This window comes from Ranitomeya variabilis, chromosome 1 (genome assembly GCF_051348905.1).
Source record: "Ranitomeya variabilis isolate aRanVar5 chromosome 1, aRanVar5.hap1, whole genome shotgun sequence".
Taxonomy (NCBI): Eukaryota; Metazoa; Chordata; class Amphibia; order Anura; family Dendrobatidae; genus Ranitomeya; species Ranitomeya variabilis.
The window spans coordinates 12,698,123-12,803,991 of NC_135232.1; the positions used below are offsets into that span (position 1 = coordinate 12,698,123).

Sequence of the window (105,869 nt, forward strand, 5' to 3'; positions counted from 1 at the left end):
CGGGTTACTAAGCGCGGCCCTGCGCTTAGTAACCCGATGTTTACCCTGGTTACCAGTGAAGACATCACTGAATCCTTGTCACACACACCGATTCAGCGATGTCAGCGGGAGATCCAGCGACGAAATAAAGTTCTGGACTTTCAGCAACGACCAGCGACATCACAGCGGGATCCTGATCGCTGCTGCCTGTCAAACACAACGATATCGCTATCCAGGACGCTGGAACGTCACAGATCGCTAGTAATATCGTTGCAAAATCGTTTAGTGTGAAGGTACCTTAAGGCTACTTTCACACTAGCGTCGGGCTCGGCCCGTCACAGTGCGTTGGGCCGAGGTTACCGACGCTAGCGTTGTATACGCCGCACAACGGGGGCAGCGGATGCATTATTCCAGCGCATCCGCTACCCCATTGTGAGGTGCGGGGAGGTGGGGGCGGACACGTCGTACAAAAAAAGTTACATGTAGCATTTTTTTGTGCCGACGGTCCGCCAAAGCACGACGCATCCGTCGCACGACGGTTGCGACGTGTGTCAATGTGTCGCAATGCGTCGCTAATGTTAGTCAATGGGGAAAAAACGCATCCTGCAGACAACTTTGCAGGATGCGTTTTCTCGCCAAAACGACGCATTGCAACGTATTGCAAAAAACACTAGTTTGAAAGTAGCCTAAGGGTGAGTGTCCACGGTAAGTAAACGCTGCGTGATTGACACTGCAGCGTCAAACACACAGCGTCCAGATGTTCCAGCATAGTGGAGGGGATTTTGTGAAATCCCGTGTCCACTATGCGTGGAAACCCGCACGCGGGGGCCCTGCGACTCCGGACATGCTGCGCGTCTTTTCAGATCGCAGCATGTCCGTGCTACCTGCGGCGACACTGCGTCGCCGCAGGTAATATCACAGGGCGCTATGGGAGGGGGGCGATGATCCCGGATGTGTACAGTACACATCCGGCATCATCGTGTCCCAGAAAGGGGGCGGGGCTTAGCGCCGAGCGGCGATACCGCCGGCCATCCTGAGTGTGGACACGCAGCCCCAGGGTATGTGTCCACGTTCAGGAAACGCTGCGCTTTTGACGCAGCGTTGAGCAGCATGCATAAAAAACGCAGCGTCCAGATGTTACAGCATAGTGGAGGGGATTTCATGAACTCCTGTCTCCACTATGCAGTAAAAGACGCATGCGGCACCCGAGAAAACTCACATGCGGCGCGTCTTTTAAAAACGCAGCATGTCCTTACATTGCAGAAAAAACTCAAGGACAACGCAGGTGACCTGCCAGTGACCTCAGGTGCAGATTTGGTCAGGATTTTACCTGCATAAAATCCTGACCAAATCCTGAAGCAATCCTGAACGTGGACATGTACCCTTAGGCTACATTTCCACTGCCGAGAGACAAATCGGTCCGTAATCTGGACCGAAAAAACGGATGTAACGTATGCGATTGTCATGCAAGTGCAATGCGAGTGCAATGCGATTTTTAATCGCATCATCCGTATGACATCAGTATGACATCCGTATTGCTGTCCGATTTTTACGCACCGGTGTCCTTTGAAAAGCCGGCAAATCAGCGCCGTGTACAGTAAAATCACACTGACAGGTTAGAATAGAGTAGATATATGCACATAGAATGTGTGTATATACATATATATATATGTCAGTGAGACACCTATATATGTATATTTATATTTAATGCAGCGCTAGATAGCATAAAAGCCGGTAATTCAATTGCCGGCTTTTCATTTCTCCTTCACAAACCCGACATGATATGAGACATGATTACATACAGTAAACCATCTCATATCCTCTTTTTTTTTGCATATTCCACACTACTAATGTTAGTAGTGTGTATGTGCAAAATTTGGCCGCTGTAGCTGCTCAAATAAAGGGTTAAATGGCGGAAAAAATTGGCGTGGGCTCCCGCGCAATTTTCTCCGCCAGAATGGTAAAGCCAGTGACTGAGGGCAGATATTAATAGCCAGGAGAGGGTCCATGGTTATTGGCCCCCCCGTGGCTAAAAACATCTGCCCCCAGCCACCCCAGAAAAGGCACATCTGGAAGATGCGCCTATTCTGGCACTTGGCCACTCTCTTCCCACTCCCTGTAGCGGTGGGATATGGGGTAATGAAGGGTTAATGTCACCTTGCTATTGGAAGGTGACATTAAGCCAGATTAATAATGGAGAGGCGTCAATTATGACACCTATCCATTATTAATCCAATTGTTGGAAAGGGTTAAAAAACACACACACACATGATTTAAAAGTAGTTTAATGCAATAAACACAGCGGTTGTTGTAATAATTTATTGTTCTCTCAATCCATTAGGAAACCCTCGCTTTGAAAAATAATAAACGCACAAGATACATACCTTCTGGTGATCCGTCTCGTCCCACGAAGTAATCCATCTGAAGGGGTTAACTAATATTACAGGCAGGAGCCCTGCTAAATGCAGCTGTGCTCGTGCTTGTAATTCCCCAGCGAATGAATGAAATGTAGGTCATTGACCTACATTTCCTTCAGTCGCGGTGATGCGCCCCCTGGTGGATGTCCTCATATGACCTGGAGCGTTGGAAAAAGTTCCCAGGCTGCAGTTCATGAGAACATCCACCAGAGGGCGCCTCACCGCGACTGAATGTAAGTATAGATCCTGCTTTCCTTTCAGCACCCGGGGATTACAGGCACGAGCGAGTGGTTTATCGCAGCTCTGCCTGTAATATTAGTTAACCCCTTCAGATGGATTACTTCGTGGGACGAGACGGTTCACCAGAAGGTATGTATCTTGTGCGTTTATTATTTTTCCAAGCGAGGGTGTTCCTGATGGATTGAGAGAGCAATAAATTATTACAACAACCGCTGTGTTTATTTCATTAAACTACTTTTAAATCATGTGTGTGTGTGTTTTTTAACCCTTTCATACAATTGGATTAATAATGGATAGGTGACATAATTGACGCCTCTCCATTATTAATCTGGCTTAATGTCACCTTACAATAGCAAGGTGGCATTAACCCTTCATTACCCCATATCCCACCGCTACAGGGAGTGGGAAGAGAGTGGCCAAGTGCCAGAATAGGCGCATCTTCCAGATGTGCCTTTTCTGGGGTGGCTGGGGGCAGATGTTTTTAGCCACGGGGGGGCCAATAACCATGGACCCTCTCTAGGCTATTAATATCTGCCCTCAGTCACTGGCTTTACCATTCTGGCGGAGAAAATTGCGCGGGAGCCCACGCCAATTTTTTCCGCCATTTAACCCTTTATTTGAGCAGCTACAGCGGCCAAATTTTGCACATACACACTACTAACATTAGTAGTGTGGAATATGCAAAAAAAAAAGGGGATATGAGATGGTTTACTGTATGTAATCATGTGTCATATCCTGTCGGGTTTGTGAAGGAGAGAGCAAAAGCCGGCAATTGAATTAGCGGCTTTTATGCTATCTAGCGCTGCATTAAATATAAATATACATATATAGGGGTCTCACTGACATATATATATGTATATATACACATTCTATGTGCATATATCTACTCTATTCTAACCTGTCAGTGTGATTTTACTGTACACGGCGCTGAATTACCGGCTTTTCAAAGGACACCGGTGCGTAAAAATCGGACAGAACTCGCATGGTGCGAGTGCTGTGCGATTTTTTTCTCGCACCCATTGACTTGCATTGGCGAGTCTCGTCCGAGACTCGCAGCAAATCGCAGCAAGCTGCGATTTTTTTCTCAGTCCGATTTCGGCCGAGAAAAAAATCGCAAATGAAAAGACACCTATTGAATAACATTGGTCCGAGTGCAATCCGATTTTTTATCGGATTGCACTTGTCTGTTTTCCTCACCAGTGGAAATGTAGCCTTAGGGTATGTTTCCACGTTCAGGATTGCATCAGTCTTTGGTCAGGATTTTATGCAAGTAAAATCCTGACCAAAACTGCACCTGAGGTCACTGGCAGGTCACCTGTGGTGTACCTGCGTGTTTTGCTCATAGTAGCAACATGCAGCGTTTTGAAAAAACGCACAACGCATGCGTTTTCGCGGCAAAAACGCATGCGTTTTTTAGCGCATAGTGGAGTCTGGATTTCATGAAATCCCCTCCACTATGCTGTAACATCTGGACGCTGCGTTTTTGACGCAGCAGAAAAACGCAGCGTCAAAAACGCAGCGTTTCCTGAACGTGGAAACATACCCTAAGGGTATGTGTCCACGTTAAGGATTGCATCAGGATTTGGTCAGGATTTTCCATCAGTATTTGTAAGCCAAAACCAGGAGTGGAACAATTAGAGGAAAAGTCTAACAGAAACATCTGCCCCACTTCTGTATTTATCACCCACTCCTGGTTTTGGCTTACAAATACTGATGGAAAATCCTGACCAAATCCTGATGCAATCCTGAACGTGGACATGTACCCTAAGGGTGCGTGTCCATGTTCAGGATGACCGGCGGTATCGTCGGAGCGGCGAAGCCGCTTGGCGCTAAGCCCCGCCCCTTCTGGGACGCGATGATGCCGGATGTGTTAACTGTACACATCCGGGATGATCGCTCTCTCCCATAGCGCCCTGCGATATGCCTTGCGGGGACGCTGCGTCCCCGCAAGGTATACGGACATGCTGCGATCTGAAAAGACGCGCAGCATGTCCGGAGTCGCAGGGAAGCCGGATGCGTGTTTCCACGCATAGTGGATACGGGATTTCATAAAATCCCCTCCACTATGCTGGAACATCTGGACGCTGCGTGTTTGATGCTGCAGCTCTGCGCAGCGTCAAACACGCAGCGTTAACTGACCGTGGAAACATACCCTAAGGGGTATCGTTTCTCCTTATGGAGAGTGACATACCGGCTCTGGCTTGTCGAGGTAAGGAGGCTTATTCTCCGTACAATGCTCCTCTAGAAATTTAAGATGCAAATTGCCTCTTCAGAGAAAAAGAGGACTTAACTCTATAGCGCCACCTGTTGGAAGTAGCGATCCTACAAGTCACAATCAGCCCTTTAACAAGTTTTGTAATATGACTAAGGCCGGAGACACACTGGTGCGAGATACGGCCGAGTCTCGCTGGTTAAAAGCAAGCTGTGGCACCGGCACTCCGGAGCGGAGCGTGCAGCTGCATAGCAATACATGGAGCTGCACGCTCCGCTCCGGAGTGCCGGTGCCACAGCTTGCTTTTAACCAGCGAGACTCGGCCGTATCTCGCACCAGTGTGTCTCCGGCCTTAGGATAAAAGCCAAATCAGTATCTCAATTCGCAGACACGGTGTTTCAGGCTGTTGGCCCTCGTCAGTGTGAAGCATGAGAACTGATTTGGCGAGGTGAGAGGCTCTGGACTGGGGTCTGTGAATTGAGACACTCATTTGGCTTTTATCCTAAAGGTACCTTCACACGAAACGACGCTGCAGCGATAGCGACAACGATGCCGATTGCTGCAGCGTCGCTGTTTGATCGCTGGAGAGCTGTCACATAGACCGCTCTCCAGCGACCAACGATGCCGAGGTCCCCGGGTAACCAGGGTAAACATCGGGTTGCTAAGCGCAGGGCCGCGCTTAGTAACCCGATGTTTACCCTGGTTACCAGCGTAAAATGTAAAAAAAACAAACAGTATATACTTACATTCGCGTCCCCCGGCGTCCGCTTCCTGCACTGACTGACTGACTGAGCGCCGGCAGTAGCAGGGCACAGCGGTGACGTCACCGCTGTGCTGTGCTTTCACTTTTACTTTGCGGCGCTCAGTCAGTGTGGGAAGCGGACGCCGGGGGACGCGAATGTAAGTATGTACTGTTTGGTTTTTTTACATTTTACACTGGTAACCAGGGTAAACATCGGGTTACTAAGCTCGGCCCTGTGCTTAGTAACCCGATGTTTACCCTGGTTACCAGTGTAAAATATCGCTGGTATCGTTGCTTTTGCTGTCAAACACAATGATTTACGGCGATCGGACGACCAAATAAAGTTCTGAACTTTATTCAGCGACCAGCGACATCACAGCAGGATCCTGATCGCTGCTGCGTGTCAAACGAAACGATATCGCTAGCCAGGACGCTGCAACGTCACGGATCACTAGCGATATCGTTACAAAGTCGTTTCGTGTGAAGGTACCTTAAGTCCTATTACAAGACTCGTTAAAGGGCTGATTGTGACTTGTAGGATCGCTACTTCCCACAGGTGGCGCTATAGAGGTAAGTTCTCTTTTTCTCTGAAGAGGCAATTTGCATATTACATCTGTTAGGACACATTTTCCATTTTACAGAGGTAGTCACCGGAAATGGTTTTCACTTCACAGGTGTGCCCTGTCAGGTTTAATAAGTGGGATTTCTTGCGTTATAAATGACAGCCAATTTTGCATTCAAAAAGTCAAATGGTACTCCCTCCCTTTTGAGCGCTGCCGTGCACCCAAACAATGGTTTACCCCCACATATGGGGTACCAGCATACTCAGAACAAATTGTACAACAACTTTTGGGGTCCAATTTCTCTTGTTACCCTTGTGAAAATAAAAACTTGGGGGCTAAAAAATCTTTTTTGTGGAAAATTTTTTATTTTTTTATTTTCATGACTCTGCATTATAAACTTCTGTGAAGCACTTTTGTGAAGCACTTGGGCATTCAACATCTAGATAAGTTCATTGGGGGGTCTAGTTTCCAAAATGGTGTCACTTGTGGGGGGTTTCTACTGTTTAGGTACATCAGGGTCTCTGCAAATGCAACATAATGCCCGCAGACCATTCTATCAAAGTCTGCATTCCAAAACGGCGCTCCTTCCCTTCCGAGCTCTGCTCATTTCCAAAATTGTGCTGATGTAAAGTAGACATGTGGGAAATGTTATTTATTAACTATTTTTCGTGACATATCTTTCTGATTTAAGGGCATAATACAAAGTTTGAAAATTGCTAAATTTTAAAACTTTTCGCCATATTTCTGTTTTTTTCATAACTAATCGCAAGTAATATCAAAGAAATGTTACCACTAACATGAAGTACAATATGTCATGAAAAAACAATCTCAGAATCAGCGGGATCTGTTAAAGTATTCCAGAGTTATAACCTCATAAAGTGACAGTGGTCAGAATTGTAAAAAGTGGCTCGGTCATTAAGTACCAAATTGGCTCCGTCACTAAGGGGTTAAGAAATGAAGGTCAGTCAGTCTGAAAAATTGGGAAAACTTTGAAAGTGTCCCCAAGTGTAGTTGCAAAAACCATCAAGCACTACAAAGAAACTGGCTCACATGAGGACCGCCCCAGGAAAGGAAGACCAAGAGTCACCTCTGCTTCTGAGGATAAGTTTATCCGAGTCACCAGCCTCAGAAATCGCAGGTTAACAGCAGCTCAGATTAGAGATCAGGTCAATGCCACACAGAGTTCTAGCAGCAGACACATCTCTACCACAACTGTTAAGAGGAGACTTTGTGCAGCAGGCCTTCATGGTAAAATAGCTGCTAGGAAACCACTGCTAAGGACGGGCAACAAGCAGAAGAGACTTGTTTGGACTAAAGAACACAAGGAATGGACATTAGACCAGTGGAAATCTGTGCTTTGGTCTGATGAGTCCAAATTTGAGATCTTTGGTTCCAACCACCGTGTCTTTGTTCGAAGCAGAAAAGGTGAATGGATGGACTCTACATGCCTGGTTCCCACCGTGAAGCATGGAGGAGGAGGAGGTGTGATGGTGTGGGGGTGCTTTGCTGGTGACACTATTGGGGATTTATTCAAAATTGAAGGCATACTGAACCAGCATGGCTACCACAGCATCTTGCAGCGGCATGCTATCGGTTTGTGTTTAGTTGGACCATCATTTATTTTTCAACAGGACAATTTTGGAAGTGCATTTGAACAGCAAGGTGGATTGCTGTTAAGGGGAAATAGAGAAAAAAAAATCTTTAAATCTTCAGCACAGCGAGTGTGAGCGAGCTGAGTGTGACCTGAGCGTAAGTGTGAACGGCGGTAAGTGTGACTTGTGACTCAGTGACTTTGGAATCAGGGAGTTTCCAAGGGAGGAATTGCTGTCTGTATTTTATTAATACTTGCATTTATTTTTATGTAACGTTTCTGTGTGGTGCAATCCCCATTAGGAAATGTGCTCCACAATTGTTAATGCCATCCAGTGCACATCTTGCCACATGTATGCAGTCCTTGACCAGCCGGTCGGGGGTGCATACTGCTGTGCGAGATGTGAGCACGTTGTGCATTTGGAAGCCCAGATTTTGGATCTAAATGTGCAGCTGGCAACACTGAGATCCATAGACAACATGGAAAGGAGTCTTCTGCTCACTGAGCAGACGCTCAATGGGATAGATGAGGAGGGGGATGGTAGGATGGAGCTGCAGGACAGTGTGGCAGTTAGCTGGGTGACAGATAGAAGGCGGGGTAGAGGGAAGAGTGCCAGGGAGGCTAGTCCTGATTTGGCTCACCCCAATAAGTTTGCTAAGTTGGCAGATGAGGGGGGTGCCAGTACAGGGGTAGCACTGCTGCAGCCAGGCATGTCCTCTGAACGCCGGAGGAGTGACTGCTCCAGTAAGGAGGGAAATAGGAGAGCAGGGCAGGCCAGACAGGTGCTGGTAGTGGGGGACTCAATTATTAGGGGAACAGATAGGGCAATCTGTCACAAAGACAGGGATCGTCGGACGGTGTGCTGCCTACCTGGCGCTCGAGTCTGACACATCGCTGATCGGGTGGACAGATTACTCGGAGGGGCTGGTGAGGACCCAGCGGTCATGGTGCACATTGGCACAAATGACAAAGTTAGAGGTAGGTGGAAGGTCCTTAAAGATGATTTCAGGGAATTAGGCTGCAAGTTGAAAGCAAGGACCTCCAACGTGGTATTTTCCAAAATACTGCCTGTACCACGTGCCACGCCAGAGAGGCAACGGGAGATCAGGGAGGTTAATAAGTGGCTCAAGAATTGGTGTAGGAAGGAGGGGTTTGGGTTCCTGCAGAACTGGGCTGACTTCTCAGTTGGCTACAGGCTCTACGCTAGGGACGGGCTGCACCTCAATGGGGAAGGTGCAGCTGTGCTGGGGGGGGGGGGGAAATGGCTAGAAGGATGGAGGAGTGTTTAATCTAGGGATTGGGGGGAGGGTATTCAATTTATAGGAGGGGTAGATAGTGCAGATAGAGACCTGGGCACAAATAAGGAAGTTGGGGCTGGCGGTGGCATGGGGGGGTGGGGTTAGAACAGTTAGTAATTTAAGAAAGAATAGAGGTACAGAGAGTAACATCAAGTGCATGTATACTAATGCCAGAAGCCTCGCCAACAAAATGGATGAATTAGAACTAATGTTGTTGGAGTATAATTATGACATGGTGGGGATATCTGAGACGTGGCTGGATGAGAGCCATGACTGGGCGGTTAACTTGCAGGGCTATAGCCTGTTCAGAAATGACCGTACAGATAAGCGAGGGGGTGGGGTGTGTCTATATGAAAAATCTTCCTTAAAACCCATCCTGCGTGATAATATAGGTGAATCTAATGAAAATGTAGAGTCCCTGTGGGTGGAGATAAGGGGAGGGGGAAAAATAATAAATTACTGATAGGGGTTTGTTATAAATCTCCAAAACTAATGGAAGCAATGGAGAATATCTTCGTAAAGCAAATAGATGAAGCTGCGACTCAAGGAGAAGTCATTATTATGGGGGACTTCAACTACCCTGAAATAGATTGGGGAACAGAAACCTGCAGTTCCAGTAAAGGTGATCGGTGTCTGACAACTATGAGAGACAATTACCTCTGACAACTGGTTCACGACCCAACAAGAAGGGGGGCACTGCTAGACCTAATATTAACCAACAGGCCAGACCGCATATCAAATATAAGGGTTGGGGGTCACTTGGGGAATAGTGATCACAAAATAATAAGTTTTCATGTAACCTTTAATAAGATGGGTAGTAGGGGGGTGACAAGGACACTAAACTTCAGGAGGGCAAATTTCCAACGGATGAGAGAGGATCTTGGTGCAATTAACTGGGACGATATCCTGAGACACAAAAATACACAAAGAAAATGGGAGACGTTTATTAGCATCCTGGATAGGACCTGTGCACAGTATATACCGTATGGGAATAAACATACTAGAAATAGGAGGAAACCAATATGGCTAAATAGAGCTGTAAGGGGCGCAATAAGGAACAAAAAGAAAGCATTTAGAGAATTAAAGGAAGTAGGTAGTGATGAGGCATTAAATAAATACAGAAAATTAAATAAATTCTGTAAAAAGCAAATCAAGGCAGCAAAGATTGAGACAGAGAGACTCATTGCCAGAGAGAGTAAAAATAATCCCAAAATATTCTACATAAATAGTAAGAAACTAAAAAATGACAGTGTTGGCCCCTTAAAAATAGTCTGGGTGAAATGGTGGATGAGGATGAGGAAAAAGCCAATCTGCTAAATGACTTTTTTTCATCAGTATTTACACAAGAAAATCCCATGGCGACAATATGACTAGTGATAAAAATTCCCCATTAAATGTCACCTGCTTAACCCAGCAGGAAGTACAGCGGCGTCTAAAAATAACTAAAATTGACAAATCTCCGGGCCCGGATGGGATACACCCCTGAGTACTGCAGGAACTAAGTACAGTCATTGATAGACCATTATTTGTAATCTTTAAAGACTCCATAATAACAGGGTCTGTACCACAGGACTGGCGTATAGCAAATGTGGGGCCAATATTCAAAAAAGGGGCAAAAACTGAACTCGGTAATTATAGGCCAGTAAGCTTCACCTCTACTGTGGGTAAAATCCTGGAGGGCATTCTAAGGGATGCTATGCTGGAGTATCTGAAGAGGAAGAACCTCATGACCCAGTATCAGCACGGGTTTACTAGGGACCGATCATGTCAGACTAATTTGATCAGCTTCTATGAAGAGGTAAGTTCCGGACTGGACCAAGGGAACCCAGTGGATGTAGTGTATATGGACTTTTCCAAAGCTTTTGATACGGTGCCACACAAAAGGTTGTTACATAAAATGAGAGTAATGGGGATAGGGGAAAATATGTGTAAGTGGGTTGAGAGCTGGCTCAGGGATAGGAAACAAAGGGTGGTTATTAATGGAGCACACTCGAACTGGGTCACGGTTAGCAGTGGGGTACCACAGGGGTCAGTATTAGGCCCTCTTCTTTTTAACATATTTATTAATGACCTTGTAGGGGGCATTCAGAGTAGAATTTCAATATTTGCAGATGACACTAAACTCTGCAGGGTAATCAATACAGGGGAGGACAATTTTATATTACAGGATGATTTATGTAAACTAGAAGCTTGGGCTGATAAATGGCAAATGAGCTTTAATGGAGATAAATGTAAGGTCATGCACTTGGGTAGAAGTAATAAGATGTATAACTATGTGCTTAATTCTAAAACTCTGGGCAAAACCGTCAATGAAAAAGACCTGGGTGTATGGGTGGATGACAAACTCATATTCAGTGGCCAGTGTCAGGCAGCTGCTACAAAGGCAAATAAAATAATGGGATGCATTAAAAGAGGCATAGATGCTCATGAGGAGAACATAATTTTACCTCTATACAAGTCACTAGTGCGACCACACTTAGAATACTGTGCACAGTTCTGGTCTCCGGTGTATAAGAAAGACATAGCTGAACTAGAGCGGGTGCAGAGAAGAGCGACCAAGGTTATTAGAGGACTGGGGGGTCTGCAATACCAAGATAGGTTATTACACTTGGGGCTGTTTAGTTTGGAAAAACGAAGACTAAGGGGTGATCTTATGTTAATGTATAAATATATGAGGGGACAGTACAAAGACCTTTCTGATGATCTTTTTAATCATAGACCGGTGACAGGGACAAGGGGGCATCCTCTACGTCTGGAGGAAAGAAGGTTTAAGCATAATAACAGACGCGGATTCTTTACTGTAAGAGCAGTGAGACTATGGAACTCTCTGCCGTATGATGTTGTAATGAGGGATTCATTATTAAAATGTAAGAGGGGACTGGATGCCTTTCTGGAAAAGTATAATGTTACAGGGTATATACACTAGATTCCGTGATAGGGCATTGATCCAGGGAACTAGTCTGATTGCCGTGTTGTGAATTTGGATTCTGGGCTCCCCCGGTGGCTACTGGTGGAATTGAACTTGTGACATCATCTTCCCTGTTCACCTGTTCTCATCAGATCTGGGTGTCGCTATATAACCTGGCTTCTCTGTTAGATGCTTGCCGGTCAACAATGTTATCAGAAGCCTCTCTGTGCTTGTTCCTGCTCCCAGACATCTACTAGATAAGTTGGACATTCGTCCATGTTTTGTTTTTGTATTTTGGTTCCAGTTCACAGCTGCAGTTTCGTTACTGTGTCTGGAAAGCTCTTGTTGATCAGGAATTGCCACTCTGGTATTATGAGTTAATGCCAGAGTCCTAAAGTAATTTCTGGATGTGTTTTGTTAGGGTTTTCTACTGACCATGAAAGTATGCTTTCTGTCTTCTGCTATCTAGAAAGCGGACCTCAAATTTGCTAAAACTATTTTCCTGCTGCGTTTGTTGTTTCACCTCATATCACCGCCAATATATGTGGGGGGCTTCTGTCTCCTTTTTGGGCATTTCTCTAGAGGTGAGTCAGGTCTTATATTTCCCTCTGCTAGCATTATTTAGTTCTCCGGCCGGCGCTGGGCATATAGGGATAAAAAGTAGGACATGCTACCTGGCTACTTCTAGATGATGCGGTAGGTTTAGTTCATGGTCAGTACAGTTACATCTTCCAAGAGCTTGTTCTTATTGAGGCTTATGCTGGTTCTCTGGCCATGGAGATCATGATAGTTTGACCGGCCCACTAAAGGGTTAAAATCCTTGGCTGAGAAAGGAGAGAAATAAGAAGTCTGCTGAAAATTTTTTTTTTTTTTTTTTTTTTTCTCTAGTAGTTAGTGTGCTCTTAATTGGATCACTTGCCAGTCTGTCTATGCTGCAGTCTTTTTTTTTTTTTCTCTCTCCTTCTAATCTTTGAATGGCTCTATGTTCACCTGTCTATAATGGATCTACAGAGTGTAACTGCAGGTTTGAATAATCTCGCCACGAAAGTACAAAGTTTGCAAGATTTTGTTGTTCATGCTCCGGTATCAGAGCCGAGAATTCCTTTGCCGGAATTCTTCTCAGGGAATAGATCTAGCTTTCAGAATTTTAGAAATAATTGTAAGTTATTTTTGTCCCTGAAATCTCGTTCTGCTGGAGACCCTGCACAGCAGGTTGGGATTGTGATTTCCTTGCTCCGCGGCGACCCTCAAGATTGGGCTTTTGCATTGGCACCAGGGGATCCTGCGTTGCGCAATGTGGATGCGTTTTTTCTGGCCTTGGGCTTGCTTTATGAGGAACCTCATTTGGAACTTCAGGCAGAAAAAACTTTGATGTCCCTATCGCAGGGGCAAGATGAAGCTGAAATTTACTGCCAAAGATTCCGTAAATGGTCTGTGCTTACTCAGTGGAATGAGTGTGCCTTGGCGGCTACTTTCAGAGAGGGTCTTTCTGATGCCATTAAGGATGTTATGGTGGGGTTCCCTGTGCCTGCAAGTCTGAATGAGTCCATGACAATGGCCATTCAGATCGATAGGCGTCTGCGGGAGCGCAAACCAGTGCACCATCTGGCGGTGTCCACTGAGAAGACGCCAGAAAACATGCAGTGTGATAGAATTCTGTCCAGAAGCGAGCGGCAGAATTTTAGACGGAAAAATGGGTTGTGTTTCTATTGTGGGGATTCTACTCATGTTATATCAGCATGCTCTAAGCGTACTAAAAAGCTTGATAAATCCGTTCCCATTGGCACTTTACAGTCTAAATTTATTTTGTCTGTGACCCTGATTTGCTCTTTGTCATCTATTACTACGGACGCCTATATCGACTCTGGCGCCGCTTTGAGTCTTATGGATTGGTCCTTTGCCAATCGTTGTGGGTATGATTTAGAGCCTTTGGAGACTCTTATTCCTCTGAAGGGGATTGACTCCACCCCATTGGCTAATAATAAACCACAATACTGGACACAAGTGACTATGTGTATTAATCCGGATCACCAGGAGACTATTCGTTTTCTGGTGCTGTATAATCTACATGATGATTTGGTGCTAGGATTGCCATGGCTGCAGTCTCACAACCCAGTCCTTGACTGGAGAGCTATGTCTGTGTTGAGCTGGGGATGTAAGGGGACTCATGGGGACGTACCTTTGGTGTCCATTTCATCATCTATTCCCTCTGAAATCCCTGAGTTCCTGTCTGATTATCGTGACGTCTTTGAAGAACCCAAGCTGGGTTCGCTACCTCCGCACCGTGAGTGCGATTGTGCTATAGATTTAATTCCGGGTAGTAAATACCCAAAGGGTCGTTTATTTAATCTGTCTGTGCCTGAACATACTGCTATGCGAGAATATATAAAGGAGTCCTTGGAAAAGGGACATATTCGTCCATCGTCATCTCCCTTAGGAGCCGGTTTTTTCTTTGTGTCAAAAAAAGACGGCTCTTTGAGACCATGTATTGATTATCGGCTTTTGAATAAAATCACGGTTAAATATCAATACCCATTGCCGTTGCTGACTGATTTGTTTGCTCGCATAAAGGGGGCCAAGTGGTTCTCTAAGATTGATCTCCGTGGGGCGTATAATCTGGTGCGGATCAGGCAGGGGGATGAGTGGAAAACCGCATTTAATACGCCCGAGGGCCACTTTGAGTATTTGGTGATGCCTTTTGGTCTTTCTAATGCCCCTTCAGTCTTCCAGTCCTTTATGCATGATATTTTCCGCGATTTTTTGGATAAATTTATGATAGTGTATCTGGATGATATTCTGATTTTTTCGGATGATTGGGACTCTCATGTCCGGCAAGTTAAGAGGGTTTTTCAGGTTTTGCGGTCTAATTCTCTGTGTGTCAAGGGTTCTAAGTGCGTTTTTGGGGTTCAGAGAATTTCCTTTTTGGGATATATTTTTTCTCCCTCTTCCATTGAGATGGATCCTGTCAAGGTTCAAGCTATTTGTGATTGGACGCAGCCCTCTTCTCTTAAAAGTCTTCAGAAATTTTTGGGCTTTGCCAACTTTTATCGTCGATTTATTTCTGGTTTTTCGGATGTCGTTAAGCCATTGACCGATTTGACTAGACAGGGTGCTGATGTTGCTAATTGGTCCCCTGATGCTGTGGAGGCCTTTCAGGAGCTTAAGTGCCGTTTTTCTTCTGCCCCTGTGTTGCGTCAGCCTGATGTGACTCTTCCTTTTCAGGTTGAGGTCGACGCTTCTGAGATCGGGGCTGGGGCAGTGTTGTCGCAGAAAAGTTCTGACTGCGCCGTGATGAGGCCTTGTGCCTTCTTTTCCCGTAAATTTTCGCCCGCTGAGCGGAATTATGATGTTGGGAATCGGGAGCTTTTGGCCATGAAGTGGGCGTTTGAGGAGTGGCGCCATTGGCTCGAGGGGGCCAGACATCAGGTGGTGGTATTGACTGACCACAAAAATTTGATCTATCTTGAGACCGCCAGGCGCCTGAATCCTAGACAGGCGCGCTGGTCATTATTTTTCTCTCGGTTTAATTTTGTGGTATCGTACCTACCGGGGTCTAAGAATGTTAAGGCGGATGCCCTTTCTAGGAGTTTTGAGCCTGATTCACCCGGCAACTCTGACCCCACAGGTATTCTTAAGGAGGGAGTTATCTTGTCAGCCGTTTCTCCAGACCTGCGGCGGGCCTTGCAGGAGTTTCAGGCGGATAGACCGGATCGTTGTCCGCCTGATAGGTTGTTTGTTCCTGATGATTGGACCAGTAGAGTCATCTCTGAGGTACATTCTTCTGCATTGGCAGGTCATCCTGGAATTTTTGGTACCAGGGATTTGGTGGCAAGATCCTTCTGGTGGCCTTCCCTGTCACGAGATGTGCGAGGCTTTGTGCAGTCTTGTGACGTTTGTGCTCGGGCCAAGCCTTGTTGTTCTCGGGCTAGTGGATTATTGTTGCCCTTGCCTATTCCTAAGAGGCCTTGGACACACATCTCGATGGATTTTATTTCAGATCTGCCTGTTTCTCAGAAGATGTCTGTCATCTGGGTGGTGTGTGACCGTTTTTCTAAGATGGTCCATTTGGTTCCTCTGCCCAAATTGCCTTCTTCTTCCGAGTTGGTGCCCCTGTTTTTTCAAAATGTTGTTCGTTTGCATGGTATTCCTGAGAATATCGTTTCTGACAGAGGAACCCAATTTGTGTCTAGATTTTGGCGGGCATTCTGTGCTAGGATGGGCATGGATTTGTCTTTTTCGTCTGCTTTTCACCCTCAGACTAATGGCCAGACCGAGCGGACTAATCAGACCCTGGAGACATATCTGAGGTGTTTTGTGTCTGCTGACCAGGATGATTGGGTTGCCATTGGCGGAGTTCGCCCTCAATAATCGGGCCAGCTCTGCCACTTTGGTGTCCCCGTTTTTCTGTAATTCGGGGTTCCACCCTCGATTTTCCTCCGGTCAGATGGAATCCTCGGATTGTCCTGGAGTGGATGCGGTGGTGGAGAGATTGCATCATATCTGGGGGCAGGTGATGGACAATTTAAAGTTGTCCCAGGAGAAGACTCAGCTTTTTGCCAACCGTCACCGTCGTGTTGGTCCTCGGCTTTGTGTTGGAGATTTGGTGTGGTTGTCTTCTCGTTTTGTCCCTATGAGGGTCTCATCTCCTAAGTTTAAGCCTCGGTTCATCGGTCCGTATAAAATATTGGAGATTCTTAACCCTGTTTCCTTCCGTTTGGACCTCCCTGCATCCTTTTCTATTCATAACGTTTTTCATCGGTCGTTATTGCGCAGGTATGAGGCACCGGTTGTGCCTTCCGTTGAGCCTCCTGCTCCGGTGTTGGTTGAGGGTGAGTTGGAGTACGTTGTGGAAAAAATCCTAGACTCCCGTGTTTCCAGACGGAGACTCCAGTATCTGGTCAAGTGGAAGGGATACGGCCAGGAGGATAATTCTTGGGTCACTGCATCTGATGTTCATGCCTCTGATCTGGTTCGTGCCTTTCATAGGGCCCATCCTGATCGCCCTGGTGGTTCTGGTGAGGGTTCGGTGCCCCCTCCTTGAGGGGGGGGTACTGTTGTGAATTTGGATTCTGGGCTCCCCCGGTGGCTACTGGTGGAATTGAACTTGTGACATCATCTTCCCTGTTCACCTGTTCTGATTAGATCTGGGTGTCGCTATATAACCTGGCTTCTCTGTTAGATGCTTGCCGGTCAACAATGTTATCAGAAGCCTCTCTGTGCTTGTTCCTGCTCCCAGACATCTACTAGATAAGTTGGACATTCGTCCATGTTTTGTTTTTGTATTTTGGTTCCAGTTCACAGCTGCAGTTTCGTTACTGTGTCTGGAAAGCTCTTGTTGATCAGGAATTGCCACTCTGGTATTATGAGTTAATGCCAGAGTCCTAAAGTAATTTCTGGATGTGTTTTGTTAGGGTTTTCTACTGACCATGAAAGTATGCTTTCTGTCTTCTGCTATCTAGAAAGCGGACCTCAAATTTGCTAAAACTATTTTCCTGCTGCGTTTGTTGTTTCACCTCATATCACCGCCAATATATGTGGGGGGCTTCTGTCTCCTTTTTGGGCATTTCTCTAGAGGTGAGTCAGGTCTTATATTTCCCTCTGCTAGCATTATTTAGTTCTCCGGCCGGCGCTGGGCATATAGGGATAAAAAGTAGGACATGCTACCTGGCTACTTCTAGATGATGCGGTAGGTTTAGTTCATGGTCAGTACAGTTACATCTTCCAAGAGCTTGTTCTTATTGAGGCTTATGCTGGTTCTCTGGCCATGGAGATCATGACATTGCCGTATGTGGAGTCGGGAAGGAATTTTTTTCCCCAAGGTGGAGCTTACTCTTTGCCACATGGGTTTTTTTTGCCTTCCCCTGGATCAACATGTTAGGGCAGGTTAGGTTAGGCTATGGGTTGGACTAGATGGACTTAAAGTCTTCCTTCAACCTTAATAACTATGTAACTATGACCCCAAACACACCTCCAGGCTGTGTAAGGGCTATTTGACCAAGAAGGAGAGTGATGGGGTGCTACGCCAGATGACCTGGCCTAAACAGTCACCAGACCTGAACCCAATCGAGATGGTTTGGGGTGAGCTGGACCACAGAGTGAAGGCAAAAGGGCCAACAAGTGCTAAGCATCTCTGGGAACTCCTTCAAGATTGTTGGAAGACCATTTTCGGTGACTGCCTCTTGAAGCTCAGCAAGAGAATGCCAAGAGTGTGCAAAACAGTAATCAAAGCAAAAGCTGGCTACTTTGAAGAACCTAGAATATAAGACATATTTTCAGATGTTTCACACTTTTTTGTTAAGTATATTATTCCACATGTGATAATTCATAGTTTTGATGCCTTCAGTGTGAATGTACAATTTTCATAGTCATGAAAATACAGAAAAATCTTTAAATGAGAAGTTGTGTCCAAACCTTTGGTATGTACTGTACATCATCATCATCCAGCATCACCATCCATCAGTCATCCATCCTCATAATCTTCATACATCACCATCCTCATACATCATTATCCTCATCCATCATCCATCAGTCATCCATCATCAGTCACCCATCATCTTCATCCATCATCATCCTCATCCATCATCTTCATCCATTCTCAAACATCATCATCCTCATCCAGTCATCATCATCATCATCCTCATTATCTTCCATCATCTTTATCCATCATCATCTGTCATCCATCCTCATCCATCATCATCTTCCTCCATCATCATCATCATCACTTCTCCCCCACCCTGATCACATGATGGTGACAACACTGATCCTTCTGGTCTCGCAGTGCAGCAGACAGAGGGCAGATCCCATTTTTTGTTTCGTTCTCGCTCTTTATTTAAAAAAATAATAATTTTCATTGGAATTTTCCTAAAACATATTAACAATCCCGAGTGTAGAAGATAACGACGGCCGCACACAGACCGGGCCAGGAAGAACCACTCTCCCGGACCTCGCTGGCATTATAATAAAACCTTCATCATCCCTCCGAGCAGGTGAGCGAGCTGACAACACGGCCATTCTACACAGAAACCCAGTGATTCCACCCCCCCTTTCTTTTAGTGTAAGGGTCCCAGGTTGTTTTTGGGGTCCTCTAGTATACACCAGGCTGTAGAAGGAAAGCGATCAAACATGTTCTTTTTTTTCCCTGAAGAGCAACAATTCACAATAAATTGCTTCCATGTCATAAGGAATGTGGCTGCTTGTGTTTCTGACATAGGACATCCGGCTGCTCCACCTCCATGAAATGCTTCACTTGTGCCATCAGTTCTGCGGTGGGGGTGGGGGGTTCTAGCCGATATGTAAGAAGCAGTGCTTTGGCTAATATAACCAAGGTACGCAGCAGTTTGGGAGGACGGCCCGTCTACTTGCTAGGATTATCTGCGTTACTCCAGACGTGTAATAAGCGCTGAGATCTCATCTCCCGAGATCTTGGTGCAGAGATCTCCATCTGCACATGGCCACCCCCAGCAGGGATTTTCCCGGAGTCCACCGCATAGGAAACCATGTCACTGTGGGGGCTCTGGTCTTTCACAAAATGTCAGCAGAGTCCCCCAGAGCACCGGACACCCGCAATGGTGTGCTGCACCACCGCATATCCGAACAATCGCAGCAGCGGACACCCGCAGAACCGCACCGCACATCCAGACACCCGCAGCACCACATCCAAACACTCGCAGCACCGCATCACACATCCGAACACCCGCAGCACCAGACACCCACAGCAGCGGACACCCGCAGAAACGCACCACACATCCAGACACCCACAGCACCGGTCACCCACACCACCGCACATCCGAACACCCGCAGCACCGGACACCCGCAGCACCACACATCCGAACACTCGCAGCACCACATCACACATCCGAACACCCGCAGCACCAGACATCTGCAGCAGCGGACATGCGCAGCACCTGACTCCCGCAGCACCAGACACCCGCAGCACTGGACATCCACAGCACCAGACACCCGCAGCACTGTACACCCATAGGACCAGACACACACAGCACCAGACACCCGCAGCACCGCACCACACATCCGAACACCCGCAGCACCAGACACCCGCAGCACTGTACACCCATAGGACCAGACACACACAGCACCAGACACCCGCAGCACCAGACACCCGCAGCACCAGACACCCGCAGCACCAGACACCCGCAGCACCAGACATCCGCACATCCGAACACCCCCTCCTCCCAGCCTGCAGCCGGTAAGGTTTATCTACATTGTAAGGCGCACCCCGATTTTCCCCCCAAATTTGGTGGAGAAAAGTGCGTCTTATAATCCGAAAAATGCGGCATATTGAAAGCACAGATGGCCCCGGGCATGATTTTATACAGAGTTTCTCTTCACTCTTTGTTTATAATCCGTTTCCTAAACAAGCTCCAACCTGCTCTGATCTTACAAGGAATCTCCACATCGTCCAACTGCTGCTTCCGATATTTAAAGATGATGTCTGGGCGGACCCCCAATAGATTAGACTTCATTACAGAGTACAGGACCAATAATGAGGGGGCACCCATAGGAGATAACATCCAACTCATTCTCGACAACCTCAAAGTTACGTCTTTTAAGTTGGCCATAATGCAGAGTTTGATCTGTTCATATTGAAAGCAGTGCTGTGGAGGTGGTTATACTTCTCCGGACACTCTGTGCCTGTCAGCCATCTCTGACAACATGACAGACGTTATTAACCTTCAATTAACATCCATTAGCCTTTTAAAGAATTATTGCAGCATTTCTTCCAGCAGTATAGGTCAGCACAAACCATAATAACCCTGTATAATTATAGCTACATAGGTAATGTAATTCATATCTATCAGTGCTGTCCTATGCATTAGCAGCAATCTTAGACCGAATAAAAATAAAGTGCTTAGTGCATAGTAACTGGTCCAGAATAAACCGCTGGAACACACAATCCAAACATAGCAGAGCAATGCGGCATACTTACTAAATATGAGAAGGCGATGTGCCGGAAACAAGCTGTCCCCGCTGCCCCAACGCACGTTTCGCCACGACTTCCTCAGGAGGGTAATGGATGTGCTGGTTGCATCCTGTCCCTGGATGAGTGCTGTCCAGTAGTTCTAATTGTAATAATTTTTTGATTCTGTACTTTATCAATAAAGATTTGAATGTAAGGATTATACTCGATTTGTGGTCTTTATGCACCGTGTTTTTTGATGTGAATAAACAGAATGAAGTCATCCGCAAAAAAAAGGCCGCCTGAATTGATTTCTTGGTAAACTGGATCCCAGAAAAAGTATTTGGATCCGATAAAATGCGGACTGAGGGATCCAACGCTAAGCTTAAGAGGAGGGGGACAATGGACAACCCTGAACTGGTTCCCTTTTTGAGGAGAAAGGGAGTGGACAAAAAACCCGGAGAGTAAACCTGAGCCCTTGGAGAAGAGTGTAAGTTGTGAATGTAATTAATGAAGGGGCCTGTTAAAGACATTTTTGCTAAGACCTTGTATAACCAATCCCAAATAATGTTATCAAAGGCCTTCTCTGCGTCTAATGAGATGATCGCTGGGGAATCTGTTGTTAGGTGAGGAACGGACGTTATCCAGCACCAAAAGTACTTTTCTGATATTTAACCCCTCTCTGACCTTAGACGTACTATCCCGTCGAGGTGACCTGGGCCTATCTGACCCTCGCCAGGATAGTACATCATAGTGATCGGCCGCACTCACGGGGGGAGCGCGGTCGAGTGTCAGCTGACTATCGCAGCTGACATCCGGCACTATGTGCCAGGAGCAGTCACGGACCGCCCCCGGCACATTAACCCCTGGCACACTGCGATCAAACATGATCGCAGTGTTCCGGCGGTATAGGGAAGCATCGTGCAGGGAGGGGGCTCCCTGCGGGCTTCCATGAGACGCCCGGAGCAACGCGATGTGATCGCGTTGCTCCAAGGGTCTCTTGCCTCCTCCTCCCTGCAGCAGGCCCGGATCCAAGATGGCCGCGGAATCCGGGTCCTGCAGGGAGGTGGCTTCACAGCGCCTGCTCGGAGCAGGCGCCGAGAACCTGGATCTGTGCACTTCAGATCGCCGATCTGACACAGTGCACAGCAAAGTGTCAGATCAGCGATCTTACACTATAACATGATGCCCCCCCGGGGCAATGTTATAGTGTAAAAAAATATATATTCACATGTGTAAAAAAAAATAAAAAAAAATTCTTCCCCCCCCCAAAAAAATATATTGTTCCTATAAATACATTTCTTTATCTAAATAAAACAAAAAACAACAAAAGTACACATATTTAGTATCGCCTCATCCGTAACAACCCGACCTATAAAACTGTCCCACTAGTTAACCCCTTCAGTGAACACCGTAAAAAAAAAAAAAAAACACGAGCCAAAAAACAACGCTTTATTATCATACCGCCAAACAAAAAGTGGAATAACACGCGATCAAAAAGACGGATATAAATATCCATGGTACCCCTGAAAATATTATCTTGTCCCACAAAAAACGAGCTGCCATACAGCATCATCAAAGAAAAAATAAAAAAGTTATAGTCCTCAGAATAAAGCGATGCAAAAATAATTTTTTCTATAAAATACGTTTTATCGTATAAAAGCGCCAAAACATAAAAAAATGATATAAATGAGGTATCGCTGTAATCGTACTGACCCGATGAATAAAACTGCTTTATCCATTTTACCAAACGCGGAACGGTATAAACGCCTCCCCCAAAAGAAATTCTTGAATAGCTGGTTTTTGGTCATTCTGCCTCACAAAAATCGGAATAAAAAGCGATCAAAAAATGTCACGTGCCCGAACATGTTACCAATAAAAACATCAACTCGTCCTGCAAAAAACAAGACCTCACATGACTCTGTGGACCAAAATATGGAAAAATTATAGCTCTCAAAATGTGGTAACGCAAAAAATATTTTTTGCAATATAAAGCGTCTTTCAGTGTGTGACCGCTGCCAATCAAAAAAATCCGCTAAAAAACCCGCTATAAAAGTAAATCAAACCCCCCTTCATCACCCACTTAGTTAGCGAAAAATTAAAAAATTAAAAAAATGTATTTATTTCCATTTTCCGGTTAGGGTTAGGGTTGGGGCTAGGGTTAGGGTTAGGGTTTGGATTACATTTACGGTTGGGAATAGGGTTGGGATTAGGGGTGTGTCTGGGTTAGAGGAGTGGTTAGGGTTACCGTTGCGATTAGGGTTAGGAGTGTGTTTGGATTAGGGTTTCAGTTAGAATTGGGGAGTTTCCACTGTTTAGGCACATCAGGGGCTCTCCAAACGCGACATGGCTTCCGATCTCAATTCCAGCCAATTCTGCTTTGAAAAAGTAAAACAGTGCTCCTTCCCTTCCGAGCTCTCCCGTGCGCCCAAACAGGGGTTTACCCCAACATATGGGGTATCAGCGTACACCACCACTCTTCTCACCAGAGGTGTATCTAGCCTTTCCAGCACCCGGGGCAAAGGATCAGTTTGGCGCTCCTCCCCCCCCCCAAAAAAAAAAACCTCCCCCCCCAAAAAAAAAAACCCTCCCCCATTTGAACCTTAACTCTATTGAAATTGTATGACCAAGCCAACGTACATTCCTGAATCCCCATAATGTTAAAATAGACACCAATAAAAGTAAAATTAATTGAGACATCAGTAGGTTAAGTGTTTTTGAATATCCATATTGAATAAGGAGCCCCATATAATCCTGCATAAAGGTTAATAATGGCCCCATAAGATGTTCCATACAGACACTTGCCCCGTTATAGTGCTGCACAAATATTATGGCCCCACATAGTGCTGCATAAACATTATGACCCCCATATAGTGCTGCACAAACGTTATGGCCCCATATAGTGCTGCACAAACAATATGGCCCCATATAGTGCTGCACAAATGTTATGGCCCCCATATAGTGCTGCACAAACGTTAAGGCCCCCGTATAGTGCTGCACAAATGTTATGGCCCCCATATAGTGCTGCACAAATGTTATGGCTCCCATATAGTGCTGCACAAATGTTATGGCCCCATATAGTGCTGCACAAACCTTATGACGCCGTATAGTGCTGCACAAACATTATCGCCCCCGTATAGTGCTGCACAAACGTTATGGCCCCATAAGATGCCCCATACAGATATTTGCCCCATTTGCTGTTGCTGCGATAAAAAATAAAAATCACATACTCACCTCTCCGTCGCTCAGGCCCCTGGCACTTTCAATATTCACTGCTCCTCGTTCCAGCCGCCGCTCCATCTTCCGCCTCCTCAGCACTAACGTTCAGGCAGAGGGCGCGCACTAACCACATCACCGCGCCCTCTGACCTCAGCGTCACTGCAGAAGACGAACCGGCGGCTGGAACGAGGAGGAGGTGAATATCGCGCAGCGCTCCCCGTTATACTCACCTGCTCCTGGCGCGGTGCAGTCCCTGCTTTCCCGGCGCTGCTGCTTCTTCCTGTACTGAGCTGTCACCGTTACCGCTCATTACAGTAATGAATATGCGGCTCCACCCCTATGGGAGGTGGAGCCGCATATTCATTACTGTAATGAGCGGTACCATCTGACAGCTCAGTACAGGAAGAAGCCTGGGCGCCGGGCAGCCAGGGACCTGCAGGGACCGCGCCAGGAGCAGATGAGTATAATTAGACAGGACAGCCCCCGCTCCCTGGCCCTGCCAACCCCCTCCTTGGAGCGCCACATCGTCAGGCAGCCCGCTGGCACCCCCGTCGGCTGTGCCCGGGGCACATGCCCCGGCTGCCCCCCCTGGATACGCCACTGCTTCTCACCACCTCCGGTCCACAGTGAAGAAGAGGTAAGTGCCTCCGGTGAAGTGTCGACAGGTATCTTCGGCTGTGGAGCCAGACAGGAGCAAAGGTAGGAGTCGGGAAGCGCTCTAAAATGGTGTCTGCTTACAGTCTAAGCCTCGGTCCTCAGTCCGATCCTCCTCACCAAGGGGTCCGGAGACCAAAGGCTCTCTGGGTGGGCAGCAGTCAGCGGAAGCAGTTTGGGAGGTGAAATCCTGGGCATTAAATCTCAAAATCTCCCGTAATTGTGTATTATCCAGGAGCTTTCGCTAGCACGTCCTGCTCCTTTAGCTTCTGGAGGGCGGGCCCTTGTGGTGCTCTCTTGTTCTCTCTGTTGTCAGCCACTATGTACCATACACGATTGTGAGGAGTCCCTGACAAGTCTCCTCACTGTGTAGCCAGCGAGTTATTCAGGACAGCCTTTATTTTTTCCCTTCGTGTCTCCCCTATTTCCTCACACACTGCAGCTTGCGAGCAGCGGGGCCCTCACTGCCCCTGTGACTGCTGCAGTAGGTGTTTAGTCGGTGATGTCCTTATTGTCTGACATGTAAAGTGCGACAGAATATGTTGGCGCCATAGAAAGAAAAATTACAAGAATTACACTGTTCCGCGCATTTTCAGAATTTATCAGGTTCAGTTATGAATGAGCCATAAATGATTTCACCTCCCGAATTCAGATCGGACAATGACAAAGTTTAGTTGCTCTGGTTTCTATGAGTTTTCTTTTTCCTGCTACATATAATCAAGGCATGAAAGTGTCAGTACTTTGAAACATAATTTTTTCAAATATAAAGATGCAGAATATTTTGTGCCAATGTTCTGATAATTATTTAGCGGAAACTTAGCAATTTCAATAAGTAAAACGTCTAAACACTTGTGAACTATAAGCAGTTACAGAAATTGCTCTACAACATTTGCTCCGCATTCAGTGATGACTATTTCTTTTCTCTTGTGCTCCTGCATTGGATCATCTCTTACAATCGTCCAACAGTGATCTGCAGCATTGATGGATTCCATTTTCCCTGATATCTTTTCTCCATAGCCGCAATATGACGGAGAAATCTCTCACCATGCCCATCTCACTGCTCCAGTTTGGTGAAAAAAAGGTCTAGATGCGAATATAAGGTGTCAGAATTCCCCCTCACTGTGTCTGAGATGCAGTTAATGTCAGCTCAGCCGTTCAACCTGCTGAAGCCATCAGTACTTTGATTGACAGCTCAATGTCCAGCCTGGTACAGGGGCGTGCTGAACTATTAATTTTTTGATTGACAGCTTGGCCATCCAATCTGAGATTGGGAGGTGCTGGCTGTCTACAGGCGTTTACTGTCCCAGGTAATTGCCCGGCTACTTAACTGGGCTGTTAGTCCCAGACCTCTGCAAAATGTACATTAAGCTTTTGTGTGTTCTGTATGTTGATCTTCTGTTGCCTGACCTTGGACCTCATTTTGATCATCCATCTGTTTAACCCCTTCTGCTCTGATCCGCCATCTTCCTGGTATTTTGACCTTGGAAAGTAACCTGACTACACCTTTTTCTTTTCCTTCTGTTTATGACTTACCCTCTTAGATTTTGACCTCGGACTCCTTGACTATCCCGACTCATGGTTTATCCATGATAAGTGACTCAGCATCAAACAAGAAATAAAGGACATATTACAGCCAATATCTTTTTAGATTGAGATTTCCCACCAACTCTTCATAGTTATCAGCTCTTGAATTTCCCAGAAAATTAGTTACCACTAAGGTAAATGATACCCATGCAGCCTTTTCCTTGACATGCAACAAACGGAGAACCTCCTCACCTTGAATAAGGTTACGAATCTGATGTCCAATGGAGACTCCTTCCTTTATCTTGGCTTCGTTCAACTTTGGAAATTTATCAATGAGATACTTGATGCTTTTGCATTTTAACCCATGAATGTACAAAGTTCTTCACTAGGCCCAACTTAATATGCAATGGTCTCTTTTACTGTTGTAATATTCTCTTGCACAACTATCACACACACACAAAAAGCAGCAGTACTTTGTGTGTCCACGCTGGTAACCAAGTAAGAGGGCCACCACCTTTAACCATCACAGAGTGGCCAAAAATGTTGGTCATAGTTGTCAGCTGTTTCCTGTTGTCATCGGTTTCTTTCATGTGGATGGTATAACCAGGTAATACATTGCCATTATGCAGCAAGATGGCTTTTAGGCTTGTTTAGACAAATTGTTGAAGAGCTTCCATTCCTCTGGATTATGACTTCTCTTCAGAGCTTCCATTAAACTGCTGATGTTGCATGCCACAAGATCACCCTCAATGAAGAAGTTTGGAGATTCCACAGGTGTAGCCTGGAACCCAAGAGCTCAGCCTTAGGGTACCGTCACACAGTGCAATTTTGATCGCTACGACGGCACGATTCGTGACGTTCCAGCGATGCATTTACGATATCGCTGTGTCTGACACGCTACTGCGATCCGGATCCCCGCTGAGAATCGTACGTCGTAGCAGATCGTTTGAAACTTTCTTTCGTCGTCTAGTGTCCCGCTGTGGCGGCATGATCGCATCGTGTGACACAGGTTGTATACGATGTGCGCACAGTAACCAACGGCTTCTACATCGCAAATACGTCATGAAATTATCGCTCCAGCGCCGTGTATTGCAACGTGTGACCGCAGTATACGACGCTGGAGCGATACTTATACGACGCTGCAACATCACGAATCGTGCCGTCGTAGCGATGAAAATGGCACTGTGTGACGGTACCCTTATTCTTGGGCAGCTCAAAGCTCTAACAAGATCATTTAGTTTGCTTTGTGTTATAAGATGTGGTTCACTTGAGGTTGCTGACAGAAAGTCTGGGTCAGAAAGGAAACAAGATAGGTAAAGGTAAAATAATCATTCCATTGCTCTCATTAGTGTCACAGGGGGCCTCAATTAAGCCATTGTTCTCTCAGTCACTAATCCCATTGTGTGGATGGGGGTAGCAGACCCAATGGATCCGTCGTGACAGGGTGTGTCCAGATTTCAAGCTTGGTGTATTTAGGACACTGACAAGAGATTTGGGTGTTGTTTCTGGCTGGAGCAGGATACATGTGCTACGGTTGTGTTATCCCTCATCTGGAGGAGCATGGACTGTGATTACTACTAGACTAGCTACTGACAATGCAATAACAAGGAGGAAATAATAAAGACTCAATTTTTCAATGAGCCTGCATGAAAGGTGTCATAAGTAAATACAACCTCCTCGATATTGAAAATTAGAGCCAATAAGCAAATTGAACCATCATATTCGTTTTCAGCACCATAAAATTAGTTGAGTTCAACTGTTTTAGTCTCTGAACCAATTTGGCTGTAGAACAGTGTTATGATACCGAACAGTTTGGGCCACTGATCTCTTGCCGCCGCCAAATCTGTGATTGTAAAGGGCAGACGGACAATGTGCACTTAGCTGGATAAGTTATGGGAAGGGGAAGTCCAAAATAAAGGCAAATAGTCTTTAGCTCATAAGTCCAGAGTCAGCTGCATCGCTGCTTTGGTCACAGTGATTGGCTGCAGCTGTGACGTTACATCAACAGCTCACATCACTGCTGCAGCCAAATACTGAAACCAAAGCAACAGTGTAGTTGGCCCTGGACCCAGGAGCTGAGGACCTTTGCTGTGAAACATTTGGGGTCCACAGCAGGTCCCCGCAGTAATAAAACTCGCATGTAGTGGGGGCGCCATGGATAGACATGTTCATAGTGGTCACACCGAACCCAATGACTGACAGTAATGCGGCCGCTAATTATTCACTTCTGATTGGCAGAAATTGACTTTAATTGGCAATTTTCCTTAGACCTGTGACCTCACACTCTGCCTCATGGAAAGCAGCTGAGGGAGGTTATCAGGAAATATGGCGTAATGTCTTATTGTTCGATTGCACACTGAGCTCTGATATATCGTTTGGTTTTGCAGATACACGCTGCAGCTTTGATCCCCCTCACCACCCCTCCTTCTCTCTCTCTGCCTGCGTGTGTAATCCTTTGCCCCTTTCTCAAGAATCTGTGAATTAGCAGAACCCAGCTCTTTGTCTGCAACCATGTGTGTACGAGTTATTGAAGATGAAATAACTCGACCCCAAGTAGCGATATAGGTGTGAAAGTTACATGTTTGGGATGTGCGACAATAGAGCTACACACCAGTGCTTTTTCTAAGCTCAGCGCCTGGCAGAATTTGAGAAATGCATTACTGCTTATCCGAGTCACATAGCCAAGTCATGTTTGGACTCAAATGAAAGCCAATGTTTTGCCGAGAAAAATGATAATTTTGTCATCCGCCTATGAGCCTCACAGACCAAGTTAAGATGGCTATGAGCAATTAGAAGGTTTTCCATGCCTTTCCAAGGGGGGCATATCCATTCCCTCAGTCATGTCACTAGAAGAGGGTATAAAATATGGGACCTCATTTTAAGAGTAGCTTTTTTCCCAGGAGGTTAGGTAACAAACTCTGCAATCTGCCTGATGCATTGGGACATATGCTCCTCCTCCCTGCTGCATGGCTTATCATGGAATGACATAAGACAAATGTAAGTTTATTTTCTTTAATCTCCTTTATTTAGTAATCGTTCTGTACATACATAATTGTCTTATCTTGTAATATCGTTTTTATACCTTTTGTAAACCCTGCCTATGTCTTTTTGGAGTAAAAGTTATATTTACTAGCTTTGTTTTCCTTGCTCTAAAACATACCTCCAATGTTCTCTGAAGTAAATTACACTACGAATTGGGTTGGCTCCTGACCCACTATTAATCATAGGAATAGGAGCTGGTGGCAGCGCAGCATGCTGAGCTTGTGGGGCAAAGCTGGCAGTGACAGAAACAGTTTTATAAGTGTATTGCCTGTCTGCGGCTGGGAATAGTTATATCGCCCTCACTGAAGAGTGCCCGCTAGCCAGTACACAAGAAGGCAGCCTTTCTGGCGACTAATTATCCTAGGTGCAGTTCCCTGACTGACCTGAGGTTAAGGGGGGGCGCCAGAGAGTTGCAAGTTCCAAACCGGAACTGGGAAGTGGGATAAAAAAAAATCGCTGAAGAACGGACGCAACCAAACACCCCCGGTTCATAACAGCGGTCCACAGTAAATTTGGGCACAAAACCTGCAACAAAGTAAGCAGCCACTTCTCACTGATCTGTTACTGATGTTATGTTGTTGGTTCTCGCCAGTGCCCTGTCATCCCAGAGCTGTACCACGCGACCAGTGCCCTGTACAGAGGAGAGGCCCTATTGCCATGTGCTGTACTGATGAGCGGCACAATTCTTGCACACTGGTTTACAGATGCTCCTCCGCTATGTCAGGCGCTTTGCATTTTTCTCTCTCTGAGCATTTGAATAGATAAGTCTGTCAATAGTTGTGTCCCTACCATATGAGCTGGTTCCCCAGTGCCCCAAGTTGTGGTACATCGGAAGGGCTAAAGGACACGTTTGTGTAGCCATTTTCACAGACTCGTGATTTTTTTTTAATTTTTCCACCATTGCAGCCGAGTCATTGCTTGTTGATAGTATGAAGCCATCGGGTTGCTGGTCTTTATCTTCTCCTTGTTCCTTCTATTCTTCTGACCATGATGTCCTCCAGTGATTTGCTCTCTTTGCACGATGTGTCCAAAGTAGGCACAATAGACAGTACAGACCAAAAGCTTGGACACACCTTCTCATTTCAAGATTTTTCTGTATTTTCATGATTATGAAAATTGTAAATTCACACTGAAGGCATCAAAACTATGAATTAACACATGTGGAATTATATACTTAACAAAAAAGTGTGAAACAGCTGAAAATCTCTTATATTCTAGGTTCTTCAAAGTAGCCACCTTTTGCTTTGATGACTGCTTTGCACACTCCTGGCATTCTCTTGAGGAGCTTCAAGAGGTAGTCACCGGAAATGATTTTCACTCCACAGGTGCGCTTTTTCAGGTTTTAGTGGGATTTCTTGCCTTATAAATGGGGTTGGGGCCATCAGTTGTGTTGAGCAGAAGTCTGGTGGATACACAGCTGATAGTCCTACTGAATAGACTGTTAGAATTTGTGTTATGGCAAGAAAAAAGCAGCTAAGTAAAGAAAAACGAGTAGCCATCATTACTTTAAGAAATGAAGGTCAGTCAGTCCAAAAAACTGGGAAAACTTTGAAAGTGTCCCTAAGTGCAGTTGCAAAAACCATCAAGCGCTACAAAGAAACTGGCTCACATGAGGACCGCCCCAGGAAAGGAAGACGGAGAGTCACATCTGCTTCTGAGGAAAAGTTTATCCAAGTCACCAGCCTCAGAAATCGCAGGTTAAAAGCAGCTCAGATTATAGACCAGGTCAATGCCACACAGAGTTCTAGCAGCAGACACATCTCTACAACAACTGTTAAGAGGAGACTTTGTGCAGCAGGCCTTCATGGTAAAATAGCTGCTAGGAAACCACTGCTAAGGACAAGCAACAAGCAGAAGAGACTTGTTTGGGCTAAAGAACACAAGGAATGGACAATAGACCAGTGGAAATCTGTGCTTTTGTCTGATGAGTCCAAATTTGACATCTTTGGTTCCAACCACCGTGTCTTTGTGCGACGCAGAAAAGGTGAACGGATGGACTCCACATGCCTGGTTCCCACCGTGAAGCATGGTGGAGGAGGTGTGATGGTGTGGGGGTGCTTTGCTGGTGACACTGTTGGGGATTTATTCAATATTGAAGGCATACTGAACCAGCATGGCTACCACAGCATCTTGCAGCGGCATGCTATCCCATCCGGTTTGCGTTTAGTTGGACCATCATTTATTTTTCAACAGGAAAATGACCCCAAACACACCTCCAGGCTGTATAAGGGCTATTTGACCAAGAAGAGCGATGGGGTGCTACGCCAGATGACCTAGCCTCCACAGTCACCAGAACTGAACCCAATCGAGATGGTTTGGGGTGAGCTGGACCACAGAGTGAAGGCAAAAGTGCCAACAAGTGCTAAGCACCTCTGGGAACTCCTTCAAGATTGTTGGAAGACCATTTCTGGTGAGTACTTCTTGAAGCTCATCAAGAGAATGCCAAGAGTGTTCAAAGCAGTCATCAAAGCAAAAGGTGGCTATTTTGGAGAACCTAGAATATAACACATATTTTCAGTTGTTTCACACTTTTTTGTTAAGTATATAATTCCACATGTGTTAATTCATAGTTTTGTTGCCTTCAGTGTGAATTTACAATTTTCATAGTCATGAAAATACAGAAAAATCTTTAAATGAGAGGGTATGTCCAAACTTTTGGTCTGTACTGTACCTCAGGTGCGGGGAAAAATGTAATTATATACACAGTCCAATGTTATAAAAGTTAATCACCTGTGGGTTTAAAATACTCACTACTCCCCTAGATCAATTCATTGAGGGGTGTATTTTCTAAAATGGGGTCACTTGTGGGGGGATTCTGCTCTTTTGGCTTCTCAGGGTATCTCTTAATGTAACTTGGCATCTGCAACTTAATCTATCGAAAATGTGCTACAAAAGTCACATAGCACTCATTCCCTTCCAAGTCCTGACATTTGCCCAAACAGTAGTTTACTGACCACATATCAATTATCAGCATAGTCAGAAGAAATTTCACAATAAGTGTAGAGTCCATTTTTACTTGATACACTTGTAAAAATGTGAAATTTGATGCGAAAACATTTTTTGTGGAAAAAAATGTTATATTTAATTTTCAAGGCCCAATATTATACAATACTTTTCAAGACGCTCATTACACACTTAGATGAATTCCATGAGGGATGTAGTTTCCAAAATGGGATCACTTGTGGGAAATTTCTGCTGTTTTAGTAACGTGGGGGCTCTGTAAATGCGACATGGCATTCACAATTTATTCCAGACAACTTGGCACTCTAAAAATCAAATAACGATACTTCTCTTACACACCCTGCCGTGTGCCCAAATGGTAGTTTTCCACCACATATGGGGTATTGGTATACTCAGAAGAAATTTCACAACATATAGTGGGGTCAAATTTTTTCCTGTTACCCCTATCATAATGAGAAATCTTGAGCGAAAAAATTTTTTGTACAAAAATCATAATATTTCAGTTACAGATATTATGAACTTGCAGAAATCAACTGTGGGTTACAAATACAAAGTTATTTACCGGTCATGTGTTTTTTTTCAGAACCCATTAGAGCACCCTTATGTTCCCTCACAACACTAAGTTGTTCTTCTAGATGGTGGGTCTCACTCTTTGGGAGGTTTGTATATAATGTTGTGTAATTAACTATTGGAGGGCCTTTCATGCTCGGTATTCCAGCTGATGTGGAGAAAGGTGTCGTCCTTTTTATCCTGAAGGTTTCCTGTCCTTGAAGGGTGGATTCCCTCTATCCTGGTGCGGTCATGGGTGACTGAGAAATGCTCACTACTAACCAGATACATTTCTGAAGGGGTACAGTTTCGAAAATGAGGTTACTTGTTGGGGAATTATGCTGTTTTTGGCTCTCCAAATGAGGCATGGCATCTGTAATTCCTTCAATTAAAAATTGCACTCCAAAAGTTATAGCTCCATTTCCATTCTGAGGCCTGTGGCTTGCTCAAACAGTAGTTTTTGACCACATGTGGGGTAGTACTCGGGAGATAATGGACCACAAAAGCTATTGTGCAATTTCTCCTGTTACTCATAAAAATGAGAAATTTTGGGATAAATAAGCACTTTAGTGGAAAACAATTCAATATTTAATTTTATGTCCCAATATCATAGCATTCTGTGAAGCACCTGTGGGTTCAAGATGGTCATCCGTCCTGTGAATGAATTCTTTGAGTGGAGTAATTTCCAAAATGGGGTAACATGTGGAGGCATTTGATGTTTTGGCACTGAGGGGCTCTGAAAATACAACATGGCATCTGGAGTCCATTTCAGTCACATATGAGCTCCAAAAATCAAATAGTGCTTCTTTTCTTCTGAGCCCTGCTGTGCCCATTCAGTAGTTTTTGAAGATATATGGTGTATCGGCATATTCAGGAGAAATTGCACAAGTTATATATTTCATTTTTCTCCTTTTACCCTTGTGAAAATGAAACATTTGGGGCTAAAGCATAATTTTAGCAAAAATAAGTAATTTTTATTTTTTTTCTTCCATTTCTATTAAGGCCTGGAAAGCACCTGAAAGGTTAAACTTTAGGAATGGAGCTTTGAATACATTGGGGCTGCAGATCTGAAATGGTGTTTTGTTTGCAGTTTTCTGACATATAAACCTCTGGCAAAAATTAAGAGACCACTGCAAAATTTTCAGTTAGTCTGATTTTTCTCTTTATATTTTTGAGTAAAATGTAAATTGTTCTTGTATTCTATAAACTACTGACAACATGTCTCCGAAGTTCCAAGCAATAAATTTTGTTTTTATTTTCTGAAAATGAGAAATGGTCAAAATAACAAAAAAAAATGCATTGCTCGCAGACCTCAATTAATGCAAAAAAACAAGTTCATAATCATTTAGATACAACAATACTAATGTTTTACCTCAGGAAGAGTTCAGAAATCAATATTTTGTGGAATAAGCATGATAATTAATCCCAGCTTTCATGCATCTTGGCATGCTTTCCACCAGTCTTTCACACTGCTTTTGGGTGACCTTATGCCACTCCTCGTACAAAAACGTAAGCAGTTCTTCTTTGATGGCTTGTGACTATCCATCTTCCTCTTGATTACATTCAAGAGGTTTTCAATGGGGTTCAGGGCTGGAGATTGTGCTGGCCATGACAGGGCTTTGATGTGGTGGTCCTTCATCCACACCTTGATTGACCTAGCTGGGTGGAATGGCACATTGAGGAATGTTTTTTCCAGCAGGACAGAGTTGGGGAACATTGCCTGAGCATAAGGAATCAACTGTTTTTTCTAGGATAATCTTATATGTGGCTTGATTCATACTTCCTTCGCAAAGATTGACCTTCCCAATTCTAGCCTTGCTGAAGCATCCCCAGATCATCACGAATCCTCCACCAAATTTCACAGTGGGTGCAAGACACTGTGGCTTGTACACCTCTCCAGGCCTCCATCTAATCATTAGATGACCAGGTGTTGAGCAAAGCTGAAAATTAGACTCATCAGAGAAGATTACATTACTCCAGTCATCTTTGGTCCAGTCCTCATGGTCTTTGGCAAACTTCAGCCTGGCTCTCCTTTGCTTCTCATTGATGAAAGCCTTTTTTCAAGCTTTACATACTTGAGTCCTGCCTCTAAGAGCCTGTTACGAACTGTTCTTGCCGTGCACTTCACCCCAGCTGCCATTTGCCATTTCTTTTGTAGGTCACTTGATGTCATCCTGCGGTTGCTGCGTGACATTCGAATAAGATGATGGTCATCCTGGTCAGTGGAGAGTCATTTTCGTCCTCTGCAGGTCTGTAGCTTCGTTGTCCCCAATGTCTGCTGCTTGACCTTGTTGTAATGGACTGCCATCTTAGAAATTTTAAGGATAGAGGCAACATGACGCTCACTGTGTCTCTCTGCTAGTAAAGCCAGCATTAAGCCCTTCCTTTCCTTTTCTTTTCAACTCCTTTGGCATGGTTAAGATATTTTATTCGTTCCTATTACTTTTGGGATACTACTAGCACTTGTTTTGCCATGCAGCTTATCCTCTATCAAGAGGATTGTGAACACCACAGCGGTGTTTTTTATACTTTCCTTCGTTAAATAAGATTTGGTTCAGGTGATCACCTAATCAGAAGCACATTAAGTAGAATGAGGTGTACTCTGGTTGGAATTCTACTGACACTGGAATGGAATGGCTGTCAGATATGTAGAGAAGCGGATTTTTAGAAAACTGTGCAGTGGTCTCTTAGTTTTTGCCAGAGCTGTGTGTCCCCTCAAATTTACTTCAAAAGTGTAGTGGTCTATAGACATACAGGTTTTGTAAATTTAACGGAAAAAAAGAAAGATAGCTGCTAAGTGTTTAGCCCTTCTAACATCATAAAAAGTCATTAAAAAAAATTATGATGTAAAGTAGGCTCGAAGTAAATACTAACTATTGTGTGGACTGTTTTAAGTGCATAAAAATGCAAAGCTTGAAAATTGCATTTTTTAAATTTTTTTTTTTTTTTTTTTTTAAGTCTGACAATTTTAAGATCTTTTCAAATATAAATGCAAACCCCATTAACATACATTTTGTAAAACAACATTTCAACCTTTCAGGGGAGATCTAAATCAAATTATCTAAATTACAAGGAAATGGAGGCTCATGTTACAAGATTCTACCAAGTATGGGATGCATTAAACTAGAAAATGTGTTCAGTGCACGGTCACCCTGAACGATAACGGAGAGGGAGACCAAGGGGTTATACCGCCATTCAATACAGTGCAGACTATAAGAGCATTGTCGGGAGAGGGAACGTGTGTGGGGTTGGGGAGGAGTAAGAGTGACAAGATGTACCCAGAAATGCAACAATGGGGCAGCAGAAATCTTTATTCGGTCACCATGTTGTACATGTGTGTGTCCATTTCCGGAAAGACCTTCCAGACCATGATGTCTATGTACGAATGGGTAAAGGTAGAAAATCAACTTAAGAAATTGACTTGGCAACAATTTAAAGAAATTTCGTACATGCTTTCATTAAGTTTAGTCTTTTTTGTTTCATATTCAAATATTAATGTTAACATACAATACAAAGTCTAGATAGAGTTTCACAACTTCTGACTCTCCTGCGCTGTATGTGATATTCTGAATACAGTAACAAACAAGGTTCAAGGTGACAATTCAGCTTTACTGCTTTAAAAGAAAGTAAGGTTCCTCGGCTCCTCCCTGTATTGCTTTTTTCTACAAATTTCAGATTATTGTAGGTAAATAAACTTCTGATGTTTTGCAGATCCAGGTTAATTCTACTGAAAAGACAATATTATTGGCAGATAAGGCTCATGCATATGGCCTTATTCTCGATCAGAGTGCAGTCTAACAAAACATCGGATCTCGCTTGGAAAAATATTTTATTATGAGTAGGTGCACAAGTTAAATTTGATCCGTGAACTGAGATGCTTTGAAAAAAAAAATCACTACAAGCAGAGTCTGATCCAATCTTTGGAGTCAATGAGTCTGTGTAAGCTAATGGGCTCCATTCGGATGACATCTGAGTGCAGTCCGATTTCCACAGCCTAACAGAATGGAGAAATGTATTTCTCCATCTTCTCCTCTTCCGAGGCAATCGAATCACACTATGTTCACACTCTGATCAGAGTTTGATTTGCATAATCGCACTGATTCTCTCGGATGAGAGAATACATAGTTTTCTGCACCTGCCCTTAGTGTTCTGTTTATTGTTTGGGAATAACCTGATACAGTAATCTTTTTTTTTGTGCATTCACAAAATTTTTCGCATTCTAAACAAGAATATGGTTTACTATCAATGTAAATTCTTAAACGAGTTTCAAAATTAGATTTCCTTGTAAAATATTTTTCACATACAGAACATCAAAATGGCATCTCTCTTGTGTGACTTTCTTGATGATTCAGAAGATCTGCTTGCTGAGTAAAACATTTCCCACATTCTGAACATAAAAACGGTTTCTCTTCCTTGTGAATTTTCTGATGTTTAACAAGATCAGATTTATATGTAAAGCACTTTGCACATTCTTGACATGAAAACGGCTTCTCTCCTGTGTGGCTTCTCTCATGTGTAAGAAGATTTGATTTATTCACAAAGCATTTTCCACATAGTGAACATGGAAACGGCTTCTCTCCTGTGTGACTTCTATGATGATCTTTAAGTTTGTTTTTTGTCATAAAATATTTCCCACATTCGGAACATGAATACGGTTTCTCCCCAGTGTGACTCTTCTGATGTTTAACAAGACTTGATTTATCTGTAAAACATTTCTTGCATTCTGAACATGAATATGGTTTTTCTCCTGTGTGAATTCTCCGATGTTTTGCAAGATCTGATTGATGTGTAAAACATTTCCCACATTCTGAACATGAATACGGCTTCTCTCCTGTGTGACTTCTCTGATGTTTAACAAGATCCGATTTACCTGTAAAGCACTTTCCACATTCTGAGCACATATATAGTTTCTCTCCTGTGTGAATTCTCTGATGTTTAAAACAGTCCGATTGATAGATAAAACATTTTCCACATTCTGAACATGAATACGATTTCTCTCCTGTATGACTTCGCTCATGTCTAACAAGACTTGCTTTACATGTGAAGCACTTTTTACATAGAGAACATACAAATGGCTTTTCACCTGTGTGAATTCTTTCATGTATAACAAGACCCGATTTATCTGTAAATGACTTCCCACATAGCAAACATGAAAACGGCTTCTCCCCTGTGTGACTTCTTTCATGTCTAACAAGACTTGATTTATCTATAAATGACTTCGAACATATCACACATGAAAATGGCTTCTCCCCTTCGTGACTTTGTTGATGTCTAACAAAATCTATTTTCCAGGCAAAGCATTTCTCACATTTTGAGCATGAATACGGCTTCTCTCCTGTGTGAATTCTTTGATGTTTAAGAAAATGTGATTTATCTGAAAAACCTTTTCCACATTCTGAACATGTATATGGCTTCTCCCCTGTGTGAATTCTCTGATGCTTAATAAGACTTGATTTATCTATAAATGACTTCCCACAGAATGAACATGAATATGGTTTCTCTCCTGTGTGACTTCGCTGATGTCTAACAAAATTTACTTTCCAGATAAAGCATTTCCCACATTCTGAACATGAAAAAGTCTTCTCTCCAGTGTGAGTCTGTTGATGTTTAACAAGATGTGATTTATCTGTAAAACATTTCCCACATTCTGAACATGAATACGGCTTCTCTCCTGTGTGACTTCTACGATGTTTAACAAGACCAGTTTTGTTTATAAATGACTTCCCACATAATGAGCATGAAAATGGTTTTTCTCCTGTGTGAATTCTTTTATGTGCAACAAGACCTGATTTACCTGTAAATCCTTTTCCACATTCTGAACAAGAGTATGGCTTCTCCCCTGTGTGAATTCTTCTGTGTACATAAAGACTTGAGCTTCTTGTAAAGTGTTTTCCACATTCTCCACATTGAAACCTTTTCTCACCTTTCTGATCTGTACTGGTAGTAGCAATCTGAAACTCGTCAGAAGAAGGATCCTCGTGATGACGGGGATTATATGTTAAATCTGTACTGTGAACTTCTGAATTTATATTATGGGTAATTATCTTTTCTTCTGAAGAGAGCTGCTTGTTATCTTCATCTTCTATTTTATAATTTATCAATAACATGAAGTTTGCCTCAGAATTCTTAATGTGATTTTCTATTGAGATTAAAGTGGGACAGTGTTAGAGTTTCAGTACATATTCATAACAATAGACTAATTAAAACAGTTATAGATATTTTTTACCCAAAGCCAGAGGTAGATTCTACATCTAGGAGAAATATACATGTAGCAGAGCTGTGTGTGGGATCACGTAGCATAGCTGCATGTCTATCACAAATACATACCTGTAGTAAAATTTACTGGAATTTCCTCCTTCCCACCAGTCATACACAGTTGACTTCGGGTCATCCTCTCTTCCTCTTCAATATCAGTCAGATCATTTCCCTGATGAAAGAAACAACCAAAATATATGACATCTATGACTGCTGGACCAGAAATGTTCCCATATCAGTCTATATATCTGGAACTGAGCTCAGCGAAATCTACCTGATGACTCTCTGGGATGTTGTGATTTTCCTCTGAAAAGTCCTGGGGATACAGAGGATGCGGACATCCCTCTGATGGATTTCTCTCCATGAGTCCATCTGTAGGAAACAAACAGTGACGGAATAGATTGTGTAATGCGATGATGAGATGATGAGAGTAGTAGTAGGTGTCCACAGAACAGACAAGACAGTCTCCCCTCCTCACCCTGCTGATCGGCCCTTAAACTCAATATCTCTTCTGCTTCATCAACAACCTCAATCTTAATATCAGTCAGATCTTCAGCCTAAAAATACAAGAAAAATGTAAAAGGAGCTCAAGTCCAATCACTTTAAGTCAGATCCGGTACAGGGCTCAGCGCTGTCTACCTGATGATCCTGCAGGATGTTGTGATTCTCCTCTGGGCGGTCCTGGGAATACAAAAGACGGGGACATCTCTCTGGTGAATTTTTCCTCTTGGGCCCATCTGTGGGAGACACAACCACACAGGGACTGACTACACAGCCCCTGTATATCTATATACCAGGCATTGACTAGAATGTTGGGGTGATCTCTTAAGGTGAGAACTTCAGTGATTGCCTGTTCCTGACCTAAAGGTACCTTCACACTAAGCGACTTTACAACGATATCGCTAGCGATCCGTGACGTTGCAGCGTCCTGGATAGCGATATCGTTGTGTTTGACACGCAGCAGCGATCAGGATCCCGCTGTGAGATCGCTGGTCGTTGCTGAAAGTCCAGAACTATATTTCGTCGCTGGATCTCCCGCTGACATCGCTGAATCGGTGTGTGTGACACCGATCCAGCGATGTCTTCACTGGTAACCAGGGTAAACATCGGGTTACTAAGTGCAGGGCCGCGCTTAGTAACCCGATGTTTACCCTGGTTACCATTGTAAATGTAAAAAAAACAAACACATACGTCCGCTTCCCTGCACTCCTCCTGCATCCTGTGTAAGTGCCGGCCGTAAAGCAGAGCCTGTGAGTATGTGTTTTTTTTTTTTTTTCAATTACGCTGGTAACCAGGGTAAACATCGGGTTACTAAGCGCGGCCCTGCGCTTAGTAACTCGATGTTTACCCTGGTTACCAGGGGACTTCGGCATCGTTGGTCGCTGGAGAGCCGTCTGTGTGACAGCTCTCCAGCGACCACACAGCGACTAAACAGCGACGCTGCAGCGATCGGCATCGTTGTCTGTATCGCTGCAGCGTCGCTTAGTGTGAAGGTACCTTAATAAATATGAGCCAGGTGCATGCATAGAACAATTACATCAGACACAAAAGTTGGATATACGCTCCTCTCCCAGCAAAATCTAGCACACAACTGAACTTTATTCTTAGAACAAAGAATATTGTAATAGACAGAAAGTGGGTGTTGCACAACTTCTGAACAGCCAGTATCAGTCTATGATCGGTCCTTGCCAACTCCACTCCATATATGGTATTCAATCCAATGTCCAGTATCTGCTTCACATTCCAAGAATTCTTTTCAGGGCATTGTTCCAGGACAAAATCGCCATCTTGCCACATTACATCTGAGCTGGCTTATGTAAGGTTTAATAATTGATTTCATGAGCCATTCTCTCCTACACAACACAACCTCTGTATATCAATATACCAGACAAACTGAATGACTAGATTAACCTTTGCACATACACAGTTGTAGTCAAAAGTTTTACAATTGACACAAAATTTGGTTCTCACAAGGTTTTCTTCTTTAGTGTTTTTTTTTTGCTCTTTTAGGCTGTGCCCACGTTGCGTTTTTTTATGCTTTTCTGCTTAAACGCATTCCCATGCAATCCAATGGGATTCCGCAGTTGCTGTGCCCATGCTGAATCACATAACGTTAAAATCCATGGCATGTTCACTATTTCTGCAGAATCGCAGTGGTTCTGCAGCCATAAGATTGCCCACCATGCGTAAAGTGAGCGCTTCATGTGCTGACTCTCCTCCAGGCCCTTGGGAACCATATTTTTGTAAAAAAAAAAAAAAAAAAAAATTAAAATAAAAAAATACTTACCTTGTGATGGCCCGCGGAGTCCTCCCGCCTCTCAGCGGTGCACGCGGCTTCCGTTCCCAGGGATCCATTGCGTGAATCACCTGAGATGAAGTCACGGTCACGCAACCATGAAGTCACAAAAGGTCCTTCGCGCAAAGCATCCCTGGGAACGGAACATACCGGGAGCATCGCTGAGGAGATCGGGGGCCATCGGAAGGTGAGAATAACCACATATATATTTTTTTTTTATTATTTTCAACATTCTATTACTATTTACTATTACTGCATAGGCAGCATCAATAGTAAAAAGTTGGTCACACCTGTCAATCACTTTTCCAAGCGATGCTTCAAATTGCTTGAAAAACGCTAGCATTCTGCAAGCTAAAAATGCTTGCAAAACTCTTGCGGGAAAACGCATGCGAACTCCGCATGTGTTTTACCCGCGGCAAGGAGTTGCGGACATTTCCGCAGCATTTCTGCAATGTGGGCACATAGTGTGATAGAAATATGTATATCATGTAGATCTCACTTGCATGTATACTCCTCTATTATCAAATATATACTTATATGCTCACAGCTAATATATACATTATAAACAATGGTTTAAAATGGCTGACACGAACTGATATAACCCAGACAGATCATAAAATGGCTGACATGAACTGATATAAGCCTGATATAACCCAGACAGATCATATGGGGTTTTCCATCCCAAAAAGCGGAATAGTGTCAGATGTATTAACTGCTGATCAAATGTCTCAACTCTGTCCTACATGCAGAGAGCTACATTTTACTTGCTTGGTCAGCAGTCATATGAGCATTAATCACAATATTCCATATATGTTTAGATAACCAATGACAGAGGAGCTAGACAATATGGTAATTAACTAACCACCCCTGACAACCCCTAACCACTCCTTTCTATCTGCTATCATAAAACTATGTATGTACAATAAAGTTTCAGTATTGATGAAATGTTATTGACACAACAATGCTTGTGCTTGTCTCATTCCTTGAGCGCTCAAAATACTCAGTCTAATTGGGAGCGGCCGCAGCACACACAGAGGGATAAATTTATCCAACCCAAATATTTCCATAACAAATGGCGCCCAACAGCGAGGCAAAAGGACAAAACGCACGGGATCCTTCTGACCGGAGACATGGAGGTTTTGGCCGCGGCCTTGGTTCAGGGGATGGAGACTGCGCAGCTCCATAAGGTAAGAAAATTTTATCATCTTACCTGAAAGTCCCCTGTGCCCAGTCCGGGTCTATACCTCTTGCCGGTCAGGTGTGGTCACCAATTCCCAGGTAGTGTAAAAAGTCCGAGGCCGAATCCTAACCTTGGGAGGTGTCTGCTGTGTGCAGTGTATGTGTTCTGTGTTTGTGTAAAATCCGGGAGAGGAAGGAAAAAGTGACTTTTGTTTGTGGTGGCTGGGTAACGGACAGCAGGAGGTCAAATCGCTGAATAAGCTATCACAGATTCCCGTGCAATAGGAGAGACAGAAGGTCTCGGGACAGGCAGTTCCATGATCCAGGCTCGGATGGTGATAGCTTTGAGGGCTGCCACAGATTCCCGTAGCCGGCGGCCAATCAGGACGACCGGAGCAGAGGGTGGTAGGAATTTCCCAGGCATATGCGTGCCCAGTGCGATCGATAGTTGTCTGTTCCCAGCGCAACCTGCACGTGTCACAGAATTTAAAAGGGCATCTCTCGGATTGTCTATCTGTTTCTGTCTGTCAAGTGTTGCTTCTTTAAGAAGCATGAAATAGTAAAAGAAAGTTTTGGTTTTTTTTCCCTTCTGTCTTGAACTTCCTCTTTTTCAGCTGCTGAAGCAGAGATGCATTGTAAATCACACTGTCACATCTGTTTTTTTCCCTGACTGTTTTCAGCTGCAATGCCAGCTATGTGTAGCTATTTGGGAAGAAGTGAAATTAAATTGTATCTATCATTTTTGATTCGACATACGTGATTTTAGATTTTAGTGACATCGGATTCAGCAGCATATAAAAAGAGGAAGTGTGTCTCTGACTGTATTTGAGCGCAGAGATTCTAAAAGAAAAAAAGAAGAGAAAAGCCGTTTTAATTTTTAATTTTTTTTACTCTCTTAAAGGGTCTTTTTCTTTTTGCGGCATTTTAAAGTTTTTTAATTAAGTTTTCCTCAATCTTCAATCTCTTTACCTTTTTACTTTTTTTTGGGAAAAAGTTTTTTTCCCCTTCCTTTTGTATCAAAATTTTGAGTTTTTTGTTGTGATCTGAGTTTTTGACGGTTTTATTGTTTTGGGTTTTTTATTGAGTTTTTAAATACTAATTTTTAGAAGTTTTTTGGTGTTATTTTCTTTTTCCTTTATTGTTGTTTTTTTTTATTTTTCTTTTTGCCATGGGGAATAAAGTGGCCGAGCAACAGGAGAGTCTTTTTATTTCCTGATGAGCAAACAGCCCCTAGATAGTGGCAGAACACGAAGGTGTTAAGTATGTGAAGATTCTGGAAGGTATAAAGTATGTGAAATTCATTAGAATGGCAGACTTCAAGCTGCGGAATGGCATGACGTAGAAAGGAAAATAAGGGAAGTTAGCTGATGTTAGATGCTGAACACTAATACATGGTATGAAGTGGCAGCAGAGCTTACATCGTTTAGGTGGTACAGAAAGTTATCTGAGCAAACCAGGAAGTGATTTTTGTGGGTATGAGACGGGAGAATCTGCGCAGTCTGCTTTTAGCAGAATCCATGGTATAGGTAGTTATTTTTGCACAGTATGTGGCGCGCCCCGTCTCTCCCTACAGGGAGAAGGCATAATTGCTCCTCTCTATTATTCTTGTTGTTCTCCTCTATCCTCCTTTTTTCTCTGTCACTCTTTTTCTCCTCATTCTTCTCTCCCGCTCTCCTCTTTCTCCACACTTTTCTCTCTCTCCACTCCTCTCTATTTCTCTTCTCCACACCTCTTCTCCTCCCTCTTCTCCTCACCCTCTCTCCTCCTTCTCCACCCCCCCACCACACCTATTCTCCTCCTTATCTCTCTCCTCCACACCTTCCATCTTCTCCTCCTCCCTCTTCTCCTCACTCTCTCTCTCCTCCTTCTCCACTCCCCCACCACACCTATCTCCTCCTCCTTTTCCTTCTCCACACCCATCCCTCCTCCTCTCTCCACCTCCTTCTGCACACCCTGATTCGCCCCGTTTCTCTTTACCATACCTTTCTATCTTTCTCTCTCCCTTTGTCTCACTCATCAACCCCTCCCTCTTCTTCTTCCTCTTTTTTCCTCTTTGTTGCCGGCTGGGCCAAAGCCCAATTCAAACTGTGGTGCTTACAGCACAAGGTTCCCCTTTCCATGCCCCTGGCACAGTCCAGCCATTGTCAGTTGTGATATCGGGGAAAGAAGGTGAAAATCCTACTACACACAATGCAGTAGGAAACCCCCAGACACATCAGGTAGCAGACAGCTCAGCCCTGGGTGCAGAGGGGGGAGGAATGATATCACCATGTATTGATAATGTACAACTTCAGCACCGGTCAGAGCTGCCTACATTCACACCAACATAGAACTATAAGCCTAATCCATCACAGCTTCTGCAAGGGGGGAGACATCCTCACATAAAAAGCAACTTCTAAGTCCAAAATCAGTCAGTGTATGACCCCAGCACAAGCTATCACAACTATTCCTCTGATGAAGATGAAGAGGGAACATCATACATGCTGTCCAGTACTAGAAAAGAAACCCACAGGCACCAAGAATGCAGGGGCAGATAGAGGCACCACCATTACACTATGTGCACTGCATTTCAAGTCAGGTGACAATCTTCCAGACCCAGGGATGCATCCCATGCCATTTTACCGAAGAAAGTAGCAGAACCAGCGAACATATGCAGCCACCTGGAATGATCTCTGGGCCATAAATGGAAATAGAAGCAGGTGCTGCACTCTGGCCAATCATGAAGGAACAATTCAAACTTCCAGCAGAATCAGACGTACACGCTTGGGAGTCAGGGCCACAGCTAATATAACAGCTCAGAGAGTGGGCCAAAGGCAGATTGGCAGGACAAGCCAAAACCAAGAGCCAAGATAAGAGAGTCTGTAAAGAAGTTTCATGGCAGAGTAATGCAAGTATTCCAAGACCTGGGCTTCACCATTCAAGACCAGATACACAGGCAAATGTTGGCACAGGTCTTTGTGCATGGACTGAGACAGCCAATCAGGAAACCACTGATAGTGGCTAGGCCTAGGAACAGGTCAATAGCAGTGGACTGACCCAGCAAAAATGTTTTATGTGCGCCTAGGAGACTGTTTATTGCCGATTGTCACCAAAACTTCCGCTATTATAGCACCACAAAGAGCGCGAAGAAGGAAACAGGTGCCATGCTGCTGAGAACGCCGGAAGGGGAGCCAGAGGTGAAGACGCTGCAGACTCCAGAGAGGAGACACCGACCTCAATAAGGTTAGCAAAGGGGAGAAGCTATGTCAGACCAGGGGTAAGAAGTGACGGCAGATGCAGCCGCAGCCCCTGTAATGCCCCAAGACCTTGGGTTGGATGCAGCCGCCGGTCTCATGGCACCCCCGGGCCTCGCCACGAATGCACCTGCAGGCCCCGTCTTACCACCGCAGCTTCAATCAGCAGGCCGGACCCCGCTGCCGCTGCAGTACCCATCATGCCGTTGTCCACAGTAGCCAAAGGGATTGAGTCCCAACCAGGGGTGCAGAAGACACCCCTCTCATGGTGACCACTAACCTGGAAGCGCAACCACCCTACAAAGACAGAAGAAGTGTCAAGTGTTACATCTGTGGCAAGTTTGGCCATTACCAGAACCAGTGCAAAGCACCCACACCCCCGAAGAGACTGGACCCATGCAACCCAAGAGTTGGTCCAGAGAAACAGGTCAAGGAAGAAGTGCAGAAAGCAATGAAGTACCCCGTCCATAGGACAGAGGCAAGCAAGCCAGGTCCTCAAGACACTATGCTCCTGACATGTAAAACTTCATCTGCAAGACCAATACCTCAAATTACCCTTAAAATGGATGGCGTTGTCAGATCCAATGTGGTGCAGCCAGAAGTGTGATGACACCTGTGGAACTCACTGATCCCACCTGCCTATCAAACCCTCTGTGTCTCGCATGGGCATTGATGGTCAAGTCAGACATTCTCAGCTTACAAAGCCACTGAGCGTGTGCACTCAGCCAGGACACTCTATCCTGTCCCAGTTTGTGGTGTAAAGGACCTGCCACTCAACCTGCTGGGAGCGAACCTACTGCAGAAGCTGAAGGCAACCACAGTGTTCCAGGAAGATGGGACAGTGACACTTTCTTCATCCCTGACCCGAGAAGAGTCATGCTGGCGGCCCTACAAGAACATTAAACAATCGATGAGGCCTACCCAAGGAGGTACTGGATGTAGTACCAGAAAGTCTATGGTCTAAGGGACCCCAGCACATGAGAAAACCTCAAGTTGACCCAGTACGGGTGTCACTCAAGCCATGTACCCCGTACCCTCGTAAGGCCCAGGCCAGGTCTAGAGTCAAGCTGCCTCTGACCAACTGAAGGTCTACCTGGAAATAGGAATCATTGTTCCTCGCACATCGCCTTGCAATACCCCGCTTTTCCCCGTCAAGAAAAAGACTGTAAAAGGAGAGCCAGCCAAGTTCAGAATGGTATATGACCTGAGAGCTGTGAATGACGCCACGGTGTTTGAAAGTGAAATTATGCCGAATCCGCACACTCTGCTCTCAAATGTGCCTGCCACAGCAAAAGTGTTCACAGTGAACAACCTGGTTAATGTTTTCTCCAGTGTTCCCCTTCATCCGGAAGACCAGTTCCTGTTTGCCTTAATGCACCAGGGGGGACACCACACATGGACAGTGATGCCACAGTGGGCCCAGAACAGCCCTCCACAGTTCACCAAAGCAATGTCCACAGTCCTCACCAACTGGGTCACAGACCATGCAGAAGTAACCCACCTACAATACATGGACGATCTACTCCTTTGTGCAATTGACTTTGACACGTGTAAAGCCCATTCCTTGTATCTCATACTCTACCTGGCGGAGCAGCACTGCAAGATCTCAAAGAACAAGGTCCAGTGGTGTCTGAAGCAAGTTACGTTCCAGAGACACTGTATTGCTCACCAGGCGAAACGCCTGACAGATGACCGGAAGACCACAGTGGAGAAGATGGTTCCTCCAACAACTCCGAAGGTGCTACAGGCCTTCCTTGGTCTAGTTTCGTATTGCAGAGCCTGGATCCCTGATGCTTCCGTCCTAATGCAGCCTATGTGTGAATACGTCAGCGTGACCCCGTTCCTCCAGACAGATGTGGCCTTCAGTTCGTTCAAGAAGTTAAAAGGCTCTGTAGTCTCAGCGCCAGCACTAGGCCTATCTGACTACAAGAAGCCATTCCGTCTCTACTTGATGAGAAAAGAAGGCCTTGCTACTGGAGTCCTGACGCACCTTCAGGGGGGAAAGCAGAGACTTTTGGACTACTTTTCAGCTCGCCTGGATCCAGTTGGAAGGGGAGCCTCTTCCTCCCGCTTGAGAGCAGCAGTTGCAGCACACGCCCTCCTGGACAGGACTACTGACATCAGTGGAAAAAACCATTGGAAATCCTGGCTCTGCATGACATCTGAGCAATCCTCAACCAAACCAAGCCAAAACATCTCTCTACCGCCAGGCATCTTCGCCTCCAGTGCTCTCTACTCCTGCCCGACAATGTCACCAACTGCAGATGCACAGTCCTCAATCCGCCCACTCTACTCCCACTCCCAAGGGGGGATACAGATACGGATCCTCAGATAAAAAGTCTGATCAAAATCTGCATGATACCTTCTGCAGGGATCTGAATTTGCTCCGGACGGATGACCATGATTGCTTCAGCATCATGCAACAGGAAACAGCAGGACTACCCAAGGTGGCAGAAGAGCCACTGACCAACCCAGGGTTGATACTTTCTGTGGATGGCTCCAGATTTGTAGATGATGACGGAAGATTCCACACGGGATGTGCAGTGACCAGCAATCAAGAGATCCTGTGGTCCAGAACTCTGCCGCCCAGTCTGTCAGCCCAGGAAGCAGAACTGATAGCGCTGATGAAGACCTACCAGATGGCAGAAGACAAGACTGAGAAAATGTATACCGATTCGAGGTACTCGCATGGCATAGCACACGACTTCGGACCCATCTGGGCTGCAAGGGACTTCATCACAGCAAGTGGAACAACCGTGAAGCATCATGGAGCCATTAAGGACCTGCTGAAAGCACTTCAACTTCCAAAAGTGGTGACAGTACTAAAAGTCAAAGCGCATGGAAAACTAAGCACAGTAGAGGCACGAGGCAACAACATGGCGGATATGGCAGCCAAAGAAGCAGTCAAGGGAAGACAATATGGAAAAGTGGAAGAGGTCGTAGAGCCGGATGGCTACTACAGGACGGCTGAAGACAGGAAACCTGACAAGATGACATCCTGGGATCTGCTCAAAAAAGCTGCAAGAGCAAGCCCCAAAGGACAAGAAGGAATGCTGGATGCAGAAGTGAGCAACACATGAAGAAGGAAGGGTATACTCAATGGACTACAAACCTTGTTTACCCCGAAGCATGTACCCTATGGTGGTCCAGTGGGCACATGGGCCCACACACAGATTAAAGACACAGATGAATGATCCGATTGGTGCTTACTGGTTCGCCCCAGAAATCTCCACCCTAACAGCCAAGTTCATAAACAGCTGTCTGACCTGTGGCCAATGCAACCCTGGAAGAATGGAGAAAGTTCCCATACATCATCTTGCCAGACCACCGTACCCCTCCCAGAGGATCCAGATAGACCACATCCAAATTCCGCCAAGTGAAGGATTCGAATATGCCCTTGTGGTCGTGGACGTGTTCTCAGGATGGCCCGAAGCTTTCCAGTGAGTGAGGAACCAGTCAGCAGAGACTACTGCAAAGAAGCTACTCTCAGAGACGAGATATGCAGCTATGGGGTCCCAGAAGTGATAGAGAGTGACCAGGGACCCACATTCACAGCAAACCTCACATGAGAGATCTAGTCAGCAGTAGGGTCAGACTTAGGCCTACACACTCCCAATCACACTACTTAGTGTAAGGCATACTTCCAGAGGCCCAGCAAAGCTGTCACCGTATGAAGTTTTATTTGGGTCTAGTCCCAGGTTAGGGGTATCCTTTCCCTCAGCAGCTGATTATGTAATATGATACTTTGTCTGCTTATGTAATTGAAATCACCAAGAAACTTGCTAACATCCATTCTCGAGGTTTTTTTTCTTCATTGCCAGATCCAGATTCAGTGTCCGGTATGCACTCCTCGAAGCCGGGAGACTGGGTGTTGGTGAAAAAGTTTGTAAGGAGAACACCACTCGATCCCAGATTTGATGGTCCTGTTCAAGTGCTGCTGATGACACCAAACTCTGTGAAACTGAAGGGAAGACCCGCTTGGATCCACTCATCGCATTGCAAGAAAGCTCCCCTACCAGAAGATGACACCCAAGCCAGAATGATGTTGTGGATGCCCTGCCTGACTGAACAGATGACCTAACTGATAAAGACTACACATCGCTCACCACACATGCTATTGACTAAGAGACTGATTGCAACGAACCCCCGTTAGGGACAGATCTCCTGACCGCCCATTTGCGAAAAGTCTGTACGGAGTGGGGCACAGGCGTTAGGCTTGTGTCAGTTCGCCGACAGCACAAAAGAGTTGCAGCGCTTTGGGACAGGAGGCTAGGATTAGGGCAAGTGATATCTAAGGGGGGCTTGTGATAGAAATATGTATATCATGTAGATCTCACTTGCATGTATACTCCTCTATAATCAAATATATACTTATATGCTCACAGCTAATATATACATTATAAACAATGGTTTAAAATGGCTGACACGAACTGATATAACCCAGACAGATCATAAAATGGCTGACATGAACTGATATAAGCCTGATATAACCCAGACAGATCATATGGGGTTTTCCATCCCAAAAAGCGGAATAGTGTCAGATGTATTAACTGCTGATCAAATGTCTCAACTCTGTCCTACATGCAGAGAGCTACATTTTACTTGCTTGGTCAGCAGTCATATGAGCATTAATCACAATATTCCATATATGTTTAGATAACCAATGACAGAGGAGCTAGACAATATGGTAATTAACTAACCACCCCTGACAACCCCTAACCACTCCTTTCTATCTGCTATCATAAAACTATGTATGTACAATAAAGTTTCAGTATTGATGGAATGTTATTGACACAACAATGCTTGTGCTTGTCTCATTCCTTGAGCGCTCAAAATAATCAGTCTAATTGGGAGCGGCCGCAGCACACACAGAGGGATAAATTTATCCAACCCAAATATTTCCATAACAATAGCCTTTGTGGAACATTTCTCTGGTTACTGACGGACAATTATAAACATTTAATACGTTTTTACACTTTTATAAAATACACTGGCGCTACAACTAGAACCGCACAAGTGCTGCTGGAATGTCAGACAGATACTGCGCCTAATCTGTCAATGAAAAAGACCAATTAAGTAGTAAGAAATAACGCGCTAAGAGTGCCTGAGGCTAATCCCAAACTTAGCAACTCTGTGGTAGTTGCTGTTGTGAATTCTGCTCTTGGGTTCCCTCCGGTGGTTGTTGGTGGCAGTGCAGTTGTCCCTGGGTTGCAATCCTGGGCAGGTGTCCCTGCTGATTGCAGCTCTGACTGGGGTATTTAGGTGTGCAGGATTCATTAGCCCTTGCCAGTTGTCCAGTTGGAGGTTTTGCATCTCTGTCTGGTTCCTCCTGCCCTGCTGCCAAATCGGCAAAGATAAGTGTCTGGTTTTTGTTTCTACAGCACACATGCTGTGTGCTTTACAATTCAGTGCTTTTCATTGTTTTTTCTTGTCCAGCTTAGACTGTGTTTGGATATTTCAGTCAAGTTGGATTCTCAGGAGATGCAGATATACATTCCATGTCTTTAGTTAGATGGTGGAATTTTTGTATTATCTGCTGTGGATATTTTTAGGGTTTTAATACTGACCGCTTAGTATTCTGTCCTATCCTTTCCTATTTAGCTAGCGTGGCCTCTTTTGCTAAATCCTGATTTCTGCCTGCGTGTGTCTATCCTCTAATACTCACAGTCAATATTTGTGGGGGGCTGCCTATCCTTTGGGGTTCTGCTGAGGCAAGATAGATTTCCATCTATAGGGGTATTTAGTCCTCCGGCTGTGTCGAGGTGTCTAGGATGTGTTAGGTACACCCCATGGCTTCTTCTAGTTGCAGTGTCAGTTTAGGGTTTGCGGTCAGTACATGTTCCTCCTACTCCTGAGAAAGTCTCATGCGGCTCCAAGGTCACCGGATCATAACAGTACAACTGGCCACTAATGAGTTAAATGCATCTCAGAAGAAGGGAAGAAAGCCATTTTTTTTTCTGTAGCCTGCTTTGTCTTTTCTTCCCTCTTTTTCTCTGGGTGGCTGAGGAGTCTTGTGCTAGCATGGATGTTCAGGGATTAGCTTCTCGTGTAGACCAGCTTGCTGCTAGGGTACAGGGTATTTCTGATTATATTGTTCAGACTCCAGTTTTGGAGCCTAAGATTCCTACTCCTGATTTGTTTTTTGGGGACAGGTCCAAATTTTTGAGTTTTAAAAACAACTGTAAACTGTTGTTTGCTCTGAGACCTCGATCCTCTGGTGATTCCATTCAGCAGGTTAAAATTGTCATCTCCCTGCTGCGTGGCGATCCTCAGGATTGGGCATTTTCCCTGGAATCTGGGAATCCGGCCTTGCTTAATGTAGACGCCTTTTTTCAGGCTTTAGGATTATTATATGATGAACCAAATTCTGTGGATCAAGCGGAGAAGACCTTGTTGGCCCTGTCTCAGGGTCAAGAGGCGGCAGAATTGTATTGTCAGAAATTTAGAAAATGGTCTGTGTTGACTAAATGGAATGATGATGCTTTGGCGGCAATTTTCAGAAAGGGTCTTTCTGAATCCGTTAAAGATGTTATGGTGGGGTTTCCCACACCTTTCAGTCTGAGTGATTCTATGTCTCTGGCCACTCAGATTGATCGGCGGTTGCAGGAGCGCAGAACTGTGCGCGCTGTGGCGTTGTCCTCAGAGCAAATGCCTGAGCCAATGCAGTGTGATAGGATTCTGTCTAGAACGGAACAACAGGGATTCAGACGTCAGAATAGGTTGTGTTTTTATTGTGGCGATGCTTCTCATGTCATTTCAGTCTGCCCTAAGCGTACAAAGAGGATCACTAGTTCATTTACCATCAGTACCGTACAACCTAAATTTTTATTATCTGTGTCCTTGATCTGCTTATTGTCATCATTTTCTGTCATGGCGTTTGTGGATTCAGGCGCCGCCTTGAACTTAATGGACTTTGAGTTTGCCAGGCGTTGTGGTTTTCCCTTGCAGTCTTTGCAGAACCCTATTCCTTTAAGGGGCATTGATGCTACACCTTTGGCTAAAAATAAGCCCCAGTTCTGGACACAGGTGACCATGTGCATGGCGCCAGCCCATCAGGTAGATTGTCGATTTCTTGTGTTGCATAATTTACATGATGCTATCGTGCCGGTTTTCCGTGGTTACAGGTACATAATCCTGTGTTGGATTGGAAGTCTATGTCTGTGACTAGTTGGGGATGTCAGGGGGTTCATAATGACGTTCCTTTGATGTCAATCTCCTCTTCTTCCTTTTCTGAAATTCCAGAGTTTTTGTCTGATTTTCAGGATGTATTCGATGAGCCCAAGTCCAGTTCCCTTCCACCGCATAGGGACTGTGATTGTGCTATTGACTTGATTCTAGGCTGTAAGTTTCCTAAGGGCCGACTTTTCAACCTGTCTGTGCCTGAACATACCGCCATGCGGAGTTATGTTAAGGAGTCTTTGGAGAAAGGGCATATTCGGCCATCTTCTTCACCGTTGGGAGCGGGATTTTTTTTTTGTTGCTAAGAAGGATGGCTCCTTGAGACCCTGTATTGATTATCGCCTCTTGAATAAGATCACGGTCAAGTTTCAATACCCTTTACCTCTGCTTTCCGATTTGTTTGCTAGGATTAAGGGGCCTAGTTGGTTTACGAAGATTGACCTTCGGGGGGCATATAATCTTGTTCGTATTAAGCAGAGTGATGAATGGAAAACTGCGTTTAATACGCCCGAAGGCCATTTTGAATACCTTGTGATGCCATTCGGGCTCTCTAATGCTCCATCTGTTTTTCAGTCCTTCATGCACGATATCTTCCGGACTTATCTTGATAAATTCATGATTGTATATTTGGATGACATTTTAATTTTTTCCGATGATTGGGAGTCTCATGTGGAACAGGTCAGGATGGTATTTCAGATCCTTCGTGATAATGCTTTGTTTGTGAAGGGGTCTAAGTGTCTCTTTGGAGTGCAGAAGGTTTCTTTTTTGGGCTTAATTTTTTCTCCCTCATCTATAGAGATGGATCCGGTTAAGGTTCAGGCCATTCATGATTGGATTCAACAAACATCTGTGAAGAGCCTTCAGAAATTCTGGGGCTTTGCTAATTTTTATCGCCGTTTCATTGCTAACTTCTCCAGTGTGGTTAAACCCTTGACCGATTTGACGAAGAAAGGCGCTGATGTGACGAATTGGTCCTCTGCGGCTGTCTCTGCCTTTCAGGAGCTTAAACGCCGATTTACTTCTGCCCCGGTGTTACGTCAACCGGATGTTTCTCTTCCGTTTCAGGTTGAGGTTGACGCTTCTGAGATTGGGGCAGGGGCCGTTTGGTCTCAGAGGGATCCTGTTGGTTCCTTGATGAAACCGTGTGCCTTCTTTTCCCGTAAGTTTTCGCCCGCTGAACGCAATTATGATGTCGGCAATCGGGAGTTGTTGGCTATGAAGTGGGCGTTTGAGGAGTGGCGACATTGGCTCGAGGGAGCTAAGCACCGTATTGTGGTCTTGACCGATCATAAAAATCTGATTTACCTCGAGTCTGCCAGACGGCTGAATCCTAGACAGGCTCGATGGTCCTTGTTTTTTTCCCGTTTCGATTTCGTGGTCTCGTATCTTCCGGGTTCTAAGAATATTAAGGCTGATGCCCTCTCTAGGAGCTTTTTGCCTGATTCTCCGGAGGTCATTGAACCGGTCGGCATTCTGAAAGAAGGGGTGGTCCTTTCTGCCATTTCCCCTGATTTACGACGGGTTCTTCAGGAATTTCAGGCTGACAAACCTGACCGCTGTCCAGTGGGGAAACTGTGTGTTCCTGATAGATGGACTAGCAGAGTGATTTCTGAGGTTCATTGTTCTGTGTTGGCTGGCCATCCTGGTATTTTTGGTACCAGAGATTTGGTTGGTAGGTCCTTTTGGTGGCCTTCTTTGTCACGTGATGTGCGTTCTTTTGTGCAGTCCTGTGGGACTTGTGCGCGGGCCAAGCCTTGTTGTTCCCGTGCCAGTGGGTTGCTTTTGCCTTTGCCGGTCCCTGAGAGGCCCTGGACGCATATTTCTATGGATTTTATTTCTGATCTTCCCGTTTCCCAGAGGATGTCGGTTATCTGGGTTGTTTGTGACCGGTTCTCTAAGATGGTCCATTTCGTGCCTTTGCCTAAATTGCCTTCCCCTTCTGATTTGGTTCCGTTGTTTTTTCAGCATGTGGTTCGTTTGCATGGTATTCCGGAGAATATTGTGTCCAACAGAGGTTCCCAGTTTGTTTCTAGGTTTTGGCGGGCCTTTTGTGCTAGGCTGGGCATTGATTTGTCTTTTTCTTCCGCATTTCATCCTCAGACAAATGGCCAAACCGAGCGAACTAATCAGACTTTGGAAACTTATTTGAGATGCTTTGTGTCTGCTGATCAGGATGATTGGGTGGCTTTCTTGCCATTGGCCGAGTTTGCCCTTAATAATCGGGCTAGTTTGGCTACCTTGGTTTCGCCCTTCTTTTGTAATTTTGGTTTTCATCCTCGTTTTTCTTCGGGGCAGGTTGAGCCTTCTGACTGTCCTGGTGTGGATTCTGTGGTTGACAGGTTGCAGCAGATTTGGGCTCATGTGGTGGACAATTTGGTGTTGTCTCAGGAGGAGGCTCAACGTTTTGCTAACCGTCGTCGGTGTGTTTGTTCCTGGCTTCGGGTTGGGGATCTGGTCTGGTTGTCTTCCCGTCATGTTCCTATGAAGGGTTCTTCCCCTAAGTTTAAGCCTCGGTTTATTGGTCCTTAAAGGATTTCTGAGATTATTAATCCGGTGTCTTTTCGATTGGCCCTTCCGGCCTCTTTTGCTATCCATAATGTCTTCCATAGATCTTTATTGCGGAAATATGTGGTGCCCGTTGTTCCCTCTGTTGATCCTCCGGCCCCTGTGTTGGTTGATGGGGAGTTGGAGTATGTGGTTGAGAAGATTTTGGATTCTCGCTTTTCGAGGCGGAGGCTTCAGTACCTTGTCAAATGGAAGGGTTATGTGTTATGATATGGTGGCCTAGGAGCAGCATGGGGAACACTCTGGAGAAGGTGGGACCTGTGCTGACCGCAGACCCTGAACTTACCCCGCAACTAGAAGCAGCCGTGGGATGTACCTAACACTCCCTAGACACCTCGTCACAGCCGGAGATCAAAATACCCCTAGAGATAAGAAAAGGGAAAACTATCTTGCCTCAGAGAAAACCCCCAAAGGATAGACAGCCCCCCACAAATATTGACTGTGAGAGTTGAGGGAAAAAACATATGCAGACTGAAATCAGGATTTAGCAGAGGAGGCCGTACTAGCTAGATAGAAAGGAAAGAACAGAGTACTATGCGGTCAGTATTAAAATACTAGAAAATATCCACCACAGAAAAATACAAAAGCTCCACATCTAACTAAAGATATGGAGGGTATATCTGCATCTCCAGAGATACCAGCATGGCTGAACAAATCCTTGCACAGACCAAGCTGGACAAAACAAACATGAAAATGAACTGAACTATTAAGTCCACAGCATATGGACAGCAAAAGGCCAAGCCAGAACTTATCTTTGATGAACTGCACAGCAAGCAGGAGAGACCAGGAAAGGATGTGAATCCTCCAGGAACACTGGACAACTGGCACTGACCAAAGGGTGAGGCCAGACTAAATAGCCCAGTCCAAAGTGGCCACACCTGATGACTGCTGTGAAAGACAGACAGGAGCGCTACCACTTATAACCACCGGAGGGAGCCCAAGAGCAGAATTCACAACAGTTATGGCCAGGATAATTCTTGGGTTTTTGCCTCTGATGTCCATGCTGCTGATTTGGTCCGTGCCTTTCATCTGGCTCGTCCTGATCGGCCTGGGAGCTCTGGTGAGGGTTCGGTGACCCCTCCTCAAGGGGGGGGTACTGTTGTGAATTCTGCTCTTGGGTTCCCTCTGGTGGTTGTTGCTGGTAGTGCAGTTGTCCCTGGGTTGCAATCCTGGGCAGGTGTCCCTGCTGATTGCAGCTCTGACTGGGGTATTTAGGTGTGCAGGATTCATTAGCCCTTGCCAGTTGTCCATTGTTCTTGGAGGTTTTGCATCTCTGTCTGGTTCCTCCTGCCCTGCTGCCAAATCGGCAAAGATAAGTGTCTGGTTTTTGTTTCTACAGCACACATGCTGTGTGCTTTACAATTCAGTGCTATTCATTGTTTTTTCTTGTCCAGCTTAGACTGTGTTTGGATATTTCAGTCAAGTTGGATTCTCAGGAGATGCAGATATACATTCCTGTTATGATCCCAATGGCAGAGGATCTCTGATATTCCGGCAAGATAGAAAAAATATAAATACTGCTCTAGGGAGGTGGAAACTGGGCTAACCGCATACCTGATCCTGACACAAACAACTAAAAGTAGCCGGTGAACGTGCCTACGTTGGTTCTAGACGTCTCGAGCCAGCCGGAGAACTGACTATCCCTAGAGGGAAAAAATAAGACCTCGCTTGCCTCCACAGAAATTGAACCCCAAAGATATAGAAAGCCCCCAACAAATAATAACGGGATGAACTAGATTCAGCAAAGTGAGGCCCAATAGTCTAGATAGCAGAAAATAGATAGTGGACTATGCGGTTAGCAGAAAACCCTACAAAACATCCACGCTGAACATTCAAGAACCCCCACACCGACTGACGGTGTGGAGGGAGAATATCAGCCCCCTAGAGCTTCCAGCGAGTCAAAAATCAAATGTAAAGCAAGCTGGAAAAAAACACTGAATAATGCAAACGATCCAAATTGTACAAAACAGACCTTTTCTTGCATGAGGCAGACTGAAAGGAATCCGGAGGAGACCAAATAGGTCTGGATACAACGATGCCAGGCAATAGACTGAGTCCAGAGGAGACTCAAATAGGAAACACCCGCTGCTTAACGACACAGCTGGAGCTCAGGCCTGCAACAAGACATACCTAACACAATACCGTTAGTGACCACCAGAGGGAGCCCAGAAACACAGTTCACAACAGTACCCCCCCCTTGAGGAGGGGTCACCGAACCCTCACCAAGACCCCTAGGGCGATCAGGATGAGCAGCGTGAAAGGCATGAACCAAATCAGCCGCATGAACATCAGAGGCGACAACCTAGGAATTATCCTCCTGACCATAGCCTTTCCACTTAACTAAATACTGGAGTTTCCGTCTAGAGATACGAGAATCCAGAATCTTCTCCACCACGTACTCCAACTCGCCCTCAACCAAAACCGGGGCAGGAGGCTCAACAGCAGGAACCATAGGCACCACGTACCACCGCAACAAGGACCTATGGAACACATTATGAATAGCAAAAGACGCTGGAAGATCCAAGCGAAAAGACACCGGGTTAAGGATTTCCAAAATCTTGTAAGGACCGATAAAGCGAGGCTTGAACTTAGGAGAGGAGACTTTCAAAGGAACATGCTGAGAAGACAACCAAACCAAATCCCCAACACGAAGTCGGGGACCCACACCGCGGCGGCGGTTGGCAAACCGCTGGGCCTTGTCTTGTGACAATTTCAAATTGTCCACCACATGGTTCCAAATCCGCTGCAACCTATCCACCACAGAATCAACCCCAGGACAGTCAGAAGGTTCAACCTGACCCGAGGAGAAACGAGGATGAAAACCAGAGTTGCAGAAAAAGGGTGAAACCAAGGTGGCAGAACTAGCCCGATTATTAAGGGCAAACTCGGCCAGTGGCAAAAAGGTAACCCAGTCGTCCTGATCAGCAGAAACAAAACATCTCAAATAAATCTCTAACGTCTGATTAGTTCGCTCGGTCTGGCCATTAGTCGGAGGATGAAAAGCCGACGAAAAAGACAAATCAATACCCATCTTAGCACAAAAGGATCGCCAGAATCTGGACACAAACTGGGATCCTCTGTCAGATACAATATTCTCAGGGATGCCATGCAAACGAACCACATTCTGAAAGAACAAAGGAACCAAATCAGAGTAGGAAGGCAACTTAGGCAAGGGCACCAAATGGACCATTTTAGAAAAACGATCGCACACCACCCAGATGACAGACATCTTCCGAGACACCGGAAGATCCGAAATGAAATCCATGGAAATGTGCGTCCAAGGCCTCTTTGGGATAGGCAAGGGCAAAAGCAACCCGCTGGCACGAGAACAGCAAGGCTTAGCCCGAGCACAAATCCCACAGGACTGCACAAAAGAACGCACATCCCGCGACAAGGAAGGCCACCAAAAGGACCTGGCCACCAAATCTCTGGTACCAAAAATCCCAGGATGTCCCGCCAACACCGAAGAATGAACCTCAGAAATAACTCTGTTGGTCCATCCATCAGGGACAAACAATCTCTCTGGTGGACAACGATCAGGCCTATCAGCCTGAAATTTTTGCAGCCCTCGTCGCAAATCTGGGGAAATGGCAGACAAAATTACTCCCTCTCTGAGAATACCAGCCGGCTCAGAGACTCCCGGAGAATCAGGCACAAAACTCCTAGAAAGTGCATCAGCCTTCACGTTCTTCGAACCAGGCAGGTACGAGACCACAAAGTCAAAACGGGAGAAAAACAACGACCAACGGGCCTGTCTAGGATTCAGGCGCTTGGCAGACTCGAGGTAAATCAGATTTTTATGATCAGTCAAGACCACCACACGATGTCTAGCTCCCTCGAGCCAATGTCGCCACTCCTCAAATGCCCACTTCATGGCCAACAACTCCCGATTACCAACATCGTAGTTCCGCTCAGCAGGCGAAAATTTCCTTGAAAAGAAGGCGCATGGCTTCATCACGGAGCCATCAGAACTTTTTTGCGACAAAACAGCCCCTGCACCAATTTCAGAAGCATCAACTTCAACCTGGAAGGGAAGAGAGACATCCGGCTGGCACAAGACTGGCACTGAAGTAAACCGACGCTTCAGCTCCCGAAAGGCCTCCACGGCCGCAGGAGACCAATTCGCAACATCAGAACCCTTCTTGATCATATCCGTCAAAGGTTTAACCACGCTGGAGAAATTAGCGATAAAACGACAGTAAAAATTAGCAAAGCCCAAGAACTTCTGCAGGCTCTTAACAGACGTGGGCTGAGTCCAGTCATGAATGGCACGGACCTTGACTGGGTCCATCTCCACAGTAGAAGGGGAAAAAATAAAACCCAAAAAAGAAACCTTCTGTACCCCAAAGATACATTTTGAGCCCTTCACATATAGAGCATTCTCCCGCAAAACCTGAAACACCATCCTGACCTGGTTCACATGGGACTCCCAATCATCAGAAAAAAACAAAATATCATCCAGATAAATAATCATAAATTTATCCAGATATTTCCGGAAGATGTCATGCATGAAGGACTGAAACACAGAAGGAGCATTAGATAATCCGAAAGGCATCACCAGGTACTCAAAATGACCCTCAGGCGTATTAAATGCCGTTTTCCATTCATCTCCCTGCTTTATGCGCACAAGGTTATACGCACCACGAAGATCTATCTTGGTGAACCAACTGGATCCCTTAATCCGAGCAAACAAATCAGACAACAATGGCAAAGGATACTGAAATTTAACAGTGATCTTATTCAGAAGACGATAATCAATACAAGGTCTCAGAGACCCGTCTTTCTTGCCCACAAAAAAGAATCCCGCACCAAGAGGGGACGAGGATGGGCGAATATGTCCCTTCTCCAAAGACTCCTTTATATAACTCCGCATCGCGGCATGCTCTGGCACAGATAAATTAAAGAGTCGTCCCTTAGGAAACTTACTACCAGGAATCAAATCTATAGCACAATCACAGTCCCTATGAGGAGGAAGGGCACTGGACCTGGCCTCATTAAATACATCCTGAAAGTCTGACAAAAACTCAGGGATCTCAGAAGGAGTAGAAGAAGCAATAGACACCAATGGAGAATCGCCATGAATCCCGACACCCCCAACTAGACACAGTCATAGCTTTCCAATCTAAAACTGGATTATGGGCCTGTAGCCATGGCAGACCCAAAACGACAACATCATGCATTTTATGCAGTACCAAAAAACGAATCACCTCCTGATGTACAGGAGTCATGCACATGGTCACCTGCGTCCAATACTGAGGTTTATTCTCTGCCAATGGCGTAGAATCAATTCCTCTAAGAGGAATAGGATTTTCCAAAGGCTCCAGGACAAAACCGCAGCGCTTGGCAAACGACAAATCCATCAGACTTAAAGCAGCACCAGAATCCACAAAAGCCATAACTGAGTAAGAAGATAATGAACAAATTAAAGTCACAGACAAAATAAACTTAGGCTGAAAAGTACCAATGGCGACAGGATTAACTTTTTTCTTTAAACGTTTAGAGCATGCTGAGATAACATGTGTTGAATCACCACAGTAGAAACACAACCCATTTTGACGTCTATGATTTTGTCGCTCGGCTCTGGTCAGAATTCTGTCACATTGCATAGAATCAGGTGACCGTTCAGACAGCACCGCCAAAGGATTATCAGATTTGCGCTCCCGCAAACGTCGATCAATTTGAATGGCTAGAGCCATTGAATCATTTAGACCTGTAGGGATAGGAAACCCCACCATCACATCTTTAATGGCTTCAGAAAGACCATTTCTGAAATTTGCGGCCAGTGCACACTCATTCCATTGAGTAAGCACGGACCATTTCTGAAATTTTTAGCAATATACCTCAGCTTCGTCCTGACCCTGAGAGATAGCCAGCAACATCTTTTCAGCCTGATTTTCAAGATTAGGCTCCTCATAAAGAAAACCAAGTGCCAGAAAAAACGCATCAACATTCACCAATGCAGGATCTCCTGGCACCAGAGAGAAGGCCCAATCCTGAGGGTCGCCGCGCAAGAAGGAAATAACAATCTTAACTTGCTGAGCGGAATCACCAGAGGAACGAGGTTTCAGAGACAGAAACAATTTACAATTATTCCTAAAATTCAGGAATTTAGATCTATCTCCAAAAAACGGCTCAGGAATAGGTATTTTTGGTTCAGACATAGGGCTATGGATAACAAAATCCTGAATGCTTTGCACCCTAGCAGCAAGCTGATCCACACTAGAAGTCAGAGTCTGGACATTCATATCTGCAGCAGAGTTTCAGCCACTCAGAGAAAAAGGGGATGGAAGAAGCTAGGCAAACTGCAGCAAAAAAAAAACCTCAGAACTTCTTTTTAATCCCGCTTCTGCGATGCATTAAACATTTTCTTTTTGGCCTGGCATTCTGTTATGATCCCAATGGCAGAGGATCTCTGATATTCCGGCAAGATAGAAAAAATATAAATACTGCTCTAGGGAGGTGGAAACTGGGCTAACCGCATACCTGATCCTGACACAAACAACTAAAAGTAGCCGGTGAACATGCCTACGTTGGTTCTAGACGTCTCGAGCCAGCCGGAGAACTGACTACCCCTAGAGGGAAAAAATAAGACCTCGCTTGCCTCCAGAGAAATTGAACCCCAAAGATATAGAAAGCCCCCAACAAATAATAACGGTGAGGCAAGAGGAAAACACAAACGTAGAGATGAACTAGATTCAGCAAAGTGAGGCCCAATAGTCTAGATAGCAGAAAATAGATAGTGGACTATGCGGTTAGCAGAAAACCCTACAAAACATCCACGCTGAACATTCAAGAACCCCCACACCGACTGACGGTGTGGAGGGAGAATATCAGCCCCCTAGAGCTTCCAGCGAGTCAAAAATCAAATGTAAAGCAAGCTGGACAAAAACACTGAAAAATGCAAACGATCCAAATTGTACAAAACAGACCTTTTCTTGCATGAGGCAGACTGAAAGGAATCCGGAGGAGACCAAATAGGTCTGGATACAACGATGCCAGGCAAGAGACTGAGTCCAGAGGAGACTCAAATAGGAAACACCCGCTGCTTAACGACACAGCTGGAGCTCAGGCCTGCAACAAGACATACCTAACACAATACCGTTAGTGACCACCAGAGGGAGCCCAGAAACACAGTTCACAACACATTCCATGTCTTTAGTTAGATGGTGGAATTTTTGTATTATCTGCTGTGGATATTTTTAGGGTTTTAATACTGACTGCTTAGTATTCTGTCCTATCCTTTCCTATTTAGCTAGCGTGGCCTCTTTTGCTAAATCCTGATTTCTGCCTGCTGTGTCTTTCCGCTAATACTCACAGTCAATATTTGTGGGGGGCTGCCTATCCTTTGGGGTTCTGCTCTGAGGCAAGATAGATTTCCATCTATAGGGGTATTTAGTCCTCAGGCTGTGTCGAGGTGTCTAGGATGTGTTAGGTACACCCCACGGCTACTTCTAGTTGCAGTGTCAGTTTAGGGTTTGCGGTCAGTACAGGTTCCTCCTACTCCTGAGAAAGTCTCATGCGGCTCCAAGGTCACCGGAACATAACAAGTTGCTAAGTTTGGGATTAGCCTCAGGCACTCGTAGCGCTGTATTTCTTACTACTCAATTGGTTTTTACACTTTTATTGACAAATCGAAAAAGTTTCTGTAAAGCCTCAATATTCCCAGCGCAGCCCCTTAATTCTCCAGCCTTCTGCCCTTCTCACCACCGGGAGTTTAATACTTCATAAGGACTACTAATAAATACTAGCTGAGCTTTATTGTTATCTTATTTCATTTACATACTTTTGTTAATGTCATCTAATTAATATTTCTGATATATCTATCTATATCTCTTTCTCTCTATATATACACATACACACACACACACACACACACACACACGTACGTGGTTAAAATTGTTGGTACCCCTCATTTAATAACAGAAAAACTCACAATGGTCACAGAAATAACTTGATTCTGAGAAAAGTAATAAATAAAAGATCTATGAAAATGAACAAATGAAAGTCAGACATTGCTTTTCAGCCATGCTTCCACTGAATTTAAAAATATAAAATAAAACTCATGAAATCGGCCTGGACAGAAATTATGGTACCCTTGACTTAATATTTTGTAAAACAACCTGAGGCAATCACGATTCCTGTAACTGTCAATGAGACTTCCGCACCTCTCGACAGGTATTTTGGCCACTCCTCAAGAGCAATCTGCTCCAGTTGTCTCGTGTTTGTAAGTTGCCTTTTCTAGATGGCATGTTTCAGCTCTTTCCAAAGATGCTCAATAGGATTTAGGTCAGGGCTCATAGAAGGCCACTTCAGAATAGTCCAGTGTTTTCCTCTTAGCCATTCTTGGGTGTTTTTTTTCCTGTGTGTTTTGGGTCATTATCCTTTTGCAAGACCCATGATCTGCGACTGAGACCAAGATTTCTGACACTGGGCAGCACATTTCTCTCTAGAATGCCTTGATAGTCTTGAGATCTCATTGTACCCTGCAGAGATTCTAGACATCCTGTACCAGATGCAGCAAAGCAGCCCCAGAACATAATAGAGCTTCCTCCATGTTTCACAGTAGGGACATTGTTTTCTTGATGTGTTTCATTTTTCTGTCTGTGAACATAGAGCTGATGTGCCATGTCAAAAAGTTCCATTTTTGTGTCATCTGTCCATAGGACATTCTCCCAGAAGCTTTGTGCCTTGTCAACATGTAGTTTAGCAAATTACCGTCTGTTTTTTTATAATTTTATTTTCAACAATGGTGTTCTATAATGTTTTTTTCTAATCTCCTGAGACAACTCTTTCCTTCGCTTCCTCTGGTCCATGTTGAGTGTGATACCATGTCACCAAACAGCATAGTGAGTATCTGTAGCCCTATATACCCGCCACTCACTGATTCCAGGACTGTAGACACCTGTGATGCTAGTTATTGGACACACCATGATTTAACATGTCCCTTTTGTCACATTATTTTCAGGGGTACCATCATTTCTGTCCAGGCCTATTTAATGAGTTTTATTTTTTTTTTTTTAATTCAGTGGAAGCATGGTTGAAAAGCAATGTCTGACTTTCATTTGTTCATTTTCATAGATCTTTTATTTATTACTTTTGTCAGATTCAAGGTATTTCTTTGACCATTGTGGGTTTTTCTGTCATTAAACAAGGGGTACGAACAAAATATACATACATACATACATACATAATATATATATATATATATATATATATATATATATGTATATGTATATATATATATATATATATATATACACTCACCGGCCACTTTATTAGGTACACCATGCTAGTAACGGGTTGGACCCCCTTTTGCCTTCAGAACTGCCTCAATTCTTCGTGGCATAGATTCAACAAGGTGCTGGAAGCATTCCTCAGAGATTTTGGTCCATATTGACATGATGGCATCACACAGTTGCCGCAGATTTGTCGGCTGCACATCCCAAAGATGCTCCATACAAGGCAGGATGGATCCATGCTTTCATGTTGTTTACGCCAAATTCTGACCCTACCATCCGAATGTCGCAGCAGAAATCGAGACTCATCAGACCAAGCAACGTTTTTCCAATCTTCTACTGTCCAATTTCGATGAGCTTGTACAAATTGTAGCCTCAGTTTCCTGTTCTTAGCTGAAAGGAGTGGTACCCGGTGTGGTCTTCTGCTGCTGTAGCCCATCTGCCTCAAAGTTCGACGCACTGTGCGTTCAGAGATGCTCTTAGGCCTACCTTGGTTGTAACGGGTGGCGATTTGAGTCACTGTTGCCTTTCTATCAGCTCGAACCAGTCTGCCCATTCTCCTCTGACCTCTGGCATCAACAAGGCATTTCCGCCCACAGAACTGCCGCTCACTGAATTTTTTTTCTTTTTCGGACCATTCTCTGTAAACCCTAGAGATGGTTGTGCGTGAAAATCCCAGTAGATCAGCAGTTTCTGAAATACTCAGACCAGCCCTTCTGGCACCAACAACCATGCCACGTTCAAAGGCACTCAAATCACCTTTCTTCCCAATACTGATGCTCGGTTTGAACTGCAGGAGATTGTCTTGACCATGTCTACATGCCTAAATGCACTGAGTTGCCGCCATGTGATTGGCTGATTAGAAATTAAGTGTTAACAAGAAGTTGGACAGGTGTACCTAATAAAGTGGCCAGTGAGTGTATATATATAATATTTGCAGACCTCACAGGGGAAATGTTGCCCTGGTACGATACCCCTTCAGTTACTGAAGTACTGGGGTCCATTCCTTCCTGACCTCCAAATATTAGGGCTTTGATCACTACCTCCTGGAACTGAAGGAAGGTCCCAGTCTGGCCTGCACATAGTGATAGCACGAAAGCGTTATGCATTGCAATCTGTATGATATGCACGGCAAGCTTCTTGTACCACACCTTGTCTTTTCTCATGGCACTGTATGGCGGGAGGACTTGATCAGAGAGATCAACTCCACACATGTTCTTGTTGTACCACAGGACACATAGTGACTAGGGACAGTGGGCACCTACCTGATCCCTCGAACTTGAGGGTCACCCTGGTCAATCCCTGTACCCTGGATTACCCCAAAAGGTAGAGACTTTGGAGTCACGTACCTTGCTATGCTCCTATCTTAAACCTTATCTGTTCCCTCCCCCACCCAGGGAGTTGTTAGGCTGAAGTGTATAGGGTTACACTAACCAGACAAACAAGTGTAGACAGACAAGAATGAAAACTACAGTCATACAAATGTACTGACAAAACAACAGAGTGGAACACAGTGGAGGGATAGGAAGGAGAAACCAAATAGGAGAGGATGAGGAAAAGGATAAGCATGCAAACTAAGGGTACCGTCACACAGTGCAATTTTGATCGCTACGACGGCACGATTCATGACGTTCCAGCGATGCATTTACGATATCGCTGTGTCTGACACGCTACTGCGATCCGGATCCCCGCTGAGAATCGTACGTCGTAGCAGATCGTTTGAAACTTTCTTTCGTCGTCTAGTGTCCCGCTGTGGCGGCATGATTGCATTGTGTGACACAGGTTGTATACGATGTGCGCACAGTAACCAACGGCTTCTACATCGCAAATACGTCATGAAATTATCGCTCCAGCGCCGTGTATTGCAACGTGTGACCGCAGTATACGACGCTGGAGCGATACTTATACGACGCTGCAACGTCACGAATCGTGCCGTCGTAGCGATCAAAATTGCACTGTGTGACGGTACCCTAACTCCAAGCAGAAATCTCCTGAACAACTCTCCAACCGCCTACTCCAAACACTGAATTTCTCCTCCAACACCTCAACAGGAAGTAAAACTATCACTGGTAACTCCCAAGTGCAAGCGTGAGCATATATACCAGAAGGGATTGACCAACACCGAACAGCTGAGGCAATTCACGATACAGAGCTACAGGAGATAAACTGACCTGATTAACTCTTATAATGACAAAGCAAGGAAAAAAACTGCACTGTTTAATAGGATGGTGAAGCAGTTCTAATCACTGCAGGATTTCGTATGACCAGACGTTGTGATCTTCTGGGCCCTCTATGTCACGGTATCTGGTTTGTGGACCTGTGTAGAGAAAATGCGGCCATCACCATGTATGGTGGTCCAGATAAGGACGTCATTCTTGTCCTTGACCACCAGCATGCTGTCACTACATTGGGCTCTGCTCTCACCCTTTCTGAGCAGCTGCCCAATTAGCATCCTATGGAGGCCTCTCTGATTTTTGCAGGCAGTACCGAATGCTGCGGTAACTCACGCAGACGGACTTGCAGAGGGAGACTTGAAGAATGGGATGCTGGTATGAAAGTTATCTACGTAGAGGTGATAACCTTGATCCAGCAGAGGGTGCAACAATTCCCATGCACTCCCACGATAGGTGGGCATTCAGGGGGTTGAATACAGGTGCCCTTCCCTTAATAAACTCTGTAGGTATACACCGAGATACTTTAGCAGTTTTTAGAGTTTAATTCCATACATCGCCCCCTTTTGGGGAATGTATACCTCACAAACTTGTTGCTGAAGTGATCAATAAACAGCCGAACTTTGAAAAATCAGTCAAAGATTGGGTCATCTCGGGAAGAACATTGTAGATCAGGGATCCCCAACCTGTAGCTCGGGAGCCACATGTGGCTCGCGGTCCCATGAATTGTGGCTCGCGGCTGTCTGCCAGCTTGGTGCATTAGCTCCAGATCTAACAAACAGGTATGAAGATCACATTTTAAAATTATGAATGTTGTGAGCAGCCCTGCACAGAAGAGCAGATGTGGATGCACATATACTGGTCTTTCGCTTAGATATAGTTTAAGTATGGTAAGCTGAGAACTGGATGATACTACCTGGGAGAGGAGGTGCTTGAAGCTATATGCAACCATGTTTTGGGAGTGATTGATGGGAGAATACTGAAGGGGTATTGTGATAACCCCTGGATCTTGGTATTATGCTTTGGGGTGATTTATGTGGAAAAGCTTTGATTATCATCATACCCATAATGGGGGCTTTGGTTGCCATTATTGTAAGGGAGTTGAGACTTGGATGTGGATCGCGACCCTCTCCCAGAGCTGAATGTGGCTCTCAAGGTCAGAAAGGTTGGGGACCATTGTTGTAGATCATCACTGTAATGCAAAAAATTTGTGGCTGGCCTCAAAACGTTTACAGGTCATGGTCATGCAGTACACTGGAGTGTTGTATAAAACATCAACACTCCAATATTGCCAAAGTTATGGCTTCTTCACTAACTCCATGGTAAGAACAAGGCCCCAAAACATCATTTTGCATCTGCAGGGGTGCAGATAAGAAAATTAAGTGCTGGAGTTTTGGGTCAAAAATTGTTGGGCGCAAAAATTTGTCTTGACCACCATGAGGTTCACAAAATCATCAGAGAAAAAGACTTTGATAAATCTGTCTCTGTGAGGCCGGTGGTGTCAAATTGGAAATCTGTGGCTCATAATTTTCAGGGTGAGGTCCATACGAGGTCAGTAACAGTGGGCGCTGGTTCATTTTCTGTCCTGGGGCATCTGCATGACAGTTGGAATCACTTGAACAGGAGGAGGAAAAATAAAGAGCCCCACTATCAGTATCAGAGGCAAGAAAGAGTATGCTTTCTAGGCTGAATACCATGATTGAGATGAGCGGAACATTTTTTCACGTGTGGCGTGTGTTTATCTTTTCTATTTAAGAGAATAAAAAAAAAAAGAATTGAAATATTATATATATATATATATATATATATATATATATATATATATATATATATATATATATATATATATATATATATATACATACATACATATACATATATATATATATATATATATATATATATATACACACACACACACACACACACACACACACACACACGCACACACACACATATATATATATATATATATATATATGGAGGTGGCTGACATGGATAAATCCTACCAATGGCTGGAGAAAGCTGGACTCCGAGGCAGCACAGAGGCACTGATCATAGCGGCACAAGAGCAAGCACTAAGTACCAGATCCATAGAAGCAGGTGTCTACCACACAAGACAAGACCAAAGGAGTAGACTATGCAAGGAAACCTCAGAAACCGTCCAACACATAGTGGCAGGATGTAAAATGCAGGAATACCGAACGCCACAACCAAGTAGCGGGGATTGTATACAGGAACATCAGAACAGCATATGGGCTAAGTCCCCCTAAGTCCAGGTTGGAGACCCCAGAAGAAGTGGTGGGGAATGAAAGGGGCTAAAATCCTGTGGGACTTCAAGATCCAGACGGATAAGCAGGTGTTAGCTAACCAACAAGACATTGTGATAGTAGACAAGGATCATAAGACGGTAATGATAATAGATGTGGAAGTGCCAAGTGACAGCAACATCAGAAAGAAGGAATATGAGAAGATGGAGAAATACCAGGGCCTCAAAGGAGAACTGGAGAAGATGTGGAAGGTGAAGGCAACAGTAATTCCAGTGGTGATAGGGATCACTGCTCCAAGTGCTCCTAAGTTGGAAGAATGGCTACAACAGATCCAAGGAGCAACATCAGAGCTCTCTGTCCAGAAAAGTACAATGCTGGGAACAACTAAGATCCTGAGCAGAACCCTCAAACTCCCAGGCCTCTAGTAGAGGACCCGAGAATATAATATTACCATATATTATTTTTTTATTCAACTCTTTTTTCACACATGAAAAAAAAAAATCACAAACAACCGGAGGCCGATCGGTGAAGTGCGCCACCGATCAGTGCTCAACGCCTGTCGGACGTATGCACGAATATGGTGCAAAAAAAGGATAAAAAAAAAAAATCTATCAGTGATGTGTGTCTTGCCAGCAGCTGCAGTGATTTGCGTCACTGATCAGTGCTCAGCGGCTTCAGGATGCACGAACAAGAGAAAAAAAAAAGAGCAACCAAATACTGCTCAGTGACCAAGTACTGATCAGCGCTCATCAGCAGAAGGGACGTGGGGAAGGGGTTCAGGAGAGGGGAAAAGGTGAATGGGGTGGATTAGGAAAAAAATCATGGATCAGGAGCGGATCAGGGACATCTTTCTAAAACAGCAGCATGATCAGCAGAAGTGATGGTACAGGCTTGAAAAAGTCTGCGGCACCACAAGGCCTATCACAGAGCGATAGAACGACACAATGACAGCTCTGCAACGTCCCCAAGCCAAAATGAAGAAGTGCAAAGTGGTCATTGTGGTGTCAGACCATGTCTCTGTACTCTGATTGGTGATCTCGGAATCATCGTCTGATAGCACCTATCATGGGCTAGACATTAGTGTTTCTGGCATTCTGATTGCCTGAAACTCTGAAATCGCTGTGATTGGCTTTTTAGAATTGAACAGCCAATCACAGCGATCGTAGTTGAAGGGGCAAGGAGGGGGAAAGACGAACCCCTCCCCATGATGATGAACCCAACTGCCCTGCTGTTAGAATCAGCAGGCACCTTAATGCGCTCATCCGAATTTTAGCTATGATGTACCAGTACGTCTGTGAAGATCTGAGGTTGTGGGTTGTAATAATCCCCTAGGCATTTTAACGATGCAACTATTCCATATGTCCATGGTTTTACAAAAAATCCAGGTGAATAGCTGAAATGCAATGACCCTCAGTCAACAAGATCTTCTTCCCGGGACCGATAGTTCCAATGCTCCTGTACCAGGCGATACTCACTGTCTCCCAACTTTTTGATGGCCCAGAGATTTCGAAACTCCCGCCAGTATAATATGTAGTCACAGTCCAGGTTCCTCCAGAAGACAAATAACACAACCGACGTCCATGTATCCAGGACCAACAATCCATAAGGAAGTTTGTGAAATCCAGACGACAAATCCCTCAACTGTAGCAAGAAAATCCAGCACAGCAGACAACCGATCTCCAAATTTCCATAGACCATCCATCCACCTCAACCAGGATCCTCTCCCTTCGAAGTCACTCCAACAATTGCAGGCTAAAAGACATGCAGCATTTTTTTCTCCCTGCCCCTTAAACATTTGCCTTTAGCTCAAAGAATGAAGCATAGTCCATCACCTGGGACTGCATGCGAGACCCCTGTGGTGACGGCTCTCCTGCATCTACAATCCACATCCACACAATGGGACTATGCTAGGAGTATAAAGAACAGAACTTGAGACACAGATGATATTAATAGAATGATTGCTTAACATTTACCTTTAGCAATCTCCTGTCTGGCCTTAGATTTACATATGATCTAGCCTGCTCACTTTCCTCTACTTGCCGTCACTGAATGGAAACATTGATTCTTGAGGAAAATCACTAATAAAACACAGCAAGCAAATATCTAGCAAGACAACAATGTCGATGCAACCGGTGCTCCGTGCTGGGAAACTCTGCATCCCATTGAGGCGTGGACGCCACTCTACCGGCATTGGTTCAATAGTCTTTAGTAAGTGGCCAGCTCCTCACAACGACTAAGGTTGGGAAGTCATTCCCTTCAATGTCCAAGGTCAGGAAGCAGTTAAGAATGGACCTATTGCCCTATGGCACTGGTCATCTATACTAGCTTAGATAGATCTGCCGGCTCATAACTGTAATCTAGACTAAGTAGCAAAGCAGGCGCTTCTATGTACACCACATAGATATTTTTGACTGAGTCTAAGCACCAATATATGCGCTACCGCTTGCTTTAACAACCTTACACCTGCAGGAATTCATTAGCAATGTAGATATGCCGCGTCCTTTGAGGATGATGCGCTTGCACTATGGATACATAGTGTTCCGGAGGACGCATTCGTTGAAGGACTGCCCCAGGCGGACTATTGGACAACAGTCCATAGAAATACAAGAGGTGGCTAACAGCACTCACTTATCTGGGGCGCCCGTTCCTTATCCAGGGAACCTTCCTGAATTTTCCAAGACGATAAATGTATACATGAACAGCGCTCCATCCAGGTGTGGAAATCTTCAAAGTGTTTATTTAAGCCATAAAAAGTAGCGACGTTTCGACCATACACTGGTCTTTATCAAGCATGCAATGTAGCAAACAGGGCTGCCTTAAGTAGTGTGGATGCCACACAGTGCACCAATCACCACCCAGTGCAGCCCACATCACATAAATAACAAATGTTTTCTATAAAAAAGACATCAGAACTAGAGAAATACATAATACAGTGAATCCATATAGTTACCCATGATAAAAACATTAAAATACATAGCAGCGTCAGAAATCCTTTACACAGTCCGCTTCCAGCTGATGTATCCACTTCCTGTGTCTTCGTCTCCATGAGGACCATCAGCCAATTAGTGATCACATAGCAGCCCTTCAGTGTCCAATCCAGGGTTATGGCGCTGAATATAAATATACCCTATCACCTCACCCAATATATATTCCCCCCACCGTTGCATCCAATCCACGATGGCCTATCATCACATTACCCAGGCCCACACTCAATTAAACTGGGTCACCACGAACATACCTCTAGAGCACCGGCACCCGGAACATCCGACGAGCCCCCGTCACATGACTGCAGCCGCGGCACGCCCCCAACGCCCCAAGCGCATGCGCCAACCACAGGCCGCCCAGACAGGCAACCCGGGAGGCGCATCAGCGCATGGAGCAAAGGGAACGCCCCAACGCCCGCCCACGGCGAGGGCCCGCCCAACCCCGCCGGGCGCCCATGTTACTATCAAAGCCGCCCAGGGCATCCAGCTCATATAGGCAGAGCTGGGGGAGTTATCATGAAGCCACATGAGTGCGCCGTATATAACATAGCTTAAGACATCCAGCTCATATAAGCAAAGCTGGGGGAGTTATCATGAAGCCATATGAGTGCGCCATACACAATATAGCTCAAGGCATCCAACTCATATAGGCAAAACTGGGGGAGTTATCATGAAACCACATGAGTGCGCCATATAGAACATAGCGCACAAATCATTACCGCGCAGTTAATACATATCCTGCGTCCCCAGTACAATAATAAATCCTATATATATATATATATATATATAGAGCATATTTAAGTATAGCACATCGTCCTATAATAAAGGGATGAAAAAAGGGAAAGGAAAAAAAAGGGGGGGGAAGAAAGGAAAACTGGCACATCAAAGCAAACAAAAATTAAAAAAACACAAAATGAAGACACACCGTGACAGTCAAACGGCAGGAAGGAGTCAAAGATAAATATCCATCTATCCACGTAAATATGTTTATTATCAATGCATATAGCATAAGCCATATATTCAGCATTAATAGAGTCCATCCGGCCACTGGCTGCCCTAGAGTGTCCTATAATAAAGAGAAAACAATAATCACCATTATGTACAAAAACAATCTCCATAAAAACAGCAAACATTAATGATAGACCTGCACGGAGGGGTATGTGATATATCAGGTACAGAACTGTAGATTAAAATCAATATTGAGACCCTTGGGTTGCAATGACCCAAGTGTATAGATCCACCTCATTTCTTTGGTCCTGAGCATCTGTACTCTATCACCCCCCCTCCTCAATGTAGGGACACTGTCAATCACTCTAAATCGTAGTTGATTAACCGAATGCCTCTTTTCAAGGAAGTGTTTGGGAATTGGTAAATCCGTCAGACCCGTCCTAATGGTACTCTTGTGTTTGCCGATACGGGCTTTTACCTCCATAGTGGTCTCACCAATATATGTCAAGCCACATGGGCACACAATCATGTATACCACGTAGCTTGACAGGCAGGTATATCTCTCTTTTAGAAAAATCTTTTTGCCTGTATGGGGGTGATAAAAAAACTCCCCCTTCAGCATATTGTTGCAGCAGGCACAGCCCAGGCACGGAAAATTGCCGTGCCTGGCTGTGCTCAACACTCGTTGTACCAAGGTTTTCTCTGCACCAATATCCGATTTCACCAATCGATCTTTCAAATTGCGTGCCCTCCTAAACGACATCATTGGGTAGGATCTAAAGCCCATAACCGACGGAAGTCCCCGTTGTAAAAAAGCCCAATGTCTCTTTAAAACCCTGCCTATCTGATTACTGGCAGAGTTATATGTCGACACAAAGGGGATACGTTCACATGGTTGTCTAGTGGATAAACCATTCCGGACATTGGTCCGAGATAACTCCCGGGCCTTGTTTTTAAATCTATCCACCTCCCTTTTTGGGTATCCCCTCCTCAAAAATTTGACACACATTTCATCAAGCCGGGAATCCACCCTCTCCTCATCCGACACTATCCGCCGAACTCGTAATAGTTGGCTCCAGGGCAAGGAACCAACCATCTTCCTAGGATGATTGCTGTCAAACAAAAGAAGGCTATTCCTATCTGTCTCCTTCACATAAATATCAGTTCTTAGCTCCATACCATCCTTGTACACAAGAGTATCCAAGAACTGAATCTGAGTAGTCGAGTGTGCAAGGGTAAATTGCAACTCGGGATAAATCCCATTGATTTCACCTTGGAACTCCTCAAGCTCCTTGAGGTCACCCTCCCAAATCAAAAAGACATCATCAATGTAGCGCCACCAGGCTCTGACGTGGCGCCAGAGGTTGGAAGTATACACAAACCTGTCCTCGAATACCGCCATATAGATGTTAGCATAAGTGGGGGCCACATTGGACCCCATGGCGGTACCCCTCAACTGCAGGAAAAACTCATCCCCAAAGAGGAAATAATTCCTCCTGAGGATGAATTCCAGCAGTGTGAGGACAAGCCGTGCATTCTCCGGGGCCACGTCAGAGCCCGACAGCGCACATGATACAGCCTCCAAACCTTTCTCATGTTCAATTGACGTGTATAACGATACCACGTCAAATGAGGCCAAAATGGTAGTTTCAGAGATCAATACACCATCAATCTTATCGAGAAAGTCACTCGTATCTTTAATGTACGACCTAGCCCCTACAGCATAAGGACGCAACACCTTGTCCAAAAAAATAGCAGTCCTGTTGAAAAGAGAGCCACATCCAGACACAATTGGCCTCCCTGGGGGGTTAACCAAGTCCTTGTGGATCTTGGGTAATACATATATCACCGGAACTACCGGCGAGTCCACAATCAAGTATTCTGACAACTTGTGGTCAATGAGTCCCGTGGTGAGGGAGTCACTGACCACAAGTTGCAACTCTCTCTGGAACCGGGAGGTAGGGTTACATGACAATTTTTCATATACTAGTTGATCACTTAACTGCCGTTTTATTTCCGCTTGGTATTTAGGAGTGTCCATCACCACCACCGCTCCACCCTTATCGGCTGGTTTGATCGTTAAGGCGGTATTCTTTGCCAACATATTGAGTGCTGATTTTTCTGAAATGGTCATATTATGTCTGGAATTGCACTTAAAGGTAGTCCTCAATTTTTCTATATCCCTCTGAACCAATTCAATATAGGATTCCACAAAGTGGTTCCTATTGGGTGGTTGGAACTTGCTTTTGTTGTATAGTCCCATCTCCTGTAAGGAGAAACCATGTGTTGGTTCCCCAACTGTGGTTCTAACCTCACCCCCCTTATCTGAAAAAAAAGATGACAACCTTAATCTCCTATAAAATGATTGTAAATCAACCTCGATACCAAACCAGTCTGGATTGTTGGTGGGACAAAATGACAAACCCTTTGACAGTACTTTGAGTTCAATCTCTGACAGTATAATAGATGAAATATTTACCACCAGCTTGTCATCATTCACAGGTTGTCCCTCGTGTTCCTCGTTCTCATCGTAGTGTTCCGTACTTGGCGTTGTTCCTTCGATGTTCTTGTATTTCCGGTGTTTACGGCCCCCCCGGCGGCCACGTCTCCTGGTGGAGTGGTCTTGTCCACTCTTTCCAACCCTAAAAAACAGGGTGCTCTTGTGCTGTTACCTGTTGTAGACTCATCTGTGGAGTCCGATTCCGCTGTAGTGAAACCGAAGGCGGGCTGTTTCTTTCCTTGTTGTCTCTTGTGTTTCTTATGCATAGGGGGCCTGCCACGTCCCTTATCGGGATTCTGGTTCGATCTCATCTGCCATGAAAACACTCGGCCAACTCGATAATCTTCTGCATCTCGAAACCATTTATTCCTTTTGGTGGTCTCAATATCATTTTTGAATTTTACAAGATTCTGCTCAAACTTAGTTTTGAGGGGGCCCCAGATCTGTGCCGTCAACTGTGTTTTAATCTGTTCCTCTAAGTCCATAGCACTCTTCTTAATCAACTCCATTTCCTTTTTTAAAAATTCAATATTGAGTAGCATTATATCAAATGCAAACTTATTGGAGATTGACTCAAATTTCATACAGAATTGCACATTATCCGGCAACAAAGTAGGTCTTAGGTGTGGCCGTAACCCTCTTGGAATCCTGCGTGCCTTAAAATATTCTGTCAATGTCATCACATGGAGCTCCAAGGAGACCAATCTCCTCCTCTCGTTCTCCCATCTCTTCCTTAACATATCAGGTGTCGGTGTACTCAAAAAAGCAGTGTCCATACCAGAGCCAGATAAAATCCGTGCAGCATCATCATCAGTGTAAGAAAAAACAGTGGCTTTGTCTAGATCACCCACCTCTAGACTATTACTAGCTTCCATTTTGGATTCAAGGATCCTTTACACAGTCCGCTTCCAGCTGATGTATCCACTTCCTGTGTCTTCGTCTCCATGAGGACCATCAGCCAACTGTGAAAAGGATTTCTGACGCTGCTATGTATTTTAATGTTTTTATCATGGGTAACTATATGGATTCACTGTATTATGTATTTCTCTAGTTCTGATGTCTTTTTTTATAGAAAACATTTGTTATTTATGTGATGTGGGCTGCACTGGGTGGTGATTGGTGCACTGTGTGGCATCCACACTACTTAAGGCAGCCCTGTTTGCTACATTGCATGCTTGATAAAGACCAGTGTATGGTCGAAACGTCGCTACTTTTTATGGCTTAAATAAACACTTTGAAGATTTCCACACCTGGATGGAGCGCTGTTCATGTATACATTTATCGTCTTGGACAACAGTCATCACACCACTAATGACACACAGTACAGATTTTATAACCTTGGGGAACTGTGAAAAAGCAGTCATTTGTTTCACTTCCCCAGATGAAGCCGAAATATTCAGCGAAACATGTCAGGAGAGGAGATGACGACAGATTGAAATATGTTTTAATATAGAGGAAATAAGACTTCCTTAAAAAAAAAAAACTTTTAGAAGTCTTGAGTGTGGTGACCTGCAGGTACACACTACACATTGCTATACAACCAAATCCAGTGATCTTCTCAGTGGAGACAATATGCAGCTGGAAGGCTTAAAAGACACTTCTTTCATCTTACCCCTTGATGTCTTGCCCTTCCCTTCCTGCCCTAATCTTTCCCTTTCCTCTTCTGGTCCATTGTAGTACCTGCTTATCCTCTCCCTACTTCAATCTTTCCTAGTTTAATCCTTTTAGGTTAGTAGGAGAGCATGCTATTCGCTATTCTTTGTTCTATTGTTCACTGTAATACTATGATTATTGGTCATGTAACTTTACGTGTTTTTTTTTTTTTATAATGCAAGTATGTCTTCTTTCCCCTCTATTTCCCCATTTATGCCACATTTCCTTTTAATTAAAATTATTGAAACAAAGATAAAAGTTAAGCGTTTAGAATCCACTAGAATTTAAGGTTTTTTTGTAAATTGTGTTTTTGTTTTCCATTTGGCAAAATGGATAATATAAAGATTATTAACCCTCCAAACACCAGGGATATTAGATTTCTTATAAATGTATCATATAGCATGAATCACTGTGATAAACGTGACGCATTTTAAGACTGTCCGCCTCGTCCAAGTTTGCTCTGTCTGTTACACAGCCTATAATAAATCAGCTCCATTGGCTTTCATAGTCCCACTGCCCTCAACACCCACAAGGTAAAACTGCTTCAGGTGCAAATAAAAGTCTAATATGTACAAAAAAATATACTGATTCTCCAGCTCTGTTACTCACAAAACGTTATTTTTTTTCTCAGTGGGCAGTCCCTCTTCATCAAAATTCTGCCAGTACTATAGGTGCTGAAACTTCCTTTCCCTCACTTCCAGCTTGTAATGAACCAAAAACCCATCTCTATAATGTTTGACAGATAGAAGGGCAGAAGCAGAGACCTGACCCCAATTCCAGTCTAGATTGAGGTCCGCCCCCACTTCGTGTGCAGATATTAAGCCCGCCCCCACTTCCTGTGCAAATATTAAGCCCGCCCCCACTTCCTGTATAGCGCCTAAGACCGGCCCCCACTTCCTGTATAGCGCCTAAGACCCGCCCCAACTTCCTGTATAGAGACATAAGCTGTAAAAATGAGTCTCTAATGTGATTTAATGCAGGACTTAAAAAAGAATCTACTTGTACAAGTCATTAGAAATGCTTCATTATGGGACATACTGTACACAATAAGTATACATACATTTTTTCCATACCTTGCGAGATAAGAGGCTGATGCTCTTCCATCGTGACACACTTGTACCGATCCTGGTGTCCTTCTAGATACTCCCACTCCTCCATGGAGAGATAGACAGCGACGTCCTGACACCTTATAGGAACCTGACAACAGTGACACCGTCATCACCCAGAATCCTCCAGTGCTGTATAATGTCCCAGCAGTCACCTCTCCGCTCATCACCCAGAATCCTCCAGTGCTGTATAATGTCCCAGCAGTCACCTCTCCGCTCATCACCCAGAATCCTCCAGTGCTGTATAATGTCCCAGCAGTCACCTCTCCGCTCATCACACAGAATCCTCCAGTCCTGTATAATGTCCCAGCAGTCACCCCTCCGCTCATCACCCAGAATCCCACTGTCCTGTATAATGTCCCAGCAGTCACCTCTCCGCTCATCACCCAGAATCCTCCAGTGCTGTATAATGTCCCAACAGTCACCTCTCCGCTCATCACCCAGAATCCTCCAGTCCTGTATAATGTCCCAGCAGTCACCTCTCCGCTCATCACCCAGAATCCCACTGTCCTGTATAATGTCCCAGCAGTCACCTCTCCGCTCATCACCCAGAATCCTCCAGTGCCGTCCTGTATAATGTCCCGGTAGTCACCTCTACGGTCATCACCCAGAATCCTCCAGTGCTGTCCTGTATAATGTCCCAGCAGTCAGAGGTGTATCTAGCCTTTCCTGCACCCGGGGCAAAGGATCAGTTTGGCGCCCCCCCCAAACCTCCCCCATTTGAACCTTAACTCTATTGAAACTGTATGACCAAGCCAAGGTACATTCCTGAATCCCCATAATGTTAAAATAGATACCAATAAAAGTAAAATTAATTGAGACATCAGTAGGTTAAGTGTTTTTGAATATCCATATTGAATCAGGAGCCCCATATAATCCTGCATAAAGGTTAATAATGGCCCCATAAGATGCTCCATACAGACATTTGCCCCATATAGTGCTGCACAAACGTTATGGCCCCATAAGATGCTCTATACAGACGCTTGCCCCATAGAGTGCTGCACAAACGTTATGGCCCCCATATAGTGCTGCACAAACATTATGGCCCCATAAGATGCTCCATACAGACACTTGCCCCATATAGTGCTGCACAAACGTTATGGCTCCATAAGATACTCCATACAGATATTTGCCCCATTTGCTGTTGCTGCGATAAAAAAAAAAAAAAAAAAAAATCACATACTCGCCTCTCCGTCGCTCAGGCCCCGGCACTTTCAATATTCACCTGCTCCTCGTTCCAGCCGCCGCTCCATCTTCTGCCTCCTCTGCACTGACGTTCAGGCAGAGGGCGCGCACTAACCACGTCACCGTGCCCTCTGACCTCAGCGTCACTGCAGAAGACGGAGCGGCGGCTGGAACGAGGAGCAGGTGAATATCGCGCAGCGCAGCGCTCCCCTCCCCATTATGCTAACCTGCTCCTGGCGCAGTGCAGTCCCTGCTTCCCCGATGCTGCTGCTTCTTCCTGTACTGAGCAGTCACCGTTACCGCTCATTACAGTATTGAATATGCGGCTCCACCCCTATGGGAGGTGGAGCCACATATTCATTACTGTAATGAGCGGTACCATGTGACCGCTCAGTACAGGAAGAAGCTGGGGCGCCGGGCAGCCAGGGACCTGCAGGGACCGCGACAGGAGTAGGTTAGTATAATTAGACAGCCCCCGCTCCCTGGCCCTGCCATCCCCTGGGTATGACTCGACGAGGAGCCTCCTTGGACCGCCGCATCATCAGGCGGCCCGCTGGCGCCCCCTGTCGGCTGCGCCCGGGGCACATGCCCCGGCTGCCCCCCCCCCGGATACGCCACTGCCAGCAGTCACCTCTCCGCTCATCACCTAGAATCCTCCAGTGCTATCCTGCATAATGTCCCAGCAGTCACCTCTCCGATCAGCAGCTCAATCATCTTGTTGCTGAGCTCCAGGATCTTCTTGTTCCTCTCATGTAGCAGGGAGTGCGGGGGAGGCTCTGTGATGGGGCCCGGGCTCCGCCCTCCTGACTCCTGGAGATGGATGATGGGAGTCACACCGTCCCCCGGTGTCTTCCTCACTATTGTGTAATCCTGTGTATGGAGAGAGACACAGTAACAGTAAAGAATCCTTCTCTCTATTCTGGATTTCCTCCTCCCGATGTCGGACTTGTCACAGAACACAATAAAGCTGATAGAAATGTAGAGGAGTTACCTCTCCGCTCAGCAGGGAGATGATCTCCAGGGCGAAGTGGAATAATCTTCTGGTGGACTCATCCCTGTCCTCGTCCATCCTCGGGGTCATTCAGGAGGAGGAGGGATGAACACTGGATCAGCTGGAGGGATCTTGTCCTGCCGGCGTCTTCACGATAAAGGAGATAAAGAGTGGTGATAAATGGTTGCATATCCAATTGGAAGAGTGTTTCAAGTGGGGACCACAAGGATCTGTCCTGACCTCAGTGTTGTTCAACATTTTTATAAATGATCTAGATAAGGGAAGTGAAGGTAAACTAATCAAATTTGCAGACGATGCAAAGCTAGGAGGGATAGCTAAGGGTACCGTTACACTAAACGACTTACCAGTGATCACGACCAGCGATACGACCTGGCCGTGATCGTTGGTAAGTCATTGTGTGGTCGCTGGGGAGCTGTCACACAGACAGCTCTCTCCAGCGACCAATGATCAGGGGAACGACTTCGGCATCGTTGAAACGGTCTTCAACGATGCTGAAGTCCCCAGGTAACCAGGGTAAACATCGGGTTACTAAGCGCAGGGCCGCACTTAGTAACCCGATATAACCCGATATTTACCCTGGTTACCACTGTAAAAGTTTAAAAAAAACCAAAAACATAATCACATTCCGATGTCTGTCACGTCCCCCGCCGTCAGCTTCCCACACTGACTGTGTCAGGGCCGGCCGTAAAGCAGAGCACAGCGGTGACGTCACCGCTGTGCTCTGCTTTACGGCTGGCCCTGACACAGTCAGTGCGGGAAGCTGACGCCGGGGGACGTGACAGACATCGGAATGTGAGTATGTAGTGTTGTTTTTTTTAAAAAACTTTTACAGTGGTAACCAGGGTAAATATCGGGTTACTAAGCGCTGCCCTGCGCTTAGTAACCCGATGTTTACCCTGGTTACAAGTGAACACATCGCTGGATCGGCATCACACACGCCGATCCAGCGATGACAGCAGGTGATCAGCGACCAAAAAAAGGTCCTGATCATTCCCTACGACCAATGATCTCCCAGCAGGGGCCTGATCGTTGGTCGCTGTCACACTATAACAAGATCGTTAGCGGGATCGTTGCTACATCACAAAAAGCGTGTCGTTGCAACGATATCGTTAATGAAATCGTTATGTGTGAAGGTACCTTAACACTAGAGAAGACAGAGAAAGGATTCAGAAGGATCTAGATAAGCTTGAACAATGGGCACGGACTAATAGAATGAAATTTAGCAGGGAGAAATGCAAGATTCGACATCTGGGCAAGAAAAATTAAAATTACATTTACAGAATGGAGGAATAGAACTAAGCAACAGCACATGCGAAAAAACCTTGGTTATACTAATAGATCACAGACTGCACATGAGTCAGTGTGGTGCAGCAGGAAAAAAGGCAAATACAGTTCTAGGATGTATTAAGAAAAGCAGAGAGTCACAATCGCGCGAAGTAATTATCCCCTCTACTCTTCTTTGTTCAGGCCTCATCTGGAACACTGTGTCCAATTCTGGGGACCAAATTTAAAAAAAAAAAAAAAAAATACTATGAGGGGAAAACTTAAGGGACAGTATGATGTGAGAAACAGAACCGCAGTCACTGAGGATCAAGAGACAGGTTCTCCGAGCCTTCAAGTTCATTTAGAAGTGATTGTCACAAGACCTAACCTCAATAACAGACAATCAGAAACATTTACATTTAATCGGGTATAATTTAGTTCACATTCACAATTTAGGAGAGAGTTACAGTCATTTCTACTATGGTTTACACAGTTTTTGGACATATCCCTCATGAGCTTCACCCATTTATCCTATACAATTATCACAACAATGACTTGTTAGGGATCAAATCTGAGAAATTATCTAATACTACTAACAATTTTTATTTATACAGCGCCAACATATTCCGCAGCGCTTTACAATTAAACGGGGACATGTACAGATAATAAATACCATAAAAGTTACACATTTCAATACTTTCAGGCGGAGCGAGGGTCCTGCTGCTCATAAGTTACAACCTATGAGGAAATAGGGGGACAATAGGTAGAACGTACGGTCCAAAAGGGTTTTCATATTAAGCTGCATGAGCCGGTCATCAGTCAGTATCTGTCTAAGTGCAGTTACCGTGTGCTATTGGGGGCATGGAGGATGTGGAGACATGAATAGGAAGGAGCAGATTAGGATTACCATTTAGGAGGGAACGGGTGAGAGTTGGGTTATTGAGTTGAGGTGATAGACGTGTTTAAAGAGATGTGTTTTTAAAGCAAGCTTAAAAACATGGAGGCTAGATATTAGTCGGATTGTATGGGGTAGTGCATTCCAGAGAACTGGCGCAGCACAAGAGAAGTCTTGGAGACAGAGGTGGGAGGTTCAGATTAGGGAGGACGATAGTCTTAAGGTACCTTCACATTAAGCGACGCTGCAGCGATAGCGACAACGATGCCGATCGCTGCAGCGTCGCTGTTTGATCGCTGGAGAGCTGTCACACACACCGCTCTCCAGCGACCAACGATGCCGAGGTCCCCGGGTAACGAGGGTAAACATCGGGTTGCTAAGCGCAGGGCCGCGCTTAGTAACCCGATGTTTACCCTGGTTACCATCCTAAAAGTAAAAAAACCAAACAGTACATATTCACCTGCGCGTCCCCCGGCGTCCGCTTCCCTGCACTGTGTGAGCGCCGGCCCTAACAGCAGAGCGGTGACGTCACCGCTGTGCTTTTACTTTCACTTTAGGGCTGGCGCTCAGTCAGAGCAGGAAGCGGACGGCAGGGGACGCGCAGGTGAGTATGTACTGTTTGTTTTTTTTACTTTTACGCTGGTAACCAGGGTAAACATCAGGTTACTAAGCGCGGCCCTGCGCTTAGTAACCCGATATTTACCCTGGTTACCAGCGTAAAACATCGCTGGTATCGTTGCTTTTGGTGTCAAACCTGACGATAAACGCCGATCTGACGACCAAATAAAGTTCTGAACTTTATTCAACGACCAGCGACATCACAGCAGGATCCTGATCGCTGCTGCGTGTCAAACTAAACGATATCGCTATCCAGGACGCTGCAACGTCACGGATCGCTAGTGATATCGTTTAGTGTGAAGGTACCTTTAGATCAGTTGCAGAATGGAGGGTACGTGTAGGGTGACAGATGAGGAGATATAGTGCATAACTATGGAGCGCTTTGTGGATGAGAGATATGAGTTTATATTGCATTCTGTAGCAAATGAGCAACAAGTGTAATGACTGGCACAAGGTGGAGCATTTAGTGAGCTGTATGGTGGTAGTGGATGGAAGTCAGAAAGGCCTCAATGTTGTACATGGGAGAGGGGAGGAGAGAGATTGTGTGGAATATGTAAAGGGAAGGTAGAGGTGAAGCGTCAGCTACAACATATAAGTAGCAGATAGCTATGAATATTAGATGTGTAGCACAACTGAACCAGGACCACGTGGGTTGGAGTATCTGGCATAGCTTAACTGTCTCCTGCTCTGTTCACTTGCCATGTTTAACTGGCGAGATACTTAAAAAAGAAAATATATATATATATATATACTTAGGGTGATTTCACATTTGTGTCTCTGTGCGCAGCGTATCATCAACACAGATCCACATGCATCTATCTATCTATGTACCTATCTTTAACATGGCATACGCAGGGACATGCGTTTGCATCAGTTAGCATGCCCGGAGAAAAGGAAAAAGGAAGCCACAACAAATATGCACTCCACGGACATATGAAACGTAGTACATCATATATAGAAACAGAAAATTTATTGGAAAAACACCGAAATATTAAAACATACTTAAAAACAGTACAAGTACAACACTTGATCCCCACATAAATATAGACATGTAAAGTAATAATATACAGTCAAAAGCCTACAAAAACATAGAGAGAAAGCCTATCCCCTGGCTCATGGGGCAAGAAGATGAAAACAACCTGACCTGGAACCACATTTGCTGTACTAAGAGACACAACTAGTGGGAATGTATATATAACCAGCGAAAAAATACCTGGTTAAAGTGATGTAGACCATAAGAGACCACTAGTCCCCAGCACAGGGGGAAGAAAAGGTGCTCCAACAAGTAAATGCCAGGCAGCACTAAGGGTAAGTAGATTAACGGGTTAAATAACCCATAGTTGAGCCAAGGCCAGTAGAATTACCTAAGAGAGTAACAGGGGAAGACAAATCCCAGTGCGTAGGCAAGCAGGAACCAAGAAGAACGCGACCCCACGCGTATCGCCCTCCAAATAGGGCTTCGTCAGGGGAAGATGCGGCTTACCAACCCAAATCTGTTTATATAGCAGCGATCATCATAATTACAGACCTGAAAGAGAACAGGTTCATTTTTGGGGAAAGGGATGACTTTTTGTCGCCTTTTGTATTCATATGGGATTCAGCCCGTTGCATACATCCTTACTAGTGGGGGGTTTCACCCCTATACTATTGGTAATCGGTATTTATATTATATGGCTTGTGGCCCCATTTATGGGCTGCCTATACTTATACATATGTGTATACAGTGTTTTTTATCTATATTTCCTTACATGTATATTTTTTATTGCTTTATTTATGATTTATCTCTATTTTTGCTATCCTCTATTGTGCCTCTTATGTGGTTGCGCCTGCGTGCCCATATCCTGGGTCCTTTCTTTTGTTCCCTTGTTCGGGGGGCAGTATACTTGTTTTGGAGTCCGGCCCCTTATGTGCACACAGTGCTATGTCTCCTTTTTTTCTTTTTTTTAAAAATCTACTGGCGCTTTGTACCTGGCTACGCCTAGACATATATATTCTTAGGCGATATCCTCGCCGCTGTTTATCCTCACATGCGCACTCTGTACCATGGTTCAGTACTATACACTTTCTGTTTACTAGTGCTCTCCGACTGTGCTGCGCTTGCGCATTGACTCTCCTGGGCTTTTTCCTCTGCCTCGGCTGGGAAGTACGTCACATTGGGGCTGGTTGATGCCCCGCATGCGCAATGGAGGCAGCGGCACTCTTCTGTCCGATGCACGCTCCTGCCCACCTGTTCTCTTTCAGGTCTGTAATTATGATGATCGCTGCTATATAAACAGATTTGGGTTGGTAAGCCGCATCTTCCCCTGACGAAGCCCTATTTGGAGGGCGATACGCGTGGGGTCGCGTTCTTCTTGGTTCCTGCTTGCTTACGCACGGGGATTTGTCTTCCCCTGTTACTCTCTTAGGTAATTCTACTGGCCTTGGCTCAACTATGGGTTATTTAACCCGTTAATCTACTTACCCTTAGTGCTGCCTGGCATTTACTTGTTGGAGCACCTTTTCTTCCCCCTGTGCTGGGGACTAGTGGTCTCTTATGGTCTACATCACTTTAACCAGGTATTTTTTTCGCTGGTTATATATACATTCCCACTAGTTGTGTCTCTTAGTACAGCTAAATGTGGTTCCAGGTCAGGTTGTTTTCATCTTCTTGCCCCATGAGCCAGGGGATAGGCTTTCTCTCTATGTTTTTGTAGGCTTTTGACTGTATATTATTACATTACATGTCTATATTTATGTGGAGATCAAGTGTTGTACTTGTACTGTTTTTAAGTATGTTTTAATATTTCGGTGTTTTTCCAATAAATTTTCTGTTTCTATATATGATGTACTACGTTTCATATGTCCGTGGAGTGCATATTTGTTGTGGCTTCCTTTTTTCTTTTCTCCGGGTTTACATATAGGCCACTTTTTGCACCCCGGCTGATACTCTTCATATACCATTCATTAGTTGTGCGCTTGGTGTGTTTTTGTTTTGCATCAGTTAGCATGCGTCTGCATGCGTCGTTTCTCGGTGTGCGGCGGGGTCCGGCGATCGCAACATGTTGCATTTTTGGAAGCATCAAAAATCTGTCAAATATGCGCAGGCATGCGCATGAGTGCGTAAAAAACTGCATTACTGTCTATAGGAATGCATGCGTTCGATGCGCTTACGTACTTCGGACTGTGCATGTCCAGGAACTGATTGAGACACGCCGATTGAGACACGCCTCCTGGAAACATCGAACGCATGCGCATAAAAAAACCCGCAAACACAGGCAAAAAAAAAGCATGCACACGCAACAGTTTTTTTGCCGTCATGCGTAAGCTGATGCGGATAAAAACGCTGCATAAGCATGCGTTTTTGCATGCGTTCGAGTATGCAGATGATACCCTGCGCACATATACGCAAATGTGAACTTACCCGTAGAAATATGTTTCACCTGTGCCCCAACACACATGCTCTTTAAGCCAGATCTGGATATATTGAAGTGCATGCTGGGATGTAGGACCAGTTTGCCTTGTTGAATGATTAAAACAATTAGCAAGAGACCAAAGCCGGTATTACTATGCAAGATACACAAACTCCCATACTGGATGGAAAAGAGTAAAACATCAAGTGAAAGATGAACATTTAAAAGCAAACAAAGGAACAAGTAGTAAATAGCCAGTTGAAATGCTGTGAAGTCAAAGGTGATGTTCACACTTGACAGCTGTAACGCAAGCACATTAGTGAATATTACCTTCTGGTCACTTCTGGGATATTTCTGGGATATTTCTGCTGTGCACTTAAAATTCTGCACGTTAAGATACTGCACCCTGAGACCACTTACACCTACTATTTCAAGGGAATATGTTAGGTAAAAAAAATTTTTTTTATTAACTTGCAGATAAGGGGTTAATCTGCAGGTTAATAGTGTTCTGAACCTGCCCGAAGAAAGCACTGAGAACCCCGCTATCAGGAGGAAATAAATTTTATTCTTCCAGGCAGCAATCAGCTTCCAGTCATATGGGTGCTGCCAGCGAGGCTTCAGTAACCTCTCCATGCATAGTGAGGATGTAACCGCGTCACGGCACTGACTGACAGACGGCTATGCATTAGGGACAGCTGTCAGTCAGTGCCAGGAGCGCGGATAAAATGCCTGCTCTATATATACAGCATTTTTATATATAATAGGTTCCCTTTAAATGGACTGACACTAAGGCTCCGATCACATCTATAAGGCGTCACCGACCACGACCGATGGATCCTGTAACTAAGGCTCCGATCACATCTACAAGACGTCACCGACCACGACCGATGGATCCTGTAACTAAGGCTCCGATCACATCTACAAGACATCACCGACCATGACCGATGGATCCTGTAACCAAGGCTCCGATCACATCTACAACACGTCACCGACCACGACCGATGGATCCTGTAACTAAGGCTCCGATCACATCTACAAAACGTCACCAACCACGACCAATGGATCCTGTAACTAAGGCTCCGATCACATCTACAAGACGTCACCGACCACGACCGATGGATCCTGTAACTAAGGCTCCGATCACATCTACAAGACGTCACCGACCACGACCGATGGATCCTGTAACTAAGGCTCCGATCACATCTACAAGGCGTCACCGACCACAACCGATGGATCCTGTAACTAAGGCTCCGGTCACATCTACAAGACGTCACCGACCACGACTGATGGATCCTGTAACTAAGGCTCCGATCACATCTACAAGACGACACCGACCACGACAGATGGATCCTGTAACTAAGGCTCCGATCACATCTACAAGACGTCACTGACCACGACCGATGGATCCTGTAACTAAGGCTCCGATCACATCTACAAGACGTCACCGACCACGACCGATGGATCCTGTAACTAAGGCTCCGATCACATCTACAAGACGTCGCCGACCACGACCGATGGATCCTGTAACTAAGGCTCCGATCACATCTACAAGACGTCGCCGACCACGACCGATGGATCCTGTAACTAAGGCTCTGATCACATCTACAAGACATCACCGACCACGACCGATGGATCCTGTAACTAAGGCTCCGATCACATCTACAAGACGTCGCCGACCACGACCGATGGATCCTGTAACTAAGGCTCCGATCACATCTACAAGACGTCGCCGACCACGACCGATGGATCCTGTAACTAAGGCTCCGATCACATCTACAAGACGTCGCCGACCACGACCGATGGATCCTGTAACTAAGGCTCTGATCACATCTACAACACGTCACCGACCACGACCGATGGATCCTGTAACTAAGGCTCCGATCACATCTACAAAACGTCACCAACCACGACCAATGGATCCTGTAACTAAGGCTCCGATCACATCTACAAGACGTCACCGACCACGACCGATGGATCCTGTAACTAAGGCTCCGATCACATCTACAAGACGTCACCGACCACGACCGATGGATCCTGTAACTAAGGCTCCGATCACATCTACAAGGCGTCACCGACCACAACCGATGGATCCTGTAACTAAGGCTCCGGTCACATCTACAAGACGTCACCGACCACGACTGATGGATCCTGTAACTAAGGCTCCGATCACATCTACAAGACGACACCGACCACGACAGATGGATCCTGTAACTAAGGCTCCGATCACATCTACAAGACGTCACTGACCACGACCGATGGATCCTGTAACTAAGGCTCCGATCACATCTACAAGACGTCACCGACCACGACCGATGGATCCTGTAACTAAGGCTCCGATCACATCTACAAGACGTCGCCGACCACGACCGATGGATCCTGTAACTAAGGCTCCGATCACATCTACAAGACGTCACCGACCACGACCGATGGATCCGTAACTAAGGCTCCGATCACATCTACAAGGCGTCACCGACCACAACCGATGGATCCTGTAACTAAGGCTCCGGTCACATCTACAAGACGTCACCGACCACGACTGATGGATCCTGTAACTAAGGCTCCGATCACATCTACAAGACGACACCGACCACGACAGATGGATCCTGTAACTAAGGCTCCGATCACATCTACAAGACGTCACTGACCACGACCGATGGATCCTGTAACTAAGGCTCCGATCACATCTACAAGACGTCACCGACCACGACCGATGGATCCTGTAACTAAGGCTCCGATCACATCTACAAGACGTCGCCGACCACGACCGATGGATCCTGTAACTAAGGCTCCGATCACATCTACAAGACGTCGCCGACCACGACCGATGGATCCTGTAACTAAGGCTCTGATCACATCTACAAGACATCACCGACCACGACCGATGGATCCTGTAACTAAGGCTCCGATCACATCTACAAGATATAAATTAACTAAACGAAAATCAGAAGCATAAATATCAAATAAGTTTCTGATGTTTTAAAACACTCTATACCAAAAAGTAGATGATTGACAATAGACTTTTCCTGTGTTCTCTACTCAGTCTCCTCAGCCTCCTATCCTGATCTTACTTGCAATAAACAGGAATCAGTATGATATTTGCTGGTTGAGGACAGTCACCTCGGGAACTATACCAAGATTGAAGAGACAGAACATTTTTCATTCTGTAACCTGCTGCTGTAGCATATCCAGGGCTCAGCTCCCTCTTTAAATGAATTACAGATCTTTAACCCCTTTCTGACATCGGACGTACTATCCCGTCAAGGTGACCCGGGCCCGTATGACCATCGACAGGATAGTATGTCATATGCGATCAGCTGCGCTCATGGGGGGAGCGCAGCTGATCGCGGCCGGATGTCAGTTGATTATCACAGCTGACATCCGGCACTACGTGCCAGGAACAGTTACGGACCGCTCCTGGCACTTTAACCCCCAGAACACTGCGATCAAACAAGATCGCAGCGTTCTGGTGGCATAGGGAAGTATTGCACAGGGAGTTAACCCCATTAGTTAACCCCGTTAACACAATGCTTTATCATCATACGGCCAAACAAAAAGTGGAATAACACGCAATCAAAAAGACGGATATAAATGAACATGGTACCGCTGAAAACGTCATCTTGTCCCACAAAAAACGAGCCGCAACACAGAGTCATCAGCGAAGGAATAAAAAAAAAAAAAAAAAAAAAAAAAAAAACTTATAGCCCTCAGAATAAAGCGATGCAAAAATAATTATTTTTTAATATAAAATAGCTTTTATTGTATAAAAGCGCCAAAACATAAAAAAAGTTATAAATGAGGCATCGCTGTAATCGTACTGACCCAAAGAATAAAGCTGCCTTATCAATTTTACCAAATGCAGAATGGTATAAACGCCCCCCTCAAAATAAATTTATGAATTGCTGGTTTTTGCTCATGCTGCCTAACAAAAATCGGAAAAAAAACAATCAAAAAAAATGTCACGTGCCCGAAAATGTTACCAATAAAAACATCAACTCATCCCGCAAAAAACAAGACCTCTGACTCTGTGGACCAAAATATGGAAATATTATAGCTCTCAAAATGTGGTAACGCAAAAACTATTTTTTGCAACAAAAAGCGTCTTTTAGTGTGTGACAGCTGCCAAATAAAAACCCGCTATAAAAACCTCCTTTATCACCCCCTTAGTTAGGGAAAAATAATAAAATAAAATAAAAAAAATGTACTTATTTCCATTTTCCCATTAGGGTAAGGGTTGGGGCTAAAGTTGGGTTTAGGGTTTGGATTACGTTTACGGTTGGGTTAGGGGTGTGTTGGGGTTAGGGTTTCAGTTACAATTGGGGGTTTCCACTGTTTAGGTATATCAGGGCTCTGCAAACGCAACATGACGTCTGATCTCAATGCTATCCAATTCTGCGCTGAAAAAGTAAAACGGCGCTCCTTCCCTTCCAAGCTCTGTTGTGCGCCCAAACAGTGGTTTACCCCCACATATGGGGTATCTGCGTACTCAGGACAAATTGTACAACAACTTTTGCTGTCCAATTTCTCCTGTTACCCTTGGGAAAATAAAAATTTGGGGGCTAAAAAAAAATCATTTTTGTGTGAAAAAAATTATTTTTTATTTTTACGGCTCTGCGTTATAAACTTTAGTGAAACACTTGGGGGTTCAAAGTTCTCACAACACATCTAGATAAGTTCCTTGGGGGGGTCTATATGGGGTCACTTGTGGGGGGTTTCTACTGTTTAGGTACATCAGGGGCTCTGCAAACGCAACGCGACGCCCGCAGATCATTCCATCAAAGTTTGCATTCCAAAACATCACTACTTCCCTTCAGAGCCCCGACATGTGCCAAACAGTAGTTTTCTCCCACATATGGGGTATCCGCGTACTCAGGACAAATTGGACAACTTTTGGGGTGCAATTTCTCAGGATACCCTTGAGAAAATACAAAATTGGGGGCTAAAAGATATTTTTTTTCCTACAAAAATGATTTTATAATTTTCACGGCTCTACATTACAAACTTTAGTGAAACAATTGTGGGTTCAAAGTGAACACCACACATCTAGGTAAGTTCCTTAGGTGGTCTAGTTTCCAAAATGGGGTCACTTATGGGGGGTTTCTACTGTTTAGGCATATCAGGGGCTCTCCAAACGCAACATGGCGTCTGATCTCAATTCCAGCCAATTTTGCATTGAAAAGTCAAACCGCGCTCCTTCCCTTCCGAGCTCTGCCATGCGCCCAAACAGTGGTTTACCCCCACATATGGGGTATCTGTGTACTCAGGACAAATTGGACAACTTTTGGGGTCCAATTTATCTTTTTACCCTTGGTAAAATAAAAACAAATTGGATCTGAAAAATTTTTTTTGTAAAAAAGTTAAAAAGTTCAGCTGGCAGACTCCCCTGCTTTGATGTGGGCTCCGGCGGTAAGCCCACCTCAGAATCGCGCAATGGGCACGAGCGGAATCGCGATCCGCCTACGCCCATTAACTAGTTAAATTCCGCTGTCAAAGTCTGACAGCAGCATTTAACAAGAGCCACCGGCAGCGCTCGCACCGCTGACCCCCGTCACATGATCGGGGGTCAGCAGTGCATTGCCATAACAACCTGAGGTCTCCTTGAGACCTCTATGGTTGTTGATGGCCGATTGCATTGAGCGCCACCCTGTGATCTGTGCTTCACCTCTATGTCGCAGAGCCGGTCAAGTTGTTCATGCTTCTAGCCTCCTATGGAGGCTATTGAAGCATGCCAAAAAAAAAATAAAAAAAATATAAAAAGTTCAAATCATCCCCCTTTTGCCCCAATCAAAATAAAACAATAAAAAAATCAAATCTACACATATTTGGTATTGCCGTGTTCAGAATCGCCCGATCTATCAATAAAAAAAGGATTAACCTGATTGCTAAACGGCGTAGCGAGAAAAAAAATCAAAACGCCCAAATTACGTGGTTTTTTTTATCGCCGCTACATTGCATTAAACGTATCTGCACAAAAGTGGTATCATTAAAAACATCAGCTCAGCATGCAAAAAATAAACCCTCACCCAACCCCAGATCACGAATAATGGAGACGCCACGGGTATCAGAAAACTGAACAATTTTTTTTATTTTTTTTTTAGCAAAGTTTGGATTTTTTTTTTCACCACTTAGTTAAAAAAGAACCTAGACATGTTTGGTGTCTGTGAACTCGTAATGACCTGGAGAATCATAATGGCAGCTCAGTTTTAGTATTTAGGGTTTTGTTAACCCTAACCCTAACCCTAACAAAACAGCAAAAAACAAGTGTGGGATTGCACTTTTTTTGCAATTTCATCGCACTTGGAATTTTTTCCCCATTTTCTGTTACACGACATGGAAAAACCAATGGCATTGTTCAAGAGTGCAACTTGTCTCGCAAAAAATAAGCCCTCACATGGCCATATTGATGGAAAAATAAAAAAGTTATGGCTCTGAGAAGTAGGTGGGGGGGGGGGGGCGAAAAACAAAAAAAGCTCTGGGGGTTAAGTGGTTAAACATTCCAAAAATCCCTGTGAAGCACCCGAAGGATTAATAAACTTCTTGAATGTGGTTTTGAGCACCTTGAGGGGTGCAGTTTTTAGAATGGTGTCACTTTTTGGTGTCACTTTTGGGTATTTGCTATCATATAGACCCCTCAAAATGACTTCAAATGTGATGTGGTCCCTAAAAAAAAAAAAATTGTGTTGTAAAAATGAGAAATCGCTGGTCAACATTTAACCCTTATAATTCCCTAACCAAAAAATAAATTTTGGTTCCAAAATTGTTCTGATGTAAAGTCGGCATGTGGGAAAGGTTACTTAGTCTACGTTCACATTTGCGGTCGTCGCCGCATGCGTCATGCGCCCCTATATTTAACATGGGGGCGCATGGACATGCGTCGCACTTGCGTTTTGCGCCGCACGCGTCCGGGCGCAGAGGACGCTGCAAGTTGCATTTTTGCTGCGTCCAAAATCAATTAAAAAAAGGACGCATGCGGTGCAAAACGCAGCGTTGTGCATGCGTTTTGCTTCGTTTTTGTTTGCGTTGTGCGTTGCGGCGCCGACGCTGCGGCGCACAACGCAAATGTGAACGTAGCCTTATTAAGTGTTTTGTGTGACATATCTCTGTAATTTAAGGGCATAAAAATTCAAAGTTGGAAAATTGCAAAATTTTTGTAAATTTTCAATTTTTTTTTTCACAAATAAACGCAGGTAAATATCAAAGAAATGTTACTATCATGAAGTACAATATGTCACGAGAAAACAATGTCAGAATCATCAGGATCCGTTGAAGCGTTCCAGAGTTATAACCTCATAAAGGGACAGTGGTCAGAATTGTAAAAATTGGCCCGGTCATTAACGTGCAAACCACCCTTGGGGGTGAAGGGGTTAAAAAAACCTTCTAAACTAGTGATGAGCGAACGTGCTCCAATAACTTGTTATCTGAGTTTCTAGATTGTGCTCAGATACTATATTCGTGTCCCTGCGTCTGCACGTTTTACATTATTATTTATATTTATATTATCCGTGCACACTCTAGATACTCGGATAACACGTTATCAGAAAACGATTGCTCATCACTAATCTAAACATCTTCTAATCCCAGCTTCCTTTTTGACTGTGGGCACCACTTAGCATTGCACAGCCAGCTAATATCAGGTACAAGGCTCTTCTCTCTCATCCATCTTCTAGTATCATATACCAACAATACGGTCGGGGTTTGTATAAGCACAGCTTCCACATTTCCTTTCTTCCAAACCCTGACCTACAACCATTTATTATCTCCCCCTTGCTGTTCCTCACACTCCATTTCAGACATATACATGTTATATATGGTATGCAGTAACTCCCTGCATTCTACAAACCACGGCAAACAACATTAAATAAGCAATTTACATAAGCTCAGTGTGTTTCTATCAATTTTATAAAGTAATAAAAGCCAAGGCACAGGAGCGAGCTAATGAATTGGTATCTTTAGGATATTGGGTCCCTGCTGTGTTACATAAATGGTCCGTCAAGGTAGCAGACAAATGTTGGCTCTGAGTGGAGGCAACGCCACATGTTTGGGGGAATTTTCCGACTCCTTGTGGCTTTTGGGAGACAATGCTTCAGATTATTCTTGAGGAAATGGGTACTCAGTCCACAGGAATTCAGCTGCTCTGTTCTTTTTTATGCTCCCTGTTGTGAATTCTGCTTTTGGGCTCCCTCCGGTGGTTGTAGGTGGTAATGCAGTTGTCCCTGAGTTGCAGTCCTGGTCGGGTGTGTCTGCTGATTGCAGTTCTGACTGGGGTATTTAGGTGTGCAGGATTCATTAGTCCTTGCCAGTTGTCCATGGTTGTTGGGAGGTTTTGGTCCTGGTTTGGTTCCTTCTGCCTTCTGCCAAATCAGCAAAGATAAATGTCTGGTTTTGTTTCTGTGGCACACATGCTGTGTGCTTAATAATTCTGTGCTATTCAGTGTTTTTTGTCCAGCTTAGATTGTGTCAGTATTTTCTCAGTCTTGTTGGATTCTCTGGAGTGGCAGATATACATTCCATGTCTTTAGTTAGATTGTGGAACTTTTTGTATTATCTGCTGTGGATATTTTTGGAAGGGTTTTAATACTGACCGCTTAGTATTCTGTCCTATCTTTCCCTATTTAGCTAGAGTGGCCTCTTTTGCTGAATCCTGTTTTCTGCCTGCGTGTGTCTTTCCTCTCCTACTCACAGTCAATATTCGTGGGGGGGCTGCCTATCCTTTGGGGTTTTGCTCCGAGGCAAGATAGCATTCCCATTTCCATCTATAGGTGTATTTAGTCCTCCGGCTGTGTCGAGGTGTCTAGGGTTTGTTAGGCACACCCCACGGCTACTTCTAGTTGCGGTGTTAGTTCAGGTTTTGCGGTCAGTACAGTTTCCACCTACTCCAGAGAAAGTTCATGCGGCTCCAAAGTCGCCGGATCATAACAGCTCCCTATGACCTAAATCAGATATAAAACAATCTCTGCTGCGCCATATTTTCCAGGCTGAAAACGCAATCATTCCACAAATGGGAAAATCTCCGGAGCCCTCACACTGCGTGACCTCGTTCTACTGGGTGATTTTCAATCCCAAGCAATTGAGCACAACATGGTGTGACAATGTCATTCTTCACAATACAATTTTGCAACTAGTTCCCTTCATTTCTTACTCAATTTTTACTCTTAACCAGCTGCGTCCATTTCTTTTGGAACACAAACATTCCCCCACATGGTGCGCCACACCGACACACACTCTTCCTTTTCAATCGTCTCTGCTATGTTCAATGCTTCACATTCGGGATCTTCTATTGTGACCTCTCCCCGTTAATGCTCTTACCGTCATGGCTCACAAGTCTTTCCACTAACGACACTGAGTATCTTTTCAATTTATTATACTATGGAGTTGGTCACAAAGGAGCCGCTGGGAGGGTAGTCAGGAGGAGAGCATGGTCAGTCATCTGATGTTTCTTCAGGATCACACCGCTCCTCTGCCTCCCAGCTTCCTGGTTCCCGGTGACGGTGTGTAGATTGACAATTCAGACCGGCAGCATGGCTGCACCACGGGACCCAACTGAATACCCTCAAAGCCTGATAGAGAAACAACTTTGCCTCTACAGCATGGGAAAAGACCAGGGGGACTACACAAAAGCTGTCCGAATCCCACCAGCTTCACAGCAGCAGGAGCAGACTAAGGCAGGGTGCATGAGTGTATTTCTCAGTCTATATACGGACTGCAAAGACCGGACTGACCGCAGTCTCCGGATATGGACTTACAGCCTCATAGACACATGCAAGTCTATAAGTTCAGGTCAGGAGACCTGCAGCCACACCGGCCATTACGGTCAGTATATGGACTGACAAGTATGAACCTGTGAAACGGCCTGCAAACAGTGGACACGACTTGCCACCACTCTAAGAATGCAGGGTGGCCTGTAACCTTGGCAACAAGCCGAGCACTATAAAATTAAAAAACGTTGCCGTCCTTGAGAACAAACAGGATTTTAGGACACCATATTCTGAAGTCCATAACTTTATTGTTTTTCAATGGACAGAATGTGTGACAAGCTACTTATCACTAATGACAGTGTCACCCCAAGATGAACATAAACAGCACTTCTGACGGGGTTTCTCCTTTTTTGGGTTGTGACATTCACGGTGCAGTATAAATAATGATAGACTGTAATAGCACCATGTTCTCCCCGTGATGGCGTGGGTTTTCTGCGGATTCCTCCGACGCTCTACAGACAGGGAATGTGGATTGTGCGCCTCATGGGACAGCGCCGATTATGTCTGTAGAGCGCTGAGGAATTAATGGCGTGATCTTATTACAATGTACAAATATACGAGGGGACAGGACACTGATCTGTATAATGATCTTTTTACACTTACAACACAGACAAGGGGGCTGGGGGGCTGCTTCCACCTGCTTCCTGTAGCCCAATTCCCTGCAAGTGACCCGGGTAGTGCCAGAGCCCCCAACAAGTAGAAATGGGCAGAAGCCCCCGTGTCACCTGCACCATCACCCTCAAGCATAGGAGGTGGGGAACCTCAAGGACAGTCCAATCTCTGGGGGGGTGGTAGTCCCTCTGGAGCCGCCTCTCCAAGGCTTAAGGCCCCGTCACACATAGCGAGATCGCTATGTGTGACACGTACCAGCGACCAGGCCCCTGCTGCGAGATCGCTGGTCGTGTCGGAATGGCCTGGACCTTTTTTTGGTCGTTGAGGTCCCGCTGACATCGCTGAATCGGTGTGTGTGACACCGATCCAGCGATGTCTTCACTGGTAACCAGGGTAAACATCGGGTTACTAAGCGCAGGGCCGCGCTTAGTAACCCGATGTTTACCCTGGTTACCAAAAAAAACAAACAGTACATACTCACCATCTGATGTCTGTCAGGTCCCTTGCCGTCTGCTTCCTGCTCTGACTGAGTGCCGCCGTACAGTGAGAGCACAGCAGTGACGTCACCGCTGCGCTCTGCTCTCACAGTACGGCGGCTCAGTCAGAGCAGGAAGCAGACGGCAAGGGACCTGACGGACATCAGATGGTGAGTATGTACTGTTTGGTTTTTTTGGTAACCAGGGTAAACATCGGGTTACTAAGCGCGGCCCTGCGCTTAGTAACCCGATGTTTACCCTGGTTACCCGGGTGCTGCAGGGGGACTTCGGCATCGTTGAAGACAGTTTCAACGATGCCGAAGTCGTTCCCCTGATCGTTGGTCGCTGGAGAGAGCGGTCTGTGTGACAGCTCCCCAGCGACCACACAGCGACTTACCAACGATCACGGCCAGGTCATATCGCTGGTCGTGATTGTTGGTAAATCGCTATGTGAGACGGGGCCTTTATTCATGTCTCAAGAAGGGTTCATCCCGCTCCCTTTCTTCGTGGATCACACCCACCGCCTGCCAGCGATGTTGCCCCTCCAGGAATGTGACCCTGGTTCCAGCTGTCAGCTCTTGCAGCCTTTGAGGTAAATGTTCTGCCTCTACTGCCCGCTGGTTGCACGGGATCAAACTCGATGGGCCCCATCTCCGCTGCTGGTCCTATGCAATGACCTCCCTGTGATGCCGACTCTAAGTACCTTGCGGCAGCCAGCATGTCTCCAGCCCTGGTCCAGGATGTCTCCAGCCCTGGTCCAGGCTTCTCTCTTCTGACCAGCCCAGGCCCCGCAGTCCACTCACCAGTTCTTGGATCCGCTGGTATCCCAGCAGTGAAGGCTGCGGCCTGGGCTCGGGCCTTGGTGGTTCCAGAACACAGCGTGCTGGCATCTCTGCTGTTGCGCCAGCTTGGTCTGGCTCCGATATTTGTCTGGTTTCTCCTTCGGTAATCTGCCATCTTTGTTACCCGCTAAGCACATTATACTGTATGGATGACTGATTGAATCCAGAATTATTTTTTTTGCAGTGTTATAAATCGCTGAAATGCCCCGCAGAGCAGGTAATCCTCTATGGATGAGTAATGGAGGAGTCGCCGCTCTGCACGGAACACTGCGCTCTGCAGTAAGGACCTCCGGCACCAGAGAGAAGGGGCCCAGAGGATGATCGGTGGCCTCATACATGAGAAGACAGGAAACCTCCACGTATGGGACACGCAGCGGCGGATCATGGAGGGAGCGCAGCAGGAAAAGGTCACGGAACAAGGAATTCTCCAAGAAGTCTCCCCAGAACATTCTCCCACCCCGCGGGCTACACTCAGGACTGTTACCTGTCTGTGTATAGGAACAACACAAAAAACAGAGAAGAAAAGGCAAACTGCACAGAAACCCCCAAACACGGGCCGCACAGAATCACTCCGCCCTCAGCTCTGATCTCACCCCACACTCTCCTCTCACAGATTTACCACAAGCACCAAAACTCCACCAAACCCTCCTGTAATCTCACCGGAATGGCGGGAAATCTGCTGCTGGCTGACACCAGAGAACACGAGCTGCACACAACCAGGACGGAGCTGCTGCACTGAGAGCTGAAGGCCCTGTGGTGACGTCACCGTCATGTGATCAGGGGGCGGAGCTCAGGAGAGCAGTGGTGAAGGAGCTGTGAGGAAGGCGGTCATGTGACCATGATGGCAGCCCCTCCCCTCAGAGCCTCAGACTCTTCCTGTTGCTCTCTGTTATCAGCCATGTGCTCTGTATGTATCCCCTTCTCATGTACTGCACCATGGAACTAACGGCGCTATATAAATAATAATAATAGTATAACATGGCTGACCCTGATCAGGAGGCGCAGAGACGAGAACACGGCACGCCACAACTAGGCCGTCACAAGCTTACAAAACAAGAAGCAAAGAAGCCTGATATCTGCCCGAACGTGGAATCAGTGTGTGACGGTAAATAGTTATACTCTGATTATTATTAGACAGTTACATCTCCCTATAAATCTCTGATAATTCTGTATTTAGTATTCGCTCTATAAGTGTTATTGATAGAAGTGATAGCACCGGGCGCTGTCTCTATATACAGGGTCTGTGGGTTATTGGTTTTATTTTTTCTGTTCTTGAAAGTCTATTTAGTTGGACAAAGCGAGTCAAGGACTTCTGCGGAATTGATAATAAACTCCTGCAGGAGACAAGCTAAGACTCGTTATTCTCCCACCGTAAATCTCTCCTCCCTCAGGTGATGTGATGTAAGAAGCCATTCCTCCCTGTTGAGTCCTTATCTGTCCCTGGCTTCCTAACTGTAGGAATCCAAGTAATGACACGCAGCACAGAGGTTGTGTGATCATATACAGGGAAAGCCCAGGAGCGCGTCTCTGACTCACTGGACTTTACCCCTCCTTTATATAGAAAAAAAACATACATTTACAGACATGCGTACAAGCGCTCATATTACACATCCTTTTACAATAACAGTCTATACAAGAGATAAGGCACGGCTTCTTGTATGTAGGTAAAGGTTACAATACAGGAAAGGAATGCGTCCATAAAAGGAAATGTCAACTTTGCTCTACTTTCTTCCTGATAAGCCAGACGTCTCAGCAGAAAGACATAATGGATTCTTTCAGTCTAATCTCTACAATTCCCCCCTTTGACATATTCCTTTTATTTATTACCATAGGGCCAAAGACAAAGCCTTTATTTTTGGTATTACACATACACACACTTATATTATTAATAAGAGAATCAAATCTAGTATTAATTCTTCTATTGCAAATTATTTTCTTCTTTAGCAGTATACTAAAATATAAAAACAAAAATTAGTACAGTAATATTAATTAGAATCACTAGAGGATAACATAAGAAGGAAGAAGAAAAAAAACAAAAAAAAAACTTTATACTCTTGCATCTATTACACAAAGTTTATCTGTGCATACTGAGATACCCTTGAGCACAATCTGGAATAGTACGTATATGACTACAATAATCATAACTATATGTATTATGCTCTGCATAATCCCAGCAACCCACCCACCGATTCCTCTGAACCAGTTGGCTGGGTTAAGAAAAGAAAAGGTATCTGACCACCAGCTATCCTTATTCTGGTCATTGTCTTTATCATACTGATCTCTGAGTCGTTGTACGTCCCCTAATTTAAATGTCATACTCATAGTACTATTCGGGTCTATACAATGACAGCAGGTGGGTCCGATGATTTGACACATACCTCCTTGTGAGGCAGTTAGGTAATCCAATACCAGAGTATGTTGGTTGATGACTATTATAAGCTGATTCTGTACTGCTATACTAGTGTTTAGTATATCCAATATATCCCAAATCTGATCATCTAGATAATCCGTGGCTCTAACTAATTTATCCCACATCTGTGTTAACATTATTAACATCAATATCATGAGTTTTGTACTGCTTTTTTGCAGTGGCTTGCATGTATCCATGATGCCTTTCCTTCAAGCTTGACTGATGTAGGTGTTGTCAACAGGACTTGGAAGGGTCCGTCAAACCTTGGTTCTAGAGCCTTTCTGGTGTGTCTTTTTACATAGACTTGATCACCTGGTTCCAACTTGTGACTTCCTTCAATGTTGTCAGGATCTGGAAGGGAAGCAAAAACTTGTGCATGCACCTTAGTTAATTGTTTCTGAAGATTTTGCACATAAGAAGTCAATGACTCAATATTTAACACAAGTTGTTGTGGAAAATAACATCCTAAATTGGCAGTCCTACCAAACAAAATTTCATATGGAGACAGTTTAGTCTTACCCCTTGGGGTATTGCGTATTGAGTAAAGGGCCAGTGGAAGGCATTCTGTCCAAGGCTTTCCTGTTTCAGCCATGGCTTTCTGTATTTTTAATTTTAAAGTTCCATTCATGCGTTCCACCTTACCAGAACTTTGAGGATGATACGGAGTGTGTAACTGACTTTCAACACCCAACATTTTCAGTACATTTTGAAATATTTCTCCAGTGAAATGAGTACCCCTATCTGACTCGATCACTTCAGGGAGACCGTAACGGGGTATCAGTTCGGCAACTAGCTTTACAGCAGTGTTTTTAGCTGAAGCCTTCCGAACTGGATAGGCCTCTGGCCACCCTGAGAACATGTCCACACACACCAACACATACTCATACCCATTACTTTTTGGCAGCTGGATAAAGTCTATTTGTAATCGCTGAAACGGATAGAGAGGTCGGATGTGGTGCTTCATAGGGGTCTTTGTCGTCTGTCCGGGATTATGTGCCAGGCATATAACGCATGCAGCACAATAGTCTCTTGCGTAGTTGCCAAAACCTGGAGCCAACCAGACTTGCTTTGCCAGTAGTGTCATTGCATTTGCAGACACATGAGTAGGGTGGTGTAGTCCACCAACTACAATCGGGTACCAGGCTCTAGGTAGACATATTAGTCCATCTTTCTTCCAAATTCCTGCTTGTTCTTCTGCCCCTTCCTTTTTCCACCTGTCCCTCTCCTCTTCTCCTGCATCTTCCTGTGCTTGTCTCAGTCTATCTTCAGTATTTTCTGTGGGGTTTACAGTATGAACCTGCTGTAAGGGTTTGACCGCTGCTGCCTTGGCTGCTTTATCAGCCCTATCATTTCCCCTAGATTCCCTAGTGTCGAGTCTCACATGTGCAGCTACCTTAATTACTGCTACTTCTTTTGTTTCTTGTGCAGCCTCTAAGATCTGTTTGATCAGAGAAGCATGTTTTACAGGTTGTCCTGACGCTGTCATGTAACCTCTAGCTCTCCAGATTACTCCAAAGTCAAACACAATACCATGTGCATACCTAGAATCAGTGTATATATTAGCTGTCTGATTCTCAGCTATTTTTAGCGCTTCGATCAATGCTGTTAGTTCTGCTTCTTGTGCAGACTGTTTCGGTGGAAGAGGTTCTGCTTTGAGAGTTTCAGATTCTGACACAACTGCATACCCTGTATGGAAATTACCTGTGTCATCTGCAAACCTACTACCGTCTATAAACAGCTCTAAATCTGGATTTTGAAGTGGTGTTTCGGATACATTGGGTAAGCCTGCTGTTTCTTGTAAAATGAGCTCTGTACAATCATGTGTGTCTGTAGGGAAAAAATTTGCGTGTGGATCAGTGTCCTTATTCCCCCCTTCAGACTCGAGAGGTAGCAGTGTAGCTAAATTGAGAGTCTGAAGCCTTACAAATGTGATAGTAGAGGGGAGCAGCAAAGAACACTGTAGCCGCAAATGTCTGGCCATGGAAATGTGTTTTGGTTGGACCTGGTTTAATATCCCATAAACATCATGCGTAGTTTGAACTGTGAGTGGATGCTCTAGGACAATTTCTGATGCTTTGTCCAACAATAGTGAGACAGCAACAACTACACGTACACAGGTTGGCGCTGCTCTAGCTACGGGATCTAACCTTGCTGAAAGATATGCAATTGGTCTTTGTTTCCCTGCATGCTTCTGGGTAAGAACTCCTGTAGCATGGGAATCAACTTCTGCAGCCATAAGCTGAAATGGTTTGGTGTAGTCTGGTAGCCCTAACGCTGGAGCTGAAACAAGGGCATCTTTTAATTGTTGGAACGAAATCTGACCTTCTTTTGTCAACAAATAAGGTTCACTTTTTACACAGTCATACAGTGGTTGCATTAGTTGACTGGCATGTATAATCCATTGTCTACAATGAGACACTATTCCTAAAAATGCTCGTAGCTGTTTATGATTTCTAGGCTCATTCATCTGTCTTATTGCTTCAGTTCTTTGAGGTGTAAGATGCTTTTTACCTTGAGAAATGCAATGACCTAGAAAGACCACTTTGATCTGACAAACTTGTAGCTTTTGTCTATTCACTTTACACCCTTCTTTTTCTAGAAAACATAGTAAACTCACAGTGGACCTTTCTGCAGTTTCTAGGTCTGGGCAGCAAAGTAGTATGTCATCCACATACTGTAAAATTACTACCTGTGGTTCGGGTTCAAACCTTTGAAGAACTGTTTGTAGGGCATTTGAATAAAGAGTAGGGGAGTGTATCATTCCCTGTGGAAGGCGTGTCCACGCCAACTGTTTGCCCTTAAATGTAAATGCAAACAAATGCCAACTATCTTGGTGTAAAGGAACCGAGAAAAATGCATTTGAAAGATCTATTACAGTAAACACTTGAGAACTGGCTGGTATCTGTGATAGTAACGTATGAGGATTGGGTACAACTGGGGTGATTGGATCTAGAACTTTGTTTATTTCTCTTAGATCATGTACCATACGATATTTGGGCATAGAACCCTTATCAAGAGTTCTCTTCTTGACTGGATACAGAGGAGTGTTAGCAGGTGATTGTATCTCTACCAGAACTCCTTTCTCTCTATATCCCTCTATCTGTTTTGTAATCGCTAATTCCTGCTGGGCACTCACAGGGTATTGTCTGAGCTGTGGGAGAACAGCTCCTGGTTGCACAGATAATTTTACAGGAGAAATATGCAATAATCCCACATCAGTGTCACCCTGTGCCCACAGTGTTTCTGGGATCATTGAGAGGTCTAGATCTGTGGTGTATTCTTTTTCTTCAGTATAATCCTCAAAAGCCTGAATTCTGACATATTGTTCTAATGATTCTGCATCATCAGGGATAGTCAGCATAACTGTGCCATCTTCCCTAAATTTGATGTTAGCTTCTAATTTCTTTAGTACATCAGTTCCTAACAGACATGTTGGGGCACCTCTGGCATACAAAAATCTGGATGCAAAACATTTAGGTCCTAATGAGACCTCTAGGGGCACAGTATATGGCAGTGTTCGAATTACCCCATCATAACCCTCAGCAAAAGTTGTTTGTTCTGAAATATCTTCCGGATTCGGAAGAAAATCTTGATTCAAAATTGAGGAAGTTGCACCTGTATCTATCAAAAATGGAATCTCTCTCCCCCCCACATTCACCTGTATCATAGGTCTTCTAGCTGGTAGGGAAGTTTGTAACACATCGAGTCAATCTGAATCTGGTATGGGACCATCTATGATGGTAGATTTCTGCTGGTTGTCCGTTTGGGGAGGGTTATTTCTGGGAACAAATTTGCCTGACTTTATATCTGCCAACTTCTTCCTGCACTCTCTTTGGAAATGACCTGGCTTTTTACAGTAGTGGCAAAGAAAATTGTGTCTCACTCTTCCTCCTGTATTAGCTTGTGCTATTCTAACAGGCTTACGATTCTCTCTCATATCCATGGCTATTCCTAAACATCGTTGTTTCACAATATTTGGTTGTTCAATTGTTCTCCAATCTGGAGTAGAGGATTTAAATTTTTCTCTGATTTTCGGATCTAGCCCCTCTATCAATTGTTTTGTAAAAAGTCTCCTTACTGAAGCATCAGTCAAATCCAATCCTTCATCCCTAAAGCTATTTTCTAGTTCTTGACTATATTCTTCAATACTTTGCCCAAATTTCTGCATAATCACACCTGTAGACCCCCTTTCCCTCTGTTTTCCTCTCATGAAAATTATTAATGCCTCTGTGAACTGGGTACCTGATGCTTCTGTCTGTAAGGCACCCCCTTCTGCCACTGGTCTATTGGGCTGTAGGTGTATCAATAATTCCTGAAAAAGTCCGGGGGACATTTTCATTCTACATAATTCTTCCCCGTCCGCCCAGACCCCAGCATGAGTCTGCATGATTTGTTGTATATACTGCGCAAATCGGATAGGATATTGAGTGGGATCAGGCGCATTATGCAGGAGGGACATACCCTCGGCAGGGGACCAAGGAAAGTATTGTCTGGTCTGATGATATCTGGTGTTCATTACCCCATCAGCACCAGCTTCTCTAAAAGGTCTTGGTACTACCCTAACAGGGGCAAGTACAGCGCCATATCTAGGTGTACCACAGGCTAGGCAATCATTTCTCCAATCTGGATTTTGTTGTCCACAGTGTGAACATTCCCATCCTCCTACCCCACCAAGATTGGGATACAAGGCTGGAAATTGTTTTCCTCCTTCTGCTCTTCCAGATGGTACAAATGATTGGGCTTTTGGATCTAGGTAAGGTGGCGGGATTATGTCACAACTTTTTCCCTTCCCCATGATCCATTTGGAAGTGTCTGGATCGTACTTCCAATTCTCCTCTTTAGCTGTTTTTGAGACCTCTATCATACAGTGTATGATTTCTTCCCACCCATTGTCTTTGATAATTCCACCTCGTTCTTTACTCAGTTTTTCCCATTCTGTACTGAACATAAGTGCTTCTGAAATTCCCAATTTTTCTCTTACCCTCCTAATCTGCCTTCTGACTATCTTTCCACATCTTTCCTGTATG

At 44.9% G+C, this 105,869-nt stretch overlaps 1 protein-coding gene across 1 annotated transcript; it reads right to left on the reverse strand.

The window, feature by feature from the left end:
• Positions 1-31,944: 31,944 nt before the first annotated feature.
• On the reverse strand, positions 31,945-99,245 carry LOC143793504 (uncharacterized). Its single transcript, XM_077280535.1, has 9 exons — positions 99,093-99,245; positions 80,565-80,711; positions 80,264-80,443; positions 78,356-78,479; positions 39,708-39,805; positions 39,547-39,625; positions 39,343-39,440; positions 39,141-39,240; positions 31,945-38,952 (listed from the first exon to the last, which is right to left on the reverse strand). Exons 2-9 carry the CDS (start codon positions 80,652-80,654, stop codon positions 37,124-37,126), a joined length of 2,598 nt encoding a protein of 865 aa, XP_077136650.1. The 5' UTR covers positions 80,655-80,711; positions 99,093-99,245; the 3' UTR covers positions 31,945-37,123.
• Between the last annotated feature and the right edge of the window lie 6,624 nt (positions 99,246-105,869).

What these genes read in the sequence shown, in the direction of transcription:
- LOC143793504 (XM_077280535.1), bottom strand. Translation starts at nt 80,654, where the DNA reads ATGACCCCGAGGATGGACGAGGACAGGGATGAGTCCACCAGAAGATTA. An exon ending in TTGAGCTGCTGATCGGAGAG is followed by an intron (nt 78,480 to 80,263) that starts GTGACTGCTGGG and finishes CACTGTTGTCAG; the next exon opens with GTTCCTATAAGGTGTCAGGA. An exon ending in TTTAAGGGCCGATCAGCAGG is followed by an intron (nt 39,441 to 39,546) that starts GTGAGGAGGGGA and finishes TGTTTCCTACAG; the next exon opens with ATGGACTCATGGAGAGAAAT.